This window comes from Ciconia boyciana, chromosome 10, assembly GCF_034638445.1.
Source record: "Ciconia boyciana chromosome 10, ASM3463844v1, whole genome shotgun sequence".
In the NCBI taxonomy this organism is placed as follows: Eukaryota; Metazoa; Chordata; class Aves; order Ciconiiformes; family Ciconiidae; genus Ciconia; species Ciconia boyciana.
Genome location: NC_132943.1, coordinates 11,168,057 through 11,289,952, shown reverse-complemented (window position 1 = coordinate 11,289,952; position 121,896 = coordinate 11,168,057). Strand labels below are relative to the sequence as shown.

The 121,896-nt window shown below is 45.1% G+C and overlaps 6 protein-coding genes across 9 annotated transcripts; 2 read left to right on the top strand and 4 right to left on the bottom strand.

Annotated features, from left to right (window-relative positions):
- Window positions 1–521: 521 nt before the first annotated feature.
- Window positions 522–27,019, bottom strand: CFAP221 (cilia and flagella associated protein 221). 2 transcript variants are annotated; one of them, XM_072875170.1, is made up of 25 exons: window positions 26,899–27,019; window positions 24,068–24,252; window positions 23,530–23,630; window positions 22,436–22,522; window positions 22,235–22,330; window positions 21,658–21,758; window positions 19,159–19,262; window positions 16,861–17,020; window positions 16,211–16,334; window positions 16,013–16,124; window positions 15,686–15,794; window positions 15,004–15,091; window positions 13,168–13,257; window positions 11,674–11,769; window positions 10,114–10,204; window positions 8,668–8,795; window positions 8,146–8,226; window positions 6,994–7,101; window positions 6,674–6,850; window positions 5,007–5,165; window positions 4,502–4,596; window positions 3,875–3,964; window positions 3,554–3,673; window positions 2,184–2,213; window positions 522–1,571 (listed from the first exon to the last, which is right to left on the bottom strand). In XM_072875170.1, the coding sequence occupies exons 2-25, from the start codon at window positions 24,204–24,206 to the stop codon at window positions 1,451–1,453; spliced, it is 2,607 nt and encodes an 868-aa protein (XP_072731271.1). In that variant the 5' UTR covers window positions 24,207–24,252; window positions 26,899–27,019; the 3' UTR covers window positions 522–1,450. The 2 variants fall into 2 exon arrangements, with proteins under 2 accessions (XP_072731271.1, XP_072731273.1); XM_072875172.1 differs by lacking the exon at window positions 2,184–2,213.
- Window positions 27,020–31,732: 4,713 nt separating this feature from the next.
- Window positions 31,733–53,112, top strand: SCTR (secretin receptor). The gene is given in 15 exon segments (XM_072874453.1): window positions 31,733–31,795; window positions 31,797–31,856; window positions 31,859–31,960; window positions 35,924–36,050; window positions 40,759–40,869; window positions 44,837–44,940; window positions 45,237–45,334; window positions 46,311–46,443; window positions 47,656–47,809; window positions 47,901–47,961; window positions 48,518–48,587; window positions 51,324–51,415; window positions 51,511–51,649; window positions 51,833–51,874; window positions 52,936–53,112. Coding segments are annotated over 15 exon segments (1,533 nt in total).
- A 4,457-nt stretch (window positions 53,113–57,569) lies between these two features.
- On the bottom strand, window positions 57,570–62,027 carry TMEM37 (transmembrane protein 37). Its single transcript, XM_072874455.1, has 2 exons — window positions 61,872–62,027; window positions 57,570–60,927 (listed from the first exon to the last, which is right to left on the bottom strand). Exons 1-2 carry the CDS (start codon window positions 61,890–61,892, stop codon window positions 60,355–60,357), a joined length of 594 nt encoding a protein of 197 aa, XP_072730556.1. The 5' UTR covers window positions 61,893–62,027; the 3' UTR covers window positions 57,570–60,354.
- Window positions 62,028–71,485: 9,458 nt separating this feature from the next.
- DBI (diazepam binding inhibitor, acyl-CoA binding protein) lies at window positions 71,486–74,964 on the bottom strand. Its single transcript, XM_072874626.1, has 4 exons — window positions 74,821–74,964; window positions 74,552–74,669; window positions 72,566–72,628; window positions 71,486–71,781 (listed from the first exon to the last, which is right to left on the bottom strand). Exons 1-4 carry the CDS (start codon window positions 74,827–74,829, stop codon window positions 71,708–71,710), a joined length of 264 nt encoding a protein of 87 aa, XP_072730727.1. The 5' UTR covers window positions 74,830–74,964; the 3' UTR covers window positions 71,486–71,707.
- Window positions 74,965–75,174: 210 nt separating this feature from the next.
- C10H2orf76 (chromosome 10 C2orf76 homolog) lies at window positions 75,175–88,862 on the top strand. Its single transcript, XM_072875044.1, has 6 exons — window positions 75,175–75,289; window positions 77,060–77,212; window positions 78,960–79,010; window positions 82,621–82,658; window positions 82,796–82,877; window positions 85,869–88,862. Exons 2-6 carry the CDS (start codon window positions 77,080–77,082, stop codon window positions 85,943–85,945), a joined length of 381 nt encoding a protein of 126 aa, XP_072731145.1. The 5' UTR covers window positions 75,175–75,289; window positions 77,060–77,079; the 3' UTR covers window positions 85,946–88,862.
- Window positions 88,863–93,272: 4,410 nt separating this feature from the next.
- Window positions 93,273–118,734, bottom strand: STEAP3 (STEAP3 metalloreductase). Of its 3 annotated transcripts, none has more exons than XM_072874992.1 (5): window positions 118,603–118,734; window positions 105,908–106,391; window positions 104,915–105,442; window positions 103,179–103,343; window positions 93,273–96,717 (listed from the first exon to the last, which is right to left on the bottom strand). In XM_072874992.1, the coding sequence occupies exons 2-5, from the start codon at window positions 106,388–106,390 to the stop codon at window positions 96,427–96,429; spliced, it is 1,467 nt and encodes a 488-aa protein (XP_072731093.1). In that variant the 5' UTR covers window position 106,391; window positions 118,603–118,734; the 3' UTR covers window positions 93,273–96,426. The 3 variants fall into 3 exon arrangements, with proteins under 3 accessions (XP_072731093.1, XP_072731094.1, XP_072731095.1); XM_072874993.1 differs by lacking the exon at window positions 118,603–118,734 and adding an exon at window positions 118,028–118,233; XM_072874994.1 differs by lacking the exon at window positions 103,179–103,343.
- Between the last annotated feature and the right edge of the window lie 3,162 nt (window positions 118,735–121,896).

Here is a 121,896-nt window from a genome sequence, read left to right as displayed (position 1 = left end):
AGTATGACTAATTTCCATTGGGATGACCAGGAAAATCTGGAGGAGAAGGGAGGAAAGAGGATACTGCTGTAAAAAAAAAAAAAGATATCAACTCTGGTTAATCACCATTGTTTCTGAACACTTACTCCATCTTCACTAGACATTGAAATTTAGCTGATGGATAACAGTTCCTAAGAATTATCTATGCTTGATTTAACCTGAACTGTGAATGCTTTCACTTGTAAACTGTGAGAACGTTTCTGTCATGGTCACATTAAGAAACATGTTCAACTGTTACTGCGCCTCTTAAAAGATCAACTGCTTTCCTCAGGACTTGCAGAAGAAAAAAGCAATGTATACATATTTAAGCAGTTGTTTGTAGTCAGAGAAACTCTGCAGATATCCAGACCTGCATTCTGAACAATCCCTTGCCAATTGGACAGTTAGCAGAAACTTAACAGCATTTTATTTCTTTGAAGTGAGCAGATAGTATGTAGCTAGTATAATACAGGCTATTCTGTAGCTTTATTTTCACCCTACTTTCCCATTTTCTATCTCCTGGGCTTTTTACAGTTTGTCTGCACTGATCTCCTCTCTCTGGAATAAACTCCTTTTCTTAGGAGTTTTAAGTATGTCTGGAAAGAAGTATGGCTCCTAGGAATGTAGTATGTATTGCTGCATTTTCCATGGCTTTTAGTATAGAAGATATGTGCTTTTCAGCACAAATAGCCTGGACCACTCTTCAAAATGAGCCATCAACTCACTATGGATAAAACCAATTTTGTCTGATGTCCAGCTTGCGCACAAGAAAGTAGGAGACATCTCAGCTGAAAGGTGATATGCTGAGAAATCTCCTTTCGTAGGGAATACACCCTAAACATTACAGGTCTCTCACAAGGCTCCGGAGTTCATCGCCCCAATCTATGAACCCTTTTGCCAAGAGAGCTGTGCATTGAATTAAACCCCTGAATAGCTAACGAAATCTGCTTGGACATTATCTGAGTGGACAGTAACTGTGCTCAAGTCTTCCCTTTCGTTAAAAATCTCAAGTGTATGATTTACGTTCAAGTCTGAGACTTAGTGACTTACCTGCAAAAATTCAAGGACAGGTCATAAAAAACCAAAATCAGACGCATTTGGTCATGAGGACTTTTCACATTTTATTTGAAAACAGTGGGCTGTAAATTAATTACCAAACTGTTTACATGGTAGTACCGTGGTTTTCTGGTCCTTCACACCAGGACAAAATGAGCAGGTACATGGCTGAGGATTCTCATTGGAGCAATTACTGCATTTGGGGTAATGGTCACAGTGAGAGTCCTTGACAGAGGTGGCATTACTGGTGCTTCTCTTGTCTTTGCATAAGAAGTTGCTGACCTCACTGAACATAAGTACATGTAGCTGGGACATGGGAGGCCTCACACATTAACAGGATAAGCAGTGCCAAACCATGGACTTTGTAAAACTACTCTTATCCCAGAATAAGGGTTTTATTAAGTGCTTTCAGCTTCATTTTCTCCACATGTTTTTGAACCTTCTCTCTGAGCTCGTTTTGGGGTTGAAAATGTCCACCTGGATGGTTGTGCAGGTATCTGCAAGAAGTTTAAAAAGTCATTTGTATTTATAATAGCCAGGGGGGCTACTTAGGAATGCTGAAAAAAACAAAGGAAAAGACACTCACATAATTTCTCGCTTTTTTATAATGAACACAGTGAGTATTCCATTACTTATGCAGAACTGGAAAAGGAGTGAAACTGTGAAAAGAACATTCACTCTTGGCTTGGCCAGTTAGGAAAGCTAACCATCTGATAGGTAAACACATACTAGACTGAGTTTTACATTTTATCTGTGATACATTACATGCTGTAATGGCCAGAACAAGAGCATCCACATGAAAAACTGATTTATCTTAAGGATAAAATGCTGAAACTGCTCTAGAGGAGCACTGTGTGCCCTGTCACCTAGTGAAACACTACCCCATCGATAACAATGAAGAACCTTCCAGTCACAAAAGAAAAGATTGGGACTTCATTGTTTGCCAATAAATTTTTGTTTCCCTCTTTACAAAGCCAAACAAATAGGGAAGCTTTCAACAAGTAAATATCAATACCCAGAGGTGTTTAATATAGAAAAATATTTTCATTTTTGAAGAAAACATCTAAAAATTCAAAAACAAAGAACCTTATGGTTATAAAACTACTTACCCAGGAAAAGCACCATCCAACACTGTATCACTGTGGAGAAAAAGGTCACTATCTAGTTACACAAGCTATCCCAAATCCCAATGTTCTGACAAGCAGAGTGTCATAAAATGCAAAAGCAGCACTGAGTCAGACACACCTGCGTTTTTACAGCAAATTATTTTCAATCAGTGCTGTAGTAATCACAATACAGCAATCAGTGTTTTGTCAGAGAGCTCATAATACACAACACTGTTTTAAAGTTTGATGGCTGACAGTTGCACAGGATTTGAATGTCAATCAAATAATTTCCCTCTAAAATTAAAGAAAATGAGACATTCGAATCTTTTGATGGCTCTGAAAGTTTCAGGCTATTATGCACATCCTGACACCTAAGCCACATCATGACCACTTTAAAGAGGGGGCAACTGTTGGACAGAAAGATTAATTAACTTGCTCCAAGTCACACAAGGTATCTGTGAAAACACAGGGTTAGAACTCAGCACTTTCTCCTGTGTTCCTCTGCAATCACTTATCCTACCCTTACTGCCTGCTGCTCAAGCCCACTGCCCCCAGTGTCCCACTTACCAGCTCATACACCTCCTTGCATCCTTCCTGCAACATCACATACCCCTGAGCTTCACACACTGCATTCACTTCTGCTTCCAGCCCCACAGAACTGCTGGGCAGTCTGAAATGCTGTTCTGAAACCGTGGTGGTAATCATCAACCCCATCAAAGACTCATTTGTCCCTCAGAGCTTTCCCTGTCCTCAGCTTCCCCCTCAAGGTTTCTCTGCTGAGCTGCAAACTCAGGACATTGGCCTGACAACACTGGAGGCAAAAGGCAGAATTTGGCCCTTACAGTGGACAGTTTACAAAATTTTAGGGAGCAGGTAATTCTGTGTTTATGAATGCAAGTTATTTTACATGCTCTGTTGGTGAAGTGTGAAGCTTGGACAGTAGAGCATATGTGACCCACTCCTAGGAAGAGCCTGAGAAAAAAACACCATGCCAGTGGAAAATTCTAAGGGCTTACTCCTCTGCCAGCATTAATAAATACCTAACCAAAAGGGTCACTGAAAAGGAAACACCACTGGTCCAAACACTGAATATCTCTGCGAAGGCAAGAAAACTGCCTCAAGTGTTAGATCATATTGATAAAACTGAAGTCAGAGACATCCAGGCCAGTGTGTCACATTCACAGCTGCTTTCTGAAGAAATGCAATCCGGAGATCGCATTTGCAGTGCAAATCTGCTCAAAGTACCAGATCTGCATCCCACTTGTGATGGAGCCCCTAGAGCACATCAGTATGACTTTCTACATAATTCTGAAGGGGATGCTTGTCTTCAGATTCCTTCCCATTCCTCTCCCCTAATTTCAAATTATACCTACCTTTCTTCTTTTGCTGATTTCTCTTTACCTTCTTCTGAGAATGCCTGCCCAATTTGTGGAAATTCAGCTCTCACCATCTCTGGAGTAAGAATCATTTTGAACTCAGTTTCATCTGTCTCACTAAAAATTAGTAAGATGAAGAACAATCGGGCTTTATCCTTTTAAAAGTATTTTTTAGCCAACAAAAAAAAAGTATGTTTTATGCAAGAGGGACTTTGTGCTTTTGCCTTTGACAATCTCTTGGGACAGGTTTAGACACATCCATACAAGTGGTTAAGACATAATCAATCACACTGAATACAAAATAGAAGAGAAACTTACTGGTCAATTATGTTCTCCCTGTCTCTCTCAGGTAAGTAATACAGCATTGGTGGTACATCTCTCGGAAGCATATCTAAACTGTAAGGATCCCTGTGATGGAAATGGTATTACTTTAGGATGGACAGAGAGTAACTGCACTTGATGCTTATATTTTGAAGCTTCACAGTAGTTGTAGTTACAAGGAAGATGATGTACTTTTAAATATTCCTGGAATATCTGAGTACACCAGAAACTGCTGTGATATGAGCCTGAGAGATGTTGGCTACCACTGGGTGCAGGTGTCCATATGTTAAAGGTTTTACTTTTCATACTTCTGCAGGACAGACAGAGTTTGTACTTCCCGGGGTCTTCTGGCACTGAATCAAAAAGCATTCAGGAGACATGTTATTGAAAGTCCAGACTGGAACCCTCCTTCTAGGGCTAGTATTCCCTCTAATGATATTGTTGTTAAACCACCCTTCAAGGAGGTCAGTAGGGGTTTTTCCCGTTGGTTTTGGATTTCTGAGCAGCAATTAATTCCACCCGTAGGCCCACTTTTACCTGTGGGACTAGTTAGTGGTCAATGTAGTTACAGACAGCATAAACTGGTGCAGGGTAGAGGCACTGTATATTCAAATTCTTTCTTACCTAGGTGTTGTACTTGTCCATGTGGGAGTGTTAGAAAAAGTGGAATACACCACTGGCAAGAATCTTCTCCATTCCATTACTCCACAAATCACTTCCTGAAATGACAAGTGCTACAGCAATTAGACCTCTAACACATAACACAGTGGGGAGAGAGGCTTGCAGGACAGAACATCTGACTTCTTGGCTGAGAACTGAATCTGGGGAGCTGCAGATCTCCATATTTAAAAGATGCTTCCTCCACTGCAAGGTCATAAAAATACAACAGACTGAAAAGAAGGAAAGAGCAGAGAAATACTCAGGGATAAATAAGAGACATGGATAAAACCTAACAAGAACAACTTATTCTGACCCATGCACTGACTATTTAGGTGCAGGCATAATTTATATTTGAAAATGTCTTCTATCTAGGATTACTCTTTATCTTCCTTTCGGATTCCTTGGAGCAAATTCTCAGCAAGAACATACTCAAGCCAGGTACTCATACGATAAACCCAAAAGGCCATACCTTGTGATGCAGAAATTTCTTTTGTGTTACTGGAATACTGGATCCTTTGGGGCATTCCTTGGTAAAGGTATATTTTGGATGAGGACAAAGATGATATTCAATATTGGTTTCAGAATAGGCCAAAGGAGGTAAAACTGGAACTAATCCTGGAGTGGGGTTCTAAAAACAAAGAAGAGATTATTTTAAAAAAATCATTCTGAGCACCATAAAGAACTGAACTGATGAAAATTCAGTTCTTACAATTAATGTAGTCTTCCCAGATTCACACTTTTGTCTCATTGTGACTGTTCTGTTTGGTGTGACCTTTCATTTTCTGTCTCTTCCCCTCATCACAGACCCATAATCTGCCTGGCTTATCCATGCTCTCTGCTGTCTAAAATACAGCAATTTAGGTGTTGTTTCCAAGTTTGGAAGGAAAAACTATTGCCTGATTACTCCAAAATCCATTGCTGGTTCTCTGAACAGTTCAGAATCCAAGAATGGGAACCGGCCTCACTGTGGTGGAAGCTAGTGAGCATTTTGCCATCTATTTCACTGCACTAGCATGTTTCTGAATAAAGTCTAATGCTGGGTAGTATGGGATCAGGCTGTGCCTGGCTCTTACATTGACATAACAGAGGGATGAAAGAGATGCACAGAGGATCTCATCAGTAAGTCCACTGGACTCCTGGCCACATGCAGTGAGGACAAGTCTATACCATATACGTTATGTCAAGACCACCAGACTAGCACACTGGGCTCTAGGCCATTGCAGCTAAGTAATGCTGAAAGACAGAGCCACCCAAGTCAGGCACAGTGCCATGCTGGCTGGGAGATGCTGCCTGTATCCGTGCACAGCACTTCACCAAGCTATACAGCTGTCTGCCTGCTCAGAGACACCTCAGGGACCTCCAGCCTGTGCTGCACTGTGTGGGAAATACCTTCTGTAGTTGGTGCCAAGTAGCACAATCTACATGACAAATAAGTAACAGAAAACCCTCCCACGCACATGGTTGTGATTTTGTGAATCTCTGTGCCTAATAATTGGGAAATGTGGTTTGGGGATGCTATGAGAACTATTGGAAACTCTAAGGCAGCAGGACACAATGTGAGCAAAGAGTTTGACTTCGCTTTACTCAGTTTACCTGAGGATCAGGCAGAACTGCAGTCCCCTAGCTGAACAGAAGGAAAAGATTGCACCTGTCCTACCTATCTGGGCAAGAGCATGACATTATAGAAGGACTGAAATGCCAAGATCATGGCTTTTCTTCTAACATCCAAATGGGGAAACAAATGGAGAAGAAGGGAGGGGCCCCATGGTGTTCCAGGAATCCTGGGATCAGTGACCATTTGTGGAGTGTGAGACTGGAAGAGTCTCCAGTTCTCTGCCATCACTGGCAACTTTGCCTTACCATCCTAACATGCTCTGTGCATGCTGTTGTGCTAAGAATGACCCTAAACTGGTCTAATTCCACCTTAAAGTGAAATGGTACCCCTCTCAGTGGGGTGAGCTCTGTGACTCCTACCTACCAGGGCTTGCACCTTGAAGGATTACTCTCACTCTGGATAGTTTTATATACCAATCTGAGTAAGAGAATTGCCCACCAATTCCACATTGGGCTTCTGATGAAGCAAACACCCTTCCCCCTCTTTTCTTAGGTTCTTTGTGGAAGTCAACTTCTACTTACAAAAATGCGAAGTGGGTTGCTCTCTGTAGGGTAGACTAAAGCTTGGGGAGGAACCAGTTTTAAGAGGCTGATATCCCTTTCTGCTACTTCTTCTGGGGATGGTTTGTGAAAATCCATCCTCTGGGAGACCAGGTTAAGCTGCCCCTCAGGAGAAGCAACTACCTGAATCAACTCATCCTTGAAAAACACAGACATAAAAGGTTTTCAGAGTGTAGTAAGCATTTTGGTATAAAATGTTGAGACAAAACTAATCAAATAATTGTAGAAATGTAGAGTTGGGAGTGACTTCAGCAAAGTTTGTATTTGAGGTGACTTGTTACCTGGGCTCCCTGCCTCAGTGGTCGGGAAAGTTTTTGAGGTTTGTAACTTGTGGCTGCATGGTGTGTACAAAATGGCTGATACTTCATAATGTTGAAATGCTGAGGAACCTAAGTACAAAGAAAAAAGGTGTTCTGCAGGAGATGACAATAATAACTTTTGATTAACTCATAGATGGAATGGAACATTCCAGCTTTATCATGGACACATCACATCTCTGTGGTAAAAGATATTTGGATCGCTATTCTGGAACATGGTATATGACCAAAACTTTGAGAAGCCACACTTCACCAGGACAAGCTGAATGAGTGTGTAAAGGAACATTTCCATTCTTGCTTTTCTATGAAAGATCATGGATTTAACAGTTTCTTGATCAAATATACTGAACTTAATGGGGTGGAGAAAAGCTGTGTTAAGTAATATACGTAACACTGATAGATGAACCAATGTGTAACACGGGGAAAAGACGCTATAAGAAAGCTTCTAGACTTGTTACACCACATGAAAAAAAAGGAAGTGGACACTGAGCGAAAATCTGCATTGATTGAACCCAAGGAAATATTTTTCCTTCAATGGGGTACAGAATTTGATCTTTTGCTATTGAAAAATTGGAAAGAAAAGGATTTAGAAGTCAAGAGAAAAAAATGTTTCTGTACTCATAAAGTTGAAAAAACATTATATATTTCAAGAATGAGATGTTTGCATTTCCTATGCAGGAATGAAGGAACTAAGCATGCAGAACTGGATGCCAAATAAACAGAAGACTTCCATTACTTTATAAAAGGAAGGACACTTTTATAATGTCACTTTTATAAAACTCTAAAAATCAAAGGAAAAACTCTGAGGTGTGCATAGCTTGCAGTACCCTCATTCACAGAAGGATTTTGTTGTTTTGTTTTGTTGTTTGTAATAATTTCAGCTGAGGTGATTCATCCCTCTGTCTGGAGAGAGGGGCTATTGCTGACTATAAGCTTGTTCCTCATGGAAACAGGTGAGATTTGTTTTTAATAAAAGTATGCTAATCACACAGCCATATTAAGGTAACATTTTTACTGGGCTGCACAATGGAGTCACTGAATCAGGCAGAAAACATATCTAACCGGGCTGGTGAAAGACAGAAATGTGATACAACTGAGGGAGCTGTACCGACTCACCTTCAAGTCGTAAAAAGGAAGAACATGTCTGACTTTCACATCTACAGATTCGATAGGAACTAGGCCAAGAGCATCAGGTGCCTGAAAGAATAAAGTATTTAAAACCCAGTAATACAGTGGGCATTTTGTTTTGCATTGGCAGCAATCCATCAGCACAGCTACTTGAAAACATATGGAAATAATTATGCAAACATTTTGTTTGATATTTCTCCTGTCCTTTCTTGGACTTCGGCATTTCAGTTATTTTTCATTTATTTTCTTCTGCAATATCATGGATGTTAACTAACTCTGATCACTAATGCATTACTCAGAATTTTAGAATGCAATTAAGAGAATGCAAAGATTTTTTTATTGTTTTCAGCAGCACTCTTAGTAAATCTGAAGTCCTGAATTAATTTGTGGGAACCCCAGAATACCAGTCACATTGTGAAATTTTAATAAAGGCAGTACCAGGCCTGGGGCCAATGTCTTCAACAAAATTCTATCTTGAGTGTTGGCCACCATTTTAGTTACTATACCTACCAAATCACGGTGCAATTCATGGGAACTGTAAAAGGGGAATTCAAAAGGCAATATACGATCTTCAGATATGCTGGAAGAAATGCCCTTACATTCTTTACTTTTCTCTGGTTTGCTGAAACTCCTGCTTTCTGTCATGAATGGAAAGCAAATATTAAGATTTGTAATATATCTTAATACATTGTTTCAAAAATAGAATCAAACCACAAAGTATATTTAACATCTTCCTAAGTCAGGATGTGTCTAGTCATTTCAATATAAAAAGTAAGGTAATATTTCCTAAAGGTTTTAAATGCCACATCTAGAAGACAGCAGGCACAATACCTTGACTAGCAGACAGATCTAATTTCCCCTTTTCTAAAAGGACATTACAGCCCCCTCACTCCAGCATCGTCCTCTATCTGATTCTACTCAGCAAGGCAGAGACAAGTCAGAAGGCCTCTCTTGCACTAACTGCCATTATGCCTTCAACTTGAAGCACCCCTGCAACTCCTGCATACTGGGAATTAAAAGTGCCGACTTGCAGAAGCAGAAAAAGGCCTGACATGGAAAGGTGTTTCAGCAGTTGTCAAATTGTGTGTGTATGAGGGAGTGGGAAATAAGAGACACAAATTCTCTTCTGTTCCCAGTATACCCAACTGTGACTCCCATCCAAGGCCAGTTTCCTTCTATGGCTGTTAAAAAACAAGTGACTTCCAGGCCAGCACTTTCATTTCACTGTAAAGAAAAGCGATTGCTTGAAAGCACTTGTATGAGAAAACGATGAGGAAAACTCAACCCAGTACTGGACACTTAGCCATGTATCTCACGGTTCCTACCGTCTCATTTCACTGAGTTCAGATATCTTGCCTTCATCATACGCAGGTGTCTTTCCCTCTTCCATCCGCCATGCAATAAGCTCCTCTTATCCTATGTCTCTAACCTCTTGGGCTCCACCTGATCTGTTTACCTATCTGTGTTATTCATATAACTTTCTGCCCTTTCTAACCATCTGCCCTTTCCTTGTTCCTCAGGGCTATAAGTAGAATCATAGAATGGATTGGATTGGAAGGGACCTTTAAAGATTGTCTAGTCCAACCCTCCTGCCAGGGGCAGGGACATTTGTCACTAGATCACGTTGCTCAAAGCCCCATCCAACCTTGAACACTTCCAGTGATGGAGCATTCACAACTTCTGCCTCATTATTAAGCAGATAAGCTGCAAGGCTCCTAAGAAGAGTTAATCACATTTTTAAAATCTGGTAAATAATGTGCATGAAAAATAGACATATTTTGACTACAGCCATTTCTACCTTGTCATACTTCTCTTTTTTACTTGACGACTCCTTTGTAGGGACTCTGTCTTTATGTTTACGTGTCAGTATACGTGTAACACACCTGACACACTGCAGTACAATCTGAATTACCATAATTCATGGCCAAAATATCAACTTGTTCTTCTATTCCTTACCAGTCACAGAGTCTTGCTCCAAAACTCTGGCTTCTCTGGTTAGGCCACGGAACAGAAGCAGTAAACGATTTAGCCGAATCTGAATCACAATCTGAGAGAATGATTTTAAAGTTTAATATTAAGCCAAACACTCTAAGATTTACAGCCACAGAAATAAACGTACGTTACAACTGTATTTATTCTACAGAGCTCACTCAGACATCTCTATTTCAGAATTTTTGCTATAGTTTTCTGTTCAGGAAGGAGAAAATGAGGAAGGAGAGATGCAGAATGGATCTCATCTCTACAGTGACATTACACAACAAAAACAGTTCAAACCTTCATTTAGTCTTACAGGTTAATTAGACTTTTTTTGGCTAGGTCCTAATCCTTCAGGTGTGCCTATTGGCATAGACAGATTTAACAATGGGTAAACAGTCAGTTGATCAGGGCCATATGAATATTTGTGCCTCTGTGAAAGAGGAGAATAAGTACCCTGCACTGTGCAATTTGCCTAGTGCCATGTATCACAGGGTAACAATGAGGAGTCCGACGTTTTAATACCAGAAGGAGCCATTTAGCCACCTCCTTATTTGTGCAATACAGGAAAAAGCATTTAATTTCAGGACCTCTGTATTAAGCCTAATATTGTGAATAGATTGGAGAAGAATATCCAAACTGGATACTAGGAGAGCATTCCATATTGCTTGCTGCATTTAGATTTCCTGGGAAAAGAGCAGTGGAGATGCAAGATAATATTCAAAATCCAATGAGATAAGTGATTTTACTGATTACTCTTTGACTTCCAGGTTGGAAGGGATCTTAGGAGGTCCTAGTCCAACCTCCTGCTCCAAGCAATGTCAGCGATGAGATCAGACCAGGTTGCTCAGGGCTTTATCCAGTCTGGTCTTGAAAACATCCAAGGATGTAGACTGTACAACCTCTCTGGGCAACCTGCTCCAATGATTGACTGTCCTCAAGGTGAAAAAGGCTTTCCTTATACATGGTCTATACCTCTCTTATTTGAATTTACACCCACTGTTTCCCATGTTCCCACCATGCACCATTGCAAAGATTCTGGCTCCATCATCAATAACCTCCTCAGAGGTGTTGGAAGGTGCTGCTCTCTCCTTCCACTTTCCGTCTCCAGGCTGAGTGAGGGTCACCTCACAGAGTCTCCTCACAGATTGCTCCAGACCCCGACCATCTTGGTGGCTCTACACTGAACTCACTCCAGCTTATTGATGTCTGTGTTGTACTAGAGGCCCAAAACTGGGCAGAGTACTCTATATGCATTTTGAAATCTTCTCTTTTTTGTGCAAAAGTATTTTTTACTTTTCAAAAAGTGTAAATTCATCTGCATTTGTTTAGTATTGATTACAATACTAAGCACCAGCAGAAACACCAGCTGAATACAAAACTTACTCCAGATCCTTATTTCCTGGTGAAGAAGGGACATATTTATTAAACTATCAAATCCCTGGCTAGCTGTGAAGACTCCTTACGTGCTAGTTTGCATGTTCTTTTGTGCTATTTCCAAGGAGTCATGCCATCACATTGCATTCTGGTGGTTCACGCTACCTTGTACGCTGCTTGTTGGAATTTCTTCAACATCCTGTTTCTGTTGTCCCAAGGGTCATTACAGAGCAAGTCGAATGTGGGATGGACACTTGGATACTGCATGGTATTTTTTAAAAAAAGAAACAGAAAATCAAAAGGACATCCCTTATACAACTAGACAAGGAAGGAATTTCCCTTGGCCTGAATCCATATGTTATTTCTAAACACTGAAATTAAGTCAAGTGAAATTGTTTGCAGTATTGGCATTTAACCACAAGCCTTCACTGCAGGGCTTAATGGGAGGTAATCACCAAATATTTGCAGATGCAGTATGGGGAATGCAGAGATAATGTAGCATGGTCTGCATCCACACAAATGACAACCACATACTACAAGTTAAGTGCAATACATGGGCAGTCAGACAGTGGAGAGAATGGACTAGGTCTCTACCAAATACACACTTCACCTTGCACAGATATGAACTTGGAATAGCTGTAAGGGCTCAAGCCAGGGGCCCAGCAAAAACAATATCCTGTCTCCAGTAATGGCTGATAGCACATACCTACAGAAGGGCGAAAGACCAGGGTAAACTTGGAGTGATAATTCCCCAGAATAACCTCCTCACATCTAGTGATCTCTGGCTCTGGACATCCTGCCAGATGAGGCATCTGCCTCAAGTGAGGCAGAGGTGATGTCTCTATATTTAATGCCTTAAATTGTTGAAATACTATTTGAACACAAGTAAATCTCTTTCCTGATGTATTAATCTTTTCTCCAGTTTTAAGTTGATGTGACAGAAAAATGTGGCACTAGAAGAGACTCCAGTGGCCCCAGAGTACAGTACCTCTGAACAGGAAGGCAGCCGCTCAACCAGCGTTTAGATTAGGAAGGTCCTCAGAACACCAGCTCCACACAACCCCATGACATACCTCACTAAACAAGTTTCAGCACTTTGTAACAGGTGTAAGAGTATAGTAAAAGATCAACTCCCACAGCTATTATGTTCCTCAAGAAGAATGCAGTTTGTGCTGCTAACATTCAAAGTTCCTTCAGTAGCAGAGTATCTATTAAACAAAGCTCCCAGTAATCCTAGGAAAAGGATCTTAGGAAGTACCTCACACCACAGAGAAGGACAAAAAAGTCTAAGTACCAGAAAGGTTCCTGTCAATCTGACCTGCAAGGTAAAGGTTGCAAATCTTGTGATATGCTTAACCTTATGTTTAGGCATGACAAAGCTACTCCTGAGAGAACTTTCAGAAATGAAGCAATATGAATCTCAGGTTAGGCCTGCAGATTTCCACTTGCCTCTCATATTAGATCAGAACATCAGAAGATGAGTTATGCATGTAGCACAGTGCTTGCCCTACTGGACTAAAAGTAAAATGGGAAATAAGACACTGACACAGAAATAAGAATATTAGGAGGAAAAGTATTCAGTGCCAAATATCTATGGCTGTTTGTTAGCTTAATAGGTGACAATAACATATAGCAGGCGATAATAACATATAAACAAACCTGGTCAACAGGCCGGATAACACGTCTGAAAGAAACTTCTACTTTGTTCCTTTGAAACTCCTGTTCTATGATAGGATCTCCTCTTTGGATCTAATTTGTCACCAGGAAGAACAATCACATTAGTACAAAGCATCCCATGAATTCTTTCCTCCCTTACAATTAGTGGAACTCACTTACAATGTAACATTCTGAAGGTGCTTGACAAAAGACAGACTTCATTCCCTTCTGGGGAGTGATTATTGCAACCTTTGAGCAAGTCAAACAAAGTAAAAAAATGTCTTTTTGGGTCTGAGTTTCAATCAGAACCCTGCCCTAATGAAACACAGTTTGCTTTGCATAGCCAGAATCAGACAGGGAGGGGTTACCAAACCAACACCGTAAGTTAGCACCTGAACAGATCTTCCCAGATGACAGTGCTACAGAAATTTCCTGCAGCTTTCCCATGCTCTGTCAACATATCTGTCATGGTTTCCAATGGTGCCAGCTCTTTAATCTGTTCATGTGTGAAACAGTTTACTACTGATATCACTTCACTTCTTTGAGACCCTCTCAAAATGTTCAGGCATGCTGGATGAATACCAGTGCTTCTTTTCATTGTGCCTCTTCCATCCCAGTCCTACTTACTTACTGTTTCATTTCCAGGATACCATTATGTCTTAAACAAAGACCTTGGGGTTATTTTGCAGAGTGAAATCCCCATGATTTTAATGGGCTGAGGTTTTAGTTAGTACAATGGAAGACAGACCAGTTAAAGGTCTCTAGGACAGCTGCTCCCAGGCTGTATAACATAGTGGCCACCTGAGCAAATGATGGAGGGATAATAAATACTCTGTGAGGCCTAATGACACTCAAGGTGAAAAAACTGACAGCATGAGCAAAAATATGCCTCTGTCAGAAAGTCATGGGGGCAACTGTGAAACCAGCCAGAGGTCTCCACAGCCCCTATGGCCAACAGGTAAGTAAATAAATGTTTCTAAACAAAGTTAACATACATCTAATTCAGTGATACAACAATCTCACAATTTAAATCCTCTTTTTACTCACTTCCTCCTTTGTTAGTATTAAATATAATGTTTGAATTAATTCACAGTGCCTAATTCAGTGTATAAATTAAGCCTTTACCCTATCTATAAATAATTTTACTCCTTAACTCCATAAACAGCTCCTTGGAAGTCAGTGGGATGTCAGAAGCTACTTGAATATCCAGCAGATGGGATAAGAGGGACAAGCCTCACCTATCCCTGAGGGCCGTGCCACATGGGGAAAAATATTTCCTGCCACCAGGTATTGCTGCTGTCACCTCCATGGAAGATGACCTACAGTCTGGGTTGACTGGAAGAAACCAAAGAGAGGGAGGGTGAAGGTGTAGAAGAACAACCTGATCAATTATCTCCCCATGGCTCTGCGTGAAGAGTACTGACTGGGTTTAGCTCTTTGATCGTGAGCCATTCAGGACATCAGCTCTTCAGAGAGGTACAATATAAACAGAAGGTTGGATGCAGCCATGGTGCTGACAGGATTACGCTGCAATGTTGCACTGTGATGTGGCTGGGTGGCTGAGTGCAAATCTGCTAGGTTGGGCAAATACCTAGTTACATTTCCATTAATAACTTATCCTTCTCTCTGTCTACCTCTAAGATAAAACCACCTCAGAAACAGTGATACACAGGCATAATAAAGATATAACTGCAGTAAGAAGTACAGCTAATACAGGTTTGCATTGATGTATGAAGAAAAACTGAAGACGTAGAGAGCCTGATACAATTCACTAGTGCACTGCATAATCTGAAAGTATAGGTTTTATTTTAAATTTATAGAAAAACAGCAAAGACTGACCTTGTATTGCTCTTCTTCCCTCTGTCGGTTTTCAATAATCTCTTTTTTAAATTCCACAGAGACTGGATCTTTGCCTTTATGAACTTGCCTGCATTTACAGTGGAGGCGAGAAAAATGCTTTACTTAATGCACAGTTTGCTTTATTTAAAGGCTAACAGACTTACTCTCCTCTTCCTAAGGTGTCTAGGGGTCCATAACATTTAGCATAAGAGCAGATCTGTGGATTGCAAATGAAACCACGGTGCGCTTACACATACAACTGTGTCTTGCTTTACGCCATTTGACGTACATGTGCAATTCTCTTCACTCCATTATACATTTTAGCCTTGATTCATTGTCAACCATGACAAAAGCTTCCTTTGCCCTTAAGGGCACGAGATGAGATGCATGAGAACAAGGTTAGGTGAACATGGTTTTCAGCAGGTTTCTTTCTGAATGCAACCATAACACAATCAAAGACCTCACTGGGTACCACTACTGAGACTGTTCTTAGGCAGAAGAGCAAAAAATGAAAGTAAAACAACAGTAACTTAGCTGTAAAACAAACCTATCAGGACATGAAATGGCAGCATTACGCACTAGTGGATATTGCATACATCATGCATGTATGCAAGCATCATGCATTCAAGAGGCCTTAGTTAAGCAAACCCCAGTGTTGTTAATGTGGTTAACTAACGCTTACCACTTCAGATGATTTGCTTCCTCTTCCTGAATATTTTGTTTGACTTTTAGTTGAAATATGGCTTCCTTCATCTGTCTTGTTTTTATCCCTTCACTGCCTTGGCAAAGAGCTGCAGGAATATCAGAAACCCATATCACACCTCAAACTAGATTGATTTTTTAATTGGGAAATCCACTCATTATAACTGAACTCATTAATACATAAAGCTAAGGTGAGATTTCTTACAGAAACTACAATCACATCACCTCAGCAATTCTGAAGCTGAGCTCCTCATCAGAAACCTACAAATAATGCTTAGACCAAGTTTATGTTGCTTAATTATATTACCTTCTTTCAAGTCCTTAATCTTCAGTTTGCCTGGTTCCTGATTCAAAACAGTAGCTACAGCATATGGATTTGACAAGTCTGTGGGGAATCTGAGGTTCTGGTATTCAATTTCCTACGAGATATAAATTAATAGGAAGAAATAGAAACAAGAAAGATTTTCAGCCCAGAAAAGTACTTGTGATTATTATCTCTTCACACCTTTACTTTTTGAATAGGTCTCGATTGTTGTTGGCTGAATTGGTCTCTTCTCCACACCACGGATTTTCCTGCAGACACAGCTTTTTTCTCTGGACGACGTTGTTGTTTGTCAAAATGTTCTTTTCTAGGTGTCAGAAGGATAGATATTGCTCTTATAAGTACTCTGTAAATAGCATATAAGTCTATTACATGCATTTACATCCCCTTTAGATATACAAGGAGACTGGAAATTTCTCTCCCAAATTACAACTGGAACCAAACTTTCTAATCTTCAGAGTTCACAAAAAATTAAGTACAGCCCAAAAGACCTTATTGCTCAAAATACCCTGTATCTTGCAAGGCCTCAGCAATAAGAAAAACATAGAGCAGGCATAATAGAAGCTGAGGATGCTCAACGCTTCTTTATAGATATGTAACTTCTTGTTATTTTTATTTTGGTACAGTTTCACTTCATACAGATTACAGGCATTCTGATCAAATGATGTAAGAGAGCAGGCACATGTATTAACAGTCAAATTACATTAGTGCATTTTAAGTCTCCATAGATACAAATGCTTAAAATGATTACAGCAAAATGGCATGAAATCCTATTACATAAGTATTTCTTAGGACTGGGCAAAAATACTCAAAGATCAGTCAGGCATACATACATTAGACCCAGATGTGGTGTTGATGTTCCTGTGAATACACATACATAGGGTTTTGAGTGAAACTGTGAAATCCACAACTGCATTGTCATTTGTGCTGTTCCATACTCAAGTGGGGAATATTTCACAGTTACTTCCACTTTCCCATTGCCTGGAATGATTCCTGTGATTAGAGGAGAAAACCAATAAGAGTCCATCTAATGTGAGCCCACCTAAGTATGCTGAAATTTATTCTGGACTACATTTTTTTTAAACAATATTAATGTTTGAATGAATGGCAGTAGGCCTGGAAAATATTTCAGGTCTCAAAGTGTCTTTCAAGAACTATTCATTGCTAGATAATGGGAGATATTTTGCAATAGCAGAGAGATTTGACACTAAGACTATAATATTTCCTACTGTTGTGAAAATGATTGCCTGTTTATATGTAGCAATTCTTCACTTGCATCTGCCAGTCTTAAGTCTCTGGCACTTCCTGCTTTCATGAGCAAAGCGTTATAAACATATTCCTCTGTACTCTTCCAAGTTGGAGGAATCATCTGGATTTGAGGCATTACCTGTCTCTACTTGGTTTTATTTCTTTATTACCTATTCCATTATTTTCTCAACCACTTTAACCACCCTTCATATCCCTAAACATTCAGTGCGATCCCAGGATACAGGCCCTGATGCTCCTCAGCATTTCTGCAACAAGGATTTTATTCAGCTCATCAGAAATATTAATTTCTCATCTCTGTAAAGTGATCATTGCCTGGTTTTCTGTGTCCTGTAGTTTTAAATACCAGTTAGTTTCATTGGTTTGTTTGTTTTTTTTTCTGTGTGTGTGTAATTTGTTAGAATATTTAATCATTAATGATCTCAGAGCACAATGGCTTGAGTAGGAACTGAAACTTCTTAGTGGTTTTCAGATGGCCTTCAGCACCTCAGAGTTTCTAGCTCCAAAAGTTTCTGACTTAACTTTTAGTGGCTGATGTTTTTTCTGGGATATTTTTGTTCCACTTTCTCCCAAGAACTAAGCCAACTTAGAAAGCATGAATTAGTTCCAGCCACTTTGTCTACGACTGTGCAAAACCCCGAAAACTTCCTGATGAATTTTACAACTTCTCCCTAGTTTTACTCAATTGTAATAATGTTCCTTTCCTCCCTTGATAAATCAAAACTTCTTTAAGCACAAAGTAAGCAAGAATATTATCCGGAAAGAATGACGCAAAACAAGGCAGCAGCATAGTTCATCTTTGTGAACCACACATCTGATAGAATCCAACTACTGTCCCTGAAGAATGAAAATCCATCTGACAAGACAGGGTAAATTCATATCATTGTACATACAGGAACAACAGCAACTTTTATTGAAGTGCATAAATAATCAAAGTTTAAATTCCAGTGTCACAAATGGCACTAAGCACCAGATTTATGAAGGTTTTTATTTATTTAGATCTTTATGTATTTTCATGGAATTGACCAGACTGCCTAAGTGAATTATGCAGCCAGGTCTCATTCACTTACACATTTTTTGTCAGAACACGTGGGCACTTACATGCTTCTGCCAGCACCTGGCAAATGTAACAATGATAGCAACTGACCTGCAAATAGTTATGCCTGCCTCAAGACAGAGTCCTCTCCAGCATTAGGCATGAAAATAGCTGAGCAAACTGCAGCCAAAAGTCCCTGCCTCTTGTAAAGCTCGTACACAGAGGTCTAGACTGAATCTCATGTCCACTGCTGTCCTATGAAACACCTGCAGCAGTGTGTTTTGTGCCCATCACTGTAACAGCTCCTGAAGCAACAGGCACAATTCTACCAAATTCTTCCAGACCACTAGGGAAAAACAGGTACAGGCATATGTTTGATAGAGTAAAGGTCACCTTTTATTTCCTCCGGGCCCCCAGTCAGGTAACATGATGCATACCTATTCTACAAAGACAGATATCTATTCCTTTAATGGGGCAGGAGCCAGACAGTCCTTGGGGAAAGGTGTGATAAAGAGGTGGATGCTGGGCTTCCTGCCTCTCTCCTTTCCAAAAGCCATACTGGCAAAGAGAGCAGACAAAGGCCGGATGGACTGTTTGGGACATCCCATATTTTGCCAGAGGTCTGTAGCTGGGCATTGACAAAAGGAATCTACCAGTCAGAGGGCTATTTGCCATGAGGCTGCATATGACTAATATTTATCAGCCTGCATTTACCTGGAAACACTCTGAGGCAAAGGCTTTTTCTGTACAGCACTTAATACACTGTTACAAGTAACTACACTCAATAAATACGGCTTAACGTTTAGAATTTTAAATAAGTTCAATCTACCAAATGTTGGCTGGACAGTGAAGGCTCTATGAGGCTGAATAAAATCAATGTGGAATTCAAAATCTATTGGACAGCTGCACTGCAACGGGATAACATACTCCTTACTGAAAAGAGAGAAAGGAAGAAAGAAATTAATGAAACTACAGTTGATCATCAATCACAAGCTGGAAAATTATATTATACACAACATGCACTGAATTTATATGTGTTCAGAGGGATAGTTACTTATTAATGTGGAAACAGTCACTCCTTATTGTTCCAAAATAGCAAAATATTTCAGATCTTTCACTTAGTGAGGAAATGAGAGCTAAATCTTGATTTGAACGCTGGATATTTTACATCTTGACTTACTTTCTCCTACCCATACAGAACCTGATTATAGAAAAATTTATAAAATTTACTTTTTAGAAGTTATTTATGTGTATCCTCACATTCTTACAAACTGCAATATCTAGCAAGTACAAACAATCCAAACTGGAGCAACAATAAGTACAGAACCAAAAATCAGCCTCCTCCCATGGCCCTCCTTGTGGAAGACGATGAGAAAAGACTCTGTGCAGTCTTCAAAAGTGTTGAAAACTCCAGCACATCAGAATGACTGGAATTTAACCACCGTAGAAATAATGATGCTGTGGCCTGATTTTCATAAAAGCTCTTTATGTCTCACGCTGGTTGTGTGAGGGGTATTAGCATACATCTTTTCAAGCTGTCTTGCTTTTGTATGCATCTATTTTCACGTATCAAATTGAAACACAAAGGCATTGGTGTAACACCACCCATCATCCTACAAATCAAGACCAATTTACCCAGGCTTATTTCTGTTTTTTGTAAACTGGCTGACTGAAATCCTATCCTGCTGATTAGCAAAGAAAGCATGTTATACACAGGCTTCCTTTGGAAAGCACATCTTGAAATGCCAAAGGAAATAAACAATAATAGCAAAGTCCTTTTTTCTCTGCCTTAATATGACCTGTTCATGAAGAAGATGTAACAGCAGACTGGGGACGCAATTTGTTTTAAGGTATAGTGCAGCTTCTACAGTAACCAAAGTGCCTTAGAAACAAGACAATTACGCTGCCTGTTGCCTTATGGATCTTCTGTACCTAAGGAGAAAGCTGGGTGGTAGAATATAGGTCTTATCCTACACTTATGGAAGTAAAAGGCAGTTTTTCCATTGACCTCAGTGGGCTATGGATTGAGCCCATAGTCCCCTGGGTTCTGTACAGTACCAAATATCTCAGAGAGCTTTCATTTTTAGGAGAGTTTTTAATAGCCTAATGATGAAAAATACTGGTAAAAATTGAGATTTGAAACCATCAGGTTTCTCTTCAGGAACTCTTCCAAATTCCCTCAGGGGCATCTCTGAGCATCCCTGTTGTGTTGAAAAATTTTCCATGATTTAAAATTGTATTTTGTACCCTGTCTAATCTCTTCTCTGTATTCTGAGAGTATTAAAATTCTGTATACCTCAGCACTTGTTATAAAAATGGAGCAAATAAACAGAATCACATCATGCCTAGAGGCACCCAGAAAGTCAGGAGTTATGTTCAGTCCTGTGAGAACGCTGTAACGTCACTTCTGATGGATTCACTGGAGTTTAACAGATTAAGGGGGATTAGAAAAACAAATAAACAAAAAGATACAAATGTTCATTCTACAATCCTGGGCTCATTTTTACTGCAGAATTTTGCATTTTCCTTGTATGTGCCTTGCCTATTCATATTTCTGTGCTTCAGTAAAATTTATGAGTTCCTTCCAACTCACAGGCTAAGCCAAAACCTAGCTGCTAAAACCTTCAGTTCCTAGAATTCACTCAAATCTTTACACTAACACAAATCACCATGATTACAACTAATATAGTCAATATACTACAGCACTAGACCCTAATCAACAGGATCTCCCGTCTCCTTTTCCCCTTTACAGTTCCTATTATGATTACTTCATGAGAACAGTCAGTGTTACATCTATGCAACAAACAGTAAGATGAAGTCTATGCCATTTAGAGTTCCACATCAGAAGATCACTTTAAATATTTTTAAATAGAAGAAGCAAATCTAATGACTGATCTATCTCTGGACTGAGGTTAGGTATTTGCTATCACTTACACCTACCACACCTTCATTTCCAGAACCCTTCATCTTGAAAGGAAGGTCCATTCACTTAGGACTTATTAACGCTAACAAGACAGCACTTGGGAGCATATAGATTATGAACAGCAGACATATTGCTTCACTATACGATGAATGAAGTGAGTCAGCACCAATTTAGACTAGCTGAAACCCCAGTTCCGTCTATGTATATGTTCAGTTTGCGCAGCATTTACTTTCCTGTGAATGTTAGCTTGAAACAGTTCATATATGGAATTATTTTGCAGTCCAGATGGTAGCTGACTTCCATAAAGCTTCCAAGATGTTAAGTTATACAAATAGAGGAAAATGAGATTTTTCCAATTTTGTGCATGTCTCACAAAATGTGGATGAATGTCTGTCCTTAACTCACCTCTGACCAACTGATACATCAGACAGACTTATAAATGATGGAAATTCTACAACATTCACAGCAGGGTAAGCATGCACAGGAACGACTAATGTATCTTCTCCCTGCAAAAATAAAAGGGGGTAAATACTTATTTCTTACAATGAATAAATGTTATGAAAAGAAAAAGTTTCTGTAGTAGTTGGCCAGTAACTGGGCATAAAACATCTTCAAGATCATCACTGTGTTGCACCTCAGGATATTGATATTCTACCTGCTTTCAGTATCCACCTGTCTTTACATACTTTCAGCAGCTATCTAGAGCTCCTCCAAGCCTGCTCAGCTAAGACATTACATCAGTGTGGCACAAAGACTGATCTACTGGCAAAGAATAACAGAATAAGGAGGATATTCTACCCACAACTCTGGGATGTTTAGAGAGAGAAAAATTTTAAATGCTTAAAATAAAATACTCCAATCCAGACTTACTGGGAATAAACAGTTAATCTCCTAGAGTACCTTTACTTTGTCATTATCATTATGCCCTAATAGTTGTTTCAGTCCATTACAACTGTAAATATATTTTATAATAAATCCTCACCTGACAGTGAATTCGGATGCAGTCATAGTAATACCGCCACTCATCAGGACAAAAATCAACAGTAACCACATATGACAAGCCAGGGACAAGCCGGTGCTAGAAAATGACCCAAAATAAGATAGAACGCATGTAAAAGCCATTTATATGACACAAAACCAGTGCTGCATGCAAGGAGCAGTGTGAAGGTTTTCTGACACTTACTGTTTTGTTGTATTTGATCTGAAAATACTTTGTCTGGGGTGGTATTATGTGAAGGTTTATTACATCGCCAGAAATATTTATCAGCTTCTGTAGAACAAAAGAAAAACAAAACCACGAAACACTTTACAATATAAGAGGTCAACTGAGAATGCCAACTTACTTTTTGTAAGACTACTCATAGCAAAGAAGCTGTATTAAACAAGGAAGTAATAATTTTTACTTTAGCAGAAATAATTCTGAATGTGCTCTGAATTTAAAAGAAAATTATGTAAGCCTTGCATTCTGCATTTTTATTCTTTGGAACCAAGTCACAATTCCTTACCTAGGAATAACAGTCTTGCTAAAGACGCTACTGTTGAATCAAATTCTGGTCCTGGTTTGCTTATGTGCAAAAGAAACAAAAAATGAAACAACCTATTGACTTCGCTTTTACAGAGTTCTGAAACAACAGAAATTATGTAATATTCCATGGTTTTGTTTTTGATCACAAAGCAACAAACCTTTGGATGGTGACAGTTCAGCCTGTAAAGCCTCCTGCATCTTGTTTACTTTCATTATATCTTATAGCCCACCATAATCACCCTACCTCTGCATCAAAACACCACATGAATAAAGAAGGCAGACAAAGGGAAAGCAGAGAGAAGAAAAGGAAATACCCAAACTATTCACAAGGAAAGGTAATCAAACCTATGCACGGAGTTTCTTTCCTTAGATTAAATTGCTCCTGGCAGAAGGCCAGAGGTGCTTTCAAAATATTCCCACCAGTGAACATGTTTGCAGACACAGCGATGGTCCAAGTACATTTTGAAAACGGTCTGTTACGGAGTTAAAGCATGAATCCTTCATTCATGACGTGCAAGTCACATATCACTAACACTGCTCACAGACACAGGAAACAGAGAAGTAAAACAGAGACTGTAAAGGACAGTGATGCACACAGCATGGTACTCGTCTATCTTGTTACTGTAGGGCCGCTGGTTTTAAGTGCTGCTTTTTAGAGCACTCCAGAGCAAAGGTCTCATGACCACAAGCAGTCTACTCGGCTTCTGTTTTCCTTTTATGAGCCCCAAGAGGATCCCTGCTCTGACACTTACCAGCATCTGTTGGTGATGTTTTCCAACTTCATACCCTCCATAGTGTAACACAGCAGGCTCAGCCTGTATAACCTTGCTCCTCTGAAGTTCTGAATAGATCTCTACAGAGATAGATAATAAAACAGGGAGGAGAGCAGGTGAAACACAAGATGACTGTTACTTACATTGATTAAGTATATTTATGTTGCACCCAATGCATTACAGAGAAAAAAATGAGACAGAGATTATTTCTCCTGTTAAGGAGGCATGACTCTTTAAATGGAAAGTTAAGGCAGCATCTACTACCCCAGCAGAGCCATGATCCTGCCACCAGTTTATCTCTCAGCATCAACAAGCCACCCCAAAACTTTAGGGTCAGCCAGGATCAGTACAGCCACTATTTCTTTCCTGACTACCTCTCCTATGATTTGGACTCACAGGAAGATGCAATTTAAGCAACAGGATGGGAGTTTTGCCTGTGAGTTGTGAAAAAAATAATAGAGAATTGCCTCCTAGGATTGCTCCAAGGTTGGGGAACAGTCAGAGAGCAGAAACTTACTTGATTCCAGCAGGTGATTGGGGACAGCATGTCTTTTTTTAGGTTCCTCCACTAGGCTGCCCAGAAGGACACTGGGTATTTTCTTGAAGGATTTCTTAGCGATTGTGATTTCTGTGGTGGCTGATTGAACCACATCCATGTTAGGACAGAAATGGAGTCTGAATGGTACTAAAACTCCTCAGCATCTGGGGTCAAATCAAAATAACATAATGATCAAAATGTCTTCCCTTGCACTGGTAACACCTGTTGCCTCAAGCTGCCTACAAACATTTAGGAGAGGGAGTTACCTTTTTTCCTGCTGAAGTAATTACTGTGTGTGTGCTAAGTACAAGGACAGAGTGATTCCAGCAAACCTTGCTCTCACCGCAAGCCCTAGCACTTTGGGCATGTTCATTTATTCTAAGGCTTATTGGGGACGTTTGGCTTTCACGACTGTGTAAAACATCTCTCCCTTCATGTCCGCCAGCACAGAGAAGGAGAGAAGGTTCTTCTGATAATTCCACTATCCAAACTGATTTCTGCAGAGATGTTCTTCCAATCTCTTCTGTTTGGGTTGTTAACTTGCAGATTCATTTTTAATTTTTAAATATTAATATGAGGGATAAGAAAATTGGCATTTGATTCTTTTGTTTGGATAGCATCATCTGGGTTATTTGTTTAGTGAAGATAACTGTAAATCCAGAAGACCACGGATATTATAGATCCTGCGTTAAGTAAGCACCATTATCAGAACATAAACTTCTCTAATGACAAGTGCAAATATTACACAATAAGGACACCAGACACAATCCATCCACAAGAAATTATCTTCATAAATATAGCACATAGCCCTTGGCTCTTCTATGAAGCAGAGAACCGCATGGAGAAAAAGACAAGGTACTTTTGGAAAAAGTACCGAGTTCAAAAGCCATGCTGGTTTTTTCAACCCTCAGGAAAGGGGTTGAAAACCCTTCATTTTGTATTTGTTCTTCATGAATGGGAAGGTGGGTGCACAGCTCAGGATGGTGCCGCATTAATATCAATGCACACTTGAACTGACCCAATGCTAGACAATATAGACGACTCCTGCCAGGCTCCGCTCACGAGGCACCTTCCTGCTCCTGGAGCAGTGGCACAAAGGCTGATTAGCTGCTTGGACAACAGAGTTCAGTTGTATGATCCACACTATGGCAGCACTTGAAGATCCAACAGTTTCAAAGTTGAATCGTTAGTACCAGGAGCAGTATTGTGTTTGTTTTGTTGTTTTAACAGTTTCATATTGGCTTGAATTACCTTAAAGGGCCCCAACCTAAAATTAACACTGATCAATAAAAGTTTGAGGGAAGAAGGGCAGAGGTGAGCATCAAAGCGATGCCCAACATACCTGGACCAGCACTTTTGAGGACTGAAGAGGTCCACCTCCCCCATTACATTTTATGGTCTCATCTCTTGGTATTTGTTTGGTTTTCTAGTCTGCTTTAGATCTTTCAGGCAGAAGTTGAGAAGTGCTTGAAACTCATAAAGTGCTGTTCTGATTTATGGCCTTGTGTAGTATTAAATAATAAATAATCAAGAAGTTTAAAATAATGTGCTACCAGTACCTTGGCCTCAATAATATTTTCCACTCCATGGCTCCAAGTACAAATTTTCCACTTGCAACAGAAAATCTGTAAGAGGAACTGTATTATTGTGCACAACAGTAAATTTCTTCTGAGGTAGTGAGACCAACCAAACTCAGACAAAAACATGCTAAAAAAATTCTAAACATAAGGCTTACATTCTTTCCACTCGTGTTGTTCAACTTTATACAACTGCCGTCCTCCTTCTCTTGCTCAGCATTCCTCATGAGGAACACAAGTTTTGAAAAGCTGTAGACTGACTAATATTGCAAAGGACTCCTGGTGTAATCTTACTAGTAATTTAAAGTGGCGCTACCATCATCACTCACCAACTTTAATAACACATTGCAGTATTCCTCAAAGGGCTAATACAGGACAAATGTTTATGAGCCAAGGTCCTGGAATCTCTGACTGATAGACTGATGTTCTTAAGTTTTCCAGGCTACCTTAACATGACTTTTTTTTTTTTTTTTTGTGCAAAGCCACCAACAGGAGAACTCTGGGGCTGTGAAATCCTGGTTCCCTTGGAGGCAATGGCAAATCCCCTCAGGCCAGGGTATCATCCTTCTTCCGTCAGCACTTCGGCTTTCTAATCCCGTTGTGTCTCACAGAGCTCCTAGCACACCTCATCACCAGAAAGGGATGCAATTTACTGCCATTATACGCTGCGTGAGGCTTGCAAAAGCATCGACGTGCTTTAGGAGCAACGGAAAACGTGCTTTTAAGGTCCACTATATATAACTAGGCTAGCAGAGCTTCTTAGCGGGCAGAAGAGCTTACAGCTTCACAACACGTACCCCTGCCGGTACCACATCCTCCTCAACCTCCAGCCCGCTCGGACTGGAGCCGGACGTCCCGCCCCAGCCCCTTGGGGCCTCTGCGAGCGACGAGCCGCAGGCCGAGGCAATCCCGCCACTCCGTCCTACGCGTCCTCCCGGCCCGGAGGGAGCCCCTGCTAACTCCGCTCCTCCCCTCACAGCGGCAGCCGGCGCCCAGGCGGCCCGGCAGCCGGACACCCGCGGCGCGGCGCGGCGCGGCGCGGCACGGCACGGCACGGCACGGCACGGCACAGCACGGCCCGGCCCGGCCCGGCAGCCGGACACCCGGCAGCCGGACACCCGCCCCACGGCACGGCACGGCAGCCGGACACCCGACAGCCGGACACCCGCCCCGCGGTACGGCACGGCCCGGCACGGCACGGCAGCCGGACACCCGGCACGGCCCGGCCCTCACCTCAGCGCCGCGGCGGGCCGCGCTGGTCGCTAGGCAACGGCGCAGCCCAACTGGGCCGCACCACTCGCGGCTGGGGAGGGGGGAGTGGCGCTGGGGCAACCCGCCGCACTCGGGGGCGCCGATTCGGGGCGGGGGGGGAGAGATCCCCTCAGGGACGGTGCGGAGCAAGCGCTGCAGTTCAGCTGGCTCTGGCAGCAAAAGTACAAAAGAGGAAAAAAACACCTTTTTTTTCTTAGTAAGCGTCGTTTTCAGGATCCACGGTTTGGCCGCAGACACGGCAGAGGCACTTTTTTCTTCAAAAACACTCGTCTATTAACACATAAATTGTTCTTCCTTGATAAGGCTCAAATAAAGGTTCTTCTCTGAGGTGAGGTGACACAAAGCCAGCAGGGATCGTGCGGTGTCTGTCAGGGCCTGCATGGGCTTAAAACAGACTTTGAAAGTTTCATTACAGTATTTTAAAAAAAGACCATCTCTTTTACCACTACCTATATATTGTCACTTTTCAGTATTAAAAAGCAGCCCCTTGAAACATAATCCTCAAAACATTTTTCAGAGTATGGCTCTTCCCACCAATAAATCATTTTACTTTTACCTGCATGTGTACAGGGGAGAAGGGAAAGCACAATTTTCTTCTTCTTTTTCCTTCAGACAGGAGATCTGGACAGATTGACTGAGAAATGCTGAATTAAACACAGCAGTGTTGCTGGCTTGGGTAGACACAACCTATTTTGCTGAAGACACCCTGGCATCCCTTGTAAGTGTTGTCCCAAACCTGTAAGCCCTCCAGACTCCCCATAGAGTTGGTGGAGGAGCAAAGAGAAAGATTAACACCAAAGAAATCTGCACTGATATCAAAAATAGATTTGAGAGCATTGGCTGTCCCAGCTCCTTCTGCCATGGGTGTATTATGTTTGTCTTGGGCATGAATGTGCATTCGGGAAAAACCATGTCCATAGCCCTGCTGGTTTTTTCATGATGTCTCAAGGACACTTAATATAGAAAGCCAGAAATATTTCCAGAACCTTTTCTTTTCTTACATATTCTAAGAATAAAATTCTTCTCTTTCAGCATTTCTAACACGGAGGTGAAATGTGACCGAAAGTACTGCAACGCTTAGTTTGAATTAAAAAGAAAGGAAGAGAAACTTCAGATCATAAAATTCAGCTCCCAGAACGTAGTTCCCATACTTAGTAAAATGTAATTGCTGTTTATTAGGAAAGAAGGACGCCTACACCCTGGACGAGGCTGGGGAGAGATGCCCAGTGATGACATTCAAGCTGGGTTTAGAAGGTTCAAGATCAGCTTCTACACCAGCTTGCTGTGAACTCCAGCAGCTCACTACCCCACCATTTCACAGCATGGTTTCTGTCGGAGCTGGTCCTCACCTCACCTCTGTATGTGCCCCAGCGTGCTCTATCACTCTAAAGACACATAACCTCTCAGAGAGGTACCTAAAACATCTCCTGCCTGCCAAACCTCCTGTCTCAGCCTTCCTTTCCTGGGTGCGTGCACCTCTTCCTCCTCATAGCTCCATGTGTGCAGCTATCTGCCTTTGGTGGAGCTTTGAACAGTTCAAACATCGCGGGAGAAAGCAAGCTAGTGCTTTTCCAAACTATCCATTCACCGCAGCTGAGTAAACAGACTAAGGCAGATGGTTTATTTTCCACCTGACAAGCTGGGGAAATGGTTGAAATTATTTTCTCTTGCAGAATGGATCTGCTGGAGAGCCCTTGCAAGGGGCTGAGCTGCCCAAACTGGCTCCCTGGGGCAAGGGGAGATGTCTCTGCAAAATGCTACGGTTTTTGTGTGGCACGGTTTGGCACTGGAAGTAGACTTGCCAGCTCCAGAGCTTAATCACAGTGTCCCATGGTGAACTTGTTTAGGTCTATGGGTTTGCCGGGTTTTTGTTCCTGTTTCCAAGAAAAAGGCTGTGGGAACATAGTACAGCAAATAGCATGTTAACATATTTTTCCTCCCACAGAAACACAATTCGCATGTACATCTATCTCTTTGGACAGTGGCAGTTGAGCGTAAACCAGAATCCATCTCTGCTTCCACATCAGAGGACCTGAATATGATGCACCTCTGGAAAAGCACTCTGTAAGGTTTCCTGAGAGGTAGCAAATCAGTGGAAAAGGTAGGTGAAAAGAGGGGATTATCAGCCAACGAATCTGCAGATTTCCTTGGGATGGCTAGTATAAATAAAGATTGTGAACTAGGATTTAAATAGGTGATTCTCACCTCAGTTTTTTCTCTATATTACAAATATCAGATGAAAAATGCGTGGCATGATTGTCAAGCTGTAACGAGGCATTGCAAACAATTTAATTATTTAGCAAAGGAGGGAGAAAAATGAGTTATTATACTGAAGCACTAATGGAAATTTTAAGTATTAATAAATAAATATTGAATATCAAAGTTGGTTAGTGTTTGATAAGTAAACAATCCTACCATCAGAGTAATACAAAGCAAAGTAATTTCTTTTATTTACTACTAAAGTTACAATTAAAAGTCTTTCAAGATTGCATAAACAAATTCTGATGTTTCATTTCTGGTTTAGATTGCTGACGAAAGAAATTGCAGCTGTGACAAATTTGAAATGAATATACTGAGTAGGAACGAAGGTTGATGCACGCAGCCAAGTGCAACGCTACATTGTTTAATTAAACAAACACCTTGTTTCAGGATATGTGAATTCTTATTAATAAGTCTCTGCAGTCTGCTGCTGCTCTTACGTCTCCCAGCCCGTGGTGTCTGTCCCGCTGTACTGACATCTGCTCTGCTGCGAGTCAAGCAATGGTTTGCACAGGTGAGAATTTTCCAGGTTTTATTTTGCATCCAGCTTCTTTCAGATGCTCAGCCTGCACATGAATATAATGAGAGTGTCACAAAATCTTAGGCTTTTCATTCACACCATTCGTGTTTAAATCCAACATCATCTCTCTGAAACTCCTGGACAACCATTGCCTGTTTCAGAAAATGCCCCACATCCAGGAGTACGTTCAAGAGCAAAGCTCCCTCGATTTCACAAACGCGAGCAAGAGCAGTGCCTTTCAGGGGAAGCTGTTACAATATGAATGGAATAATAAAATATTCCCTGAGCCAAAGGACGAGAGAGAATGACTTGGCACCCCACCTAGATGATGCAGCATTGCCAATGCGGTTTCTTCAGACTACTGTAATGACATTGTCTGGCTGCCTGTCAGAGCCCCTTTTAACGATTTGTTTAACCCTTTGACCAATTTCAACTGAACTCTGTGGGAAAGCAGAGCTCTTCAAGAAATTAAAGTTACTACAAGTTTAGTGTGGACAGGGGCAAGGAAGACTGAAACATTTGCCCTTTGCAGAGGAAACAACGCTGTGTAAGTGTGGCAGCTGGGCAGTCAGCACATGCAAACCAGGCAGCTGGGCAGGACAGACGTAGCATGGAGGCAGAGCAGATACTGCTGCTTGCCTGACTCCTGCTCTGGGGATGCGGGGAGAGATGACGGTGGTGTGTAGGGAAACAGGGAGCATTGCAATTCAGCTGTCCTAAGGAGCACATATAGAGATGAGCTGGAGTTACTGTGGTCAGAGTGGGCATGGGAAAGGGCAATACTCACTAGGAAACCTGGATTCCTTCATTGTGCTGCTCAGCTGGTGACTTGCTCAATGCAATAGTTGGGATTTTCAGTGCACAGGTAACGAGCCAGATGTTTTATGGCCATAGTCACTGACTTTACTGGTAGATCTGGAAGCACACCCTCAGTAGATTGGAGAGCAGACCCTGAGTTTTGGGCAGCGCCTCATCACATTTGACCTGTCTGGGGTGACGGGCGATAGTAAATTGGAAAAGATGGTAAAAGATGTTTCAAGACACTTTACCAAGCTGAGGACTGCAGTACTTTGAGAAAGGGCACTAGTGCACAGTGCAAACTTTGGCTCTTTTTTGAGGCCGTATTAATTGTTGTGCTACAAGCAAACTTGGCAAGCACGGGTTTGGAGTGCCTGCCTTGGCAGCTGGGAGCCCACACCTAGGGTAAGCACACAGCCCCTTTACAATAGTTTTGCCGCAGAAACAAAACCTGGGAAAACAAAGAGCGCTTTGCTGCCAGGGAAGGGACTGCTGAGGAACTGCCTATGGGGAACCCAGGATGGCTCAAATCTACATCCCACCACAAGGTACCACAGGGATCCAAACGCGATGACACCTTACAACCTATAGCATCGGGACGAAATGCAGACTGGCTGTTTCTCTGGATGTTGGATGAGTGGGTGAGGTCCGGGGAGCGTTTAGAGTCCTCTTTGGAAGGGGTAGGAAGACAAGATCCCCTGTCTGCCCTTCCTCTGGTGCCTACCCAAGACTCGAGTTTGTCTTCAGCTCCAGGAACTGTGCTCGCCTGGGCTGGGTGGGAGGCGCGGGTAGCCGGCTCTCCTGCAGCAGGCTCTGCCAGCCTCCTGATTTCTGGCTCTCAGGGATGTGTGCTCGCTGCGGGAGGCATGTGCAGAGCTGTCGGGAGCAGAAGCAGTGCAGGCAGCCTGAATCACATTCCTCCAACCTTGTTTCTCAGCAGGGCTCTTATTCCAGGGCTGTGTTTCCCCTTGATTGATTACCTCTGCCATTGTGAGGCTGACATCTTACACAGGGGTCCTGCTTGGTCCATTATCATGGGAGCATGAGGAATGATCATTCCCCAGCGACGCCCGTCGATAACAGTGAATAATAGCCAGGAAGGGAGGCAGACGATAGTAGGAACATGCTCAACAGAGGTGCTGTTATTCTTGGGACAGAAGGCTTCTGCAGAGGAGGAGGAGAGCTTGGACGGTGGATGGGGGGGTCCTGTCATTGCTGATGCTCTCTAGGGCTCAGCAGCTGGAGAGAAACATTGGCTAAGGATGGTCAAAGCCAGGAAGGAAAAAAAGCGAGGAGGGAAAGGGATGAAGTGAAAGGAGCTAAGAGCCACACTGGAGAGCATACAGACAGCCTGGTGACCTCTGGTGCGCGAGGGATGAAGGAAACAGCCTGTGATTGACTATGTGGACCATCTGGGTGATCATCTTCTGGATTTCAACCATCCTGGTAGGTGCTCAGAGCTATTTATTCCCAATTGCATGGAATCACATGTTGTCTAAGTGCACCTCTATTGCATGAAGTCGTGGTGTCTTTGTTTAAAAAGGTCTGTGTAGAAGCTGGGATTTTTTTTTATTTTATTCTTGCTTCTGCTGCTTCCTGCACTAATTGACAGTGGCCAGATGGCTAGATGCTGGATGCCTCAGTTTCCCCACCTATATAAAGACAGTGGCATGCCTCAGTTTCCCCATCTATATAAAGACAGCAGTGTTACTAACCTGCTTTGGTAAACATAGCAGGTCCTGTGATGAAGGAGAAAAGATCTGATGCCATTTAGAGAAGCTTTGCTGATTTATACCAGCAAGCAATCCCCTAAGGGGGAATGCCCACCACTACCAAAGCCTCCCTTGACTCAGACTGAAGGAATACAAAGTGATGTTTGACCCACAAAGTTTGGTTTCTTTCTTTTAGCTTTATCACTTTACTGGGAATTTATGTGGCAGATTGTCACTGCTGAGCTCTGGGTACTCAGACCGGTTGGGAAGGACAGCTGAACCTGGGCTGTGATCTCCAGGTACTGCTCAGCTTATTCATATTTTGAAAGCATATAAAACCAAGACTGAAATATGTCCAGCTTGGGTGTGAGAAGTTGGGAAAAGATCAAACTCTCAGCAAATGTAAAAAATCACTGTTTCATTGCAACTAATGGAAAAATCAATCTATTTGTCCCAGCAGGGGATTTGGTTCAAACTCAGAAAACCCAAGCTCTGCCTAGACATTTTAATGGCAGAGTGAATGCAATCTGCAAACTTTTTTGCCTTTTGATCATCTTCTACAATAAAAATAGTGACTGTGATGGTTTTCTTGTCATTTTGTTTTCTTATTTTTAGGTATTACCTAAAGGACTCTGTAAATAGATGTCATTGCTCAGGGTGCCGCTGAGAACACCTCCTTCCACTTGTTCTCTTTCTAATCCTTCAAAATACCTATTTTGATTTTGCCAGGCATCTTTTGTTCTCCTTTAAATCCTCTAATTAGACTAAACCCACTTACTTTCAAATTAAATGGCTATGAATTCTCTGGCTGCAAATATTATTTATATTAAATAGTGTTTAGATCCATTCATTTCACAGGTTAAAATTGTAGTTGGCTGTTGCTATCAATATCACAAACTGCAGCTTTCTGTCCATTCTGGACATCTAGTTATCACAGCCATTTCTGTTTGGAATGGTTTTGGTACCTTATATTTACTTTAAACATAATATGAGGATGTCTTGCCCCCTCATCAAAATCTGACAGCCTGTGAGCTGGGAGCCGTTTCAGTGAACTGTTTAGGAAGAGATGAAGAAACCGCATGTAGAGGAGCTCATTTTCCTCCTCGATTTCAAGGCACGGGGACAGACTGTTTGCTCCCAGTTATGGATGGTAAACATGAGCGAGGCTGAGCACAGCCGGTAGTGGAGTGGGGTTATCTGGCCATGGCACGGGAAATGGGATTTTGCGTCGCTCAGCAAACAGTCACACCAGACCTGCGATGGCCCTGCTCGCGCCCAGCCTGCCCCGTCAGATGCCAGCGTTGGCAAAGACTGACCGAGGGACGGCGTTTGTGGAAAACAAGGTCTTTAAAACAGCACCTGGAGGCTCTCTGCTTTCTCTGGGTTTAAAATCTGGTTACCCACATGTCTATTACCAGACAGCAGTATCTGATCAGAAGAGTAGGGTAGACATCACTTGGCAGGGTAAAACAGTAATTGTAAGGCATTAACTACACCATATTCCTGCTTGAGCAACACATTTTTATGTAAGAAAATAATGCTCTAGCAGATCATCAGGGTGATCTTCATAGCTGAATATGCTAAAAGCATGCGGCCTCATTCTAGCTGTAAAGAAATAACATAGTCTTTGAATCTCTTTCTCGAACAAAAGCTTTCTTAGGACCTACATTTCTTAAAAGGAAACAGTGCCCACAAGATGTATAGCCTTTTTTAAGGTGAACAATTTTCCCGTTTTTGAGATCGTTACTAACATGATTGCTAGCATTTATTTTTACGTATGTTCAGTATCATCTTGAATGACCCACATGCAAACCAGACTGGTTCTGTTGGTTGCTCCGAATGCTCAGCACTAATATTGTTTTTTAATGTATTTTCAAGGCAACTTTTGGACAGACAGACTACAGCAGAAGTATGTTGTAGGTCTTAACTGTCACATTTGTACTTGTGAACTCTGAAAATGTACTAAATTGCTTTACATTTGGTAATCAAATAGATAACAATAGAGAGTGATAAATAATGCACGTTTAAAAAATCTGTCAATATTTAGAAATTATCAAATTCAGTCCTCAGCTGACAACTGAAACTACTAAATGCGATTACATTTCTTTAGACATGTTACTCCAGTCAGACATTTCTATTTTTTCAAAGATTAAATGGATTTTTAAAATCTCATTTTTTCAAATATTACATTGGTTAAAAATGCATTTAAATCCTAGCATCAGAGGATAGTTTATTTCATCTGAATTCTTTGCATGTGTGATTCCAGAAAATTCATTACATTATGCAAAACCAAATGGTTTTTAGTTTATTTGTTTCATAACGCACAAAGACAAGGGAGAAAAATGCTGAAGGTAAACACAGCAGACCAATTAGATGAGGCATGATACACTGCTGAAAAGATCAAACTTTGTTCAGAAATACAATACCCAGAATACTTCAGCCAAAATGAGTGGGAATATAGTCTCTGATATCTGTTAAGCTAAAATTTAATTGTGGAAAAGTATTGGTTCTCATTACAAGGTTTTCAGTGATCATTCTCTTTCCTAAATCTAATCTGAAAGTGATCAGCAATGCCACAGGATTGATTAGGTTGAGTAGTAATATGCTGCCAGGTTAACTTTCCCTGCACAAAGTACGTAAAAAAATTCTATCTATCTGATACTTTTCAAATAATACACCCTGATGACTTGCTTTTAATCTTTTAAGTATGTGTGTGTATATACATATGCGTGTATATATATGTACATATAAGTTCCATAGTGGGAATTTATAAAGATTTTTAGTTTTCTTCATGAGGGAGGAATTATCTAATTTGTTATAATGGGAACCCGCTTATATTCAGTATTTTTATTGTCAAAAATAGAAATTGTAGAACAATAGAAATGGTAAAAGTACTTTTTTACTGCAAGACATAACAACTGGGACCTTGTCCTGCAAATCAGTTTGCAATAATTTTTAATACATGCCATTTTAATGGTCTGTACCAAATAGCTGTTTTGTACATACATTTTGGTCCCGCTACATATAACATAAACTGCACATTTAATTGCTACATCAGGATTGAGTTAAGACTAACATTTCCACACTGCTTTGTGAGAAAGGAGGATGGGGCAAGATGAGAAGGTGAGAAAATGACCATAGGACAAATTACGGTCCAGGTTCTCGCAAAAATCTGGGTGAGATTCTGCTTTCAGGTTGGCTCCTGCAGCTTCCTGATCAGTAGCAGTGAAACAGGCTTGGGTGGTCTGCAACCAGTGGACATATTTGGATCACTTATGCCCAGGAAAATGACCTGCCAGGTCTACAGTTTAATGCTGCCAGGGGCGAGTGATTAATTATCTGTTGCTCTAGGAGAGTCCAGCAGTGCCCTGGATGTTTCTGCAGTCTTTTGGAAGAACATCCCGCTCATGTACTTAATTTAGCAGAATAACACATTCATTTTTCTCAATAACAGTAATGTCAGCAAAAGGGAGAAGGCAGAAGCTCCGTCTGTGCTTGCCTGCTGCTACTATAAAAAAGCAGACTTAATTAGGAAAATTGACTGTATTTCAAGGAAATGGACTGTATTTCAAGGAAATATTGCCCACAATCAGTTGATAGGGTTGCATGGGGAATGTGAGCATAAGAAGGGTAAATCCTGTGGAGGGGATGTAAGTTTTAAGAGGAAAAGTGATTCCACTGCTTTTAAAATTTGCAGATCAGAGCTGTCCCACCTGTCTGTGACCTCCTGAGTGTCTTGAAAAAGGAGGAAGAAAACTGTGCTGAGACTCTCTCCCTGGAGGCGAAGAACAGAACGGCCAAAAACAATCTGCTCCTGAGCTCAGGTAAAGGCTGAATGAATGTGCAAAATAAAAAGTGCTCTCAAGTGAGCTGGGTGGCCTCAAAATCAGATGCCCCCACATTCCTTCCCATAGGAGGCATGGACCTTGTATGCATCTCTCATTTAGGAGCAGAAAACCAGGTAAGATCTGTTATAAGGCTCCGAGAGTGGGATTTTGACCATACTGTGACAGCAAGAGTCATAGGAGCTTTCAAACTCATCTGCTCAACTGCAGTCCTCACAACCAGGGAGCACATCAGCAACAAAGTCTTGCAAATTGCAGAGGACTTAGAATTCTTCTAATCTTGGACAAGGATATTTTTATAAAGTCAGCCCAGTAAGTGCAAATTTACTTCAAATATTTGCCTTAAAAATCAATGAATACCAGCAGTCAACATTTAAATCACATGGCCTGCAGGTCCTCGTTGCTTCCTCCTTGCTCTAACTTACTGTCACGTAACAAAGCTCTTGCATTTCAGAGAGGATTTATCATCATATAAAGGAGTTTTTTGGCCTGGGAAGGTCTTGTGGTACTGAGTCCTCATCATGTAGACAGATTTCCTTTCACAGCTGAACAAGTGCATTCATGTGCAAGGGGTCTCAGAGAGATAACTGCAAGCAATTATTGAAGCTTGCCTATGAACTGAGTGTTAGCTCCCCCAGGCAGCAGCTGGGTCAGCATCTCGCAGAGTACGTTGGATGGAGGCAACAGATGTGACTAGTTTTTGTGCATGACCAGCCATCGCCACTAAGGATGGGTTTGTGTCATTCACAGCATCTCGCAGACTGAACTGTTTTCTGGGTAATTTTTGTGGACCATCACAAGGCAGGGTCCTCACCAGTGTGGAAAGTGAAGGAGCTCCTGTGAGATGTGCAGTGTGCAGGGTGTCCTGGCCAGAGATAAGCTACTGTGTGGAGCAACAGTTGAGGCTTTTTCTTATTTTCAAAGCCTTCCTCTCTAGCAGAGAGTCTTAGAGACACAGAACTGTTTCAGGATGACCTGACTCAAAGGCAGGACTCAGAGGGAAGGTCTACTGCTTGGTTTCCTAGGATGCCTAGCATTTTTCTCTCTTTGTTTTATCCCTGTGAGCCTTGCAGACTGATGGGTGTGAGCACAACTTCAGGGCATTATGCCCATGTAGCAGTGACAGGGTACTTCATGGCAGGTTGCCAGATACTCCAGAATACAGATCTGTCCCATTACATATAAGAAGTTAGATGATATGAATAAGTCAGTATTGTTTGTTTCCTTCCCCAGTGCCTTTCACCAAAGAGGAGGGTGGTTTGACAACCTATCTATTTTTCTGCTTTGATCCTGTGACATGGCTCTAATGTTGAGCTCTGCATTTCCTCTGCACCAGAGCTCTGAAGATGCCAACAAGTTAAACTTCACAGGACCGTGCAGGTGTGGACCAGCACTAGCATTAGCAGGCAGTACCGTTTTAGAGATGGTCTCATTTTATCTCAGTCAAATAGTAGCTCCTCAGCAGAGACTTAATCCAGTTTTAAGTTGGATCCAAATCTTAAAAATTCCCTCGAGGCCTTTTGTTACTGGAAATTTTTAAACAGGATAATTCTACCCTCTGTGCTCCTCTCCCCAAATCTACAGAGAGAGAAGTTAAAAGTATAGGATTGTGTTAAATCTTTGAGAAAGCATTTCCAATGGCTGTCAAAATTGCTCTTTTAACACTACAAGTCAGATCAAACAAGGCATACTGCCGTGGGCTCAGGGCTACCCACGTAGCAGAAAGCTTTAAGATGAAAGTGGCCAGAGTGACTAAGCCCCTCTCTGTCTCTGTAACTCTGCAAACACACCTTCTTCTGGCAGTGAAACCCCAGAAGAATAAACAGGGGTAAGATGCACATCTTTCCGCAAGTAATGGTTCCCAAAGAGAGAGCCCAGGAATTTTATTCTACTGGTCTTTACTCAAGGAGGGTTTGTTACCTTGGTAAATTATGGAGTAATGCCTTTATTCTGGGAAACAATGCATCTGAAAGTATCTCTGGTCTTTGACTATCTGCATGTCTGAGTCCGTGTGCAGAAAATCCCATACAGGGACTTCAGTTTGAAGAAGAGAAAAACAAAGCTCTGGGGATTCAGTGCATGTCCTTGGTGGGTCACACAGGGAGAGAGAAAGGCGGCTTTGCAGGGTGTAGATCACCTTCCGTACCCCATCATTCCTGCACCTACCCCAGAAGCTTTGACTGGTGCAGGCAGGAAGAAGGGCAAAGCAGGGGACAAGCTTCCACAGTGCCATCTCTGCTGTGGTGCTCACATCTCTGTGAAAATGGCACAAACACACAGGATGAGTTGCAGGTGAATCAGGCACAAAGTACCTGAGCAGTAAGTGTTTCTTATCTTCCTGCAGTATATGGAAAAAGGGACTCTGCCCTTGTGATACCGTTAGCTTGGAGGAGGGAGAAGTGTTATATTAATGTAACCCAAGTCATGGTTATGCTCTTTTTTGTGCATAAGCAAAAATGGGATAACTCTCTCAGGTGCAGGGAGCAGGGGAGGGAAGCTGCTGGAGGTCTGGGACCTCTGGTCGTGCTGACGCCGTGTATTGCTGCTAGGGGAATGCTTTATTTGCTACTTGAGGGATGTCCCAAAGAGCACAGGGATGTCAGGGAGGTGCTGCTGTGCTCTGCCTCCACACAGGAGGCTCTTTAGGTAGGGGTGGGTGGCACTGGCTTTGCTCCATGAGGAATGGCAAGAAGCCCACCTGCAGGAGGAATGGCTCAGCTGGTTTTTGCTTTCTCCTCCTGGGAAGAGACCATCCCAACATCATAATTTGGCCAGGTTTTTCTGTGCAACGAGTCTGATTTGGGGGCTTTATGCCAGTGGTGTTGGCATGAAGGTTCGATAACCGAAACAATGCAGCATGGCTAGGCATAAATATCACCCAAGGTGATGTTTCATTTGCCATTAAACTATTGCTTTGAAGTAAATGGTTACCAAGTCCTATAAACATTGGCACAGCGAGGACACCAGAGCTGAGGTGCCTTGTCTGTGAAAAGCTCTGTATTTCCAGGCACTAGGACTGTGCAGGAGGAAATCAATATGTTTCTAGAAATGTAAATATTTTTGTCAGGGTAATGGAGGCTGGCCTTATAAAGCACGAAGCGTTTGAAGAGAGCACTCAGCACTTCCTCTCCTCTGCTTTCAGTGAGCGTGCAGGGCATTCGACACACGCCAGGACCCGCCAGGCATAGGGTGGTCCTGGCATGCTCCAGTGTCCTCTTTATGGCCTGTCATGTTACAAAACCCACAGAGAAGGCTTTGCTAAAACCAATGACAGTGAGCAGAGGCAAAAGGGAACCAGCCTGAATGATTTCAGCCTATGTCTGGAGAAGAGCAAAATAAGAAAGACCGGGATTGCAGTTTCTCTGTAGCACAAGGGGCATCAACTGTAGGTCTTCTCTATTAACACTCTTCACTGCAGGCCAAAATTAATCCATGCCAACTTCTAGCACCTAAGCAAGATGTCTAAGTTGAGATCACCGTCATGCTGTGCTCCATTGACCATCAGCTCTCTGATGCATCTCTACCAGCCCTGCCAGAAGGCAACACAGGAACATCTTTCCCAGAGGGTGCAGCTGGAAAAGCCTCCCTCACACCCTGACTGTAAGAGGAGACCATGACAAGCCCAGCCTTAAAATAAGCAGCCCCTGCACCTAACTGAGGGAAATGGGGTGAATCTGGGCAGTGTTGGTCAGTCCCTGCAGGTGATGGAGGCCTCAGGTGGCAGAAGGTGCAGGGAGGGCAACTGAGCCAGGGGCTCATGCCTGCAGAGAGCCCAGCGGGACTCCAGGTTCAATGGCTGCTCTGAGACGGGTCCTCCAACAGGCAGGTCACACTGTCAGAGGCCTGGCCTCGGAAAGAACAACAGTACGGGCAGATTGTGCCAGCATATTGGTGTGAACCCACATTTTGCCTTGGCCTGTAAATGTGACAATCTTCCCTTTACAGGCCCAGGGACTGGCAGAGCTTGGCGAAGTTTTGCTCTCCTGCAGCAGAAAAGCCATTGAGACCCGTAGCCAAGCCTAGCAAGTGGTCCGTTGGTGTTATTCACTCCAGCACAGTCCTGGCATAATGAAAGAAATGAAGAAGCGGAGGAGTATTTATGGTCGTACAAGGATGACATTGATACTGTTCCCCTCTGCCCTTTCCCCAGTTTAAACTCCTAGTCAAGTTGTATCTTTTTCTGTTTACAAAAGGATTATGTAAGGAAAACAGGGTGACTCAAAGTGGAAGCTTTAGAAAGACTGAAAAGTGAGCTAAAAAAATCACATCTGGTTTCCTTCATCTTTCCAGGGCCATTCAATAGTTACCAGAAGACAGATGGGTAGCCAAGGGCCTGATAGAAAGTTCACAATGGCCCAAGTTGCTCTTTGTCTGGCTAGTAGAGACCAGTGGAGTCAAGGACCAGAATGGGACAGGCCTGGAGCTTGCTGGGGCTGGTTTGAAGCAAGCAGAACCTGTTCTGTCCTGTCCAGGTCTCCACAGGTCACAGCAGGACTTGCTCTGTCTCATCCAGCTTGCTTTTCAGAGTACTGAGCATCTTTGTTCCTGTAGCGGCCTTGGTCCTTGGGAGACATTGCATGGTGTTTCATTGCTTGGAGATGTTTCATAGTGTTTCGTTGTTGGGAGAAGTTTCATGGTGTTTTGTCACTGGGAGATGCTGCATGGTGTTTCGTTGTTGCCCCCCCAGGCAGATGTGCTGGAATGTGGGATAACATGAGCTGCTGGCCTTCATCCGCAGTGGGAGAGACTGTCAACGCTCACTGCCCTGAATTCTTCCAGATGCTGACTGGGAAAAAAGGTAACACTAAAAATATGCTTTTCTTGCCCAGGTGATTTTTATTGTTATTTTATTTTTAAATGTGTTATTTACAAAGATGCCACTGTCAGGTCTGAACTTTAAGTGAAATTGTGTCCCTGCTTTTAAAGACTGATGATCACTTAGCAGCTCTATTTCCAACCGTAAGCTAAACGTGGGAAAGCTTGGAGTTAAAGAAGCAAGATGTTTTAAGTGTTTATTTTTCTTAGCCAGGTGGAGAAAAATGCAGGAAGAAAATGCTATCCTGAAAAGCAGTTTTTTAGCATTGTTTCTTAAAGGAAATAATTTTCTCCACTCAGGCTCTGTGTTTATGTATTTCTGTCCATCTTTCCCTTCTAATAACTCTTAGAGCCAGTGGCCGATCTCATCTGAACTTGACGGGGACAAAACTTCACACAGCATTACATTCATACAAGTTTTGGCAAAACAGCCAGCCAGGCAGGGGGAAAAGATCCTTTTTTGCCTCCATCAAGAGAAAATCTGTACTGGGGGTTCATCCTTTGGCTGTGATAGGCTCTACACAAGTGGCACAAACTCATGGGAACTTAGGTTTCATGGCTCACCAAACGACTTACTCAAAAAGAGATAAGCTCAAGCAGCGTTTGTTGTCCTTTCTCTGGGATTTCTAAGCTGGAAATGAAGTGAAATTTATTCTCAGTATACTACAGTAATCACAAGCCATTAAGTAGTTTCTGCCTTCTTTCTATTCAGTTCTACTTTTCAGCGATGCCCAAGAAATGTGCTTACATTTCTCTTTAGCAAGTTAATGATTCAAATCAGAAGAGGGTTTTGCATTCTTCAGTTTTAGGACATGGATTAATGAGGTCCAGTACTTACAGAAAAGCAGACAGATTCATTTTATGGAGGGAGGAACAGGAGACAAAGTATTAGATTGTCTAATAAAGATTAGATAAGTCAGAGGAGAAGCACTCAGTGCTCTTTAAATAAAATCAGACATGAGCCATTCAGATTAAAATAAATACCGTGCTACTTTCTGTACACACAAACAGTAGCTGCCCATTGAATCCTATAATCTGGTTTAAAGACAGAGGATAAACTACACAAAGACACATATCGCTGAGGAAATCATCTGTCCAGCATGCACTCACGAATCTTTAGCATAACTGATACCGGCCTTTAAATGTATTAAATGAAATCCCTGCTGGTACAGCCACTAGAGGGAACCGCTCCCTGCCTCTGGCCCTTGCACCGGGGAGGAAAACAGGAATTCGTACATCCAAAGGTCATAATTACATCTCAAATGTGCATTGCATTATCTTGAAGATAGTCTAACAGCTTTAAACTTTAGTTGCCCTCCTTGTCGAGAAGCTGAGACCTGAACCACTTCTGATAAGCAATAATCAGAGTGACGGTGTTCAAAACAGAAACCCAAGACATGGTCCGTTGGCATTTGCATCTTATTTTGGTCTCTGCATCTGGCATTTTGGGTCAAAGTCAGCAATAGTTTTTTCTCATTCTCATAGCCACATTCTCCTCTGATTTTATACTGTGGTTGGCTTGTGACTCATGCATTTAATCACTGCTACAGTTGTTGCCCTGTTTGAAGCAATTTTGCAAAAGAAAAACAAAGATCTGTTTGCTTGAAAAAAAAGCAAAAGTTTTCTCTCCTCACCACTTACAAAGCAGATGGGCAGCCACAAATGCCAAAGACCCATACGTTAAGGGACACAGATAGCTCTGAGCTCTGACCAAACCCTGGTCTCTGTGCTGTTGAGCTTTGTGCTGACATCTAGACTTGCATTTGCAGCCCAGGCTGTCTGGCCCCTTCCCACATAACAGAACAAAGAAACAAAATGATCTGGAACCAAGCAACATAACTGAGGTTCACATGCAGACCTGCACACTGTCTCAGGCAAGAAATGAGGAAAGGTGTGATGACTGTGGGGATTCAGAGGCAGAGGAGAAGGCCACATCGAATGGCCCCAGTTCCATAGCCATCCCTTTAGCCAGTGTTCCCCCTTGCCTAGGCAACTCCAAAATCCTGCAAGGCAGCAGTAAACAACGAAGCACTGATCGTTAGAGAGACTGCAGACCCTGACTCTACTCCGAGCAGGGCATGCTGCAGTTTCCCCAGTGTGTGTGTCACCTATAAGCAACTAGCATTGTTGAAATTGTGCTTACGTCCATCAATATAATATGCCCTGCATAATCTCCCATGCTTTGCATATACCACAATCGCATGCACACACCAACACAGAACTTCACCTCTTCTTGTCTGATCTACTTTGACATCCTCAGGCAAAAAACAGTTACAGGCATGTTTACAAGCACAACACTCTGTTCTGAGTTAAGTACATGTGTCTTAATAATTGAAGCTGAAGTAGAGAATTTGGCACCATACCACTCCCTTGGTGGGTGTCAAAGCAGGCTGGGGAGAACTGTTTGGGAGAGCTGTTTCTCTCCTGTTGTTGCTGCAATGCAGCAGGGTATAGAAAATCTGGCTTTAAAAGCAAGCCTAGCCCTTCCAAAGATGCTAAGCTGGAACTTAAAAGCATCAGAATAATAGTCTGATACTGACACACCCAGAGCTCTTCCCACTGGAGATCTCAGCATGTTTGCTGTGCCTTGCAGTTTTACAGAGGTGAGTTCAAACCAAGTGCAGACATCCCCTCAGGTCACCAGAATTAGCCCAGAGGTAGCAGCAGCCCTGACTCTGTCCTGACAGTCCCAGCAGGGCTCCAAACAGGATAAACCAGTGCCAAACACTGCTGCATATGCATCTCCCTCCATTCCCTCAGCACTGTGGGGATGTTTTGCAGGAACTGGATGCCCTAGAGTCCCTATGGCTAAATGTGTGGGCAAAAATAGACTTTTATGGTGCCTTCTGGCAAGGCTTCTACTAAGAAGGGCTGCTGATTTCAGGCCCTCTCTAAGTCCTTGCTAGTATTGCCATTACTGCAGCAAAGCCAGGATTTCACTCCATGTTTCTAAAGTGTGGCTCCTACCTGACAGATTAATGAGATTAGGACTGCGGGCAGTGATTTTACTTCTTTGTAAAAGTTTATTTTCTCTTCAGTGCAAAACCTACATGCCTGCTAGGGTCATTTTCTTTCAATGAGATTTTAAGGTGTGTAGGGCATGACTTCCCACTTGCACTTTAGTGCCAAACATGAATATGGACACGTTTAAACCTGTCCTATTCAACCATGTGCAACTTGCAGGGGATCCATCTCACTCAGCTTTAGAAGTCTAAAAGTCAGGTGGCCCAGCAGAAGCGGGTCAGACAAACTGCCCTCTGCAGATACCTGTCTGAATTAGATGAATTCTGCAAATGCCTCTTCTTCTCCACTGACTGGAAAGACAGCCATGAGGGATGCGGTTGGACTCAAGCATTTAGCTTTCAGAAGGCTAACTTAAGTGAGGGGAATCCCATTCTAGCCTTTAATTTGCAAGTGAGCAAGGGAATCAACAGTGTAAGACAATGCCCAGACCTGGCTGTGGGGACAAGCCTTTTAGTTTTCATTTAAATCTCACCAAAAATCTGTGACCATCTAAAGTTTTGTGTTCTCTTCAGACCATGACAAACCACAGTGAGGAGGTGGGAGCATTCAGGAAAGTATCAGGTTTGCATGGAGTATGAATCTGTGATTGAGCAAGTCATGTGTTTGCTGATCTTGGAATACTGGCCAAGAAACACCAGATGTACCGAACAGTATTATTTATGTTGCAGTTAATAAAAACACATCCATCACAGTCATCCCTGAGTGGGCAAACAATATTATGACCCACACAATACTCTGGGCAAGTATCAACATAATTAGCTCAGCTGTATTTCACCTCCAGCTATGCAGAGTGCACTGCCTGGGGGAAAATACTCTCTTTGGTCTTGGAGCAAGCGTACACGTTGGTGACTGACCCCTGAGGAGAACAAAGATACGATTGGAAATGATGACACCTGGTTTTGTCTTTTTTTGTTGTTACCACACAGGTTTTGTCTACCGAAACTGTACGAGCGAGGGTTGGTCAGACCCATATCCAAGACCTGATATCGCTTGTGGCTACAATGTCAATGACACAACAAATGAGGCGAGAGTGAGTCTGAGTGCCCCTGACCACAGATCTGCTGCTTTGGGGCCCTGGGGGAGGAACACATTAAGGAGAGACTGAATTATGTTGTGATTTAACTCAGGTGGGGTTATTGTTACAGGTGTTTTTCAACATAAATGCTTCCTCCACATGATCAGAATGGGTTGCTCAGGGTAAAACTTCAGTAGCTGATTTTATAAGAAAATTTATTTGTTAAGTAGGAGGAGACACCTTTCTCTTGGTATGGGCTGATTTCTACCAGACAGTCAAAGGTAAAGATGTGAATATATGTTCCACTGCAGCGTTCCTATTTCATGACTCTGAAGACCATGTACACCATTGGATACTGCACCTCCCTCGTGACGCTGACGATAGCCTTAGCGGTCCTGGTCTCTTTTAGGTGAGGAAAAGCATCTCTGGTTTGTGTTTGGCCAGGACTTCTGGTCATCTCAGCTGACACAGATCCTTCTGTTGGCTTTCAGGACAAGTTAAAAATTGGAGTATTTCACAAAACTGTGACAAAATCAGTGACAAAAATGATGTCTGAGTCTTGTCTCCCATAAAATGTCAGGGCTGCTCCTCATATTCTGCTCTCCTGTCCTTTCCAAAATGTAGCTGGATGTATTTTGTGGACTGGTGTTCGCACCACCTCCTACTGAGGTATTCCCATGACTTCAGCGTCCCTCGGGCAGAGTGTCTTTCCCCCTGCTGTTCTTTTTTCCACTTGAGACTGTGGCTAAAACTTTGCTCTAAGTGCCACTGCACTGACTTCTGGGAAGGTGTTTCAGGTTTACAGCAATGATCTGACAGTCAGCTTATCTTCACGCATCCTTATAACCTGGAATTTGTACTTTGCTGCTTATTCAGTGAAATGAATTTCCCTTACAATAAGAGTCAGGGTGGCACCTCCGGGCAGAAGGAACCCCAACTACTTTGCAAACTCATCATCAGGCTGCATGGCCTCCAGACCCAGATTATGTGGAGATTTAACACAGAAAACAAGCCAGGCACAAGTGCGCTGTGCAGGCAAACCAAATAAATCCACCCAGGTGTGGATAAACACCTTGGGCTCATGTTACTCCAGAAAGGAGGGAGTGAGGCTAGATCAAGCATATTGGCGTGAAATCGTGATTCCTCTGGCAACGTTCAGCTTGTTTTAGTACCTGAGTGGAGCAGATGCGACTTTAGCTTTTTAAGGTCCTCTCTAGGATATCCCTCTTGGGAAATGCATTAGTCTTCCTTTCAGACAGAAAACCAGCATTCTTAATTTGTCAGTTTAGCATTAATAAGGATTGAAACCTGCTGTTTACAGCCACAAGCTACCCACATTGGCTAGGAATGTAACTTCACAGGATCTCTCTCTCTTTTTGTAACAGAAGACTCCGCTGTACAAGGAACTACATCCACATGCATCTCTTCACATCGTTCATTTTGCGAGCCTCATCCAACTTCATCAAGGATGCCGTTTTGTTTTCCTCTGAAGACATGAATTACTGCGGAGCATACACGGTAACCCTCTGCCTTCCAGCTTGCTCTACGCCTCTGTTTCCCAGCAGGATCCCAGCAGCAGTTAGTGTGCGGGAAGGAAATCTCTGTCTCAGCTTTCCATTCAGCATGAGGGGTTATGGGAGAGGAAAGGTATGCCCTGTCCCTTCTCCATCACTCAGTCCTGTGTGTTGGTTGTTCCTGGCTGAGATTTCCCCATCTGGGGGGACTCTGCATGGGTGACAGTGGCATGAGGTCACAAAAGCAGCCCAGGCTGGAGCATACACACAGAAACCCAGGTGTGGTTCCTCCTGGCTATAGATCTCTTACAAGTATTGGAGCAGAGGGTATCCAGGTCAGTCTGAAGTAGGTACCTGCATTCATCATCTTGATTGCATTCATTAGATGGCCACAGAAAACAGCAGGAGTTCAGCACATTGACCCAGAAATGCCTAAACACGGGTGTCTCAGGCTGTGAACGCAGGATACACCACCAGGGAGATTCTTACATGGATTTCAGATCCTGGTAGATGGGGCTGGCAGGAAAAGTACAAGAACACTTTAAATACTGCTGACTTATACTACAGTGTGAGACCTGATAGCAAGATATGGGTTTGCACCCAGAAAGCCTGGAATAGGAACCCCCCAAATTTTGAATTGTTTTTTCCTTTTTATTGTCAGCAAAATGTCTTGAAAACTGAGGGTGGGGGGGGAGCAGGGAGGGGATGGCACTGGAGGCAATGTTCAATGCTTTAAATCAAAAGATAAGTGTTAGGGAGGGAAACAAACAAACAAAAGCTTTTTTTTTTGTTTTACCCCCCAGTTTTGCTGGATTTTTGTTGCTGAATAAGAACATTTTGAGCAAATTTTAACTTGTCTTTATCAACCCTTTTCCTTGGGAAAAAAAGGCTGACAAATACATTGATGTGCTTCTCTAAGGTGATATTAGTGCTACTGATACTAATAAGGTAGTAATAATGAAACTCCTCTAGGTGAGACAGTAGCCCAAACCCATGTGTCCATGACACATTTTGTTCTTGCTAGTGAGGCAGTTGATTAAGGCATTTACAAGTGCCAGTCCTGCTTTCTTGTCATGTGAACGCCTGTCTCAAAGCCACCCATTTAGTCCCCTAATTGCTATAAAATCTCTATTTGTCAAGATTTATTTACAGCTCTCTCTCTGTTAGAAGGTAGATACAAACCTAGGCAGAAGCTAATTATCCTCTCTTTCTTCAGGCTGGGTGCAAGCTCACCATGGTCTTCTTTCAGTATTGCATCATGTCTAACTACAGCTGGCTCCTTGTGGAGGGACTGTACCTCCACACTCTCCTGGTTATTTCTTTCTTCTCGGAAAGGAAGTTCCTCTGGCGGTTCATCGCCCTCGGATGGGGTACTGGTTCTCCTTTCAGTAAGAGTAACTGTGGGTTTGTTTTGCCTTTGGGATGGACTTGCGGAGCAGTAACTAGCTTTTCCAATTGCAGGTGCCCCAACTGTGTTTGTGGCTGCATGGGCGACTGCTAGGCAACTCCATGAAAATATCGGGTAAGTTGCGTGGAGGGGGGGAAGGTGGCATGCCGGGGGGGGGGGGAGCTTGCAGCCCCCCTGCAGGCTGCTCCACAGGGTCCCGCTTCCTGCTCATTCCTAACTACTGACAGCCAAGCAAACCAACCATCACCCTGCTGTGGTGCGAGCCTGGATCCTAGCGTGGCGGGAGTAGATGTCCAGCTGAGCAACCTGAGAAAGAGCCTCAAATTCCATGTAAGCATTTTCAAGGGTAGGAGGTAGCCTTCAAGTATGAATTCAGCCCACGATGTTTTCAGCATCTGTATTTGACTTTCTGATTGGTGAAACTTTGTTCCTTTCTCTTCTCCCTTCCAAAACTTTGCACAGTGGTTGTACTTTAAGGGCAGGATGTACTTTTGTCCTGTGCAGGTGGACAGTTTTCTGTCAGAAATGTTGCGCAGCTAAGTGAGAACAGGAAATTAATTTTGTAGGAGAAGGGAATAGTGGCCTAACTAAAGTGCAAAACAGACTAAACCCCTTTGAAAAGACACCAGTGTTTTGATAACTGACTGCACCTTCTCTTCTATTTTTACAGGTGTTGGGACGTTAACAGTAATGCCAATACCTGGTGGATCATTAGAGGCCCTGTAGTTTTGTCTATTTTCGTAAGTCTTTTCTGGGACAAGCAGATTCAAACTGTATTTTCAAATATTGTGAAGTCAGAGATGATCTACTCAACATGCTTTAGAAGTGTGTTAATGAACTGATCTTAGACATTTGCCTGAACTGGTGTGACACATGAATTACTGCTTAAGCAACTTCTGCTCAGCAGGATTTAGTCAGTAACTAATGCCCTGAGGCTAAGTTCACAAGGAAAGCTAGAGCGTCCTCCCAAGAAGCAAGAGCCTGAAGGAGATCAGGTTTCCACATCCTGTTGATTTCATATGAACTTGGCTGGCTTGTGGAAGCTTGTTTTGGACTGTTTCAAGGAAGGCTCCGGAGGAGAAACGAAGTGGCTGTACATTTCAGTACAATCGCCTTTGTGTCTCCCGGTCAATGCCCCTCTCAGCAAAGCCAAAACCAACTTGCCTTACATGACCATTAGCTTTTGTTTTCAGCAATGAAAGCAGCTCACAGACTGCACGCACCATATGTTAGTGGACTGCAATTATACTATTATGGTATTGCTCACTGAAATAAGGCATAGGCATTGAAACTCAGTGTGAACCTGCCCATTACAAGGCAGTAGTGATGTAAAGTACAGTTTGGTACTGTATAATACCAAATAATACTAATACCTATGGTTTGAGCATTTGCTGGTGCTCACCTTCAGAGCCTTAGGTACCAAGGGGCTGGAGCTGCTTCTTGGGGTAGTTGTTCTGCGCAACTGAGATGTTCTGAGGCAGACCGCTCTGCAATGATCAAACTGAAACCCTAGTACAGAAACAGTCAAGCTGCTAGTTACTCTCAAGTAACCTGCTGACACTCCAAGTGAAAACCCGGGAGTTGGTTGAAGTTTTTGTGTTGCCAGTAGGGGCCATTATGTTTGCAAAACACAAACTACAACACTCGCATGCTCTCTTGGAAACCCAAGCAGCAGAGATGGTGGGTTAAAGTTCTGCTCCCATTTACCACTGAACAATCCTTCACCCCCACAAGACAAGCAGAAGACCACATAAGTGATTCATGATCAACCTAATGAGGCCACAGCATTTATTTTTCTTAATGAATCAACCTTTATGCTCCAGGAGCCACCCAGCAATACTTAAATGCCAACAAGGCGCAGGCATTCTGCAAGGTGAAAAGCACAATCTTAATTTATCTTTTGAGGGCCACCCACTATCCTCTTCCAAGTTTCCTCAGAATCCCGATCACATCTAGCTTCGCCACTTAAGGCAGGAGCTGCATGAATGACTCCGCCGCTTTACCTAAAAGAGGCTTTTCTCCAGCCCATGGCCACAGACAAACGAACAGCCAGTCCTTCAGAATTCAGATCTAATCACTTTATTCCTCACAGCACACAGCCCTTAGCAGTTCAAAGGGCAGAAAATCAACACCGATAAACTCCTTTGTGCTCCTAGGCTAACATTCATTGCTGTGCTGCCCACGGGCAATCCCTCCCAGCAGGAATCCCGCCATCCCCCTTTCCCAGTAGTTTTCATCAGCAAAAAGTCCTGTTCAGCCTACACGGCTCATGCCTGGCCTGATGGGTTAAAAACCCCAGAATCCTCAGACCTGAACCTCCTTTTCCCCCCAACAGCCCCAAAATATTTCAGTCTTTCCTTATGTTCCCCACCCCTAGCTCCTCCTAGCTCTGCTCCTTTCCTCACCCCTCCCCAGCTCCCCAAACTTCCAGCCCTCTCCAGACACCCTCAGCAGCCCAGACCACGCAGCCACAGTTGCTCCCTCTTCATCCAATAATTTCAGGAACCCAGGGACATCCTAGGTCTATCCCATCTACAGTAGACCTGCTTCTCCTAGGGAAACCCACCACCTCAGAGCCCTGCTCCGACACCCACAGGCACGTACAAGCCACCGCGAAGGGGATGCACGGCTGTTTAAGGTGGCACGGCCGCGATGGGGAAGGGCTAAGGGCCTGCCGTGGTGCAGGGCAGTGCCGGGGGCAGGAGGGGCAGGGCGCTGCCGGAGCCCTGATGCAAAGGTCGGATAAAGCCCAGGTCGCTCCCTGATGCCGTGGGAGCGAGGAGGTGCTTGGGCCGGCTCTGCCTCCCCTGCTGCTCCTGCTCTTTGCCTGAGGGTCAAACGAGCAGAAACAGCTATTGCTTCACCTTCGCTCAAACCGAGCAGCAGATCAGCATTTTTATCTGATATCCACCCTTCGAGAGGGGGAAAATGCAAAAGGAAGAACTTCAGTGGCGACTCTCTCCTATCCCCACTTTTAACCATTTTGCCTCCATCATCCCAAACCATGCTGTGTCTTTTGGCAGGGAACAAACAGCATCTGCAGTCCCAATTAGCAAGCGGTAGCTCCAGTGCTGTCCCTTCGCTGGCATCCAAAGTGCGGCCAGACTGCACAGAGGCTGTCTGAACCCCACAGCCTTCAGAAGGGATCCTACCAGTGCACCAGGTCTCCCTCCTCTTTGGTGATTTGCCTGGATAATAAGCCCTGATTGTCCCCATAGCTAAAGTCGCAGCAAACCAGCGGGGAAAGCAGCCAGCACCAGAGCCCAGGGTGGCCGGGCAGGCTGGAGAGGCAGTGACAGGGACTGGAATGGGGACAGGGACACAGGCAGGCCAGCCCCAGCCCCTCCATAATGCCCGCTCAGCCAAAACACCCCAAACTGGCTCTACTGATACCTGGCAGTTACATTAAGTGGTTACTGGGCATTTGGTTTTGTTGTTTGTTTTTTTTTCCACATCCTTCCTTTTGTTTTTTTCAGATTAATTTCATTCTTTTTGTCAACATTTTAAGAATCTTGATGAGGAAGCTCAGGTCACCTGAAGGACAGAGCAGTGATTTCAACCAATACAAGTATGTTCCTTACATTGTGACTTTATGCCACGTGAGCCCACCCAAGCTCCTCTTGCTCCTTCTGCACCGGCTTTCCCCTTTGTTTTTGTTCTCAGGAGACTTGCAAAGTCAACACTTCTCCTCATCCCTCTCTTTGGGGTCCACTACATCATCTTCGCTTTTTTCCCTGAAGACGCAAGCAGCGGCACAATGGAAATTCAGCTGTTTTTCGAGTTGGCTCTTGGATCATTCCAGGTAATATTTGACAAGCTATTATATCTTTAAAATAAGAAAAAGAGGTATAACATATAACTCTGCAATAGAGCAGAGTCCCAATGGCAAAACCAAGCTGTCTGATTTCCCTTGAAATGCCTCATCCCCATTCAAAAGCTGAAACTGTAGTTCTAATTTTGTGACCATGGTGGTTTTATCTTTCAGGGCTTTGTTGTGGCTGTACTTTATTGTTTTCTTAACAGTGAGGTGAGTTTTGTGTATATAACATCCTTTTTTATTGCTCAAGCCTGCCTCATGAATCAGTAAGGATACGTTCTCCCATGAATTACACATTTTATCTGAGGCTTTTCTTCCCATCTACCTAACATCACTCATTAAATACCTCCTAGACTTGGCAAGCCTAAGTAATTGTATGCTAGATGCAAACTTCACCTCTCAACTATTGCAGCCCTTTTGTAAATCAGATAGCATTATTACTGTCTGGGAACGGAGGGTGGGAGTACCATCCCGCACACAGTCACACTGACAATCAACTGGTTCTGACGTATGGTGCTATTATCTGTCATCCCATGGCTGACTTCTTTGCTTGATCCTTGGGAGGGAATTTATCAAAAGCTGTATCCAGTCCAAGTTTATTAGGACTCTTATAAGGTAAAGCTTTTGGAAGAGGTACCATTTCCTTTGTAGTCGTATGATAACTCCCACGCTTCTGGGCTAGAACTTGCACTCTGAAATGCTGCTGCTGGTAGAGGTGGGGGGAAACATTATCCAAACCTGGGAGATCCTGGAAAGGAATCTTTCCTTTCCAGGAAAAAAAGGAAAAAAAAAAGGAAGGGAAGAAAAAATATTAGTGCCTAAGTTTGGAAGAAAAAGTCACTTTGAAATGAAGGAGGGGTTTGAAATACTTTGACTGATCCGTTAACAGAGTTCAGAAAAAGTTGTTTTGAAGAGAAAATCTGCATTTTTTTACCTTAGAGTGCGAAAATGTTCCATTTTTATAACTAAAATAAAAATCTTGGAAAAATCTAAACCAAGCACTTACTAAGGCCAGCTAGACGCTGTGAACAGTTTCACCTGCAATTAAACAGAAAAACAGGTTAACAGAAAATTGTGTGGCTGCAACAACAGTATCACTAGAAGTGACAAGAAACAGGCCCTACCCTAATCCCTTAAACTGGGGGTTAAAGAAATAAATCCAAACCTTGGCAAAGGTAACCCGCTCTCCTTTTCCTATTATACTGCTCTCCGCAATGCGGAGCTCCAAGATAAACTAGCTGAACTAAGTATTTTGTGACCTTTCTACCTAGGTTCAGCTGGAAGTTCAGAGAAAATGGAGGCAGTGGCATTTAAGCAAACACTTGCGTCAGCATCTCAGCACCTCAGCAAGTAATGGAGGAAGTGGCTTAACTCAAGAGATGCAGATGGTGAGGTCGAGCCCACCAGAGCACTGGAGAGCAACCCTCCAAAGATCAAGCGTGCTTTAACACTGTACACCTGGAGGATACCTCCATGCTCAGATACACATGGTTAAGTCCCATGGACCGTGCTGGGAGTCTTGTGTATGTATCCAAAAGCGGGATTTGGCTGTAGATCAATGGTTCTTGAAGCACACCTGTTCATCTATATCCTGTGTAGCACCAGAGTTATTTTGCAAGGCAAAATGGGCCAAAACATTATGCTCTTCCTTGGGTTTCTGGCCACAGTCATTTGTGTTTCTTTCCACACCAATATTTTTCAGCTGCTATTTCTACCTTAAATGTGACCTTTCATTTTCCATGTGTCTCTCCAACATGTTCCAGGCTAAGCCAGGCTGGTGAGTTTTAGGTGTTCTCTATTTCTTCTGCTGTTGAAGCTGGGAGGACATTCAGTTTTGTATGATGAAGGTTCCGTGCCATCCTTTAACACAGCTCATGGATTTGAAATGCAAAATTAATTCATCCCTAAAATTTACCAAGACTCGAAGTCTTTCTGTTGTGGTGATGGATGATGGACACTGAAAACATAAAGCATGGCTGAGCTAATGCTTCCTATCCATTGCTCAGGTATGCTCCAGTGATGGTGGCAGGTTCAGAGAGTTTCCTTCCTTTGCGTCTTCTAACAGTGGAGATCTCGGAAATAACAGTGGTCCAATTTGGATTTTTGTATGTTTTTTGAAATGGTAAAAAAAGCTATTCTAGCATATTCCTAGGGTGACCAAGAAAATTTTAGTAAGATGGCTCTTTCCTATTGCATCTGTACCTCTGAGACATGTCCTGCTAGTCTTTGAATGGAAGCAATGAAAGCCCTTGGGACATTTAAAACTCAGTTGAACTGGACAGTACAAGGTATCTTATGAAAACACCACCATAGTGGCTAGTAAAAATCTCTTTACAGTCTATAATCACTCAAATCACTGCAAGACTGTGCACTGTAATATGCTGTCGCAAGGTATCCAAGCTTCTATTACAGCTTTATGTTCTTAAGGATAGAATTGTTAAGCAAATTTCCCTGGTTTGAGTTGGAAAAAGATAAAAGGATTAATCCAACAAATGCAATATAGCCTCCTACTTGATTTGGTATCTGCATTTCCCCAGTTGGGGCAATTCTTGCCTGGTTTTCTTCAAGGGCAAAGATGACTGAACAGAAAGCAAGTGGTGTTTATCACACTTCTCCCTCCTCCTGGTCACCTACAAGACATTGGCAAAACGCGCGTGGTATGTCAAATGCTGACCAAGCGGCATTCCCCAACCGCTCTGCCAAAACTCCTCTAACGAGCTTTTATTCACACCAAACCCTCACGATAGACTTCTGCCATTTTACCAGGAGAAAAACACGCAGAGAAATTCAAAGGATGCTTTCAAAGTTAAATTACCTGTGCAGAAGCAGGTTTTTGAGTGCTATTAGCACTTTCAAACCCCGAGATTCAGGAAAAATGTCTTCTTTTCTCTGCTGGTGCCGACAGCTAGACGGCACAGCCTGTGTCCTCGCTGGTGAAGCAGGCACGGCAGGCAGCAGCACCATGACGGCAGCCAGGTGAGGAAGGGCACCCTGGCAGGAGGTTCGCTCTGCCCCATCGGCTTTGCCTGCTGATGCAGGTCACCCAGTAGCGGGAGAGCTGAACCTCTTTAAAACCAGGGAAAAAAATCAAATACAAAGCAGTGAACTGGCAAGGGTTTCCAGGAATTAATTTTAAACTCACATTTTTTGAAATGGCAAGGTTTTGAGTCGACTTTGTCCTTTAAAACTCAGACAAACCAAGTGGAAGGAAGAGGAGAAGCAGGATCAGTCCCGTGATCGAGGGAGAAATGAAAGCCCCTCCATGCACATTTGGGTGAAAGATCTCACTTATTGCTGACTTATCCAAGCCAAGCAGAGCCTCCAGCCTTCTTGGGGGTTCACTCTGTCCCAGCGCATTGAGCAAGTCAGACAGATACTTCTGAAAAGATACAGCCATTAGCCTAATTTTCTCTCTGGCCTACAAATAAGACCAAGAAGAGTGAAGCAACATGTATGTTCCCTGTCTGAAACATTTATCAGTCAAGCCAAAGCAGATGTTTGTTTTAAATGCAAGTGCCTTCTTCCAGCATAAATGAAGAAATATAGATTCAGAGATACAATAACATGTAATTAATTAGATCTGATGCAATTATTGGCTCTCCCACAAGCCAGTGTAAGAGCTCAGCCCTGCAGTGTGTGGTTAGGACCAGCACTGATGGCACAAGGCCGGGTGGAGCCCAGGCTGAGCGCGATACCTATTTGTACGGGAGTCCTGGTGAAACAGGGGCAAACCACACGCCCCAAAATAGAATGCTGCTGTTTCTTGTATTTTTAAAAAAGTTCTAGCATAAGTAAGTTATTGTTTTACATGGCCATTTTTATTTTATTTGACTTGCCTGAAATAACCAAAAAAAGGGAAGTATTCCCAGATTCTGTATTACGTGTTTGCTTCAGGCATCAAGCACTGGCCTGGTTTGTATGAAGAGCTGAGGCTCCTTAAAAACCCTTGGATGTCAGCTGGCATTCGGAGTCCTCGGCTCTTTGGGAAGAGCAAGTCCGCTCAGGCAGGTGCCAGAAGCAGGTGGCCCCAGGCCTTACGGTGCCGCGACCTGGATGTAGAAAGCTGCTGCCAAACACCATAGTGGGATGGGTTCTCACCTTGCCCATCTTCTGCACAGGCGATGCAAAAGCACCCTTGCCTAGTGGGGATCTCTCCTGGTTAACTGTACTGAAGAAAAGAACTACTTAGCTCCGGGAACACTGACATGTTTATAAGCAGATGAAATGGAAAAGGGAAGTAAATCTCAGTAAGCAATGCAAAAAGTGGGAGATGAACGGGTGCAAGGCACGCAGACTCCAGCGTCAGTGGCCTGAAACAACTGGCACAGGCTGAACACAAACTCCATATTCAGAGCTCACCGACTTCCCTTTCCCTATACTTGTTCCTCGGTATTCAATGTAAAGCAGGCATTTGTTATCAGTAAATAGGACTCAAGTACCATCTTTCAGACGAGTTATCATTATTCTGGGACACTGGTGACAGCCTCTGGCTATTCACTCCAGGTGCCCTGAGAAGCCAGTTGCGGCTTTGCAAGCCAGCAGTGCAGGCAGCAGCTCCAGCAGCCTGAACATCAGCAGCCTAAGACCTAAGGCTGAATTTAAGAGGAAGCGATTAATGTTTTTTACCTCCCAACACAGCAACAAGGAAGTTCCCAGCAAAACTGTCAGAATCAAGCAGTATTGTTGTGTGGTGAATAATTACATTGTGCAATGCCTCGCTGGGCAGCGGGGGAACCAAAACAAACTGTTTCAGAAGGGGGTGGTACCAATTCAGAGTGGTTGGATCAGGTGAGAGGCCCCAGAAATCCACCCAACACCCCTTCCAGGACATCCGCCAGGGCAGACTTTTCTTTCACCCAGAAGTGAGGCCCTTCTTACATGTGCAAGCTGATGTGGAAGGTTTAGAAGGGCCATTACCTGCATACCATAGGCCCCCAGCAGAGGGAAAGAGAAGGCCATCTTCCTGTAATCACCTTCCCGACTCACAAAAGCAAGCAAAGCTCAACCCCCAAACCAGGTGTCCCTCCAAGCACAGCTGATGAAGGTACTGTAAACTTAAAATCAGAATACCAGTAACAGTCCAGGATATCTCCCTAGCTAGCATGCCCTGTACCCTTATGTCCTTATTCTTATCCACAAGCAACGCTTTGTGCACAAGTTTCCAATTAAAGTTAGTAACTGAGCAAGTCTAAACAGCTCATTAACTAGAGGTGATGTTCATTATCCTGTTTTTAAGAGATATTAAACCATCTGAGACAGGCCAATGGCCTCTGCCACCAGGAAGAGAACACCAGGTGCTAATTAACTTACTTGAGATTACATAAACTAATTCAGTGGTGAAGCTGGAAATCTGTTTTCCTGACATTTAACTAAACCTGTTAGTACAGTGAGCTTGGGGAAAAACTGTATAAATACATTTGTGCTCAGATACCACTTCTGCAGGCCAAATAAGCAAAGCTGGGGAAAAGAGAAAGGATGCTTCAGACACAGGGTGCAGTGTGGGAAAAGGGAGGTGAAGGACACAGGAAAGAGCTCTTTAGCTGGTAAACAGAGCACATGCAACAGCAGGAAATCATCAAGAGCCTGCAAGGTTATCTCTGCTTCCCACGAAGCAGCACAGCTGACTGCCCCTCTTGTTTTGCAAGACAAGAAAGCGGTGCTGGCTGCTTCGGTTGGTGTGGACACGTTGGAGGGGAAAGGAGAGGGGAGTGTGCAGCAGCTACGCAGCCTCGGCTTCCTTGGACGGAGCTCGGCAGAGTGCCAAGCAGTCGTTTCTTCATCGGTCTAGCTGGGTAAACGCACAGAACTGGTGCCTGGGAGATTATGTAAACCCCACTCATCCCCTTAAATCTGTACCCCAATATCTAACTATAAAAAGAGAGAATTACAGTTATCTTATTTCAAAGAAATTTATTCAACAAACTTCAGGAATATTGCTTGACACTTCCACAGGCTTCAGAAAATGAACAGTTACCCATTGCTGCAAGGATGTCTCCAAGACAATCAATCAACCCTGTTTTGTAGTATTTAGCCATCAAAACACATCTTCTCCCAGCATTAGTAAGTCAAGCAGTACTATACAAAGCCAGTTGGAAAAAGTTACTGTATTTCCCTAGAGGATCCCCTACCCCCAACAAAAGGCCTCTTCTTCAGCTACCAGAGGGCATCTTAAAATCATTCACAATTGCACCAAGTCTTGGGTGAACTCAATGGCCAATTGTCCACTGCCTCCCTCTGACCCGAGTGGGAGGCACCAGCCTGGGACTCAGTCTGGCTACGGTGCCTTACCCCAGGGAAGGGGCTGGGGGCACAGCCTCCCGCTAGCACAAAAGGGAGTACATGCAGAATTGATTTCCAGTTTTGGACGTCACCAAGAAGGCACTCTGAAGTTACATCTATGTTTCTAGACATGGACACCCTTGACCTCATGTAGGGGAACTGTCCTGCCTGGCATGGGCACCCCTACGCACCACAACTGATTCATTGGTTAGTTAAGGCACTCTACCACCTGGTAACACCACAGTGCAACAGTTTGGGATAGCCCAGAGACAGTCTGCAAGGTCCTAAGTAGCTCTGCTAAAGCCAACAGCACTGTTCACGAAAGCATCTGCAATTTCAGCCCACTAGCACATCTTCGACAGTGCAATTCAGCAAATCAAAAGCACCTTCACAAAAGAGAGACACAATCACAGTGCAGTTTTCCAGAGGCAGGTTAAGGGCACGAGACCTTGTCCTTGAGAGAGGATCAATAAACCCTGACAGAGCCTTGAACATTGCAAGAGCTTCAGGAGTTGGCTGGGTAGCACAGCTCCGTGCATTATCTCACCAGAAAGATGGGCAGACTCACATCCAAAAGCACAACGGGCACTGTCCAGAGCAAGCCTGGTCTGAAACTGCATCGCAAAACAGGCTTTAGGAGCATTATCTTAACAAGTTATGGAAATCTGAGAAGGAATGGAGACTGTCCTCATGAAGGCAAGCAAGTCCACAGGAGCACATTCAGCAAGTGTGGATGTATGCTCAGGCAGGACTGATGACTCTTGGCTTGCAAACAAAGCTGTTTACTCGTGGCTTGCCTACACAGCCTTCTTGGCCTTTGTGCTATGATGCTTTTGTTTCAGGTGAAAAATTGTGTCAAACTTGCTGCACAGGAAATTAAAACCTTGCTCAACAGCTATCAGACAAGCTACAGAGATGAAACATGTAGAAACATTTGTCCTAAAACAAAAATACAAGCAGTTTTACCAGCTCATACAGAAAAACCATTAAAACAGAGACCCTGAAACACTGAAGACATTTTTATCTGTGGACAATGGAGTGCTGTATGTTAGACAGGGAGGACACGTGGGGCAACCCAACCCCTGACGTCCCCTGCTGAGGTCTTCTCTCCTTTTATCAGACAGCACAGGGAACTTCAAAGCTACAGCAACTGTACAGATCTTGACACAGGCATTGGGAGGAGGAAGACCAGCCTTAATATAATTTGACCGAGTCTCTTTGGATTTCCATCAGATGTGACAGGTTAGAGCTGCCCTCATCAGCCCCTTCTTATGCAATCTTGGGCTGCTTCTCTTCACAGGCCCACTCTTAATCAGGGGATGAAAGGGACTTGGTCTGGTCAGGAGGATCTAGAGCTTTCTCCTCCCAGAAGAAATGCTACAGGAGACTCTCAGCTACAGGATGAGGAGATTTCCCATTGCCCCAGCAGGGAACCCCAACAAACAAAACACACCCCAGAAGGTGCAGTGGTCTGCCCAGCCACAACACCCACCTAAAGCCCCTGGCAGAGCTCGTCCCTCTTGCCCCAAAGGGACAAAAAAGAAACCAGGAAGAGCAATGCCCCATTACAGAGAACTTTGCAAGGGCTGTGAGGGAGCCAGTTTGGGTGACTGATTGGCACATGTCCTACAGGTGCGGCAGAGAAGTGGTGACAGCAGGGAGAGGCTGTGAGCACAGGAACATGCACTGCTGCCCAAGGAAGGCACCACAACCCTTCCTCGTACACCTGCACCACCCAACACCTGTCCTTGGCCCCAAGACAGCTACATCTCCCTGCGCCTCTGTCGGAGGTGTCCCGGAAAAACTCACGGAGGAGAGGACAGATACAGGGAACGAGCCACCAGGAAACAAAACGGGTGACCAGATCAAGATCTGTGTGCCTTCTCTTTTGAAAGAGAAATGGAGGAGTGAGATCCAGTGAAGATTTTCAATACTCCATGCCAGTGAGCATGGCCAGGCACAAGTCATCTGTCCCTGAGACAGAGCAAAGCCATGAAACACACCGAAGTTGTGTCACACTCTTCACAGGCTCCAGAGTACAGGAGAAAGCCCAGCAACACCAAACCCATAGCAGTACAGGCTTTGTGTAAGCCTCAGAACTGGGCCCACGTGTAGATCGCAGTCTGCCACCCCTCCGCACGTTTAACAGGGCACCCTCTTCTTTAAACCACTCCTCCAGAAAAACACATTTCAGCAGCAGCCAGTCTGTCTCTGCCTTGCTCGTGTTGCGCAGCCCTCCACGCTGACCAGTGGGTGGGTATGACTTCTACAGGCATCAAGACTGACTCATGCTTCCCCCTCCTTGTATGCAATTTAAGACACGGTGTCCTTTTCAAACTTCATTAGACTCCCTTTTTTCCAGTCTAATTGGCAAAGCTGGTTAAACGAAGGCAGAGGTACACCCTTTGCGCCTAGATTTTGCCTACCCTGTTCCTGGGGTGAGTGAGGCTATTGATGTGAAGTCCACTGATCCCATTAAGGAAGAAGAGAAAGGCAGCGATGAACTCGCACCAGTACGTCAGCGTGAAGCCCGTGAAGGTGAGGTGATCCTTCATGAGGATGGAGAAGCTCAGAACCCCGGTGGCCGACAGCAAAAACGAGCAGAGGATGAGAACCGAGCCCATCGACCACTTCCGCCTTGCGTTGGCGTCCTCGCAGACTTGGGACACCATCAGGAGCTCCAGGCCAAATATGGCGACCACGACGGCAAAGGACACCATGCTTCTTATGGGAATCACCCCCACGCTCAGCCCCTCCACCTTGGCCAGGCTGAGGTCAGTGACGCACTTCAGGACGCTGCTGTTGCTAACGGTGCAGAAGTGCCACAGTCCGAAGAGCTGCCCCCTCGCGAAGAGCCAGCGGCCATCGCAGACGGAGATGGACGACAAGACCACCGCTATGGACACGCACAAGATGATCAGGCTCCTGATGAGCGTCTCAAAGAAGGATTTCTGCGGTCTCCGGTGCGCCAGCAGCCTCTGCGCCTTAAAGGATAACAGGGGGGAAGAAAAAACACCAGAGTTAACGGCACTACTTTAGGCTGAAATGAAACCAGAGGGACAAAGCTGTGGGACTTCAGCATTTGAAGTGATTTGCTTGTGCACATCAAACCCCTTCTCGCAGGGGAGGGCAACGCAGTTACAGGCTGTACCCAGGAGAAAGGAAGGGTGGGTGAAGCTCTCCCGCTTCCCCAGCTGCGCGAACAATGCTCCCACGTCAAGACCCGGGTTCGGGATCACAAAGGCTGTGGGCCGAGCAGGATCTCTGCCCCACGGCCCCCGCGGCACGGCCTCCTGCTCTGGCAGGGCTGGAGGAAACCGCCGGCCCCTGGGAGGATGGAGGCCGACGGCTGGGACGGGGGAGGCGGCAGAAGCGGGGCGGGCGGGGGCACCCCACGAGCAGCGCTGCCCTTCTTTTCCCACAGCCCGCCCGGGCTGCAGCCAGCCGGGCTCTCCTCCTCTCGCCGGCAGCAGCAGCGGTCCGGGCCCCGGAGGCGGCACGGCTCGGCTTCCCCGGGGCTGGGGGGGTGTCTCCGGCTGCAGCCCCCGCGGACCCGCGTGGGCAGCGCACACCCCCTCCTCGGCGAAACCCGCCAAGAGGGCCCGAAGTTTAATTAAATGGCAAGCCAAGCACCCCGCAGCCCTCTCCGGCCCTGCACGGCAGGCGGCGGTGCTCAGAGTGCCAGGTGCGCCGGGCAGAGCGGCTGCAGCCCCGCCGGCGGGGACGGGAGAGCCACGGAGCCGCTGTCGGCCCGGGAAGGCGGGGGGGGATCCAGCCGGCTGCGCCCCGCGGCTCCGGGGCGGGTCGGGGCGGCCCCGGCCGCGCAGGGACAAGCCGAAGCAACAGCCCCACGGCGGGGCGATGCGCGGCCCCGGTACCCGGAGCCTCCCCCGTGCGCACGGCCCGGCCGGGCGGGCGGCGGCGTTACCTGCGCCCCGATGGCGGTCATGCTGCCGGCAGCGCCGAAAGACGCGGGCGGGCTCCGGCCGCGGCCTTTTATGTCCCCGGAGGGCGGCGGGCAGCCCGCCCGCCCGCCACGCCCGCGGGGCCGGGGCGCCCTCCGGGCCCCCCCGCGGCTGAGTCAGCAGCGCGGCCCCGACGGGCGGGGCCGGGCCGGGCTGAGCCGAGCCGAGCCGAGCCGAGCCGAGCCGGGCTGCTCCCCCGGCCCGGCACAGCGGGGAAAGGCAGTGCTGCCCCCGCCCGGGGCACAGGCTTGTCCGCGCCCGGCCGAGAGCACGACCGCCCCGGGAGAAGGCGTCCCGGGCGGCAGCCGAGCCTCCCCCCTCCCCGTGTGCCTGTGTGTCACCGGCTGCCGGAGAGCTGGAGGTTTGTTTCTCGAGGCAGCGCTTATGGCCTCGGTGCCCGGCCTTCACGGGACGGGGGACGAGCCCGAGCGCTGCTCGCCCGCCGCCGGGCCCGCTGCCCTCTGGGCGGCGGGTGCCGCGCTTCGCCAGAGGCGCGTGGCAACGGGGCCCGTCCGCAGCGCTCCGGCGGTGCCCGGGGCCGCGGTGCTGCGCACCGCCGTACCCCGCCGCAGAGTTCAGTAGCGCCCGTCCTGCCCTTCCCCTGCGGCTGCCCAGCGGTATCTGCTGCCGGTGTTTGTGTTTCCGAAGCCGCTCGGACACCGGCTCTCCTTGCCCGCTGCGATTACGGCCTCTCACCTTGGGCTGCGTGCGCGCTCTTATCTGTTACCAGCGTCCTTAACCTTATGTATCTCTACCTGTACCGTCAGCAAAAACGTCTGCTCATAAAGTTTTATACCTTTGCTCTTTTTCTCACTCATGTTTTGCCATCCTCTAATGCACTACTGATCGCTTTACTTCTTCTTTTTTTAAGTCAGAAACAGCTTCAACAGAAAAGCCCAAGGAAGTTGGGTTTTGCTGTGTCATCAGAAACTTTTTTGGTTTACTGCCAAATTCTGATTTAAATTCCAGCGGAGAGGTCTGCAGTGACTCCACAGGCTCCAGGGGATGGAGTCACGGGTCGTTGTTCTGGGCCTCCCTCATACATAGCCAGGATCAGAATTCAACCGTTCCCTTTCTAGCCGAAAGCAGCTGGAAGGATCTCCTTCTCCAACATGGGGTGGTCAAAGTTATCGTACCTGTACCCTTCCTCCAGCTTCCACTTCTGAACAAATCAGTTGTCTTTACAGATTGTCTCATTATTTTAATTCTACACAATTTCATGAGGCCTTTCTATGTTTCCTTTAAAAATACATCCATATCTGCTGTGACCCGGCTGGGGGTGTTTTCTGTAATGCTATTTCTAGTAAGAGTGAGTGTTCTGAACAACATGTTTACTTTAGTTTTCATACTTCGCATTTTAATGATAAATTCTGACCTTTTTCTTTCTCTTTTCCTGAAAAACCTTTTGTTTAATTGTTTCTTTTCAAAGTTGTATACATTATTAGATTATATTTCTATCAAACACTGAATTGGGATTTTCCGCTTTTGCAACATGGCAAGTTTTTGCAAGGTCTGTTGTTAAAACTTCTTTTGTGGGTTTGTGGTCTGCAACATTTTTTGTTTTCTGAACATGTTATCCAAGCTAGCAGACCTGATGCTTGCCACATCCCTTTCATTTTAGGTTCATCAGATGATAGAATAGTTTCATGAACATCCTGGGCTATTTATTCCACAGGTTAAACAGCATTGCTGTATCGCAGTCTTCAGACTGATCACATGCATTTGCTGTTACACCCTTCCACTTCTAAGTCCCAAATGTAAGAATATTTATGGTTTTTTGGTTCAAAAAGCACAAGCAGGTCTTGTTGTCTCATTTGCTGCATGAACTGAACAAACACTGCTTCCACGTAACCGTCCTAAGCAAATGCAGGCTCGGGCCAGACAAAATACACCAACTCCTATCTGGCAAAAACCTCACATGACTTACGCTTTCTGTAACATAGGCTCAATCCTGCAAAGCATTAGGCAATTTGGCCCCCAAGTAGCACAATTATTAAGCATAGATCTGCCTTTAAAACATGTCAGTCATCCTAATGACTTCAGCAATTTAAAAAATAATAATTTTTAATGGTGAAGTGTATCCTGCTGAACAAGGTAATATTTTTCTGCAAAAGCCCGTGGTAAGGCTCATGTGAGTAAACACGCGCATAAAAAGCTTTGTAGAATGAGGAACTTAAAGTGGTTACTCTTGCAACTAAAACTGCTCCCTGTCATACTTGGATCCTTTAATAGATTATATATAGTTATCTGCCAAGCTGGTTCGTTGAGGAAAAGGATGGTACTTTTGCCGCAAACACAAAATTGCTTTAGTATTTTGTACTTAATTTAGTTTCCCCAAATATAAACTAGAAACCAGAATTTAACTTGACCTGTAATTCATATCAGAACTGAATTGGTACTTTCAGATTCGCTCTTGACTGAAGTCACCGAGGGGAGGACGATCATAACGGTTGTGTTAACAGAACAGTTACTGACAGTTTATGAGCTCTTCGTTTCTGCCGTGGCTCGGCTGGAGATACCTTCTGGTAAAGATGGCTGGATTTATGAAGCCTGCTAGAACTGCGCACCTTTTTCAAACAGAAAAATAGTTTATCTTCACTGTCTCATAACAAAACAAGCCAAGTATATTTTCCATCTTTTAAAGATAAAACAACGGAATTTATTGAAGAAAAGCCAAATTGTGAAAAAATGCCTCAAGATTATTTTGGAAAATTGTATGTGAAAACAGTGTTTTACAATAAAGAGAGCTCAGTACTTTAAAAGGAAAAATATTTTTTTTTTGCCTGAAAAATACATTACCTACATCATAACAACACGGTAAATTACCTTCAAAGCGCTTCAGATGTATTTTTGGTTGAGCTGTGTAACTTTAGAGTTCTTGGTATATTGCCAGTTTCATTATTTTGTTTAGAAAGTCCCTTTTCTCTATTGTTTAAGTGGGTATTTCACATCCTATCCCTGGAGAGAAAGGTTTCAGGGAAATGTGTTCATAAATAATGGAAATTACCAGAGACTGTTGTAAAGCATGGAAATAGTTTCATCTGGTTCATTGAAAACCATGAGAAGTTTAACACTGAAGAATCTGTTCCAGCTTTTCTCCTGCAGAAGCCTGGAGAAGGTTCAGGACTGAAGTCTGAGAGTCACTGGGGCTTAGGGAACGGTTGAAGTATTTTCCGATGAAGTATGTCACTTCAAGGTGAAGCAGAACACCAGCAACTGAGTCACCACCAGTACAGGTTCATCTAATGTCAAAGTTGGTTACTTCTGTAAATGCATTGTTCTGTTGAATAAAATTATTTCTGATCACGTCTTTAATTCTTGGCATAGTAGCTGATCTGGCTAGGCATTTGAATCCTCGTTTTTATCAGATCCCTATTTCAAGGGGTCTTTCCAGACAGAAGGTGACCTGATCTTGGAGACAAATAGATCTTCAGTATCTTACAGACTGAGAATTTGGGACATGCCCAAGGCCTGTATGAGGGACAAAATGGTTTTATTTGTGTCTTCCCCAAAAAGTGAGCATGTAGAAAATTTTATGAAGAAGGAAGAGGCTAGCTGTCTTGTGTCACCATTCTTCTGCAGTTTTTTTTCTGGCAGTCGATTCAAAATCCAGATTGAAGAAGCTGCATTCAGCTCAGGCTGCGTTCAACCTCGCTGGGCTGAAAGAGAGCTTCTGGAATGGGACAAAAAGTCAGCAAGTTGCTGGCAGGCACACAGGCTGGGAACACAGGCACAGTCATCCTCAGTGACTAGTGCCCCAGGCAGCACATGTAACATCAGGGGGTTTGGGGTTGTACCAAGGCCCGTACAGCTCAGACCAACCCCTTGTCACAGCTACTTTAGCTCACGATTTTCCTCCCATCGCTGCAGGTTACTGCAGCCAAGCGGACAGCCTCATCCTAGCAGGTAAAAGACACGCAGTTAAGCATGTGAAGAGGAGACAGCTCCAGGGCCAGATGGTTTCACTTTGCCTCCTGCCTGGACACCTCTCCGGTGCCTTTGGAAGGCAGACGGCTCACCCAGCCAGGGGCCACCACACGTCCCCACAGCCCCCGGCTCTCCCACTTACTGCTGGACGTGCGCGAGAGACCTGGGCTGCTGGGCATGGCAATACCTGCCGCCGAGGTCTGCGATCCTAGTGTTCGTCTGAATCAAAGGGTACCCGCTCAGGCACTCATAGCTGGGTTAGAAACATGCCCGTTACATGCCAGTTCATTACAGTGACCTTAGCCCACACCCCAACTAACTCTAAGCGTAAGGAGAGAGACTTTAAGCAGGACACAGGTGTGCTGGTTTTGGCTGGGGTAGAGTTAGTTTTCTTTGTAGTAGCTGGCATGGGGCTCTGTTTTGGATTTGTGCTGGAAACAGCGCTGATAACACAGGGATGTTTTCGTTACTGCTGAGCAGTGCTTACACACAGTCAAGGCCTTTTCTGCTCCTCACACCAGTGAGTAGGCTGGGGGGGGGGGCACAAGGAGTTGTGAGGGGACACAGCTGGGACAACCCACTGGGGAGGAGTGAGCGAGCAGCTGTGTGGTGCTTAGTTGCTGGCTGGGGTTAAACCATGACAACAGGCTTAAAGGAATGCATTTTGTACCCTGGAAAGAATTGTTTTTTTCACTTCTGATCAGCTTCTGGACCTACCTCAGCATCAGAGACCCGACACTGGGTGCTCACTTGTTCTGCTTTAGATTCAGCCCTTTTCAGGGACCTCTGGCAATAGTTACACAGGCTTAGGACATACCTCCAACTATTTGCATCTGTCCATTGCAACAGATTGACGCTTTAAAACATACATTCAATATAGAAAACAAAACTCCAGCCCTTTTAGTACTACTAGAAAAATTTGGATTCGTATTTCAATACTATGTAAGCTGGAGGAAATAATATTATTCAGTTTCTCAGCTGTCATATATATATATGTTTCTTCTCTCAGTGAAAACTCAGGTCAATGCAGCTAAACACTCAGATTTAAAACTACCAAGTACATTAAACTGGTGAGTTCACCTTTCAGCTTCAGAACTCATTCAAAGGAGCAGTGTTTGCGAGGAGGAGATGGCATACCACTACCTCAGCCTTTTGGGGAACACAGTGCAAGTCAGTGTCTTGCACACTTTGGTGGAGACAAACAAGGTGTCTCCCTGGCTGCGTTAACTGAGTAATGTCATTGTCATTCTTTCCAGGGTGTGGAGTCACCTGCCCAAGGTAATCTGGGCTTGCAAACAGAACAAGCTCCTGTCTTAGAACCGACTGGGCAGAGAAGATAATTTGATACCCCAGTGCGGGCCCTGGGCTCTTTTACATAAGAATAAGGAGCTTTTCGTTGCAGTGGCAGTACTTAGAGATAAAGTAATTCTTGCTAACCCAAGGATTGGAAGGGATTTGTTGAGCCACTGATTCCATTTCCAGGCAGGTGTTTTGTATCACCTATCATAAGCTCAACAAGCTCCAGGAATTTTAACAAGCTGTTCTTCCTCAGGCCCATGCTCATTAATAATACTGTATTTTTGAATGGCTTCTCCATTGTTCTAGAAAGTCTAAAGAATAGGAAGGCTTTCAAACTTTAGAGGCAAGACATATTGAATGATTTTGAAAACAACTCTGTACATCTTCAGGTATTCTTGAGATAGCAAAGGATTGCTCTAAAATGACACTGGATGGTGGGATGGTTGTAAGAGATTAAGCTCTAACAAGCACAAAGAGGGTCAGACCTTGAAAAAAGTATGTGTACTGGGACTAACCAAAAAACTAGAAGCCACAGGTGGGAATGAAACATGGGAATGAAAGTTAAAAGACCACTGCAGCCAAACTCCACATGAATTCTCTATTCTAGAATAACACAACCCAGCTGTGTTTAACTTTCACAGATATGCTGGTTCTAGAGGAAATACAAGCTCATCTTATAAACAATGAAGACAGACTCATGCCTAGAATGCATCGACATTATTTACACTTCAAATGAGCAGCTGAAAATTGGCCAATTTCTAGATCAGTTATCTGAGTCGGAAGATACTTCATATACTTGTGGGTAGGGGAAAAAATAATCTAATTCTATCTTTTGTCCTATTCTATCAACTTTTACACTTCCGAGTTTATTACTGTGACTCTCACTCAAATGTGTTATGTCTATGTAATATCAACTTGTCTTACCTCTTAGCAGCTTTGACAACTTGGAAGACAGCTGTCACCCAAAAAGGGTTATGCAGTGATATTTAAGAACCTATCCAAGCCAAGATGTGTTTTCTCATTTGTCTCCCACAATTTATAATCAATCCCACAAGATGGCTCAGATGCCCCATCACCCCAAAGTGGTATTGCCCAACGTTGTTTGCTCTGAACACTTAGTGGGCAGAGCAAATATTTCAAACAACAGCAAATACAATTGTCATTTATTTTTAGCAGTATCATCAGGGTCAAATAAGTTCAAAGGTTAAAATACTTGCATTGTGAAACAAGATCACTCCAGATGAGGACTGAAGAATTTTGACAGAAAGATAGTTGCACGCTGCAGTCAGCGTCGGCGTGCTTTTTAGTCGAACAGAAAACTTAACTTCGCAGGGTTGAAAAATCTGCTATGGGCCTTAAGCAGCACACCAATACTGATTTGTTAAATCTGTACTAAGGGTGTCACACCTTCACATATGTTTGGCAAGAGCAAGCAAAACCTACAAGAAAAAAACCCAAGGAAAACATCCCCTTTAGAGCTTATCTCTAGTTGCACTGGGTACCAACGAACTAGTTTCTCTGTGCAAGAACTAACAGTAGAAGCGCGATAGAAGGAATACTGTCTTATCACAGACACAAGTTAACATTTATTATTGCCATATCCAAAGTCCAGATTCCGTCCTGCACACTCTGCAAACTCAGCAAAGCAGACCTGAGTGCATGCGTGCCAGCTGGCCTCTGACCTCCTGTGTGTTGGGCCTGTTTCAGCACACGTCTTTTCCCCTTTGCAAGCACTGCAAGGATCAGGATGTAGCTGGCCTTTCTTTGATCTAATACAGAGGAAATAGCAGCAACTCCCTGAACGGGTGTTAGAACAATCCCCTGTTGTGCAGCGCTGCCCAGCCATCAAAAGCATCTGTTCCTCCATCAAAAGTGCCTTACTGCAGACAGAGCAATGGTTCTTAAGTTATATTTTGGGTTGAGGCTTACTGCTTCTGTTTCAAATCTCAAGGCTATATACTTTAATGGTTGTCTATTTTTACCACTTTATTAGTTTAATAAAAGCAATTACCTTATACCTACAAATCCAATGTCCTTAAACCACCATTGCCCTAGCATCACTGCTGCTAAAGTGTTATTTATGCAACCCAGGAGTCTCATACTCCATACGGTCAGTAAGTCAGCAATGTTTTCAGACAGCCCAACATCCCATGCATTTACAGACATTCACCTTGCAGCTGAACAACCAGCCCCCCCCCCAACTCATTTCAGTCTTTTTCAACACTCTCCCTGCAGTGGTAGTACACACAGTTAATGGCTGCGCAGCCAGCTTTTGCATTGCTGCTTGTCACGAACACAGTGCACAGACATCAGTGCCTTTGTTTCTGCCTTGGTGCCTTTTGTACAGTCTCTTACTGCATAGCTCTTATTTCCACAACTTGAATTTTTCAGCTTACTCCCAAGATGCACAGTTGATTGCCAAAGGGTAGACTTATTGCCAAAGGGCAAGCTAAACGGTAAGACCACTGATGCTACTTTCCTAAGGAAGGTGAAGCTGCAAGCAGGAAGAAGGTGTTACTATGGTAGAAATAAAGTACCCAAATAAAGACATCCAAGGTAGAGTTCTTGGTCACTTGTATAAACTGGCAAACAGCATTATTTGTAAATACAAGGCAGTGTATAAAAGCCTGGCCAAGGCCAAGCCCTCTCTGGCACAAGCAACAATTTCCTAATGCCAGACAGGTATGAGAAAGGAGAGCAGCACTGTAACACTTAGTAAGTCTCACAAGGGAAATAAAGCCAAATGAGGACTAGGATCTAGAACTTGTTACTCCCAGCCCACTCTTTAGACAGAATCCAATTCCACTGCTTTAGCAGTCAAAAATTCTGAAAACATCTGTTTTGACAGAAAGCATGTTAGCAAAGCATGGCACACTCACAGCACATCAGCTTCCAGCAAACAAGAGCAGAAGTGGAAGCATTTGCCAGTGTGAGTGACATTCTGCTACAGCTTGGCAGAATCCTCCAAGAATAGCCAGCTTCACAAAATACAGCTGTGAAGATAGAGCTGGCTGTGGAATTTAGGGCTGGCAAAGAGCTAAAATAATCTCTTATGCTAAACATCTGCTCTTACCCCTCTTCTGCAAGGTGAATGTCATCAACACAATCTCAAATAACTAAGAGAGGATATAAGAGGAGGTAAAAAAAACCCCAAATTACTTACCCAGAAGAACAGGGAAGAACAAGAATAAGCAACCTTTTTCTTACGAGAATAGGGAACAAACCCTTCTTTATCCTAACATATTTTAAAGGATGAATGAGTAGCTCTAAGAGCATTCCCCATTAGAAGTAGCAAAGGGGGAAGTTACACTTTTTGAAAGCCTGTAAGGTAAAGTCATCTCCATCTCTTACCAGTGGCATAAGAAAATACATTAGATAATACACACAGCAAAGCCTGTGTAACTTAGTACAGAACTATGTATTTACCTAGAAAAATATGTAATGATAGGTTTAATCCCTATGTATTTCTATAAATCAATTGCTTATCTGAAGACAGTTTGATTTGAAGTCCTCACCTGTTCAGATGCCAACCAGTACAGCAGGAATTAGAATGCCTTATTCCCATATAAGGCTGTGACTTCATTCTCACATGGTCTATGCTGGAATAGTTCAGCATCACATTTTAAAAGCAAAGTCTCCCTTTCCAGCATCAGCAACTCCAACAGACCAAAAGAGGTAAAAGTCTACTAAAGATGGTCACAGCTGTAGGCTTTGTATAAAACTTTTGCTATGATGACTGTAAGTCTTCATGTTTGAACAGCCTTATGTTAAACCAATTTATACTTGATTCACCTCTCACTGTAGCCTCAGTACATGGCAACACCAGTACTCTCTATTTACAGCAGTACAGAATCAAGGGCATCAACAATACTGCTGCCTGCAGAACCTTTTCTTTCACAGGAAAGGTTTTGTGTTCAGCTGCTGAGTATTTGTCTTCTCTCCAGAACCCTAACGTTGTTGTTGGGGAATAACATCTCCAAGAAGTTTTTTATGAAAGATGGTTTGACAATTGTTGAATAAGTCTCTGAAAGCCCCAGGCAACAAATATCAAGCACCTTGTTCTTAGTATACATAGCGTTAGACCTAGCCTCTTCCCAATAATCTTTGTGATGCTCCAGCTTTTGGGGGTTGTCACTCATGTACGTGAGAAAGGAGCCAAAGCAGTATCAGACACCGCTGGATTGATTTGGACACAAGTCCACATTGCAGGAAACACAGATTACCGAGCCCCCTCTAGCGGCACAGGGACTAGAGGTTGGCTTGAGCCTTACAAAGCAGCATTTGACAGCTACAACGTGGCACTTAAGGGATGAGGTCGGAATAATCTCTAAGGGATGACCATCGCAACAGCTAAAGTACCAAATGCACTTTAATGAGTTCCCGATTTTGTTCCCAGAAGGAATTTATAACGTGTCAGTACATTAGGCAGGTACACAACTTCCCCTGAACTACAGGCATGAGGAGAACCGACTATAATATACCAGGTATTTAAAATTATTCTCAGAAACCAGTTTTCCACAGTATTAGAAATAAGGCATGTTTCAGGTGTGCAAGTGGCTGCTATATCCAATCCTCAGATGCCATATTTGCCTTTTAGTTCTTCCACTTTTGCTATGTAAGCTTTCATTGCATCTTCTTTCGACATTCCTGAAGGACAGAACACAGGAAGCAGTCAGATACGTGTAAAAGGTATCTTAATCCATAAAAGGTAAGTGACAATTCCTTGCTATAGCACGTAGCAGCATGCTACCAGAGAGCAAAGAAGATAAGAAGGTCACCTGGCTGTGAATCTAGTATTAAAGTTTTCAACAAATGTGTGCAGCAGTCATGAGAAAACAGTGTTTTCTCAAGAAAACAGTGAAGCAAAGTTATATTTGTATAGACAGCAACTAAACAGTGGATTAGTTCTATTAACACTATTCACAATTATTACAGGAAAGCTATTCAATCAGCTTAGACTGCATTTAGGTGTAGTGCTAGCTCCTTAAAACACCAGAAAATCCCATTTTCATAGATTTGTTTGGCTCCTCCTTTAAAGGAGAGAGCCCAGTTGCATCTTTCAGTTAGGAAAGCTTTAGAAGAGACACAACAACAGGAGGGAGAGCTCACTCTCTGGGGTACTAGGCTGGGACCTGGAAAACATATAGATATTGGTTTCTGCTGCTGCTACCGTTCTCCTTTGTGTAACATCTTGGGCCAGGTGGGCATTTTGCACCGTAATTCCCTTTCACACAGGCTACAGTTTTCAGGATTACTTCTGCCTTGTAGAGGTAATCAAAAGTAAGAGTTTATTATCACAGCATTCTGAACTTCTAGAACTCTACTCTTATAAGGCAACACTATTTTATTTCTTGCTGAACCACATACGCTTTTCTGACTAGCTTTCCTGTGGTTTTATCTATTCATTTTTACTTTTTAATCAGACACTTACCTTTCAATGCATTCCAGGCATCCCACTTTGCTTTGCCTTTGAAGTCCAGCATACCAGGGCGTTCTGAGAGAGATAGGATAAGCAGCAGAATTAGTTTGTGTGGTCTGGGTGTAGGTAATACCTACTCCTTTCCTGAAGGCTATTTAGCTCTTAACTACGATAAAATACAGTGGTTCACCTCTGCAGCTCTTACTAATCTGTAGTCAGGAGATCACCTCTGATGCTGAAGGGAGCATGTTGGAATGCTATCAGTGGCAACAGAGATATTCTCTGTCAAGTTCCCTTAAGACAGCAGCATTTGAGCAGAAGAGCACCAAGTAGCGTGATTTCGTTTTATTGTACTTTCTGAACAGACTGTTCCATGACAGCTATCGGATTAAAGAACCTCATCAGCTCTGAAGTAAAGCAGAAATGCCCGAAGGTCCATTACACGCAGAGACGTGAAATCAAAACCTAGTAGCATACAGCTTATAACTCATTATCATCAAGTTAATGGTATGTTTCTAACATACAGCTCTTCATTTGTTCTGTCATCTAGGGGTATAAGCACTGAATGCTAACTCACTTAATTACAGGCCACACTGTAGCCAAATAGAGAAGAAATGAATGAGATATGGATGTGTATATGGTTATTCTTCACACAAAGTCCCCTCTGTGTTTTTACTACTTCTCTGTCTCCTTAAAAACAATTTTTAGGATTAACAAATGGAACTGGACAGTAGCCTGTACATTAGCCACAAAAATACCCTTGCACTGCTCACATGGCAATATGACCTGCAGAGCTAGTTGGCAGCTCCACTTCTCTCCAACAAAAAACCCTATTAGCTCACTCTTACACAGACTGCTTTTCTAGCCAACTCCTGTTAGCTACTGCTTCACAAGAATGCAGCAACTTACAGAAATGTTGGTATATTAACAGCTCTGTAGCACCATTTCACCCTGGCAAACACTAATAACGCAAAGGTCCAGCCACACCAAAAGGGTCATTATCTTAAAACCGAAGTCAGTTCTTTTCTCCTGCAATACTGTCCATCTTGGGAAAAAGAGCCTGCAAGCACCCATAGTTACTATTTCCTGTCCACTTCACTGCCAGCTTTGAATTCAATCACCCAATAAACTTCACCAGCAACTGGGTCAGGAGGCCAGCGCTCCAAACAAATGACCTTTTTCCTTTCTAATTCTAGTTACTCAAGTATTACATAAGGCCAATAGAGACGGGCTTCATTCTAAATGTTATTCCTAGTCTGAGGTGCCACTGACAGAACTGTATCAACAGAAGTAGCAGGAGAGATTTTACATAGTGCACCTGCAGAGATATTTCTGCTACATTCCTTCCAAGATGTGACATTTAATTGCAGCTCCTATAAAAGCTTCTCCTGTTACACACATCTGCAACATTTTGTTCTATTTTGGCTTTCCAATACTATTTTTAGCAGTCAATCCACTTTAAACAAACTGCCCCCCCCCCCCAAGTATTGCAATTCCACGCTTGTATAGTTTACCTTGCTGTTTAAGCCTAACTGAGATGTATTTGTGTTAAAGCAGCATCCCTTGACCTAGGCAGCTACTTACTGATAGAGGTCTCCAAAATTCCCAAACCCAGTATTTGCACAAAGCTAACACAAAGGATTCTCAGACTGTTGCTATACGATTTAGATGGCTGCAGCTAGGTTAATTTAAAAACCAGAAGTTGCACAAACCATTACCAGGTCAGCTTATGCCTGCCTGCATATCAATCCATGCCAAGTCGGTATTGAGTCATTTTTGCTAAACCGCCGGATTGCACGAAGCGAGCCACGCGACAGGGAAGAGGTTTTGCCTTCCAGAGTGCCTCCAGCTCAGCCTCAGGCCGCAGCTGCATGGCCCCCGCCCGCCGGCGGCCCTGGCACAGAGGCGCAGGGCCCGAGAGGGGCGCGGGGCGGCGCTGCCCGGCCGCCGCCGCCGCCACCACCTCCCCGCCCGGCGGGGGGCCGAGGCGGTACCTACCCGTGTTCACATCGCCCACCGTGGCCTGTTTATAGTGGCTGTAGACGTCGAGCATCTCCTGGTCCGTGGGCTGGGACTTGAGCTGCTTCACCTCCTCGGCGGCCTTCTGGAACGCGGCCTAGAGGGGAGGGGGAGGCCCCGGGGCGGGGCGGGGGTGAGCACCCGTAGGCTGCCGCTGCCAAACAGGGGGGGAGAGAGGGAGGAGAGAGAGTGGTACCCACCGCCGCCCCCCCCCGGTTCCCTACAGCCCCCTCCGGCACAGCCCGTACCTCAGACATGGCGATGAGCACGGCACGACCACGACCGGGATCCCGATCCCCTGGCGTCTGCCGCACCACCCCCACCGCTCGGCCGCTTCACGCCTCGCCAGAGCGCTCGCTGGCCAATCCCAGCGCCACGGACAACACGTCGCCAATCGGCGCCTGCCGGGGGCGGGGAGAAGCCAGGCAAAGGGCCAGTGAGAAAGCGGCGCGGGATGGGCGGGCTTCGGGCGGCCGCGACGCTCGTCAGCATGAGAGATGAGGCTAGGCTTTGCCCAACAGGAGGCTTCGGGGGGCGGGGCCTCAGGGAGCCCCGCCCAGCCCCTCTGCGGCTCGGAGGCGCCAGGAGGGGGCGGGGACAGGGCGCCTCGCAGCCAATCCCTGGGTGCGATGGGTGGCACCGAAAGGACGTGATTGGTGGGACTGTGTGAGACGGGGCGAGGAGAGAGACCCGGAAGTGCCGGCGGGCGAGTCGGTAGTAAGGCTGAGGGCTGTTAGCGGCTCGCTTCGGGCGGGGCGGGGGCGACGCTGGGGCTGAGGGGAGGGCGCTCGGTCTCGGGGATGTGCTGGGGCGGGCGGCGCGCCGCCGCGGGCCCTGGTGCCGCTGCCGGCAGGCGGGAGCCGGGCAGGCCCGGGGGCGGCTCTTCCTCACAAGAGGTGTTGGCCATCAGCGCCTCTGATCCGGGCAGCGCCCTGAGGAGAATCCGCCGTGTCCCTGAGGAGGCGCTGGGTAGAACCTGGACCCAGCCCTAGAGGGGATCCCTGTGTTGGGCCTGTCCAGTAGATGTGAAAATCGGCGATTTCTAATCGCCTGTGCTCCCAAGTCTGTATTCCTACAACGTTCTTCCACGCTGCTCAGGAGAAAGCGGAGTGAACGCTGTCCCTTTTTCTTTACTCTGCACTGTGCCCTCCAGATCTCAAGCCCATGTGGAATAGCATCAAGAAAATATTAATCTTTGCTGTTTAGTATAAATCTAGTTATTTTCAGGTGCAGAGGAGTATGCTTGTCTTGATTGGCATTTTTTATTTATGTATCACAGCGTATTTACAATGAAAATGGAATGAGAGCTCTCTGAATTATTAACCAAGGGGATGTAAAAACAAGTTGTCTTGTGATGTGGAAGGTCTGTGTCCCCATTCTCCAGAAAGTCTTTAGTCTTTGAAGAAAATATTGCTGGTTTACTTTGCCAGGATACAGCTAGGACAAATACAGCAAAGACTGGGAGGTACCTGTATGATGGTGGGGCACTTAAATAATTTCCCTCCACAACCAAAAAGGCACCCCCCCACCCGCCAAGGGACGAATAGGCGAGACAATCCCTTGTGGGACTGGAAGTGGTGATTGAAACAGCTGCTAAGGGACAGCAGATGACAGAGGTCGTGCTGTGCCCCTGGCTGGTGTTGCAGCACTTAGACTGCAGTCTTTGCTCATTGCTGCAGCAGCCACGGCAGTTTAGTGTGTGACCAGAAAGCAAAGTTGTTGAGGAATACCCAGCACCAAAAATAGAGAAGATTGTCGGAGTAGGAAATAGCTTGTTTTCCTGTGGAGAGAAAGAACCCGATGGAACAACACGTGGGCTTGTTTGAAGAGGGGCTCAGGTCGATAAGGTGATTCTGTTTAGGTTCTGCTCTCTGTTAAAGTAGTATAAGCCCTGTAGAGCCATTCTAAAGACCTACTATTCTAAATTAAATTAAACCCCTTAATTATGTTGTAGTATACCAGGAGAATTATTTGCCTGTGTATGTGGGGGAGGTTTTTCCACTTTCTGTAGGGAGGTGAAAATGAGCACTGTGTAACGGCTTAGGCATTTTTCAGGGTATTATGCTCTCTACAACCTAAGTATATTAAAAAGGTTTTGGTTTTGTTCATGTTGGTACATTCTTTTAGAGCACAAGGTTACTCACCCAGCAGGTAAAGTCTTCAGTCACTTAAAACCCAAACAACATACTTGCATTGATCCATAACATTTTTGTGAGTTTAGAAGGGAGTCTGGTGCTGTAGTATACAGCACAGGTACAAATACTGGACTGTTTGGTGTTCAGTATCAATAATATCCTAGGTAACCCTGTTTGTTTTGAGATCCTGTTACTGCTTCTGTAGAAGTAATGAAAGTTAAGTCCTGAAAGAAAATGGTACTGAATTTCTCACCATGTTTTAATCTTTGCATGAGGCCCACCTGTACCTTGTTTTCTAGCTGTGCTTATACACAGAGGGAAGGCAATAATTCCTCTCTTTAATGTTTTCCAGGTTAGTCGGAATTAATTCTCATGTCAGCAGAAAACTCAACCATCACAGTCCGTCTTGTTCGCTCTTTTGAACACCGGAACTTCAGACCTGTGGTATATCATGGAGTTAACTTGGATCAGACAGTAAAGCAGTTCATTACTTTTGTGCGGAAGGGTAAGGGGCGGTTGTCATATTCATTTGCTTCAGTCCCATGTGTTGCCATCTCTGCACAAGAAAGTGGAGGGGAGCAAATGAATGGGAATTCTGTGGCTTTGGTAGAGATGCCAGATTTGTATTTACATCCCCTGTGTACTCTTGTCCTGTGGATGAGAGGTCTGGAGTTAATAAGAGCTTCCATGGTCAGTGTGCCATGCCTAAATTTGGGAAGACTGCTTCCCCTGCCCAAATCCCCATGTTTAGCCAAAAAGAGATGAGGGCATTGCTGCATTTGGCTCAGTGCCTCAGGCTCCTTTGGGTGGTGCTGTCAGGCAGCTATTCATAAATTAACAGGAGTAAATTAATAGAATTTAGAGAGCCTTTGATCCTTAGGAACTACACCAATACGTGGAATGTGGGAACGCAAGTCTGTTTGCTATTTGTGAGAAGAGAGGATCTTGAAAAATTGTTTTTGACACTGTGAGGTCTCAATGTGCATGTTTGCTTCTGAGTTTCTGTTTCCATCTTGAGCTTTGTGGTGCAGATTTATTCATCTGTGGGTTTTATATTTTAGAAGCCTGTTTGAAAGTGACAGTTATCTAAAAGTTAATTAATGTAGACCAGCCCACGCAGCAACTCAGTAGTTAGGGTGTTACCCTAATCTTGCAGGTGTATTTCTGTACACTTAAATGGAGACATTCAAAGGGTGCAGAATAACATCATTTGACTTTTTTGCATGAAGTCAGCTTAAACAAGTCTGGAACTGTTATAGCTGATAACATTTGAGCAACTCCTAGGACATTGCCCTGGGCCTCACAGCTGTATTGTGTTTTCAGCAGCTTCCATGCTTCTAGACAGTGATAGGCATGGCAAGATCTTAGGATGCTTTTAGAAAACTACAAGCACTTTCAGAACATATGGTACAGCTGCTGTTATGAAGAATAAAATAAAAAACAATGATAAGAAACTTGCTTTTGATGTGTGCAGTATTGCAACTAGCTGTTATTTGAGACAAAGGTAGTGTCTTGAACAAGACTTTTTTGAACCTCATTCCACAGATGGATGGATAGTGCTGTTCCTGGTCCAAAAGGAGCCATGTTCCTTCCTTTACTATAATCTGTTTTGAAGGGGGATTTTGAGATAAATTGTTAAACTACTGATGAAATTATGGTTTCAGCTGCCTTGCTGCCGAGCACCCCACAAGAGGCTGGGCCTTCCAAGGCCCTGGTTAAATCCCTGGGTGTCACTGGGAACACTGGCACCAGGGAAGGTGTTAGCCTTCTTGCAGCTGCTTATGGCTGTGTCCTGCATGCGGCTAAGGAGTTTATTTTCTACAGTTTGGCTTCATTTTTGCGGCTGGTTTGCATGGGTGTGTTTACTGAACAATTCAGTTATGAATGACCATTGTCATCTGTTTGTATAAGGTAGAGAGAGATGCTGTGCAAACCATTAACAGGATGTTCCTGGCAGATTTCTGAATGATCAGACTCCCCTGATCATATCCTAATTGCATTGACTCACTGTCCTCATGGGTCCTTTTCTTCAGGGGGACTTCATGCTCAAGTGAAGTTAATCAGATATGGAGTAACTATAGAATCTGAGCCAAAGGTTGTGTTTTAGTATTTGATGCTCAAACAAGTCCCCTGTATTGTGTATTTATTTTGATGTAAAGGATGTCCAGGTTGCATGCATAAAATAAGGGAAAATAAAATAGTGGGGAAAAAAAAAGCAAGTTTGTTTTAACTTGGTGCTTTTATTTTAATAGATGTGCCTTCAAGAACAGGACTTCCTCCTCCTTTCAAAAATTACAAGTATGGTATGTGGGCTTTTTTCTTGTTTTAATTCCTGTAAAATGCAGACATAATATTTTATACCAGTTTCTATACAATTTAGAAGACAGCTGCTGTAAAATACTCATGCTGGTGGCAGTGCCTGCCTACATTTGCAACTCTATCCAGCTCTTGTAGTTGGGGTTATGCCACTGGGATCACATCTACAGAACTTGACCATTATTTTGAAGTTCTGTATTAATCTTTGAATTAGGCTGCATACATTATTTGCTAAATGGTACTGATGGTTTTTGGTATTAATTTTTTATTACTTTTATAAGTGCCTTCTAACTGTTTTTACTCTAGTGAGCAGCTTGTGATCTCAAACGCTTTGAAATTGTAGTTCTCTATGTGCTTATGTATTTAGTATCTATTTACTAATTGAGAAGTGAGAAAGGATGGTGAAGTGGGAGCTGAAGGCAGTAAATGGAAAATGCTTAAGACTTATATACTTAAATAATTTACATGGTATAAGAGAAGCAGGGGAACTTTGCTCAAGTAGATACGAAAGCTCTTAAATACAAGGTGACAGAATGAAATAGCCTAGTGTGAAATTTAGGCTGACTTTATCCTCTAATGCAAAGCTATGAGGATATTTCCTTTTTGTGAAGATTGGCATGAACATGTGTAATTCATCTGTTTGGGACAGAATATACTTTCAAAATACACTCAATTACTTCCTTTCTTGGCATTTGTTAACTTGGATGTCAGTAACGTATCTTTTCCTAAACTTGGCAATTCTGAAAATTCCCTTGGAGTTTTGCTGCAAGTCTGTCTCCCTCCTCTGTCTCCCATGTTCCTGGAGTTGACAAGCTGCTTCCTCTACAGTGATTCAAAGAATTGAATGAGGAACCTACTTAATACATGGGAATGGTAATAGACTCTATTTGCCTGTTTAAAAAAAAAAAAAAAAGCCAAGCATTTCATTCTGTGTTCTTGCTGATGGTGAAACAGGTAGTGCAAAATGAAAGCAGAAAAAGAGTTAGGGATTAAGATTTACGATACATCAGTGGCAAGGACTTGAACATTACTATTATTTTTAATATATTACTTAAGGTCTTAAAGCCTAGGTAACTGTAAGTTTGAATTTGGAGGTGCCCTTCCTCCCCCTAGTATCTGTGGCTTTGGCTAGATGCAGGGGTCCTATGGAGGACTGCTGCTGTCAGTTGTATTCCTGGTGCTGCCTATCCCTGCTGCTAGTTCTTTCATCACTTAGAGCGTCAGTGTAGTTTTTCCCAAGGCATATGTTGTGGCTAAGCACCTGATTGTGCTGTGTAGGACTGAGCATAATGTGGGTAAAAAACACTGCAGAACTTTAAAACCTGTTACACCAGGTAAGTGGATGCTTACTTTTAGTGGGATGGTGCTAGCTGCGTGGAAATTTTCACACAGAAAAATCAAAGCCAAGTTCCTCACCTTCCCCTCAGGCTGTGAATCATCCCCATTCATGTTTTTGGCATCTCTTGTGTGCTCTACTGTCTTTCTTGTATTTTGGTGATGAAAGGGCAGTGAGACTTCTGCATGACTAGTGCTAGTAAGAGTCAGATTTTTCCTTCTGCTTTGTTTGGCAGTGCCAGAAATCTTGGTTGGACCTGGCTGTCTCTTACCTTGTGCCTGTTTCGGCTTCCTTCTCTCCAGAATGCAGCACCACTTTGTTCTCTCGACATCATCTATAACACCATCACATTTTTCCTCTTGGCTTGGTGCTCACATCTCAAAACTTACTACTTTCATTTTCTCTTCATTTCTTTGTAGACATCATTCCTATCCTTGGTCTAGAACTCTTCTCAGTCACTCTTTTCATCTTCCTACCTGTCATTGCATTGCCATCTTTTCATTGATGATGGCAGCCTGGGTATCAACTTGTCCCATAAGGTGCTTCTCAATTTACTGTTTTTTTACGTGAATGTGGAGCAATATGGTAGATACTTCACAGAATCAGACTTAGAAAGTGATTTCTTATCTGTTGTCATGTCTATTACCAGAAAAGGAAAGGTAAAAATCTGGGAATATGATTGAGTGGGACTAAATTGGGACAAAATAGCAAAGGCAATTGAGAGGACATAAGGCTTTTTAGCTAGGATGCGAAGAGACTGTAGTTTCATCTCTGTAACAGAGTTAGGGAAGACCTTTAATAGCTCACATAAAGACATGGTAAACTGCTGGATGCCAGTGGTGGAGTTGTGAAGAAGTAAAATTGAGACGGTAGTTCAGAGAATGACTGGGCAAAGACTAGAGAAAAGGGGATGCGACAAAGTAGATGGAGAAGCTTACAACTAACAGGCAGAGGCTGGATTGTATTTGCTGTGGTAGAAAGGTTTCATGATTGCAGTATATTTTTGCTGTGATTGCTCGGTCTTTTTGCAATGTTTCTATGCAAGATGGATCTGGGAACTGCAATTTAATATGTGTCTTGCTTCTAACACTGCAATTAGTACAGCATGCTATGACTGCCTTTTCAGTGACCTCTGCAGTGGGAACACAGAGTAGTTTTGACCTTCTGTAATGTTTTAAATAAAACGTTCAAAATGGGCTAAAGTGGTATGGAAGCAAACTTTTGAATGGGAATGTGATCTCTGTTATTCTGAACATCTGAATACTTGCTCTTGGCAGTTTGAAAGTTGTTTTAGCCTATATTTAACTTTCTTGCATCCTTCTCTTACCAGACTATTTCAACACGTAGTGTTTAGTTAATGCACAAAACCAAACTAGAACAGAAAATGAGCAGGCAAACAGAACTGGTTTTTGCTTCTTTGCTGGGACGGGATTGATGTGTTATTCTGAATTTGTTCAAACACAGAGGGTTTGGAGTTTGGGTTTGTATTTTTTTTGTGCTGCATGGGCATCTTCTGACTTCCATTCCCTCTGGATCTTTGCACTGAGCTGGTTGCTTTAGTGACCACGTTATTTTCCCCATTTTTTCCCTTCTGTTAACAAAGCCCTGCCCACATTGCCAGAGGAAACTGGTATTTCTTTTTTTGTGTAGCATAATTTCTTAAAGTGTTATACTGTGCAAACATATCAGAGATAAATATTACTGAAGAGGATATAGCATTAAAAAGAGGAGAGGCTGTCTGTGTTCATGGAAAATGGACTTGCTTAACAAAATTTCTACATGGGTGCTTTCTTCATGAGAAGGAAAATTTCAAGGAATGATCTAAAGTGGTCAGGTTACTATGTCTTAATCACTTGCTGCCTATCAACTTAACTGTAGTAGTTGACAGTGCATAAATGCTGTTTGTCCTGCCCCAATTGCATGTGTAAAACCTGTTAGGTTAAAACACCCTAACTGGCATTTAAATTGATGTGTTTTGACTGGCAATTGGGATGGTCATTAGTTAGTTATTGTAATTCAGCCAGCAGACAGAAGCCCAATAGGATGTGCTACCTTAATGGTGGATTGACTGGTTTAAGACTGTGGCTGCAAAACTGGGAAATTAAGATGTTTTCTCCTCTTTTAGACTGAATACACAAAATTGTTGTTAATAAAAGATTTCGAACCTTACCCCTTTGTTTGTCTCTCCTTCCCCAAGTACAGATTTCGGTGTTACCTGCCTATTAAGCCTTATTTTAGGAAAACATTGTATTTTCTTTCAGATACAATGAAGATTATTCACCAAGCACACAAATCTAAGGTATGGTTATTAGCTGTATTCTTCCCCTTTTACATGCTTTAATGCAGGCAAATCTCTGCACTGTCAAACAAGACTGAGGCAGAGACAGTCAGTAAATTCTTATTCTTGTCTTTGTATTCTGGTTCTCTGATTTGTAGACTGGTGAACTTGTAGTGAGTTTGGAAGATGATGACAAACTGATTTTGAAGGAAGACAGTACGCTGAAAGCAGCTGGAGTAGGTAGGAGTACATTTGTATTGACTGAAGGTGCTGTTCATTGTGGTTGTCATTAAACTGATAACTGGCTGATTATGTTTGGATAGCCTGCTGAAAAGTAAATGCTATTCCTGATGCTCTTTACACTACTTGATAATTATTCAGGGAAGAAGGGGGGATAATGTACATTCAGATCATTGGGCTGAGGGCAGCAGGTATCTGCACTCCAAATGTTCAGAATGCAAATTGTGATTTTTAGAGGGTATGCTTATAATTCTGCTGAGAGTAATTTTAAATGATTGACACACAGGTTATTAGTACCGTGTCTGCTTAGTCTTATCAGTAACATTTAAACTGATGTTTTGGTTAGAAATCTAAGTAGTGGAACCAGCATGGAATAATGAAATAAGATTAGATTTGTTTAATGTGCAGCATACAGTGCTTGATAGCCAGATTGCTCAGGAAAGCTCAAGCAGTATAATTTAGAGAATGTGCTGAACATAGCAAAGAGTTGAAACTTGACCTGATTTCTCACATTTTGACAGGGGACTACATATAGGGCATGTCTTTTGGTAATAATGTAAAGAAATGTCTGTCATGATAAAATTGATGGTCCCTGGATGTCCTTTGGGCTTCTCATAAATGTGGCTGAATGACTTTGTGGCAGCAGGGTACTTAAGGGATGTAGTTGCATTCCACCTTGATATGGACATTCGCTCATTTGAATCTGATTTGCCTAGCTGGGAATGCATAACTGCCTGCACTCTAAGTGCAGGGGTGTCACAGGGAAAGCTCGCTCCTGTTCCTGATGCCCTCTGATTGCTCCCCAGCTAGTGAATGGGATTTCTTTCTTATAGGTTTCTTGGCTCTTTTAAGTGACTTGGGATGTCTCTTTAATGTTTTTCTCTGGGGTGCACCGCAACTGGCCTCACTAGACCTTTCCTAAAGGTCTTTGGGTATTCCTGTAATATGAATGATAGTTATTCTCTGGTTGTTTGTACTAAACCAGGTCTTTTTATCTGGAGGAAAAAAAAAGGCTCCTCAGGAAGGAGGATTACTGGCACTCAAGTCTTACAGATTTGTAATTTAGTTAGCAGAAGATTCATTTAAGCATGATTTTTATCTACCTAAGCCATCAGAGGCAATGCAGTTCAGGAGACAGACTGATGACAGTACCAAATGTTGAATTAGAAACAACATTGTCCAGAGCTGCCGCCTTCCAAAAAGGTATTGATAAATATTTGTATATATTATCCATCTTTGAAACTAGGTTTGTAGCTACGGCAGTGAAACAGCTGGATGCGATCTCGAAAAAGGTGTCAAAACATCAGAGTAAATGTTATAGTGAAAGGAAATCAGAATAGACCAGCCTGTTCTGTGTCTCTGTACAAAGAGGGGGGTGGCCTATCCAGGGCAGAAAACAATTTAAAGCTGCTTTTAATTTTTTTCAGAATAACTAACAGCAGTTAGTCATTAGTATGTCGTGGGTATTTGTGATAGAAAAGAAAAACTCTTGCTTTGTAAAATGCAGTGTGCCGTTATACCATTTTGAATTTTGATATCTTCCAGTGTATCTTCATATGAAAATGAGGTAAGTTAAGAGTGGGGTCTTTGTAGTAAAATCTTGAAGAATTCCTCCTTCTTCAACAAGAAGTGGAAAAGAGTAAACAAAGGAAGTGAAGTATGATAGCATATACCACTAGTCCTTATTTTGTACAGTTTAATTGAAATCAGTAAGAAGATTTGAAATCTCCTATTGACATATTACGTTTTTACAATATCTAGTCTGGGCAAGATTTACTAGAATAGAACAGGGAATTGCTGTTAGAAAATCTGGGAAATTCTGAGACACGCAGAACATTTTCTAAGCTGCAGTTGATTGCCCTTGGCACTTTTTACAGGGTTTGGCTAGAGAGTTATAAATTATGAGGACATTAGATAAGTATCCTCAGGAAAGCCTCTGTGGTAGTGATTATTATTACAGCTATTATCTAGTCAGCAAAGTTAATGCTTGCTTGTTTTTTTTAAGAGCAGGGTGTATGTTAATAAAGTGTTCAGTATTCATTGCAAACAGTCTTGTCTGTTTTCTAGTTGAGATTCTAAAATCCCTTCTGCTCTTTTTTTTTTTTTCCTTTTTTACAAGACAGGCAGACTTCATTAACTTCAGGTTTAATTTAAAAAACGAATGTGGAACTTATTGGCTCAGCACCTTAAAGAATTCCATGTTTAATAATTGTGAAGGCTTTCCATCAGATTTGTCTCTGTTCTGAATTAGTAATGTTGCTGACTTACTGTTTTAGAAGAGGAAGTCCTTGACCTACTGGGTTGAAAGAATTGTGACTGCTCTGAACCTTTGTGGGTCCTTTAGCTCTGCCATATCCCCTGTGAATAATTAGAGGTATTTGAAGGTATTGCTGGAGAAGCCAATTTGTGTCTTTCACTTTGCATATTGTTGAAGCCTCATGAATTAATCATCAGCAGGGCAAAAAATTAACTTCTTCAGACACATATTTTGATGGGTCATGAGGGAGAATGTAAAGTGATCTGTAAAATATTCTACTGATCCTCTAAGTATTAAATTATTATACCTACAGGCTAATTTAATGGAAAAAATAGTTTCTTCTTCCTAACAGAAAAATGCACAAAAAAAGAGAAAATCATGCTTCGTTATTTTTCTAGCATTTGAAGGTATTAGAAATGCAATCACTTAATTTGCTGAATGCTTATACAAACAATTCTGAAGGCTGTGTTAAACAAATCTTGAGGGGTCTTGTGTACATATTTACTTCTGTATATTCAGATTCTTGTGTTTTGTTTTTTTTTTTGACAAGGTTAAATGACATCTTTAATACTGGAACCTTTTTTGCAAAAATATGAGGGGGGGGGAAGTGTGTGGTTGATTTATAATTATCTTTGACTAAAAAGTTGCCAGTTTTCTTCTAAGATTCTAAATAGCTGGCTGTTGGGTGGTTCATTTAATGGTGTGCTAAATATTTAATTTTTTATTCATTCTAGCAAATGAGACCGAATTAGCATTCTTCTGTGAGGAAGATTACAGAAACTACAAAGCTAATCCTGTTTCGGCCTGGTGAAGATCCCAAGAGATTGTTTTGTTTTCCCATACCTGTTGTAAATTTTCCTTATTCTGCTTAATGAGATTTTTCTTAAAGATCAATAAATCCTAGAGGATTGCTTTGCAAACAGTGCAATTCCCTTCCTATAGAAATTAATTTCTGTCAATATGCTAAGACTGAGAGAAGGAAAACTGGGGGACATAAATTACTTTTTTTCTTTCTTGCCTTTCTTTTTCCTTTCCTTGCCTCTTAGGATGCAGGCAGTGCAATCTCTGACCTGTGACACACGTTCTTGGTGTGATCCTACAGCAGACATTAGCTACATATGGAGATTATACAATGCACAGTAAGATCCCGTCACAGTACTAACTTCTAAAGAAAATGGAAAAGTTTTATGACCAAATCACTGGGTATTTTAGAGAGCTTGAGAAGAGAATTTCTCTGTTTCAAGTCATAGCTTTACTTCTCTTATTTTATGTTTGGTCCCTTTTGTTTAAATGGTGCAAACTGGCAAGTGTTTCATGCTTTTCACTGGTGAATGCTTTCCTTTATACTCTCTTCCAGCCCTCTCTAGCATGCTGAAAGGGACAAATGACTGTTGGGAGGCTTTTGTGTTCAAGTACCAGCTTGCCTGTTTCTAGCTTTACTTCATGGAGACACCTTCATGTTCAGGGTAGCAGCCCGAGTTCTGCCAGGACATCAGTGTGCATAAGTAGGAATTAGGCATTTTTCCAAATGGAGTGAAGCTCATGGTTTCAGTTTTAAGAATAAAACCTGAATGATTGCATTTTTGCGAGGAGAGGCCCAGTCTGCAATCCACATGTCTTCAAGACTGGAATTGATTCTTTCCTGCTTTCCAAGAGCCAAATACTTTGTTGCTTTATTTTAGTTCTTGGTAATTCCGGGCTTTCCTACTACATTAAGCAAATCAAGAATAAGAAGAAATAATCATGCATCCAGTAAAGTACCTTTAGATAGACACTGCTTATGAAACTGCTTTTTAGGCGTTACCAAGATGGGACATTGCTTTTAAGCCTCTCTTCACTGAAATAGAAATGATGCTGGCTCTCTGCCTTAGCAGGCTTTTTGGGCATAGGCTCTGCTAAATCAAATGAGACCTCATGTTTAATTGCTTTAGACCCACACATCTACCCTTAGCTCTGGGTGAGAGCTGACAACACCATTTCCACTAGAGACTTTCCAGAGAAGTAAGCTTACCGTTTCTTAGAGCTTTGATGATTTTTTTTTTTTAATTGACATGTGATAGTGAAAGCAGATGTGTGATTTCCAAAGTATCTAAATAAAAGTTCTCTTTACTTTAGATGTAGGGCCAAAGAAACCTCTATGTATTGTTACCACCTCATTTTCTTCATCCTTCCTGACAACTCTCTGGTTTAGGCTGGTTTCAGTAGCTGGTGTTACTCACCAACAGCTTTGCTTCAAACAGAGTTTTATTCTTTTGAGAAAGTAGTCTACCACTTTGTTGTCTGCGATTAAAAGGGTAGTTGTATCTTTATCTTGTAAGGAGGAGTCCTGTGTCACTGAAGTCACCTGTGTTCTCTTGGGATTTAGATGCTGTTATGCATGCTCTGATGAATTTGTGAGGAGAACTTACTGCTTGCCTCCTCTTTCTGTCCAGGCCACCTTTCTGTTGCTGATACCTGCTCCCCAAACATGGCCCCATGTCTCAGCTACCTTCTTCCACAGTCTTTCGTGTTTGCCAGATTAATCTGGCTAATACAAGTTTGTACCTGTCTTCACAGAGAGTTTAAGCTAATGCATTGCACGCCAGAGTATACCAGCTTTGTTCACCCAAATTTACAATAATGAAGGTAGCTTTGTAAGAAGTAGATGGCATACCGGAGAGAGATATCAATGTCTCAGGCTGTCCTACCAAGGCATCTTGATGATGTCCATCAGCACCCTCAGGCTCTCAGACTGAGCAAACACTGTCATTCTCTTCCTCCTGTTCTGGGGAACTGAATTTTGTCTCCAGCCCTTTCAGACAGATTTGGATACTTTTTGTGATCTCTTTTCTCTAAGGCATTTGTGTTTGAAAGAGTCACCAAATTTTAACGATTGTCCTTTCTGGGCTAGTACAGTTACAAATGTTCAGTGCCATATCGAGTGTGGCACATTGAAAGAGCAATTCTACAGCATCAACGAGAAAATGGTAAATGTTTTAATGCAAATATTCAAGGATGATATGTCTGGCACTCCACATTAGCTCCTCTTTCCAAGGGAAGAGTTAAACTACTGCTTTGTGAGCTCTGTTCGCTCTGGCAACAGCACTTCATTGGCTGCTTTCTGCAGCAGCACAGTAGAGCCTTTTGTAATGCTCTCAATGACCACACTTGTAAACTGGATTCTTCTTGAAGTGTTTTTCTACTGTGTTTTTTTCATTGGACCTTTAATAATGGTTCTTTCAAATAAACCCCACAAAACCATAGATAATAACTGAGAACTTGTTAAGATAGATGCTGTTCAAACATTTTTCAGTGGGATATGGTATAGTCTCGTATCAAAGTAGGTTTGGTTCCAGGATCGTTGGGTACTGAATGAAATCTGTGAACACTGGCTAATAAATTACTAAAGACTGAGATGTCTTTGCCCATGTTGTTATGAAATCCTCTTTCTATTGAAGGAAACCACCTACAGAGTTGGTACCATGGTTTGTTATACTGGGAGAGGTCATGAACTGCATCCGTTTACAATTACTGTTAGTCAGAGGTGGCTTCTCCATAATGTGTAGTGGGGTAAATCATATAGCTTTGCTAGTGTTCTTAGACATCGTGGGGTTAATAAAGATTCATTTTTCAGTATGATGTGCTTGGAGCCTTTCACTAGCCTCTTTTTTTTAAATAAAAAGAAGAGCATTCAGAGTGGACGCTGAAATAAGATGCAACTTTTCATGGGTAATTGCACTGTAGGAGCAAAAAGCAATCAAACTGGAAGCTGGGGTGGTGTGTGGGGCTTGGGCGTTTCTTGGAGAAAGAAAATCACTTCAGAGAGACTGGAGTTTTTGTTAGGAGGTGTGGATGAATAACTACTAAAGGAGAAGAGAGGAAATTAGGAAAGGAATTACCATGAAGAGGAAGAAGAGGTAACAGTGTAACTGAATAAGCACACAAAATCTTGACTGTACAACACTCTTGGCACAGAAATACTGGAGTAGTGCTGCTTTTTATAGCACTAAAGGTGTGAAAATGGTACATTTTAATAATTTTTGGAATTGAACTCATAAACTGCTGGGATAGGCATCTTGTTTTTTCTGGCTCTGTCAAGTTATATTTTCTGCATGTAGCAGTTTTTGTGTATTTTTCTGTCCGGAGGTAGTTATGTTGCCTCTTGGAAGAAGCAAGAGCTAAGAAAACTGCTGACATGGATGGCTGAGTTAAATGTTGACAGTTACCAGGGGCATAAAGGAGTCCTCAAAGATCTGATATGCACCACTGTTAAAGTTGGGGAACTGCTTTATCAGATGTAAACATTCTGTCTTAGAGGTGATACAGAGATAAGCTGTAAGCTGTGGTGTTTCTCTTTCGCTCCTTAGGAGTATTCAGCACATCCCCTGACAGATCATTTACTTAAAAATAAGCTTGCAAGTAACAGTCCAAGAGTTACCACAGCCATGACGGGACATCTGCGAGTCCCGTCCTTTGCAAGCTAATAGCCACAGAAATCCTGAGTGTCCAGAGATCAAGAGTGAGAAAACAGAACATGCGATACTCATTCTTGGTCTCATATGACTGATAGGATCCTGGCTTCAGAGGAGCTTCAGCCAGCTGGAGGCATTACAAATGCTTAAGGCAAGGGCACACTTTTGCTTACTGAATAGTTTGGACTGAGCTCAGTTTTGCTGGTTGGCACCTGATCCTCTTTCCCTGACTTCCTTTTCGAAGTACTACTTGGCACAGATTTGCAAATGATTAATGAATCGAGCAATGATGCCCAGAAGACAATTTTACTACTTTTCATATTATCAGGACGTTGACTTTTTCCTATTGCCTACTTTCCTGTTGAGTTAGAGAAACAGACACACCTTTGCATGTTTTCCCTGCCACTTCCCTTTGCTTCTTGCTGCCACCTCTGTTGATTTGCAGTGCTTTAATGGTTAGGTTTACACCTCATCTGATATGTAACAGCAGCATTTCCTGTGGAAGTGAATGTACATTTTTTTTTGTATTCATGAAGAAATATGCTTTGAAATAAAGAGGAGACCTTTTCTACACTGTTGCTAATAGTGCACAACAAAGGATCCTTTGTTGCTTTACAGGAGGCCTTGCATAGGACAGCACTGTCCACTAGTCAGTGGAAGCAAAACTGTTTTTATCATAATGCTTTGTATCTTGGAAGGAAACAAGAGAAGTTACATCGGGAATGCAAAAAAAAATGCAGCAAAAAGCCAAGACCAGTCTTTGTCTGCAGAGAAAGCCACCAGATGTCAGCACAGCCTGTTCTTTCATTCTCCAGTACCTGTGTAAGCCAAGAAATATGTAATGTTTATGAAAAGTGCTTATCTGTGAATTAGTTTAGCCTGCAAAGTCTGTACTAGGGTTCTGGTGATGAAAGCTGAATCCTTCCTTGCAGAAAGTATTTCTTTTTATATTAAAATCAAAAAGCGGTAAATTGAACTGGTATCAGTGCTTAAATTCCTCTTGTTAGAGAGCATCCTTTGCGGAGCCAGTTCCAGCGTGTCTAAATCTTTGCACGCTGTGAGGAGGCATTTGCAGAACATTCATTTGAAGAATTGTCTGGAAAAGATCAGCATTAATTTTCTGAGGTTTTGTAAAGTAGGCTTTAAGTATGCCTATTTTTTTCAAACACAAGGAAGACCACGCAGAACAGACGCGCATGCAAAGCAGAGCAAAACATCTTCAGCAACACAGCTTAAACACACAACAAATGTATCCTCCATGCTTCTGACCCTAAGCTCCTACTATTTCTTCCTTGTAGTGCAAGGGCTGAGGAGAACCTGGCACTGTGTTCTCTGGGCCACGCTTTCTGAGCTGTGATGGGATATGAGTTTCAGAGCCCAAACCCGAGCACTGTGCACAGCTGTACGCTGTCAGTGATTGAAGTGTGCATAGATGCTGCCTGGCTAGAAGGGTAAATTTGAATTGTTGCACAGGGACAAGGTGCGACAGAGCTTTCTGCTGAGATTTGTGTCACTTTTCTTGCAGCAGCTTGCAGATGCCAGGGAGACTACTGAAGAGAGGGAAGTTAAGTGGCAGGTAGGGCCTGGGTGACCTAAATTCTTTCTTCCTTTTGTTTTGGGCTGCTTCTTTAGTTCCTTTCTTCTAGCCTCATGGCACTGGTGTCATGCTAGTGGTTTACCACAGCTTGCTGTGTATGAGAACTGCTTATTGATTCCAAACTATCACTATAACCCTCAACAACCATTCACAATCCAGAGGTGATGCATGGGAGATTGCAGCTGTGCAGTCTTGTGCTGTCTGTAGAGGAAGACTACTGTGTGCATGGGTGCAGCCAGCACCGTGGTGCAGGTTGTTTGGGAAGTGTTATTCTCGCTTCTTTTCCTTCTGCACAGCACCCAGTTCTGCTTCGCTGGGGACCAGGACCTTGTCTTGAAGCATGGCATACCTGGCAGATAGCTGGGAGCCGAGGTGGGTGTTTGGGCTGGTGATGCAGTGGGGGAGAGATGGGACATAGACCTTTTCTTCAGTGAAACAAGATTTTTAAAATGGAAGGTGTGGTATCAGTCTGTTTTTCACACTACTTTGAGGTTACACCTTTGGCTCTATGCATGTTTTGTGTCCATCCAACTGGAGGACATCAGTTGGTTTTAGAGTCAAAGCAGCAATCTAGAAATGAAAGCCTTATATCCTAGCAGTTAGTATGATGGCCATTTCTTCACACTACTCCCCTGCCCCATCCCTCCAAAATCAAATAAACCTGTTTTTGCAGAAAATAGACTTGAATCTTGCACAGTAACTTTGTTTTCTAGAGCACTGCATGAGACAGCTACTTAAAACACAGACATCTGATCGTAGCTAGCTCTTTAAGCCAGGAGGCTGGCATGCTACAGCAGCTGCTGAAGCTAGCTCATTGCAGATCAGATATGGGAAACCGATAAGAGTAACTAACCAGCTGAACAGTAGTGGTAGTGAATCCTCCACTGCTGAGGTTTCTAAATCTAAAGCAGATTATTCTTCTAGGAGGACTGCTGTAGTGCCACTTTGAGTCTTTGAAAGGTTCCATTACTATGGCTCGTAATATGTGATCCTCCTGACTGGCCACACACAACAGTTATTTTTAGTCTTTGATTATGAAAGTCCTGCGCACACTCTAACAAGAACTGTCCCTAATCATAGATGGTATCTTCCTGCTGTGTATTGCATGCTCAACTTTAAAATAAGCATGATTCTGACTTGCACTAAAAAACCATGTGCAGAAATTCTGCAAAACTGATGCTGCTTATTAAGGCACAATAAACAGATAAAAGAAAACTGTCCTAGTGTAACAAATCGCATTCCTCAAACCTGAGACACAGTCTGCAGATCCCGCTAGCTCTGCGTGTGAAATTTTGAGCTCAAGGATAACACCAGACTTTTGTTGCTGATTGTAGCAGGTCACGCAGCTGTGCTGGCCATCTTGGAGCTCAGAGGAAATACATTGCATAGAGGTTCTGAAGCAAGTGCATCCCCCTAGAGATTTAACTGTAGTTTGATATATCACTTTGTAAGTAAATCCCTGAAGAGCAAGAAACCAATTGGACTATTAAAAACCTTGTATTCTAAAACAGAAGGAGTGAGAGAACTGTACCTGCAGAGGTTAATCTTCAGCACAGGAATTTAAATGAACTCATTAAAATCAACTTACAAATTAGCTCATTAAAATGCAACACTGCAGATCCAGAAGTTGGTTGATCTGGCATGTCACTTCACAGAAGTGACTTAAGAAACAGAGAACAAATTGATAGTATTAAAACTCCCTTTTTCTTTCCAGTCCCATAAACCCCTGTCTGGAACTCCCTTGAACTCTGTATCAACAGCACTTTTTGTTTAGTGAATTAAGCTTATTTGATCCTGTGCTACAAGTGCTGTGTACTATCACTAGCCTCTTGTAATGAAATGTATGTCTGTACACACTTATGCCCTCCCACATGCATAGGAACTCTGTAATTGCGGCCTGGCACCATGTGTCACAGCAATGATAATTTTCACTTATTACCTTGATAACGAGACTCTACCAGCTGCTGGCTGTAGTGGGTTTTATTTCCTAGTGGTTAAATTCTAGATAATCGCACTACTGCCATTAAAGGAATGATATTGTTTAGGGGGAGAAGGGAAAAAAGACTCAAACGAGTTCTGATATATAGACCTGTTCAGAATATCTTTTATATAACTACAGATGCCAGTGATTACAACTGGCCTTACTCTTACAGCTTTTCAGTTGGTTCTTACATATCCCAGAGGCACATAGTAGGCAATACAGAAAATAAAAATATAAAGAATTTACATTCCAGCTATATATTCTGCAATAATATATATGTGTGTGTGTACATATATACAGAGAGAGAGAGAAACGCCAAGTATAAAACAAGTTAATTGGTAAATTTTAACGTAACCTCACTAAACCCCCTATCCACATCAAAAAATTCGTAGGGAAAAGATAATTGAAAAATTCCTCAAACTACTTTTCAGCGTTCCAGAATCAGAAGGAATTACTCAAACTGTCATGTCAAAGGTTTTAAGGACCAGACGCCTACAGAGGGCACCATTTGAAAAGGCTGTTCTGCATTTATAGCAATTGGTTTCAGTCTTTAAAAGGGATGGTGACTGGCTGGACAGTACGTTGGCACAGGCATTACCTGGAGACACTTGGCCAGCCTTTTTTCAGATGCTGTGGAGCTGCGGGGATTTTGAGCTGGCTCATCTATCCATCTGGGCTTGTGTCCATCTGAAAAGCACCGTGCTGACTCACTGACAGAGCCAGCTCCTCAGATAGGTCCGGATGCCTGACTCTGCTTCTGCTCTTGAAAACTGCCCCTTTGCCATCGATGGGAAAGGGTATGTGGGCGTGAATGTCATGTAAACAAAGCAAAGGTGCAAACCTTACTTCTGCTGGGCAGAAAAGTGAGTCTTTAACCTTGCAGTGACTCACAATAAAACCACACCTTTCCCCTCGAAGACAAAGCCTGCAAGCCTGTATAATGTTCTTTCCCTGCCTCCTAATCCTGTTGGGTTTTTTTTTTGCCACCCGGCAGTACTCTTGCCTGAGCTAAAGATGTGGAAAGAAGCTTAGGTGGGAAAAAGAGGCATTGGAATATACTATAGTAACCAGAAAATGTGCAAACTGGTGCTTTTGTGTTGATTTTGCTTGATGATGAAACGGAAGAGAAGACTAAAACAAGCTTGCTGAATCCAGTTTTCCCTCAAGGATGAGTTAAACTGGAGTGGGTGGAATTATACTCAGGTGAAACTGTCTCAAATCCATGTAGAAACGTAACCTACCATTCAACCACAAATAAATAGTGCTGGGTAATCAATCTGCTTGGTGAGTGATTTGATCAGGTGCCGATCTGGGCTAGGCTGTGGAGGTGAATGGGGAAACCTGAATAACTGCAGCTTTCTGAAGGGGATGGTGGAAAAGAATGGTACCTTCCTCGTGTTGCCAAAAAATCCACAAAACAAAAACATCAGCTGATTATGAAATCTAGGCATTTCCCTTATGCCAATTTCTTTCTATTCAGCGAGAAGAAGTGGCTTTTGGAGACTTTACTGTGAGCCTTAGGCAAGAACCAAAATCCCTCAATATCATCACGTGAGCAGTATTTGGAGAATGTTACCCACTGTAGTTATTTGCGGCTGAACAGGGAATTCTTAAGATTCTCTGTCTGTGTAGAAATCATCCAGGTTACAGAAGCAATGTTGGCTTGTAGAAGGGCTTATGTGCCCCGAAGTTGATCATCTCCCCCCCATTTATATTAAGTGGTCTAGTAACAAGTACTTTCTTGTCCCAGAAACCGTACCTCATTTGATGCTGACAGCTGCTGTTTTTCAAAGCAATACTGAACACTGAGTGCTGTCTTTCACTTAACTGTAGGAAAATGAGGCTATTCTAGCCATGTCCTTGTATCTGACCTTACTGAGGTAGTCTTCTTGTATCATCCCGATTGCTTGCTTTTAAATGAGCTTTTGTGAATGGCTGTCCATTCTCTGTTTTTGGGATGGATTCTCTGTGATTGGGATGTCCAACACCTAAAGAATTATTCTGATGAAGAGCAAGAGCTTGAAGGGATAAAAAGTGACAGGTGGAAAATGAAATTAGGACAGAAATCTTCATTGCCCTGTACCTTGTCCAAAATGGGTGTGAAGTCAGAAGAGCATTTGACACCTGCTTTGTGATCTAGCAAGTGACTTTTTAAGGTGCAAGGCAACGAAGGACTGTGCCCCAAAAGTACAACTGCTGTATTTTCATGTCGTGGTCAAGACTTGCTGATCCCTTTGCAAGACTGTTCGAAGATGTTATTATTACTAGTGAAACCAATGGGTTTAGAGCTGCTGTCCTGTCTGCGTAAATGGGCATGTTCAGGTGACAATGATTTCTAGAAGCTTCACCCTATTATTTGATAAGGCCAGCTGGAAGGCCTTGGTTTTCTCCATGTAATTTTGTGAAGCAGCAGGTCTTTCTGATAATTCTCTTCACTCTGTTTCCATCAAATACTGCTTGAAACTTTGGCTTAGTAAAACAGAGAACATGCAGCAGCAGCAGCTGTCATCTCAGAGCCAGCAGTGCAGACCAGACCTGTGATGTTAGGGACATCTCTCTCTTCAAATGCTTTTATACTGCTGGAAAAGGTGCTTTCTTTCTGCAGCTTATAAACGTGCACCAGGCACAGCTTACAGGCCCAGAAGTGCTGTCTGTATTTGAGAGAAAAGGGATACTTGGACTTGCTGTCAGGTTTGGATGCTTTTAGTAAAATCTGCAGATGCTACATACCATGGATATTGCTGTTCTTACTTGTCCATAGAGTTCATTGCGGAGACCAAAACCAGAAACAATTCATCTTTCTAAACCTCACTGCCTGATTGATCCAGACACTCAAGAGGCAGGATATCTTTGCTGTCATAAAACCTGGAAAATCTGTGCTACTTCATATTAAAAAAAAAAAAAAGGCATTGAAATTTATGAGAGCAGGTAAGGAAGTAACTGAGAAGTACTGGTCCAGGGAGCTGTCAGCCAGCAACTCAAGTGACTGATCTGACTAACATAGTCCACCAGTTTCCCATGCATATTAGTGCTGCTAGCTCAGCTTTCACAGTCATTTTTAAGGCAATAATTGTCCTCGCAAAGCAGCAATATAATTTAACTACTACTGTCTAAACTAGTTTCATCCATTTTCTAAAGTCACCAAATTTTATTATTTACCCACAACACAATTATACCAAAACATACATATATTTAAGAAAAAGAAACACCTTTATAGAAATGTTGATAGTGCTTTGAAATCCTCTGTCGCAGCTGGGGCTGTGTTAGACATTGCTAGAGGTCTCCCCACTTGAATATTCCCCCGTTGCGCGGGGCAGAACAAACTTCACGTATCTCCCCTTCTCCCAGCCCCTCCTGATTCGCAGAAGTCTTTGCTGGATGCAGGGCAAACTGAAGATGACTTTTGCTAGGATCACAGTACATGGGACGAGCAGTGTGAGGGTGTAGGTCGGAGGCAGGTAGAATTTGTACTGGTTCTCATCGAAGGCCCTTGACCATCCATACGTGAGTGTGTGCAGAGTGCTGATTAGCAAGGCAATAAATCCAAGGGTGGACTAAAAGGAAGAGAAACACACGCCAGTTAGCAGAGGACCTCGTGCCTGGCTATTTTCCTATATTTTTTTACCCTATCCTGTAAGTGTACATAGCACAGAGAAAGCAATGAGTATTCCTGCGTTACTTGGACAGAATAAAATGTGACTGGAAACCTTTCCTGGGTAGCATGCCAGACTGCATTTTTCTTTTTCTAATCAGAGGTTAAGTGTGATATTATAAACTCAGCAGGTGTTTCCCAGAAGATGCTGCCAACTCGGCTGAGAGGTGGGCTCCTGCCTCTCCTCCGTGCGAAGCAGCAGCCCCCAGCCCCTGCCGAGCACGTAACCGCAGGCAGCTCACAAATGCTTCTCCCGAGCCGCAGCTGCCAGCTCCGCTGCCTGCTGGTCTGTGGCTGGCGAGAGGCTGCTGACCGGCGGGTGAAGCATCAGCATCGTGGCTCTGGACCAGCAGTTGGCACCGTCAGAAGTCAGTGAAGCTGTAGCTTCGCACAGAGCAAAGACACCTTCAGGTAACTGCTGTCATCTACAGGAAAATGAGATCGTGGAGACAGAAATGCTCTGGTCTGAGGTGAGCAACAGCCCTGACGAGTTTCCTTCTCTGTCCTAGAGATCTAGTGTCGGTTTGTGAGCCAGACCATCAGGCTGTATGATGGACAAAGTCCTTGAAATGGGGAGTCAAGAGCCCTTTATCCACTCAGGGAGGCAGCAAGAACCCAGCCCCTGTTCTGCAGACGAGAACTTCCCCGACTTTCAGCTGAGATCATGGCTCCCAAGCATTTTGCCTGAATATTTCCAGCTCCCTCTGAGGGTTGCTCTCAAGAGGGGTTTTGAACTGTGGTCCCCTCACCGGTGGTTTCCTGCCTGCATCAGAGGTGGTGGCTCCCGAGCTTGCCAGCTCCAGCTGCCCGCTGGCACTCAGCAGGAGCCGGGCGCTTGCTCCCAGAGGCATCTCAAGTACAAGCCTTTGCTGCTGTGTTTTCAAAGAAAAGCACAGGTGTAGCATATTGCTCTGCTGCCCTACTTCAAATGCCTGGTCTAAACCTGCAATAACAACCGAATTTCAAGATGCCTAGACAGGGAAAATTTTGCTGCTGATGTCCCTAACTTAGGAAAGGAAGCCTTTACAAGTCAAAATACCTGGCTTGGTGCAGCTAGTCAGAGATCAGCAAGAAACACGGTCTTCCTGAAGGTATGTCCAGGAAAGAGGACACAGCAGGGAAATGAGTGACCAGGGCAAGACAAGAGGAAGGGCTCATCCTTTTCTCTTGAAAAAATAATCTCAGCTGGAAAACTACTCAATTCAAAGCATCCCTTCCTATTTTCGATTGTTGGGAAACTATTTAAAAATCCAGACAACTTTTAAAACTGTACCATGTTGTTACCAACAAACTAGACCAAGGATCCTCTAACCTTCAGAGCTTATAATTTAGACAGCTGAGAGGACTGGGCAGGGGAGGGAAGGAGAGCTCTAAAACGTCCTACCAGATCTAGGTACTTTACTTTTACAGCACCTATCAGGCAGTCATGTGGGTGTCACTGAGTCCTGCCAAGATTTCACCTGTACAACACCCTGCCAAGTCAGGGAACTCTCCTCTCTGTGGTACAGCTGAGCGTTACTCAAGGTTGTGCCAGGAGGAGCAGACCTGCAAACTGATTGTCAGTCCTGCGTGCATCCCCGCACCCATCCTTTCTTCCGGGGACAGCCGTCCTTCTTACCAGAGGCCAGATCTGATCCCTAAGCCAAAGTGGTAACAAGCAGCAAACCCAAACAGGGTCAAGATTGGTTTCACTTGGACAATTAAGGAGGAGTTTGCTGGAATATGCTGTGATTGCAGTTGAACCTAACAGCAGGACCTGACCCATAGCTCATCCATCATTTCCCGACTCTGAGCTTCTCTCAAACAGGCAAAAAAATCCCTGGGTGGCAAAAGGTTGGAACTGCCAGCTTGAGACTCATCTGGCAGAGCACAGATGTAAAGCAGGGCAGGGGGAAAGGGGACAGAGTGAAGTCCAAGGGCAGCAGATGCTTTCTGCCCTGGGTGGAGAGTGCTTTTGGAGTCAGCCTGAGCGGGGCTCTATGCACGGCAGAGATGTCAGAGCTGGAAATAATTAGTTTGTTCCTCTACAGTTTCTCTTTCAACTGCTGCTGGTACCAGGGGAGAACAGGAGTGGAAATTAGTAGGACAAAAGGTGACAAACCATCACAGACGCTCAGTGACCCACCTTTGTGTGCAGATGGCGGGGCACATGAAACAAAAAAGCTAATTGGCAAAAAACGCGTGGATAAGCTGGTGGCGGCTGGAAACAGGCACCGGCAGCTCGTCAGACCGCAGCAATGGGCTGATCTGCTCCTAACACAAACGAGGGGCTGTCCGGTGAGAGCCTGGGTGCTGGGGCAGAGCAGGGTGCCCGGGGGGGTCCCAGTGCTGATGCTGGCTGAAGGACCTGTGGTTAGCAGGGCCCCACAGCTGCACCCACCAGACAAGCTGTCAGCCGGGTACAGGTTGATCTATAAGTGCACAAAAGACAAAAGGTTTGCTGATGGCAGCTTGGCTCAGTATATACAGCTCAATATATTCTCAGTACAGTACAATGCCGAGCCTGCTGAGCACCCCATGGGGGCTGATTTGCCAACGTGCTTAACCCCGATACCACACTGAGTTTTGAAGCTCTGCTCTCGTTTATCCTCTCAATGCAGTTTCTGGCTATGAAACTTTTTTGGTTTTTTGTTTTAAACAGTGGCAGGGGTTTCTTTTGCGCTGTGACAGCATGGGGAATATGGGACCACCACCCATGTAAGGTGGTGTTAAAGCCCTCTGGAAGATGGCTGTATGAAGATGGTCTCTTCCTAGTGCAGGCTTTGCATATATTTGCTATTCTCTTTATAGCAAATATTTTCTTTGCATATATTTGCTATTAACTCTTATATCTCCCCCATCTCCTTGGTGTCTGTGAGGCTCCCTGTAATGCATCAGCAAAGGTGATTCAGTCGCATGTGGCTCATTTAGAAATGTCTGGGCGGCGTCCAAAGCCAACAGCCCCTTCCTGACCCAAATACATTTCTGACTTCTGCTGCCGTCAGTCCCGTGAAGTCATTAGCTCTGTGGAAGCGGCTCTGGCTCGCACTTCATCAACAGGAGGGTTAGAAAAGGTCTGATGACAGATTCTTTATATCTTGTGATACAGGAGCTAAGAAAGAAACCAGGTCAATTCAACCTTCAAATTCCAGGAGGACTTCTCAGGGTGGGAAGGCAATCATACATATTTTTACTTCTCAGCCAATTAGAGTTGATTTGTAAATCACTGGGGAACATTAAAAATGTCTCCTATAAGTTGAATTACATACTAATCATTCCTCTTATCCAGTGTCTAGATCCTGTACATTTTCTGTTAATCAAAACTGGACATATAGGGGAACTGTGTATCCAATTTAACTATATTTAATTGAAATTTGTGTATGTGCAGGAACTGCTATAAAAATTAACTGGTTTTTTCCCTCAAACCTCAGCAACAATCCAAATGGGATTTTCAGCCCATCAGGCAACAGATGTGTATTTTAAGAGCATGGCAGTATCCCACAACACTCATACAGGGGCACACACTGCTGCTGGAAAATGTCAGACTTGGGAAGCTCCGGGTAAGGAGGGGACTAAAGCGGCTCCTGGATTTGTAACAAGCCCCAGCCCTCTCTCAAATGTGGCTTTTGGTAGAGCATCTCTCACACACACCAGCCAGTTCAACTGAAATGGCAATGCATTGCTGCATTTTCTGGGCGACATCTGGCTGGGGCGGCTGCACTCCCCATTTTCCCTGTGTTTTACTTTTCCCAGGTGCAGGAAGCCACGATGCCTCTGATGCACTGTAAAAGGGTCAAGTGCTAGACATCCCAAATATTTGAGAAAGCAGCCTCGCACTTCACCCCTTGTATTTACATTGCGCTGCTGTGCATTAATTCAGGGAGGATCACACTGTGCTGCATGAATGTTAACCTCTGGAGCCTGGGAGCAGTAGCTGTACCTGCTCTTAATTTCCTGAAGAAAGGTATCACCAACTTATTGAAGAGTAAATAATTTAAAAGAGTCCTCATTTAAAAAAAAATAAACTGAAGTGAACATGCTAAAGGATCTATAACCCGCTCTTTTTACATGCTATTTCCACAGTAGGGCACAATACCAGCCGTGCCTCTCCTGCATGTGATCAGCTGGGAGCTCGTGTCGCGCTGTCATGCTTCATCCCATGCGGACAGAAATAGGTGTATCTTTCCACGAACTAAGCCAGCCAGCTCCCACGTGGGGCAGCCGAGAGTTATTTTGGAGCTGAACATCACGTATGTGTCCTGTCCCGGCGCTGACATACCCTTAGAAAGATGCGGGAAGGGGTCCCAAAGGGCAGATGCGACAGTCGTGTTACATACACTGGTAGGAGGTGGCAGCACTGCCTGCTGTGACAACGTATATATCGCATAACACAACGCCAGCACCCTCCAGGAGAGCTGCCAGGCTGCCTGGGGAGCCAAAGGGAAATGCAGGGGTTTCAAAGCCTCCTTCCAGGCTGCAAGGAGATACTTCCCTTCATTTGGGATTCCTGGTATGAGATGCCTAAGCCAGGATCGATTTCGCCAGAATCCAACGCCCCCGCAGCTTCAGCCCTCCCCTGAGACACGGTGGCGAGAATTAATATGCTCCCGTTGTCCGATCTGAAAGACACGTTTAAAGCCAGGTCTCCCTTCTCCCTGAGGGATGATCTCTTGGGGTCAGGCTCTCCTGGTGAGGCTCTTCTACTCAGTGTAAATAATTACTTGCTAGCCCACAGCAAGAGAGGAAAAAAAGACAAACTGACTTGCTCGTTTGGTGATCAGCGCACTTGTGGGGGAAGCGGGGGAGTACGCTTCAAACTCCTGCTGTAATGAATATTGAATTATTTATATGCCGCTGAAGAGCTTCAACAGGAGAGGCTGGATGATAGATATTCACCTCTGCATCCCCGAACCCTGCCCTCCCCTTTTGAAGGGTCAGGCGTGATGTGTGGGGGAGGCTCCGCAGGGGAGGTGTGGGGGGACGGGGTCCCACGGGGGCTCACACGTGTCGGGGTGCCACACGGGTCACTGCAGCAGGACTTGAAGCCTGGCACACGCTAAGCAGCAGCAATGTAGGAGACACAGGTAACAAGGGGTTTTAGGGCTATGGGATACGACAGTGACATGGTGAGTGGAATTTGGCCTCAAATTGAGCTCTCATGTGCAGGGAATACTTGAAGGTTCATTCCCAGCTATCCCCGTTAGTTAGCCCTAAGCCTGGCTCCAAGCACATCCCTGACAGTGCTGCAGCCCCCAGGTTTGGGGCTTGTGAACATCCCCCATAGTGGGCTCAGGTCACTATGGGAATTTGGCCCTTGGGAGCTTGGACATCGCTGCAAGTGGGAAGAAGGCTCCTAAACCACTGAATGACTTTGGAGAAAGAAGAATTACGCCTGCGCTCCTAATTCACCTTTTAGGATCAGACATGGACTTTTCATTGAAACCACACCCAGTTCTCTGTGCTTCTTGACTCTGGCATTTTTATAGACCAGTCTAGGTCTTTTCAAACCTGTCTATTGAATATTTGGGTGCCTGCAAGCTCTGCCAAACCTGACCTGCCCCTGCACTGTCCTCCCAGTGTCCTCCCTTCCTAACTGTTGTCTTTTCAGAAGCTCACTCTCCCTGAAATGCAAGGGCAGATCTGCATCCCGCAGCCAGCTCTCTCCATGGCGGGTTACCTGTCTGCCCTCCCCAGCCTGGTGCAAACTCCCCGCAGCATCTCCGACGTGTCGTGCGTGACTGACATGCAACCAGCTCCAGAGGGGATCTTGCCCACGGAAGGGAACAACCCTGAGCTCTCAAAATGACCCCAAGGCTTTCTGCCTTTCTGCCTTGTGTGACTTCAGGAGGTTTTTAGCTGTGAAAGGCAGCACTGCTCACGGGCACAGAGGGGGCAAGGAGGACTCTGCAGGGGGTGTCATGCAGGCAAAGCCCAGGCCGTTTTTTTTTCAGGATCTCTAACTAATGCTGCTAAATGCAGGGTGAGAAAGAACTTCAGCCAAGACATTAAAGACTCCCTCCTGCAAAGCCTGCCGCGAATCCTCACGTGGATGCCCACGTCACATTACATTTTCCCTTCCCCCCAAGACAGCAGCACCCTCTGCAGACGGGGTGAGCCCTGCGTGAGAGCAGCACGGCCCCCCGGGACACACCACACCCCGCTGCCCCACCATCGCCGCTCGGTGTCACCTCCCGGGCGGGGGCTCCGCCGCTCCGGGGAGCACGGGGAGCTGTGGAGTGGCAGGGTTTGCCCCTGACACTGGTGTGCAGCTTGCAGTGGCCATGCTGGAGCAGGGACGTGCTGGGACGGCAGGTCAACCTCTGCCTTCCGTGGTCTGCTCCGACTGCAAAATCACTCTCTGGCATTGGCAAATGTCAACTTTACCTGAATGAAACTGAATTCCCTCCAGTTGAGAGAGTTTGCGATGGATGGAAGTGAAGTGATGGCAAGTAACGACAGCAAGCCCAGGGCAATTATTCCAACGGAGATATAAATCTCCATCCTCCAGACTTCCTCCTCTACCCAGATATTCATCTTCTTCTCCACAGCCTGGCATGACAATGAAGGTTTGTTAAAACGGAGCACTTAGGAATAGAGGAACTGAATTTTATCTGTATTCATTTTGGTTTTGGAAGCCAGTTTCCTGGATGAACACTGGGTCCTGTTCACATCTCCAGCGCTATTTGCCCCTGTGTTTTGGGAGGTGTGAACATGCTCTTTTATCCCACTGCCGTTTGGCCAAGCTAGACCAGATTTGAAGCCTGCTGGGAAGAACTGCTGAATGCTCTCAGCTCCCACAGCCCGTAATCACAGCAGCAAGCCCCAAAGTCGCATTTGGAAAGATAATTAGAATGAGAAGTCAGTTTAAAGCCATGAAAACAAATACAGATGCTTGAATATGCAGTAGTCTCCTAATAACCTTCGTTTTAAGTGCATTTAGGGGGGAAATTGTTCATGCTAATGGAAGGAAAGATGGGTTTTATGCTGCATGGCAAGAGCAACATTTAGAACCGTCCTCTTTAGCCCATTAAATGGGTTTAATTTACTAAACAAAGATGTTGCTAGAAAACAGGAGGTAGAGGGGAAATGAACACAGGATGCTTGCCTGAGATTAATGTGCGACTGTGGCAATCGAGAAGGACCTGCTCAAGGCTGGAGCTGAGAGGCTGGGGATGTCGTTTGATGGATGCTTTGAACAGGCACTGCTGCCGAAAGGAGCCGTGCTGCTCCCCGCTGCCCCCACGGCCCCTTCCCTCCTCTCTGTTGGGACAAGCATTTGGAAACACTTGGGAAATATCCCAGCACAGAAAGCAGACTGATCAGGTTCCCCACTCAGCTGCACAAAGCTTGTGCCATCCCAGGAGGGAGCAGGGTCGAGCCGCAAGAAGCCAGGGGCAGGAGAAGGGCAGAATGACATTTTCCCATGGCACTACGGGGTTACAGAGCTGGCTGAATTGCCTGAAGGTAGCAATCTCACACTGGATAAACACTGCCGAGAGTCTCAATAAGGCAATAAAGTCATTTTCCATTTCCTCGTTCTCCTAGACTATGACCAGTTCTTCACCATCATTCTGTTACACTCCTGGAGGCACACAGTGATAAGGATGCAACTCCTACAAAACAACCCCCCTGCGTTATGACTTGGTCACTCCAGCAGGCACCTACTGCGAACATCAGTGTGGGCAAACAGGGATCTCCCAAAATCTAGAGAGAAAAGTTGAGGGGAACCCTGTTCCCTCCACCGCTGGACTTCTCTCCTAGCATTTTTCCTGCCTCTGCCCTAGTCTCAGACACGCCAGGTGCCGGGCAAGGCTGGTTTCAAAGGCTTGTCTGTGCTTCTGGGGAGCAATGGCACGGGGGAGTTTGATCCTAGCCCCGGCTGTAAACGCACGGGCAACACCCTGCTAAGATGGCTGGTCCTCAGTGCGGATGGGTGCATGCATGGTACGTGGTGTGCGGTTGCCTCGTGGAAGAAGTGCTCATACAGATAACAGCTTATTCCCGCTGTCCCACACATGCTTTGGAAAGTCAATGCCAAGACCAAGATATTAAGCCTGCTACCCAACATCTGGATGTGTGTAGATTACTACAGGTGCTGACCTGAAGAGTACCCACATTACCTGCTTGACGGCCATCTCGATTAACTGGTAGCGGTGGGAGCGGCGCATGGGCAGACAGAGGCTGTACACGGCATGCAAAGCTGCACAGAAGAAGCTGAGGAGACCAATCTGCTTTCGGTGCTGGAGCCACTGGTCGAGCCAATCTGGAAAGCGCCTGTATTTGGTGCCATAGTAGAGCTGCAAGCAGGCTGCCAGCACTCCGGGCAGGTAGACGAGAGACAGCATGACGTAGGCCACGCAAGGCAGCGTTGTGTTGACCACCTCGATGGGGATCTTGTACAACTTGTTCTTCTGCTCCCTGATGTAAGGGTGGATGACCTGCCGGATCAGGTTGTAAGTGAAGAAGCAAAGAAAGAGCCCCAGAGCCAAAAAGATGGGGATTTTCCAGGCTGGCAAGAGGCGCAGGGGAATGTTCTCGATCTCACAGGCTGACGACATGCAGCCCATGTCCACAGGGGTGAATCCCATGACTTGAGCAATTTCTGCTACAGTGCGCTTGGCTTCTTGGTTATTTGAGCAAATCAGAACCTGCAACGAACAGAAAGATACACACAGGGCAAAGAGAGATCAGGCTGCTGGGAACGAGTGCGTCGGGAGGGATGCTGTGCTAAAGGAAGCCTGCATTATTCCACTGAGCATCATGCTTCCTGGCAAGCTTTCTGATGGGGATTTACCATGGCTGCCAATGAGCTCTCTCCTGGACGGGTTTCCTTTCATGTGTGCACCACCAGTTTGTTTTACTGGCTGTGTTTAGATAAACAGACAATTAAATAATACTTTTCACTTAGGCAGAGGCTCTGAAGACTACAAAGTGTGAAGTAAGTGGGGGTACTTCATTTCTGAGCAAAGAAATGCAGAAGCCATGGGGTGGTCTCTGGATGCCACAGCCAGCACTCGGACCCTTTTCCTGGAACCTAAGGCCATTTGCTGATGCTGCCAGACCTCAGCTGCTGAGACAGTTGGGATTTGGCCCTTGTCAGAAGAAAACAATACCTGCTTATTTCCATCCCTGGCACCTGACTGCAGCATCCACGCAGAAACCACGTTAAACCCCTTGACCACGGTGCAGGCTGGGAACAGGGAAGCCAAGTACTCGGCGTTGGATTCTTTGTGATGGTTAATCTCGGTGTTGTTACTAACATCCACCAGGATCTTGCCCACCAGCACATCGGCCAGGTCACAGAGGGTGGAGTAATGTTCCCTGAAAACTGCCACAAAAATGACATCCGTCTTCTTCACCGCGTCAGCCTGGAAGGTAACTTCTGCTGCAGAAGGGAAGAGGCCGGCTTTGCGCTTCGGGTTGCGGCTGCCGACCACCACCTTGAACCCGGAGCACACCAGGCGGATGGCCAACGACCGCGCGAAGTCCCCGCTCCCCAGCACCCCGATGGTGCGGCCGGCCGCAGGCGTGATGGTGGGGTCACCCTCCATGCTCCGATGGCCCAGGAGAGGTTTGGCCATGTCTCCTCCAGACATCCTGGCAGGAAAAACAAGGGGAAATGCAAGTTCATTGTGAAGCTCTTGCAGAGACCCAGACCACATCTGTGGTCACGGAGAAAAATGCCACTTAGGCCACTTGAACAGAAGTCCACGTGGTTTTGGTCCCAGTAGCCCAGGACCCATCTGCCAAACCCATCAACAAGTGTGCAGTAATGTACCAGCACCATTGGACGGGGACAAAACACCACGCAGGGTCGGAGGCAAAAGGTTTTAGGAAGGTTTCTTGTGTTTGTGTGATCCAACACCTGCTGGCTGCAGTCACCCATCCACCCAATCCTAACAGTGATCAGGACCAGCAACTCTCTCAGAGCCCCATGGAGCCAGCAGGCGTCTTCTGAAAAGCCCAGGGCCAGGGGTCCATGGGGATCCCTGAGCCCACATTTGGGAGAACTAGGGGGGTGGCTTCTGATCTGGGGGAGCAGAATCAAGGCAAGGAGTCTGAGCTGAAATTAAAATGTCCTAAAAGTGGTAAACGAAGAGTTGCAGCCTTTGCCTGTTCCAATATTGGGGTCTGGCAAGCGCTGTTTGCTTCAGCTCTTCAATGAGTAGTAAGAACTTACTCGTGACATTTAAAAAATATATTAAAACGTGATGGGATTTGCTCATGAAAGATCTTGATGAGCTTTACAAACGTTAATTAATTTTGCCCTGTAACACTCTGCTCTCCGTAACAGATCAGATATTGAGGCCACAGGGAGGTTTTAAGCAGATCAATAAATTCACGGACAGCACACCAGCTGGCCCCGGAGGAGAGATGAAACTCAGGCAGGGAACTGCCAGGCTGCTCACGGGCTGTGCCATCGCTGGCTCAAATCTGCCTCCCGGCCTTTTTAAAGGGCTCAGGAGGTGGCCCAGGGAACTCACACACCAGGACATTTGGCTTTTGTATTGGGGACACTGGTAGAGATTATAATAAAGACCATAATTAACAAACTCATGATATTTTGGGGACTGAGACAACCTGGTTTTGGTGGAGTACAGTCTTGCCTTATAGCTAGTCAAGTTGTTTCGAAGTGAAGGTGACCACTCTGATGGGGTGACCTGGTCCCTGGCGCAGGCTGTGTTTTTTTCATAGGCTTTTGGAAAAGCCTTCACCCAAGGCTTTTCTGGGATTGGAGCAGTAGTGGTGCAAAGGGGAAGGGCACTTCTGCATGAATAGTTACCAATGGGAAACAAAGGGTAAGGAGAAATAAATAATTTTCGTAATGGGAAGAGTTTATCAAGGGATTTTCCTGAGGATCTGTGTTTTTCGACATGCTCATAAGTGATCTGGGAAAGGGAGTGAATACTGAGAAGATGGAGCTTGTGGGTGATGATCGTTTAGGACAGTTAATCTTTATTGAGAAGAATCTGCAGAAGGATCTCCTCCTTCAAAGTGCCTGAGCAACAGAATTCACTACTAACACATGGCAAGAGCTTCCTATGGGCATAACCCCCCCTAACTACACGTATACTTTAATGAGCTGTAAATTTGTTAAAACCACTCAGAAAAAAGGATCTGAAGGTCACAGTACTCTGAAAACACCAGCTTGGTGCTCCCTGGCAAGCACACATCAACCAGAGCCCGAGTTACTGGGGGATAAATCTCTCACAAAGCAACCACGATCTCTCAGTCCTGCTCCTCATGGAAAGCCTACAAAACACCTTCAGCAGATGGACCTCGAAACTGTAATTCACTGTTCTGGATACAAAAAATCATGGCTATGGTGACAATACTGTTTCTATGGCAGAGGTCTGTCTGCTCTCCTTGCCTCTCACCAAGCACCCCCCTGTCCCAGAGACCAAAGATGCGTGTTCATGGAAGAAGTGCTCTCAGGAGAAAACAAGTGCCAAAGTAAGGCGCGATGACTTCTCCCCTTTAATAACACCTTTCCTCTGCTCCCCACATATCACGTAGACTTTCTTTCATGGTCTTGGGAAGAGAGTCCTGTTAAACTCACTCTGCTGAGTTTAACTAACTTTGCTCTGAAGGTTTCTGCTTCTGTTCCAGACCTGCAGAAGGGTTTGTGTGCTGCAAGTGCACACACCCCTGCCTTAGGTATATTCCATGTGTACCAGTGTCACTAGGATGTTTCATCCAGGAATTAGTGGGAAAGGCATACAAAACAGCGCAGAAAACACTACTATACCACTGTATAAATCCATACACTGAACTGCACAGTGCAGTTCTGCTCACTCCACTGCAAAAAAAGAGGGAATAAAACTAGCAGAGGGCCATAGGGAAAGAGTGAGAGAGATGACAAGGGCTGTCAGCTTGGAAAATAAACACATCGGTGAGGAGGGAGAAGGGAACGCCTGGGATTTCGCGTCGTGAAGAGCAACCTCACAAGCGGAGCTCAGGTCATCAGGAACACTGGAGAGCAATACGGACAGACCAGTTCTCTTTGTCCACAACCAGCTGTACTGCAAAGCCCCTAATGTAAAGTAAAGCAGCTCTAGCTGAAAAGATGTTGGGTTTTTTTTTCTGGCCCCTTCCTATCAGATGCTTTATCAAAAGCTCACAGCTTTACTTTTTAGAAACCTTCTTGCTCAACCTAAATTTATTCGTGGCCAGAACTATTTGTTCTAGGGCCAATGCTATTGTTCAGCCTAACGAGCTTTCTTTTCTACACCCCCCCTCCTTTTCCACCACCTGTACACACAAAATGTTATCCCGAAATAGAGAGGCATCTCTGGATCTCAGCCAAGGGGAGAGAAATCAACATTCAGGGTGACAAAGCGGTTGTTACCCGCAGACTCATTTTGTAATCAATCTAAAGCACCTCAAAAGCTCTCTCCGTGCTCCCACGGGGATGCAAATTTTGCTGCAAGCAAATTTTCTTGTAGTGCGTTTTCTCTGTCCTGTAACTGCAACTGAACATGTAGAGAGATGTTGGCAATGTTTGGAGATAAACAGCTTTGCTGTCTCCAGTTATTTTTATTAAAAAGGATGACAGAATGAAATGGCCTTTGAAGTCAGCAGGATAGTTAAAAAGTAAGAAGCCTCAAAATGTTTTCTGTGGATTTTGGTGTGATTATTTTAGTTGTACTTCGACTGTCGGGGCTTCGGAGCAGGACCTGTCCCGGCTGCACAGCCCTTGGTGGGAAGGCAGCTCGGTCCCCGCCACCGGCTGCTGTCTGCCACTGCGGGTTGCATTGCCATCACTGCCACGTGCTGAAATCCTTCCAAGGAAGGAGGAGAAAGTCCCTCTTTCACCGTAAATGCATTTCACCAAGACAAACACCGTGGTCTCTGCCTAACAGATGTCTGGAAATGGAGTGTCTGATTAAGCAACAGTTTTTTTCACTTCTGTATCTCTGTGGAGCACACAGACCCCCCCTCTCCTGCTGCCTCCCTGACTTACCATGTTCATGCTGCTTTTTCTGCACCTATGAACAATGTGTTACCTGCTTAAAACTCTCCCTCTCAAAGCTAATTCTTCATGGCAAGGTCAACCCACCCAAAGTCAGTGCAAAGCACCGTGGCCAGGATGCTGCGGAGTCACCTGGAGGCAGAGGAGGCCAAGAGCGAATACTGTGGCGCTCGGACACATCTTTAGCATGCTGCAGCCTTAGATAAACCTCATTTATTGATCTTCCCTATCAAGGAAACTCTACCCCTGCTGAGTTACGGCATGTGCAACTCAAGGAGATTGGTTTCTTACCGAGGAAGCTACAAGATGATTTAAAGCACAGCCCAGTGGAAGTAAATTAGCTTCAACCCTAACCGGGAAGCAGTTCCCTAATTAAAATATCTAATACAATGTAAAGCTGCCCTTCAGCTAGACTATTAATGACACCCTTATATCACTGCATGGGGATGCCATGTCCAGCTCTAGCATGCTTGTTCCTGTATGCAGTTCAACGACTGCATTGCAATTACTGCTATTATTTGCAGGCCAATAGCAGTGATGGGCAAGGAGCAAGGCGGGGAGCTCTGCTCTGCCAGGCACCCTACCAAAACTGGCCAGAAGGCCACTCCTGCCCCAAAGAATGGGATCAGACAGCCAAAAGCTGGGTGAAACGAAGCAGTCAAATCTCTGTTGCCCAGGCAGAGGGAGGGAGGGGCTCTCACAGAAGAAAAACAGGGATAATTCAATGTATTTTGCACCTGAGGCTTGGCAGAGCTGTTAGCTTAGGCTCAGTTCCAGGCAAACAAGGTTTTTCTGCCTCTCCACCCACGCTGAGCGGCCTCGCTCAGGTTTTGCAGCAGGACAGCCGTTCTGGAGGGAGCCAGGCTGCAGGAGCCTGCTCAGGTGTCTCTGGACTCGCAGCAGAGTCAATCTGCCAGGCAGATCATCCCCCACCGCTAACTGGGAGCTGGCTCAGTCATTATCCTCTTTAGACAGACATGGGGGACTGAGATACTAACGATAACGGGACTCCAGCAAGTTTGCCTGGGAAGACCCTGATATCCTTGACCAAGTCTTTAACAACGAGACCATCTTTTTGGGCCCCTTTCACTTCCTCTGGTACAGGAGGATAGCCTAGCTGGTTCCCGTAACTTGCAGTTTGGCCATGTTTGAGTTGCAAACGCTGAAGAAGGATGGACCTGTGGTGGCAAGGCCTGGGCTTCACTTCAGTTCTGGCCAAAAAAAATCCAGACCCATTTCACTGCCTTGGTATTCAGATTTATCAGCTAAAAGACAACTTAGTTTTGCAACAACTCTAATAAAAAAGCAATGTCTTAAACATATCACTGAGTCAAACAGTGCTGAAGAAGAGGGCAGCAATCTCATAAGGAGCTCCAGGTAATGGTCCTGTCCAGTGCAACCAAACTGGTTCCTGTTTGCACAAAAGCTCATCTCTGAGCTCAGCCTCATGTGCAGAGCCTAAGCCAGAAGTTGGCTAAAACAACCGCCTTTGTGTCTTCTCCTGAGGTCAGGTTTTGTTTAGACCGACCACAACTGAGTCTTGAGTAGCTGCAGATTCAATCCGGTGCAGGTCATCACACAGCCACCTCTGTGCTTCAGCTTCTGTGTTGGGGGTTATTTGAGATAAAGCACATGATTATTATCTACATCCCCTAATGAGCACGTGGGTTGAAAGACCAGCAAGCCGCAGGAGGAATCAAACGATGTAGCGGAGCCCTTGGTCAAGTCACTGCATAGGAACATCCCAGTTTCTGCACCAGGACGGTCCCTTTGGGCTCTGCCGGCCGTGGCTGGCACCCGGCTCCATGGAGCCTGGTCCCACAAACACACACACCAGAGAGACAGGGGTGATCTCTGCCCCCAAAGGACTTTCAATCTGCATGGAGGGACCTTTGAACCATGAAGCCCTACAGCTTCTGTTTGCAGAGCCCTCTGCTCAGTGCCGTGCCCGCAGGCATCTCCTGCTGCATTAACCCTCAAGAAGCCCCAGCTGGAGAGGAGCACTCAGCACCTGAAGTCTCCATTCAGGTCTTGCTGTGAGCAGAAATACTCACTTTTTGGCTACAACTGTTTTGTTTCCAGGGAAAATAAAACATTTAAGTCTCTTTCCTACACCCAGTGCGTCCCTCTGAGGAGCACAGTGAGTACCAGTGTTGGGACTGGAACAGATTTAAGTAAGAAAAGGGCTTATCCAAAGCTGCTTTAACCCCAGCTCTGATGCACAGGCTGACTGGTAATAACCCCTCTGCACAGGCAAGGGAAGGAGGCGGGGGAAACCAGGCTTGCTGCCTCTTTCCCTCTTTTTCCTTCCAAAGCAGGGTTAACTCCCCAACAGCGCAAACCAGGAACTGGTAAAGGGAATAAATCACCCGTCAGTATACTTCAGCCAGAAAAGCCATGTTGCAAACCTACCCGGGATGCCAGCCAGGCCATGAGAATGAGGAAATGCTGGGAGCCAGGCTCCCCCCGCCACCATCATCCTTCAGCCCCCTCGCCCATGGGGCAGACGGGGCCGGGAGCACTGATGGGGAACGGGGCAGGCTGTTCACCCAGCACCCATGCCTCCGGGGTGGGGAGATGGGACAGGGACCTGCTCTGGGGGAGATGGTCCTGCCCTGAGCAGGCGTTGCTGGGTGCTGAGGCTGTCCCCTGCGATACGGTGGGGACAGACCTGCTGTGGGACCCATGGGGTTGCTGTGACCCCAGACCTCCTGTGGGCTCCTGTGACCCCAAACCTGCTGTGGGACCTGCAGGGCTGCTGTGACCCCAGACCTGCTGTGGGCTCCTGGGGTTGCTGTGACCCCAAACCTGCTGTGGGCTCCTGGGGCTGCTGTGACCCCAGACCTGCCATGGACTCCCGGGGTTGCTGCGTGTCCCCCTGCCACCACTCTCCACCCCACAGCACTTTGCAGTCACAGGTGCTAATCCCTCCCCCTGCCCCAGGACAGGTGTTTATCCGATTAGCTCGTTTATCAGGTGTTTATCTGTTAAAACCACTTCCATAAGCTCCTGCAGAGCCCAGCTTTCTCCCCCCTATCTCTCGATCCAATTAACCTCACCACTTCCTCTTTTACCCCCAAAGGACACTGCAAACGATTTGCCCCCCTCCTTCTCTGCAGACACATTCTGCATTTTGAGAACAGGTTTTACATCTCCCTTCAGTTTTTCCTGCACGAGTGAAACCCAACTCTCCTCAGAGCTGCTATTTGCTGGGTGTCCGACAACTCAGCCTCTCTTCCTTGCTCTCATTTTTCTTGGAGGATGCCCAGAACTGCATTTTCCAATTGAGCCCCTAAAATGCACCGGCTGGAGCAGAGACGCCGCTTCCCCAATGTGCCACTTCTCTTTCTTCATCCTAGCACACTGTTTGCTTTTGCACAACCGCGTGACGCTGTTGACTCACGGGCCGGGGTGCCCATCACCCTGTCCTCTGGCTCCTCACAGCCGCTGCCTGGCCGGTCGCTCACCCGGTGTCCAGCGGTCAGGCAGTCCTACCACAAAGGTCATAACACATGCCCTGTTTTTTCAGACCATCTCTCCAATTTTTTACAATCTTTAATTCTTAGTCTCCTCCTCTAAAACATTTCTAGTCCCTCCCATCTCAGTGGCACCTACAAATTCAGTATGTGCCTCCCGAATCCATCACCCGCTAATGAAAACATGGGCTGACAGGCACTGACCCTCCCCACTGCGTACACCCTCCGGTTTAAACATTGATAAATATTGAGGATGTTGGTTTTGGAAGCCAGCAGTGAAGCCAAAGGCATGTCGCTGACCACAGGATGTTCTTCACCATGACCAAAATTCAAAAACATCTTTCAAAACAGGAGAAAGCGAAGGAGAAAGGGCTACCAGAATTTCCTACCAGGGCAAAATAGTCTCTTTTTCCCACACAAGCTCAGACATTTTGGCTACAGTTTTCCTATAGAAATACATGAGCCTGTGGTCACTTTGCAGGGACAATTTCCCTTTCCAAGGTTAAATGGGCAACATGAATGCTGAGCAGAAAAATCACCCGCCTAGGGTATGGAACTGGAAAACAAACTTTTGGCTTGCTCTTTTCATCAAAACTATGTAGTTTTAAGCACAGTTACCAACAGGTTCTGCCATAGGTAGCCCCAAACTCTCGTCTCCCAAATTTATCTCTGAAGGCAAGGGGCCCCCCTTTGCAGTTACCACTGCTCTGCAGCAAAGTCCTTGTCTGAAAAGCTTCCTTTGCTCTTCTGCTAAAAGATCTTGCTGCCTGTGCCTGCTGTGTCGATAGAGTAATGAGAGCCCTGAGAAGGACCTGCCCTGTAATAAAACTTCATAAAATGGGAATCTTAAAGTCTGGGAAGCCCGGAGGCTGCATGGTAAGACCATGGAGAGCACAGACCTGAAGCAAGATGGGGTTTTGGTAGAGCACTGCTGATGCTGACATAGCACACAGGACTTTATCTCACTGATGGGACTTTGAGTAAGAAGGTTGTTTTCCCTGCTTATCATCTCACAGTTCTTAAGTGACATAAAGGCATGGTTTACAACAACTTCAGGTGCCGTACTTAAGTCTCGTGTGGCTTCTCTTGCTTTCTTTTGGGGTCTTAATTCGCTTGCTGCTTTTACCAAGTTAACGACTATCTCACAGTGACTCACCCATTTCTGAGCCTTCCCCTCCCTGAAGTGCAGGGAGAGTGGGGAAGCAGCCAAAACCCCAGGCGGTGGAAGCTTCTCAGGTAGATCTAATAGATCTAGGGCTAGATCTGGCCCTGCGGCCAGACATGATGGGAGGAGGTGCTCCTGCCTGAACCGAGCTGGGGAAAATCTCTTCCGCTCTTTGGCAGGCAGCGTGTGCTCTTCTGCTGGGAGCTCGAGGGCTTCGGAGGTGGTGAGACCCGACTTCAGCAGTCACCGCAGGGAGCTGGCAGGCTCTGGCTGTCTAAAACCTCTTTATTTCTTTCCAGGAAAGACGCACAGAATTGCGCTGCGTGTGCTTGAAAATATTTGGATTGGCTATTCCTGCGCTGCAGCGCCTGTTAGAAGGGTCTCCAAGATCAGCACTCCCTCGCCTTTCTGATTTTGCCTCTCACGGTGACTGAGAGGATGCACAGGACCACACAGCGGGAGAAGATGGCCTGGGAGGCAGGTTGGGATGAAGGGAAGACACAGCCGATGGCATGGGGTCAGCCCAGCTCCTGCTGATCCCTTGCTTTCCTCCCTCGGAGCGCAGGCACGGCACGCAGCGCACGGAGGTAGCTCTGAGCCAGCCCTGAATACACACAGCCGTGAAAATGGGGTGCTCTGCCCAGGAAAGGCAACGAAGCTAGTGTAGGGCCATGCTCTGCCTCGTCTGCCTTTCCCAGCAGCTCCTGGGAAGCTACCAGGAGAGATGGGGCAAACGGGACCGGCTGACCAGGTGGCCCTGTTCGGGGATCCAGATGGGTGAGAGATGGGTGGAAGAGAGATGCTCTCCACCAAAAGTCAACTCACTGCCCTGAGATGCTGGGACCCCACAGCACTCTGCCTTCCCCTTCCTGCCCCTGGCTGTTTGCCTGTGTCTGGCAGAAGCGTGTCTTTGGTCCAACACCCCGGAGAGCAGAGCCAGCTCTCTGCCCAGGGACCACAGGGCTTTTGCTGGTCAGCCCGGGGAGGCAAATTCACCTGGTCCCTTCTGTTGAGGGACACCAAGCTGCTATGTCTTGCTGTGTGTGTGCCGTTCTGGCCATCTATTTTACACTTCTCTCTATTTTCCTTCACTCCTTCAAGCAGGTGATGAGACCAACAGGAAAGGAGGAAGAAGAGGGAGTGTTACTGACCTGGGAGGAGCTGGAGGAAAAGCAAGAGAAGGCAGCAGGTGGCTTCACCAGGAAAGGACCACGGAAGGACGATGACTACAGTGATCACGCTGCCTTGTGAATATAGCACTTGTTTTGCCTGAGCACACTACCTTCCTTGGGACATGTTCAAGGCATGCCACGGACATACCTGCTCCGCTGAGCGGCTGTCATGGGCAGGAGCGGCATCTGGGAAGGAGAACACCTCGGTATAAAGCAGCAGCAGAAGCTTCCAACTCAGGGGTACCTTCTCCAGGGCGAAGGAAGCCTGGTGCATGTGTGCGCACGTGTGCACGTGTGGGTGTGCACAACAAGCCTTCCCCCAAGGACACCAACAACTTAGCGAGACCCACATGTGCTGGACAAGTACAAATACCATGTATTTCACCACCGCTCAGGAAAGCCGTCCTGTGCCAAGCTGCGCTGGCTGCTGCAGCAGGAACTGATGCGGCCTGGTCAGTTCTGTCCATCTGGGATCCTTTTTTGATGGTCTTTAATGTCTTTTTTAAAGCCAGCTCTGCTGGAGCGCTGCCTCCTGCACTCACCTTTGGCAAGCACACCCTCACGGTGAGAAGTTAATTTATTCTAAGTACACGAAGCGATGCATGTGGGTATCTATTAGTGCTTGCACATGATCAGTAGTTGGTATCAGCATACTTTTGTGGTGGACACATTATCTACAGACCCTGATTCTTGAAGCCTACAGTCCATGGGGAGCTCTTAGGACATTTTTTCCAAAGACTACAGTGGTGTACTCATACGAACTAAATGGAAATGCATACACAAGTGTTACCACAATCAAGGCTTTAGAGAGACTCACTGAAAAACTGAGAACCTGGTAAAAGGATGGGAGGAATTTCTGTCTCAGTTCCTTAAACCCTGGGCAAGATTTTCAAAATGTTGAAGTGATTTAGGCCCCAAAGTACCTAAGGGCTTTTGGAAACAGGATGTAAGCTCCCACATCACTGACATGCTTTCAAAATGTTTTATCCTTTCAGTTAAGCTACATTTCACTTAAACTTCAATGCAGATGGGAAGCTGCTTAATCCACTGTAGGGCTGCAGGGAAAACTACCCTATGAAGAAGGAGTAACTTAAAGTTTGGAAATAATTAGCATTTGCCTCCATCATGGGTTTGACAAAAAGCTAATTCTAATCAGTGATGGTAAACTTATAGAAAACAAATTGATGGGTTTTAATTCTTGGTATGTGACATCTCTTACCATAGCTGCCAGTGCCTTCCCCACCTCTCGAGAGAGCCGGCGTGGCTGGCCTACTTCTTCCACCATCGGAAAAAATGTGTTTCCCCTGAATCTAAACCTGCTTCTATTTATGGGTGTGATGTTACAAGGTCACAGTCAAAGCATAGTTCCTAACAATAAAAAACAAAACAAACCAAAAACAAAAATAAAAAGCAAAGCAAACAACAAAAAAATTATTATGCTTTCAAAAAGCATGTTTTCCTGGGGTTTGGTGTGGTTTTTTTAAACAAAGACTTGTTGAGTCATCAACATTTTCTTCTTTACAATTATGGAGGAAATCAAATATGTGCAGTGACTATGGGATCTTGTATTACAGTACATTTGTTTCATAGCAAATGTGATTTTAAAAGAAGAGAAAACTTAAGCTTGATATAGTAATTAAATCTTGTTAGTCCTCCATCTCCTCAGCCCACAGGAGTATTGATGCTGTAGGTGATGGCCTTCCTTTCCCGCTCTCTCTCCATTTTGGTTTCTTGCCACAGGAGACATTTTTCTGTGCGCTGGTTTTATTTAGAATATACCGAGGGAAATGATCTGGGGTCCTCAGTACCCGTCCGTCCTCTGCTCGGCTCAGCGGGGTGCAGGCATTACGAACACGAACGCTCCCCCAAGCTCCCCGTTGTTCAGCAAAGGGGCGGTCACAGCCCCACGCACCCCACCGGGCAGAGGCTATCCCCCGGCCAGGGTCACAGGACAGGGACAGTCCCACCCCAGGTCACATCACCTGTGGGACGGTCCTGCTACGAAGTCACCTCTCCAATTCCTTCACAGCTTTCATCATTCGTTACTCCGACATGGATCAATGCTGAAGTCCCCCCCACAGAGCATCCAACCCTTGCACCTTGTATAAGCCCCTACATCGGTACAGAAACCACACGGCCGCTCCCTGCTCGCCTCTGAGGACCATGGGCCCCGGCCAAGATTTTTCCCAAGATTTTTTTATATCTCAGTGCTGACTTCTCCCTTGCTGGAGGAAGCCACTCATCTCCTCACAGCATTGGCGAGCTGAGAATGACAAAGTGAAACCTGAGCGCAAACTGCTCTCTGAGGGACAGCACCCGACTTGTGCATCCTTCTACACCTTGCCACCCCACCGCGCTCAAGAGGACCACACCACGAGTCTACCTGGAACAGCAAAGCCCGCCCCGCTTCAGGCGGGTTTGCGCCCGGTGCCAGGGGGTTCCCGTACCTGCACGGACGTGTCAGACAGCCACGGGAAAGCGCTTCCAGCAGACGCCCCTCACCGCAGCCCCGCGGACCTGCCGGGGGCGAGCATCCCACCGGCCTCCTCCTAGTGGTCACCCGGATTTGGGACACACCGGCCCCCTCGGAAATTTCTGGCCGGGACCTGGCCCCAGCCCCAAACCCAACACTCGCACCGAGGCGGCCACGGCCGAGACCGCCCTGGGGGCCGCTCCCGCGGCCGGCCCGGACCCCCCTGCCCGAGCCCAGGGGCGGAGCGGACCGCGGGGGACCGGCCCCCGCTCCCCAGCCGCGCCGCGGGGCTCCCGGGGCCGGGGGGTGCCGGCGGGACGGGGCCCCCGGCGGCGCCTCCGAGCCGAGCCGAGCCGAGCCGAGCCGAGCCGAGCCGAGCCACCCCCGCCCCGCCCCGCACGCCCGGAGCGGCCCCGCCACTGCCGGTTCGAGCCCCGCCGCCGCCGCCGCCGCCGCCGCCGCCGGGCGCCGGTCGTGGGGCAGCCCCGCCGCGCCGCGCCGTGCCCGCAAGGGCGACTCCCGCCGTGCCCGTCCCCCCGCGGTGCTCACCTCTGCGCGGCGCCGGCGGCGGGAGGGCGAGCGGAGCCGTCCGGTAGCGGCGAGCCGGGGCGGTGATGTCAGGCCGCGGGCTCCGCCCTCCCGCCCATGTGCCCGCCGGCGGCGGCCCGACAGCCGCGCCGCTCCGTGCATGGCATGGCCGGGCACGGCGCGGCACGACACGGCCCGGCACGGCCCGGCCCGGCCCGGCTCTGCACAGCCAGGCTCACCGCATGGCCCAGCGCTGCCCGGCAAAGGGCTGAGGGCGCAGGAGCGGCGAGCCCTCCCGCCCTGGCCCCACCGGCAGCCCCACTCCGCGCCGCGGCCGCCCGGCTGGCACTGCCATGCCGAGGTGAAACGCACACGGACGGGAGGGCATCGCCGCCGCGGCTGCAGCGGACACGGTATCCATTACAGGCAGGAGTCGGAGGCAGACCTTAATTCTCTATTTATAAGTGCATTTCGGAGCCAGCCAGTGTTTCATTTTAATGGGAGGGTGCGGCTCCGTGCGCCTCTCCCCCTGCTATCAGGGCCCGCGCACTTGCTCTGACAAGCGGTGCCACGGGGCGTGGAGCAGATAATGGTTCTCACCCCCGCACGGGGAAAGAGTTGTCCTCCCCGCTCCGATAGACCAGCGGTAGCATGCTGTTAGGCTGCCGAGAGCTGGCACTAAAAGTAGTGTCTTCAGGCAAAAACACTGGGTCAAACCCACAGGGATTGAAAAAAAATCCCTTTGGAGCTTTGGTTCTTTCACTCAGTGGAGGAGAGGAGCACGGAGGGGAAGGACCCGAAGGGATTGTCTCATCCGTCCCCGAACCCCGGCATAGCTGGGGAGATGCTGGTGCGATCTGTTTTTGAAGCCTGCGCGGAGGGACGTGCAGCCCCTCTGAACCGAGCCTTACGTGCTTCACCGCCTCTGCAGTTAGGGTTTTCCTAATCTCCTGAGCTTTGCTGACTGCCGTCCTCTCTGTGCCCACCTTGCACATGGCATGTGTGTTCTTGGGATGAAAAAAGCCCCACTTCTTTCCCCTCTCCTGGGCAGGCCATGGTTTTAACCATCTCAGCCCATTCTCACTGCTGTCCTCTGCAGATGTCACCCCTCTGCTGCCTCTCTACTGCCTGCAAATGGGGCCAGCTGCCAGCTTGGACCATCCCGGCTCTGGGGGGTACCCACCGCCTCTCACGTCCATGGGGTGAGAGATACAGAAACCTGCTGATACAGGGAGGCTGCAGTGAAGACGGGGTATTGCTGGGGAAAGCTTGCATTGGTGGCTCCTGGCATCGGGACCTTGGATAAGAGAAAGCTTCAGAGGCTGGGGGCGTTCAAGCTGCAAATTTCGAGATGCTGCGAGTTCCCCAGGTGTTGGGGAATACTGGTGAGGAGAGAAAACCTACTGGCATCATTAGGAGGAGGAGGATTGTTGGCATATCTGTACTTCATCATGCCTCCGTGAAGTCCATCTGTGACAGTGCAGCCAAGGGACCCAGATTACTCCTTACCCCTTCTTCCCTTTTGTGGCCCCTGCCTCCTCATCCATGCCTTAATGTTACTTAATTTATGTGCCATGATCAGCCCTTTGTGGAGACTGAAGGAAAGAAATTGTTGAACTCTCTTATGCTTTCTGTATCTTGTTACCTGCACTCCCGCATTATGTAAAGGACAAATTTTGCCTTTTAATTTATTTATAGAACGCGTAGTCATTGCCTTGTTTGCCTTGGTCATTGTGATTCATTTTACATGGTGCCTCTTTGATCGTTCAGGTCTCTGTAAAGCTGCAGTTGCACAGGTTGGGTTTCCCTCTGTACCTTTCCCTTGCATGGGGCAAGGCTGCTGTTACGGGTTTATGATCATTTCCTTGGGTAATGACCAGCCCTCTGGGGTTCCTTTGTCCCGAAGCACTGAAATCTGCCTTTTTTTTGAGATTTTACTTCCTTTTCATAGAATAGCAAACTTTGGAGGTTTTTTTCCCCATCATTTTCACCAAAATATCCTCCGCTTTTCCACCTTTCTGTCACAAAGAAGCGCCTCAAAATGGACACCCATTCTATACCTGTCTCCCTCTTCTCAAACCCGTGGCCAGCCCTGTCCAGGCCACCCGTTTGCTGGATGGGTTGAGTCCTGCAGCTCCATTTTTCCTGCAGATGTCTCGGTAGGTAGCTAAAGCCTCCACAGCTCCCAGTCCTTGACTGGCTTTATTGGTTGCTCAAGAAATGCCCTTGAGAACTGTCTTTCTGATGAAGTGACCTGATGTGGGCTTGCAAGGTGGCTTAATTTCTCTTCTACCTGGAGATACCAAATGTGCCGGAATCATACTGGACTTGGCCGATGTGTCTGTGTGTTTATCTGGTTTTTTTTCCTCTTTCTCCTTGCTGGTCCTAAGGAAGGGTTTTCCCTGTGTCAGCTGGACCCTGCTTGTCCCAGCAGTCATCCTTCCTGGCCCATCACTCAGTGGTCAGAGCCGCAGCTCTCCGGCAGCACCATCTGTGTCCCCCTGCCCAGCTGGCCATGCCCCCGCCGACTCCTCGGCCGTGGTGCCACCTGTGTCCCCTCCTCCCTGTCCTTCCCTGCCGCGGGGCTGGGCAGTCGCTTTGGATCTGCTCAGGGCCGGGGCTGGCAGGCTCCGCCAGTGCCCATGTGCCAGCACAGCGTGGCACGGGTGAGCAGATGAACCTCAGCAGCTCCTGGCTGCCAGGCCGGGGAGCCATGGGGAGCCCCCACCTCCCACTCTGTGTCTCGGGGCTCCTGCTGGGATGCTCAACCCATCTGAGGTGGCCACGTATGGGATGCTCGAGCCATCTCAGGTGGCCACGTGGAGGGGTGCACCGGGCCAGCTCGCCTCCTGTCCCACACTTAATTAATAAGGTGGCCCTCCCCTGTCCCAGGGCATGCCTGGGCATCGGTGTACCCAGACACCAACGCGGTGGTCCCTGAGCTCCCCTGTGCTGCTTCCCCCTTGCCAGCTCCCTTGGGTGCATCCCAGAGGTGTCCGTGCCAGCCCCAGGGCTGGTGTGCAGCAGAAGCCACAGGGGATGTGGCAGTGCTGGGCAGCAGTGGCTGCACCTGAGCAAATATCGTGACAAAGGCAGAGCTCGGGGACACTGTCTCACACTGCCACCCACAATGTCACGGCAAGGGAATGGCTCTGCTTTCCCCTGAAATCCAGGGGTAGTAAGTGACACTTACCCTTTGCAAACCAAACCTGTCTGGCAGGGCGGTCGGTAAACGTAGCTCCTCCTCTGGCCTTTCCAGAGCTGCGTTTTGGGCTGGAAGCTGCTTTCTTGGGGGCCAGTGATATTGTTTGGGTT

Bases quoted from the DNA above. Each gene is read 5' to 3' on its own strand.
- CFAP221 (XM_072875170.1), bottom strand. From the start codon at position 24,206: ATGGATGTGGTTCAATCAGCCACCACAGAAATCACAATCGCTAAGAAA. The intron at 7,102-8,145 runs GTGAGTCGGTAC...CTTTGTACTTAG, and splicing joins TTCCTTTTTACGACTTGAAG to GTTCCTCAGCATTTCAACAT. The intron at 3,674-3,874 runs GTAAGTTTCTCT...ACTAATTTTTAG, and splicing joins AGGGAGAACATAATTGACCA to TGAGACAGATGAAACTGAGT.
- TMEM37 (XM_072874455.1), bottom strand. From the start codon at position 61,892: ATGACCGCCATCGGGGCGCAG. The intron at 60,928-61,871 runs GTAACGCCGCCG...TTATCCTTTAAG, and splicing joins TGACCGCCATCGGGGCGCAG to GCGCAGAGGCTGCTGGCGCA.
- DBI (XM_072874626.1), bottom strand. The intron at 72,629-74,551 runs GTAGGTACCGCC...TATCTCTCTCAG, and splicing joins GGTGGGCGATGTGAACACGG to AACGCCCTGGTATGCTGGAC. The intron at 71,782-72,565 runs GTAAGTGTCTGA...TCTGTCCTTCAG, and splicing joins TGCCTGGAATGCATTGAAAG to GAATGTCGAAAGAAGATGCA.
- C10H2orf76 (XM_072875044.1), top strand. From the start codon at position 77,080: ATGTCAGCAGAAAACTCAACCATCACAGTCCGTCTTGTTCGCTCTTTT. The intron at 77,213-78,959 runs GTAAGGGGCGGT...TTATTTTAATAG, and splicing joins CATTACTTTTGTGCGGAAGG to ATGTGCCTTCAAGAACAGGA. The intron at 82,878-85,868 runs GTAGGAGTACAT...TATTCATTCTAG, and splicing joins GCTGAAAGCAGCTGGAGTAG to CAAATGAGACCGAATTAGCA.
- STEAP3 (XM_072874992.1), bottom strand. From the start codon at position 106,390: ATGTCTGGAGGAGACATGGCCAAACCTCTCCTGGGCCATCGGAGCATG. The intron at 103,344-104,914 runs GTAATGTGGGTA...TTGTCATGCCAG, and splicing joins TCGAGATGGCCGTCAAGCAG to GCTGTGGAGAAGAAGATGAA. The intron at 96,718-103,178 runs GTAAAGTTGACA...TCTTCCTTTTAG, and splicing joins GGGAATTCAGTTTCATTCAG to TCCACCCTTGGATTTATTGC.